General features: G+C 45.2%; 1 protein-coding gene and 1 pseudogene across 1 annotated transcript; both read left to right on the plus strand.

Moving 5' to 3' along the window:
• Positions 1-7,333: 7,333 nt before the first annotated feature.
• Positions 7,334-96,905, plus strand: SV2B (synaptic vesicle glycoprotein 2B). The gene is made up of 12 exons (XM_075558413.1): positions 7,334-7,784; positions 41,868-42,048; positions 42,454-42,605; positions 53,031-53,164; positions 54,451-54,540; positions 59,953-60,063; positions 62,432-62,520; positions 63,784-63,948; positions 80,998-81,131; positions 83,085-83,285; positions 88,967-89,126; positions 93,277-96,905. Exons 1-12 carry the CDS (start codon positions 7,334-7,336, stop codon positions 93,458-93,460), a joined length of 2,052 nt encoding a protein of 683 aa, XP_075414528.1. The 3' UTR covers positions 93,461-96,905.
• Positions 91,336-92,048, plus strand: LOC142456949 (male-enhanced antigen 1 pseudogene; annotated as a pseudogene).
• Positions 96,906-144,179: the final 47,274 nt, after the last annotated feature.

A 144,179-nucleotide genomic window follows, 5' to 3' on the forward strand; every position in this document is an offset into this window, starting at 1 on the left:
TCCTTTCAAATCACGGTTTGTACCATGAAAGACAGCGTCTTGTGCTTTGGGAAATGGTAACCTTGGAAATCGGTCCTTTTTAGATACAGGGTCAACCAGTGACTACAGGAACATGGGCCGAAGCGAAGGTCTGCAGGTCTACGAGTTGGCAAGAACTAGTCGGGGTCCTAGGGCAGGGCGTGGGGATGCAGGGCCTGCCTTCAGGCGGGATAGGGATGGTACACATCTGAAGAGTGATACTTCAGAAGTTACAGTCTGGCAGCTTTTTGGTGGCATTGAGGTATTAAGACTCTTACTGTCAAAGAAAGAAAAAGTCTCTTACTGTCTTTTAGGATCCTGTATGCATCGCTGTAATAGTTAGCAAACACATGGACTGTGTATCTCTCTGTGTGAATGTGTGCGTAGAATAAAAGCTATTTGTATCGAGTTCTTTCTTGGTGATCGGCACTGGACTAAACTTTTTGGAAACGTCAGTCTATTTAATTAACATAACACCTCCATGACTGGGAACCCGCATTCTCCTCATTGCACACATGAAGAAACAGAAGCTTCAGGGTTAAACAACTTGCTCTGGCTCCCGGCGTTTGTATATGGCAGAGCTGTTATCTATAAATACAATTGGACATCAAAAACTCATGGAAAAAATGGAACGAAAAGATAATGAAAGTCCTCCACAGACTTTTTGAAACTCCCTTGCATAGGTCATGGGCAAGGATTTGTTTTCCAGCGCTTACTCCAAGGCAAGAGATAGTATTAGTGTTCTGTTTTGTTATCAAATCAAGTATTGTTTGCAAGATGTTTGAGGTGGTTAGTTTATTGTGCCAACCTGGCCGATAAACACATGTGGGGTTAATTGAAGGGCGGAGGGATAAATGGCTCAATGAGCCTCGCCTTTCTAGTTCTCAGGTCTCTTGCTTTCTGATGGTTGGACCAGGGTGCAGCTGCCTCAGCCAGTTCCCTGCTTCAGCTGGCAAGGCTCACTTCCTGCAAGGAATCCCTGAGGAGAAGCTTCATGGACCTAACCCCATACTGCCCTGGGTGCTGGAGCAGCCATGTGGAGACCCCTGCTAGCGCTGAGATGCTTACACGTTCACCGATTCGGCTTTCCTCCTGCATTGGGCATCATTGTGTGTGTGTTGTGAGGTGGAAGAGGACTTTGTGGATTGGTGTTGGACATATGGGTTAATGTTGGACTTGTGGGCTTGGGAAGCACTGGGCTGGGATGTTTTCTTGATGCGCACTTACCCTTTATGTAAAACTCTCTCTTATACATGAGTTTCTGTGGATTTGTTTCTCTAAAGTGCCCAGACTAACACAATGTTCATTGGGGTCTTTGTTAGGATTTCCTTTCCTAGTCTGTTGGACCATGTAAGTCATTCCCTAAGCAGTGGGCTTGCCTGGTTCTTTGTTCATCGTGTGTGCATGATATTTCTCCTAGTTCTTTGCCACCCAGTGAGAGCCCTCTGACACCTGCTGGGGAATTCTGAATTGGATGAGCCACAGAAATATTTTTCATCCCGATACTTGATTCTGCTTTCAGGGTGTCATGTAGGCAGGGACACTTGCTACTTATCTTGTGGCTACAGGGCCCATAGGTATCCCTGATAGGAATAATTCATAGACTACGAGTCAGCATTGACTGTATTGCAGTGAGTTTGATTTTGGTTTTATTTTTCAGAGTTAAATCAAAGGTAGTTCTTATGCCTTCCTCCAGTCCTAATGCCACATTCTTCTTCATATGATCCAGCCTTTCTGGTGATTTGCTCAGCATATGCAATATAGTGAGAAGACACAATCCCGGTACACACCTTTCCTGATCTCAAACCACGCAGTTTTCCCTTGTTTCATTCTTAACAACTGATTTACAATAAGATTCCTCAATAATATTTCTCAGTGTTATTGCTATAGCCTCCAATTGTCCTGTCAAATAGTTTCAGGAGTACCCAACATTTCCTCATGTGTTAGTGTCAAGTATCTACCATTTTTCTTTCCTGCCTTGACACACTGGGTGAGTCTCTGAGCCTGGCCAATAGAAGTCCTGGTTATTACTGGGTCCCAAGAACAGGTCAATTAGTGTGCTCAGTGGGAAGTGTAAGAGATGCTTCTCTTTTTGCTAAGGCGATTCTTTCCTGGAATCGCTTGCACTGTCAGTCTGTGTTGCGGGCTATTGATGTCATGCCCAGATTTTACTAGATCTGGTGAAAAAAAAAATCTCACCGTGGCCTCTCTGTTTTGCATGGCCCACTGTGCACTGACCAGGCTGTGTTCTCTGATTCCTGTTTCCAGTAGGAAGCGTGTGTTCCCATGTGCAAAAAGACTCCACTGTGCTGGCCAAATGTCTCTCAAGGCATGACAAATCTCTGGGTGAGGCTAGTGTAAGCTTTGGGTGCACAATCAGTGCTTAGTGATTTAGAAAAGCCTGCGTTCCGATACGTATTATACCGATTCTAAGGAAAAACAACACGCAATGTTAGCTTATCATATTATGGTCAATACTTGCTATTGCAATCAATGGATATGTAGTAGAATCTCATGGAGGTGTGTAATTTCTTTTAATTTAAGTCTTTGCACACTCTTCAGCATCACAATGTACATCGCGAATCTCCAAACGAGTCTGTTGGCTAGATCATGCAATGTTTCCCAAACGTCTTTGCTCTTGGAATTCTTTTTTCCTCAAACCAAGAACACTAAGGACCGAAGGTTCTACAGAATGCATTTTTGGAAGCATCACATGATTTGATTATAATATAATATTATTTTTAGCTGTGTTCCCTGTGCGATGAAATCATCCAACAACGCATTTACCACACAACAATTTTGAATCAAGTAGCCTAGATCCTGACGTGAACTGAATGTCGGAGCCAAAGGAGGCTCCTTCAGAGACGGACACCGAGGGAGGGCACTGTGGGCAGGCAGCCTGTTTTTTGAGCGAGTCCATGTCGGTGTGCTTTTCTGTGGACTCGGTTTCCAGATGTGCTCATCCTGAGGTCCTGGCAACATTTTTTTATTGCTAGTACTCTTCTGGGTAATACTTATAGTGACATACCATTATAAAGGAGCCCTGGTGGTGGTGTGGCTATATGTTGGCTGCGGTCCACATGGTCAGAAGTTTGAAACCACGGACAGCTCTGTGGGAGAAAGACCGAGCTTTCTGCTCCTGTGAATAGTTACAGTCTTGGAAACCCAGTGAGGGTTGTATGAGTCAGTTACACGGTGGCAAGGAGGTTGGTTTTGGGTTGGGGCATTAATAATAAAACCAAAGTGATGTTCACTACATAGGTGAAAAGATCGTGGATTATCTCACTGCATGCTCACCACGGTACCGTTATTCGAATTGCTGTACAGCGGAGGAACCTGAGGCACGGGGCGGCTGGCAGTTTGTACCCAGGTCTCAGGGAGTGGCAGAGTCTGGGCTAAAATGGGACACTCTCTGACACTCGGGCCTGTGCTTTTGAGACACTTTACGACAGATCATACTGCTCACCTCACAGGTTGGGAATGGGAACAAATGGTGCTTATGAGCGACTCGCCTTGGTATCTGAGTATTAGCCCCGTTAATAGTGGTTCTTCTGTTTGTTTTATGTGATTGTTTAATTGCTAACTCTCAGATGTGTTGAAAATCATTGATCGATGCATTCTCCAGAGCCTACTTTGCTGGAGAAACTCACTTGGCATTTCTCAAGGAGCTAGAAATAACAATAACAATACACCGCGGGCACTCTGGTTCATTTATCTGGATCATGGAGTGGAGTTCATTTTGATGAAAATTTCCATCCTTCTGTAAAGCAAATCCCAGGACATTTGGCCCCGAGGATTATTTTCTACACTCCTTATTGAAATCGCAAACCTATCATTTTTGGTTCATGACTTTTTTTTTTTTCAGATTCACCAGGATGGAAATTACACAAAAGATCTCAGACAGTTGGCAATGTTTCACCCCCCCCCCCCCACCACCACCTCCCATTTTTAATAGCACGCTGCAAACTCTCTGGCTGTTTGTATGTGATTTATAATCCTCCTGGGATTCTGAAATGAATATAATAAAACCAGGTTTAGAATATTAATCTGACATGGCTCAGGACCAGCACAGTCTAATAGAAATTGATTTACTGAGATTAGTGAAAGAGGGAAAGGAGAGGCAATTTTTAATTCAATGTTGCTGGCTGGTTCCTATGCCACTGTTTCTCAGTTGTTGTCGTCTCTTGCCTTCTGGCTTACCTGTTATGTTATTCAAATGTATACTCTCAATGTCCACCCCTACCTTCAGGGCCAGAGTCTTTGGGGGTGGGGCCCTGCGTTTCAATTTCTAGTGAGCCTCCTTCCCCCCGTGTTTTACGCATACTTGGTCTGAGAACCTGGCTCGCTTGCATCCGGCCAAAGAAAAATGCACGGTGTTATCTGAATCCAGTGAGGCCCAGAGCTGGAGTCTGTCTGGGGCCCAGGGTGAGGACTGCCAGACCACCAAGTATGGGACTGAGGCCCAGGGTTCTTCTGGGAGGGGAAGTGTGCAGCGGCCCGACAGAGTGCACTGGGTGGGGAGGAGTGGGTGAGGCCACGCTGGTGAAAGGACACATGGATTTTCTTGGTGTGTGTGTGGGGGGGGTGTGGGGGGGGTTGGGTGGGGGGAGATCTGAGCAAGCATCCCCGACAGAGAACTGAGTGAGAATTGGGGAGGGGGCGTAGGAGTTGGGCTTAAAAATATATCCTGTAAGGGGAGCTGTATGAAAACTCGGATTCCTGAACTTGAACGTAGCCCTTCTGCTTCTGCGTTTCTGAAGCTCCTGTACTTGGCAGTAGCTGGAAACATCGTCTAGGAAACGTCGGGCCTATGGGGAGAAATAACTGGGATCAAAGGTCCTGGGGTTGTGACCTTGATCACATGATTTAACCCGTCCTCGGCACAGTTTGCTCAGTTGTAAAACTGAAGATACAAATCCATTTGTTGTTCTCTTCTGGATTCCTGTGAGATTTATAAAACTCATTGCCATAGAGTTGATGCAGACTCAGAGCGACCCTCCAGGATGAGGGAGAACTGCCCCTGTGTGTTTCCAAGACTGTCACTCTTTTTAAAAAATTTAATTTAGCTTTTAAATTTTTTGGGACTGTGGCTCTTTAAGGAGCAATTGGCCCCATCTTTCTCCCTCAGCACGGCTTGTGGTTTCTAACCTTGGACCTTGCAGCTCACATCCCAGTGAGTAACCACTATACCACCAGGGCTCCTGTGAGCATTGTAGTATAGATATGATACACATTGACACAGTGGACACAGCAGTGGGCTCAGGCCTGGGAACAACGTGAGGATGGCGCAGGCCTGGGCAGTGTTTCCTTCTATTGCCCATAGGGCCGCTTTGGGTCGGAACCAATTAGAGGGTGACTAACAACATAAGAAGTAAGGGTGCAGGAGGCTTAGCGGTTTCTGACACACAGCAGGCATTTAGTACGGAAGCTCCCTATCACAGGGGAACTGAGATTCTCAGAAAGTATTAAGGACAAGCTGTCAGTCGCTTGGTCATAGGACTTGGCCTAGGGGTGGGAATTGGCATTGAGGGCAGGGTCTTGGGTTAGAAACAAGACAGAGTTCCAGTTTCCTAATCTGGAACCAGAAAAAAGGGGACTAGGGTGAGCAACAATGATTTCAAGGCTGATTGTATGATATGTGGTGTGTTAGTCTGGGTACTTTAGAGAAACAAAGCCACAGAAACTCGTGTATAAGAGAGACTTGTATATAAAGGTTAAGTGCACATCAAGAAAACATCCCAACCCAGTGCTGCCCAAGCCCACAAGTCTAACATTAGTCCATATATCTGACACCAATCCACAAAGTTCTCTTCCATCTTACAAAACACATGCAATGACACCGTCTGCAGGAGGAAAGCCGAATCAGTGACCATGTAAGCATCTCAGCGCTGGCAGGGGTCTCCAGCACCCAGAGCTGCATCGGGGTAGGTCCATGTGGCTTCTCCTCAGGAACGTCTTGCAGGAAGTGAGCCTTGCCAGCTGAAGCAGGGAACTGGCTAAGGCAGCCACACACTGGTTAGACCATCAGAGAGCAAGAGACCCGAAAACTCAAAAGGCAAGGCTCACCGAGCCGTTTATCTCTCTGCCCTTCAATTAACCCCACATGTGTTTATCGGCCAGGTTGGCATAATAAACTTTAACTATCTCGTGTGGCTTATGTGCCAATAAAATTATTTTAAAAAATCCAAGGCTTGAATAGTGTTTATCATGCATGCCAGGCACTATTTTAAGTTTTTCAGACAAAATCATGACTTAAGTTAATTATCGCTTTCTGCATTTTACAAGTTAGAAAAGTAAGACCCCCAAAGATGTGTGTGTGGTCCCTAAGCTATGGAGGCTCAGAATCAAGTTCCAGATCTGTGCTCTCTGGCTTTTGCTGTCAGCTCTCTGTCCTTGCTTATGTAATCATCTGGACATGTAGGCCAAGGACAAGGCCGGAACGTCCCTCAGATCACAATGCTGAGTCTCCAAAGTAAACTGGGTCTCTGGAAAATTTGTCCCAGCTATTTCTTTACCATAAATTTTCTAGATGTGGAATTATTCAACGGCTTTTAATGAATTTAGAAGCTAAGCTGTAATAAACCTCTGCTATTGCCAAAACAAAAGCTTGATGAATCCTCGCAGACAATCTGTTGCCCCGGGGTCTGATGGACTCTCCAATAGGAGACAGCCGCAGAAAAGCACCGCCTTAGCTCCTTTGTCTTTTATTCTTGTGCAAGACTTGACCTCTTTCATGGATTAATAAAAGCTTCAAATAAAAGCTTTGACCACTTTGTCTTTCTCTCTTCTTTTTCTTATAGTACCACTGATTTGTTCCCCATTGATGTCCTATCAATCCAACCTTCTCATCAAGATTAGATCCATCGACTGGTTAACTGGAAGATTGTTTTTGCCAGGTTTCCAGTATTTTCTAACACTCTCCCTTTTCCTTCTCTATATCCCTAGGGTATGACCTTCAGTTGCAGAACAAGGTCAGCCAGCCAGCCAGCTGCCACTGCTTGTCAAGGAAGACAGCTACCTGTTCCCAGTCAGCACCACCCTTTCTGGCACCTCGAGTCGCCCAGCCCAGAGCTTGAAACTCTCTGAAGACTTCTAGTAGTCGCTCAGTACTAAAGGACATTTAGGTTGCTGTTCCGTAAATCTGATTCATTCGGGAGGCAAAAGGGGGGAATGCAGTTGTCACTTTAACCCAAGAAGTCACTGGGAACATACTTCATGTTTAAACTTCTCCAACATAATGGGTGATAGTTATTGAAACAGCCTAAAACTCTACCACCACCACCGTGCAAGGGCGATAGCTCCAGGCAGACAAGGGATGGATCACAAGTACCCGCACAACTATGAGGGCAATGCCCCCGCTGATGATTACTACTATGGAGGCAGAGAGGCCAACTTCGAGGAGGACGCTCAGAGCGATGTCACCGAAGGCCACGACGAGGAGGATGAGATCTATGAGGGCGAGTACCAGGGCATTCCTCACCCAGAGGATGTTAAGAGCAAGCAGACAAAGATGGCAGCCCCCAGGGCAGATGGTCTGCGGAGCCGCGCAGACTTGATGGCCGAAAGGATGGAGGATGAGGAGCAGTTGGCCCACCAGTATGAGACCATCATGGAAGAGTGCGGCCACGGGCGCTTCCAGTGGATCCTCTTTTTTGTCTTGGGTTTGGCCCTGATGGCTGATGGGGTGGAGGTGTTCGTGGTGGCTTTTGCCCTGCCCAGCGCAGAGAAGGATATGTGTCTGTCAAGTTCCAAGAAAGGCATGCTTGGTAAGTGGACATTTCCGAAGGTGGTTCTCTCTAGGGTATTAAAAACGCCAGTGGGAGGACAAATGCAATTTATGTAGGCTTGTCACTGTTGTTATTCGTTGTCCCCGAGTCACTGTTACTCGGCCATCCCATGTGTCCAGAGGAGAACTGCTTCATGGGGGTTTGAAGGCCGTGGCCTTTCAGAAAATGCTGTCACTTTTAGGCATCTTAGATAGATCACAAGGCCCTTGGAAAATTTAAGAGTTTTTCTCTCAGGGAAATTATTCAACTCACGCCTACCCGGCTAGTAAATAGTGGAGTTTGGACGCCTGCTTATTTCCCATCTCTTAGTGCTTCCCTGACAGCTAATTTTCTTTCTTCTTCATGATAATCCATAGCTAAAGAAATAAGTTTCATGAGTGGCGGGCCAAAGGTCATTTCTGCTCTGTTTGTTTCTCTGTCTCCTCCCAGAATCCCATGGCATTGACTCCCGGTTTCATTGGTATCTGTGTTGGTGGACTGAGTGCCTCTGTGTCTCAGGATGAGTGACGAGCTTGAACACATGAGCCGGGTCCTGCGGGCTCCTGAGAACCCTGCTCCCAATCCATCCCAGATGGATTCCTTAGCGTAGAAGACTGGCTTTGTAAATGAGCCCAGAAACTAGCACCAGCAGAGGCAAGCAGCAAGAATGAAGGCTGTGGGCAGAGTGGGGTTCGTAACATCAGGGAGAGGAATGGCCCAAATGCCATCCAATCAAATAGATTTATTAAACCACCAAGAGTCATCCTCGTTACTAATGTTCTGCAAAACATATCAACTCTCTAAATACAGAGCTCGCTCTAGATTGGTCAGCAAACACGCAGCTATGTAGAACTTAGTAGGACTCTGGTTTTGATTCAAGACCAAGATATATTTCTGACTTATGAGCTCAGACTTGAGTTAGCAACTTAGTTGCTTCTGTCTACCTGTGTTTCCTGTCTTGTGTGGTCATCCCTGTGCTCAGTCTTAGGGGAGACATTATTGAACCAGACAAACGTCAGCCTTAGCCCGCGAAGAACTTAATGCGGCGACGGACAGATCTAAAAGTAATGCCATCGTCTCCAATCACAGTGACTCTGTAGGACAGAGTAGAACTGCTCTACGGGGTTTCCAGGCCTGTGCACCTTTGCCACCGCAGACGATCTCAGCATTGCCCACAGAGCAGCGAGTGGGTTCAAGCTGCATGGTTAGCCACCTGGCGCTTAACCCACCACACCACCAGGACCCCTCGGAGCAGAACAAGTCGATGTTAAACAAATCAATAGAGAGTTATTTAATTAGTGTAGGGGTGAGACCCACATTCAGTTGCTGTTGAGGGGATTCCAGTCCAATGCCCCGCCCCCCCTCCCCCCCTACCACCCCGCTCACCGGGTCTCAGAGTGGAGCTGTGCTCTGTAGGGTATCAAGGGTTGACTTTTTAGAAACCATTCATCAAGCCTTTCTGGAAGGTTCTTCTGGGTGGTCTTGAACAGCCAACCTTTCATTACAAGATACCTTGAACGGTTCTGTTTCCCAACATTTGCTTCCCAGCAGGGTTATCAAAACTTCTCTTGTAAAGAGCTGTAGTCTTTGTGGGTCTAGCTGGTCTCTGTCAGAACTGTTGCCTCGGCTGCCGCAGGGCAAAAGCAGCCACAGACAATTTGTAAATGGAGGCCCGTGACTTTGTTTCATAACATTGTATTTCCAATAGGAGGTAGCGCTCTCGACTTGGCCAAAGGGTCGCAGTTTCTTGGCTTCTGATTTTGAACTCTGAGCCATTACTTCTGAATACAATTTGTATAGTATATTAAATAAGGGCCATTTCTGCATGAATCATTGTCCCCAGGACTTTAAACTCATTCTATCCACTTGTGTCTAACTACATACCATTTATAATGATCAGAACAGTGCCAGTCATGACGAAAGGAGAAGACGGCACTGTGAACTGCCAGTCAGCAGTTCAAATCCACAGGCGTGCTCTTCCAGAGAATGACGAGGCTGTCTGCTCCTGTCGAGGTTCGGGTCCTGGATTTCCTAAGCAGCAGCTATGTTCTGTTCTGTTCCGTGGGGCTGCTGTGAGCCGGCATTTCTCCGGAAGCCGGCTTGCGCTTTTTTAGGTAGAACACCTGAACAGAAAGAAGGACCAAGGAGGCAATGGTTTTAAAAAGCCAACAGCAAGCGTTTCCAGATAACCCAGAGTTTTAAAAACCAACTGAAATTTAGTACAGCTTTATTTATTTATTCGTTTTGTTTCTATTGTTTTGTTTCTAATGTGAAAACATTTCTGCTGGCTGCCTTTCAGCTGGACTAAAAGCCCAGCCTGAACGGGAGCTCATGCCCACCAAGTTGATTCTGATTCCTAGTGAACTTTTAGGCTAGAGGAAAGTGCCCTAGGCACGTTGAGGTGGTCAGTCTTTCCTGGGGCCGACAGCCTCCCCCTGTGGAACAGCCGCTGGGTTCCAACTGTTGTCCTGGTGGTCAGTAGACCAACATGTAACTGACTGCGCCACCAGCGCTGCTTTGAACAGCATATTTAAAAAAGGAACAGCAACAAAACAATGCGACATCCAAATCTACCAAAACCCCAAACTGGAAAAACAAGACAAAACATAACAAAAACCAATCAAAGAAGCAAACAAAAGAAATCATTTCCAACTGTTCTAGAAATTTCTGACTTGAAATGATATTAAAAATATGACTGTGTTTTCTAGTATTCCCAATGGAGTCCCTGGGACTCCAAATTAGCAGAGCCAGTAATGATTTCATGCCCTGTCAGTCTTTCTACCATGCTGGTGCCTGCTACCTCATTAACATAGCTGAACAAGGTGGCAGCTCCTGCTGGATCTCAGGGCCGATGGCTGGGAGTTGAGGGAAGATGGCTTTCATCAGGAAAGCCCACAGTTCTGTCGTTTTGCTTTTGGTGTTTGTTAACGGGATGCTATGACTCAGCCCAGGATAGGCAGACAGACCCCCTGGGGGTGACAGATGTCCTACCCTCTTTGTGTGCAAGAAAATGGGCAGCTAAGTGCATGTGATGAGGTGGGTGACTTGGGCACATCCTGGGGACAGAATTTCTACACTCTGTCTCATATAGCCTTTATATTAACTGTAGAGGTCAGTGACTTTCCTTCGCAGAGGTGGTCTTGTTAGTTGTTATCAGGTCAGTCAAGTGCACAATGAAATGAAACATGGATCATGATAGGTGGTGGATTTACCATTGGGCTCCATAGGGTTCTCGTGGATTGATTTTTTTTTTTTGGTAGTAGCTATCAGGCCTTTCTTCCTAGTCTCTTCTTCGTCTGGAAGCTCCACTGAAATTTAATCAGCATCATAGCATTCTGCAGGTCTCTGCTGACAGACAGGTGGCGACTGCTCAGGAGGTGCATTGGTCAGGAACCTAACCTTGATCTACAGTATGGGAGGTTTCTGCTGCCTGGTGAGAAATCCCCTTCCCAACTACGGATGCCCCCAAGAGCCTCCTCTGTGCTGTTGAACCTAGAATTTGAACCCAAATCTGTCAGATTTCAAGCTGTGTGCTCATTCTGTTATGCCGTCTTGCTTTGCTCTCATTCTGAGTCTGTGGAATAGAGGTGACGGCCATGCGGTGGGCCTTCCCTTCGTGCCATCTGGCTGCCCACGGGTGGCTTATAACACTGCCACTTGCTCCCCAGAGAAAGGTACTGTTCTGTAGTATAAGGCACGATGGCGCGGCCGCTGGACTTTGGCCACCAGGGTTGGCCAACTGGCTCCCTTTAGGAGCCACTGGCCTTGGCAAGGGAAAACTCCTCTCTCAGGTTCTATTTCTCTCTCTCTTTTCCCCCCCTAAACTGTAGAATTAGTAGGGCACATCTGTCGTGGAAATTAAGTGAGAGCATGCAGTTAAGCACCCCTGTCCCCCCTCTCCCAGCACTGTGCCTCACAAATAATAGGGCAGTTTTCCTCCAGTTTTTCCTTCGCCCCACGGCGTCCTCCTCCTCCTAGCGTTTGCAGTGAGTTGTGTTCGCAGAGGAACGGTTGGGCCACATGCCTGTTGGAGCGCGTGTGCCTTGCTCTGCCAGCTCTTCTGGCGTGCCCTCTGAGAATGCTACTTACCTGTGCCCTCTTTCCTTGCCTACAACACGGAGCTACTAAGGGCACTCACCTTGTAGGGCTGTTGTGAAGATTCAGTGAGTTTAATGCCCTGAACGGCCCGCCATAGTGCCTGGCACGTTATGATTACTCACGAGCAGTCGGGGTTCCCTGGCGGCATTTTTGTCAACCACGCAAGAGGCCTGGATTCAGTTCCCAGCCATCATGCCATCACCCATGTGTCTGTGGAAATGTGCATGCTCTTGTGATGCTGAACGGATCTCAGTGGAGCGTCCAGAGTAGGGTGAACAAGGAAGAAAGGCTTGTGAGACCTACTTCTAAAAACCAGGCAGTGAAAATCCTGTGGTTGACCAGGGCCTAGTTCCAGTATGCACAGGTCACCTGGAGTTGGGGTCAGCTAACAACACGATTAGAGTTGGGGTGGTTGTTATTACTAACCTGGCTTCTGGGTAATGGGGAGCTACCCACTTCAAGGCCCAATTTTCTCAGGTGACCTTGTACCTCCTCCCCGTTCCCCCACCCGAAAGCCCTTATTGTAGTCTTGTAATGTCAGGCTGCCTTGCAGTGGATGGAGAGAAATCCTTTTGTGCTTGAACATCAGTTCTCTTACTCTTTCCTGCCCCCCCCCTTTTTTTTTTGCTTTCAGAAGGAATTCTCTGAGAGTGAGGCCTTGGACTTGATCCCTATTTGATCGCCCCAGAGAAGAATTCACTAAGAGAACTTCCACTCCCCAATTGTAGATGGTTTTATTTTCTTCCTTAAAATCAATGAATCAATTCCCAAAAGAAAAGCAGTGTCCGTTGGCCAGACAACAAAAACGGTCCTGGGGCCACTGGTCCTCTCCCCTGAGCTTTAAGAGGGATGTGTGTCGGCTCTTCTGCAGTTTTGTCAGGATGGGGGCCACTCACCTGGAACGATGTCACTTGCGGAAGAGAAACATTGAAAAACCCAAGTCACTGCCACAGGGACAATTCTGACTCACACGGATCCTGTCCCACAGAGTAGAACTCCCCTTCTGAGTTTCTGAGATGTTAAAACTTGACAGGAGTAGACAGCTCATTTTTCTTTCCAGGGGTGGCTGGTGAGTTTGAACTGCTGACTTTGCGGTTAGCAATCTAACTTGTGACTCACTGTGGCACTGGAACCTCTAAGAGAAAAATGTCGGTAAAGATGCTATGGTTGAAGGCCCAGCCCTGCTTCAAATAGAGTGGTTGGTACCCCTTTGCTCTGAGAATAATGTATTCACTTGTTAATATAACTTCCTTTTTATTAGGAAATTTTTTTTTATTCTACCTATTGCTGCTCGGGTTCTCCAGCAAGACAAGTACCAAGCAGACCGAATCATACCACTACGGTAGCTGTGTTCTAATCATGGAGATAAGCGCACTCAGATACGTGAAATATTCATGTTTCATAGTCATAATCCAGGGGTTCAGTGCAATCTGCCGCATCATCACCCGCGTTCAGAAATGAAGAAAACAAGTGCTGTGTAAAGAGAGAGAACCTGGCGGTGAGAAGTTCAAGAGTTAAGCACTTGCTTGTCACCCACTTTCTATTCCAGAGGGGGCTACGGCGGCGTTGTGGGGTAAGGTCTGGTAAGCCAAGGTTGGTGGTTCAAGCCCAGCATGTGCTCCATGGGAGAACAGTCAGGCTGTTTGCTCCCATCAAGATGTATCGCCTTGAGAACCCGAAGAGGCAGTTCTATTGTGTCCTTTAGGTTGCCGTGAATAGCACCTACTTGATGGCATGGGTTCGCTTAAAACTTTTGTTTTGGGTTTGTCTGTGTCATGGTGGCGTGGCCGTGAGGTGATCTCCTGAGAGTTCATGATGCGAGGTGAATGAGTCCACATTTCTTCTGTGTCCTCTGCTATTGGTTGAATTGTGTCATGGGCCAGTCCCCACCACCCCGATCTATGCTGGGATCCTCATACCCTATGCCTGTGGTTGAAAGCCCAATTGAGAAAAGGGTTTTTCTCTGCTATGTTAATGGCGTGATGTAAGTGTGGGAAGTGTGCTAAACCAATCCCTTTTGAATTACAGGAAGCAGAGGAGACAGAGAGAGGAAGCTTATTTGGAGAAAGATGGTTACCACATGAGATTGCCAGGGAAGCTGGTGGTTGTAGAAGCTGAAATGAGGACATTCCCCCAGAACAGACACAGGGACCAAAGCCTTGGAATCGGTGCCCCAAATTCAGACCTCCAGCTTCCTAAAGTGTGAGAAAATAAACTTCTGTTCTTTAAATACCCACTTGTGGTGTTTTTAGTCTAGCAGGACTAGATCACCAAGACAATGTTTAGATTCTTTCCAGGTAGATTTTCAAAAGAAAGAACCAAAGAAAGAGAGAAAACATCCACAGAAATGCCTTTAAAGACAGGAAGTTCCCACTGCCTGGCACGTGGAATCATTTGCTTCATTCAAATGCGACTGAATTAATGGCATCTTAGAGATTCGTTTCCTTAAAGCTAGGGTGGCACTTTGTAAAACCAACGGCACCCCCTTTGCCTGCAGTTGCAAGATTGAGAGCAAGGTTTTCCCAATATTGTAAAAAAAATACCTCTGCCTCCAGAACTGCGGCTCGTCACCCTCTGCATGTTGACCAAGAGTATGGGAGAGAGGCCCAATTTCAGAGAAGATTTCTACATTTTGCCTGCAGAATTTTGATCTCCTGGAAGGGTCTTGTGCCTCTGTGATTATCTTCCTGACTCTTAGTTTTTCTCGTCATCTGTAGACTTGGGAATTCCTGAGCTTCAAGCAATAATTCCCAACCTAACAGGGCTTCGGGGGTGGTGCTTGGTGTTGGCATCAAGCACATCAAGGACACAGAGCAATGTCAGATGGGGTGAATTCATTAGAATAAATTGTGCATTGAATTTCCATAGCGGCTGAGAGATGGATATATTATTCTGCTCATCTCAAAGATTATCCTTGATCTGTTTTATATGCAAATCTGATGCAAATTTCAAGGGTCTGATGTATGAGTCACTTTTTCTATAGGGCCTTTATGAGTCCTAATCCACTTGATGGTGGCAGGGGTGTGTGTAGATGTAGCATTTTCTATAGGCTGAATCCAGAGTTTCTGGCGAAGTGCTGTGTCACAGAGCCTGGCACGAAATAGGTACTTAGTCAATGCTTACGTATTAAGATGAAATCAGATGCATATGTGGTGGCAAAGCCACTACAAGGATATTTTGGCATATTCTTTCTGTTACCGTTATTTGATCGGTAATCGTTGCTCTTATTTATGTATGTTGGTCATGAGGTTTGTAAGAGGCACGCTAAGGATTCCCTCCACAGAGTCTGCAGATTTGGGATGGTGGGTTTGGTTCCACAGGCGCTAGCGAGCAGTTCAAGCTGGGACTCTCACATGCCATCCAATGACAGGGTGGCCTAGGGTTATTCTTCAGGTAGTTGTGTACAGAGGGAATAGCCAGGGAGAGGGCCAGAAGTGGGAGACCTGACTGCCACTTATCGGAGTTCTCCCAGAGCGTGGCTTCTGGCCTAGGACGCAGAGACTTTCAGTATTTTGAAAAGCTGGGCTTTATATTGCTGCGGAGAGAGCAAGCCGGGCCGAACCCGTGATGCCCTTGGTGGTTTCGCCTCTGTAAAGGAGCTGCTTCCCTTCTGCTGCACCCTGTCTGCCAGGGGCTCCATTTCCCAAAGAGCAGGCCATTAGCGCCATCTGCTGGTCGGAGAGTAGACACGTTCCAGAGAGCACATCCCAGCACCCAAACCCAACTCACTCACTGCCAGTGATGGATTCCCACTCACCGTGGCCCTGTAGGAGAGAGAATTGTCCCCTGTGGGTTTCTGAGACTGTAACTCTTTACCAAGATCAAGCCCTCAAGAGCAAGGCTTTTCAGGATTGACATTTGAAACCAGATCCTTCTTTGTTGCGGGAGCTGCCCAGAACCTTCTATAAGAAGTTGAGCAGCCTCCCTGGCTTCCATTCCCTAGAAGCCCTTAGCCCTGCCCTCCCAGGCTGGACAACTCATGTCATCTCGTCTCCAGATATTGGCAAGGTGTTACCTGGGGAGTGGTGGTGCGGAAGAAAGTCGCCCACAGTGGAGTACCATTGTTCTGCAGTGAGCCAGATTCTTAACCCCTGCTGTCGACGGGGGTCACTGGGGGAGTTGTTAAAACAACACAGGCCCCGTGCTGGTGCCATGAAGTCAGACCATCTCTGGGTGAGGTGTGGGCATATGTACAGCTCCCCAATGAGCCGGGGAAGTTGGCAGGGAGTCAGCGGAGTTTCTGCTTATCATGCTATGTAAGGGGCAGGCAGTGGCTCCCTTCTTGTGTCTGTGATGAGGGACCTTGATGTGCAAGGAAAATGGAGTTGAACCCGAAAATTATCAAGCTGACCATGGGACAGCGCTACATCGACTTCCGGGGCTTCTCATGGACACCTTGACCAGATCCTTAAAAGAACCCTGTGGGGTGGGCAATTGTGATAAGCCCTGTCTGTGAATGTGGGGGGTGTTGCTTAGAGGCCAGCCAGGACTCACGGTGGACTTCCCAGTTGCTGGCGTATCGTCCTGACCTGTAGCCCCTGCTGCTGGTGGCCCAGGAGGTTGGATGACTTCTCTTCTCGTAGTCAGATTTCTTCATAAAACCAGAGAAACAGCCACCAAAGAGCCCATTATTTCCCCAAACTTAGTTCCCTGGCTGTGCTGTTGTGAGCTGCTGTGGGGTAGGTGCCTGGCTCACGGTGACGCCCACCCCGGGGGAAGCCACACATAGCAGAACAGAATGCTGTTTCCTCCGGCATCTGCCCTGTGATTGGCTACCGATTGATCATTGGCTGATATTTGAAAGTGGATGGCCAGGCCTTTCTTCCTAGTCCGGAAACCTCATGGCCTCCCAGCAACATGCAGGCCCACTGCCAGGCAGGTTGTCACCATCCAGGGACCTGCTTGGCAAGCCAGTGTGTGTGACAGCCCTCTTTACGCAGCGCACAGGGGCTGCCCTGGCACAGTGGGTTAAGCGTTGGCCTGCTAACCTTAAAGCTGGAGCTTCAAACCTACCGGCCACTCCTCAAATAAGGATGTCCGTTCCTATGATGATGGACCATTTCAGAAACCTGAAGAAGGTCTATAAGGTCTCATAAGGTTGATATGAGTCAAAATTGACCTCATGGCAGTGGGTTGGGTGTGCTTTGCAGCACAAATCTAGGCAAGATGATTTTTTTCTTTAAAAAAATTAATAAATCATTTTACCAGGGGCTCTTACAGCTCTTACAACAACCCATACATCCATTGAGTCAAGGACATTTGTACCTGTGTTACCATTCTTCTTTTCAAAACATTTCTTTCTACTTGAGCCCTTGGTATTATAAATTATTATTATTTTCATATCTTACACCGCCCGCTGTCTCCCTTCATCTATGTTTCTGTGTATTGTCACTGCAGGGGGCGGAGAGGGGGTGTTATATGTCAATCATTGTGATTAGTTCCCCCTTTTGCAAAAGTTTGGTCTCATTTCCAGAGAAGGAAGCTCGACTGTCACAGATAGTGGCAGTGCAGGGGCGGAGGAAAGGCTGAGTCAGATGGTCGCAGAAATCCAACAGCTTGAGATGCGCCCCATGGGGCCCACCGACAGACTGGCTGTGAATCCTCCCTCTGTGGGCTGGGGCAGGCTGCACAAATGTGTGGGGCAGGCAATTCCCAGCTCACAGCCGGAGGTGGTGCTGACTCAGAGACACGCATCCATCTCTGCTGCGGCTGCGTGGAAAATAGTCCCAAGACCTCTCCTTTGTCCTGGCCTCTCTCCTCACCTCTCCTTGAGTCCCAGAAGGGGAAGTCTTATCCTTAGAAGGAGATGTTATCATAGATGAGAGGGTATCAGGTATTAACTATAACATTATAGAAGCATCTACTATTGGAAGTGCAAGGGATGAGGGAGCTCTCCTAAAATGCCCTTCACTAGGATGTGACTTGGACAAGGTCATGATCTCAGACGGGAACCGACCGTCTACATGAACCAGATGATCTTTAATCCATATTAATCCTTCTGGAAGGGACTAGTATATGTATCGGCCACCACCCATCTGCCAGTTTGTCATATGATAGTGGCTTGTGAGCTGCTGTGGTGTTGGAAGTGATGCTGCCAGGATTTCAGTGACAGCAGGGAGCTCATGGTGGACAGGCTTCCGCCTCACTTCCAGATGGAGACAGACTAGGAAGAAAGGCCTGGTGATCTACCGCCCCACATCAGCGAATGGAAAGCCTTTGGGCCCCAACAGAATCTTGTCTGAGCGAGCGCTAGAAGAGGGGACCTGGAGGTTGGAAGCACACAGCAGGGACAACAAGGGACGTGAGCATACGGACGCCCATGAAGCTGGTGGAGGACTGGCAGCTTTCCATTCTACTGGGCGCGGCGTGGCCATGAGTTAGAGCGGACCCGGTGGCAACCAGCAACCATAAATCTGCATCAGATGCATTGAGCTGTTGCCCACAGTGGCACAGAGCTACTTTCTGTTTAAGAATTCTTCAAGTCGGCTCTAGGGTTGGTTCCGTGGCTCACTGATGTCAGGACATGAGGTTGGCACGTACCTGTGGTTCAATTTGTTTATCCTACGTGGTCGCAAGACACCCCCCATACCCTCTCTGTCCTCCCAAAGCAGCTTTCCAAGAAGGAGGGAAGAGAGCTTATGGCAAGAAATCTCCTTTTCCGCCACCTTCCTTCTCTTTTTAAATGATGCACGGAAACATTTCCCAGAAGCCTCTGGCGGATGTCTCCACTGCCTTATTGCCCCTTTCCGCCCCCGGCACGTCTGGTTTTCAGGTGCCATCAAGTCAATTAGGATGCAGAGCAACCCTGCGGGCTCTCGAATGGAACACCGCCAAGTCTCGCACCGTAGACTCCCCAGAGATGTCAGGCTCGGTCCCTTTGTTGAAGCTACTGTGTTTGTCCATTTCCCGGAGGGTCTCCCTCTCGGTTGCTGCTCTTCCACATTCCTGAGCTGGCTTCCTTCCCCAGAGACTGCGCCCCCCTGATAGATAACATGGCCAAAGATGAACTTTCACCACCCTCATTTCCAAAGAGCGTCCTGGCGGAACTTCTTCCAAGTCAGATCCATTTGGTCTTATGCCAGTCCCGAGCCCTTTCCAATTCTTAGCCAATACCATAAGGCAAACACATCGATTCTCCCTTCTTTAACCCCTGGCAGAAATTTTTAATCTTGGCTTCCAAATCCTGCCATAACAGAAGTACCACCATTCCGTGGCGGTAATGAGCCGAAAGAACTTCCTTCTCTCGCGGTTCAGGAAGCCAGGAGTGCGTCCAGGAGACCCTCTCTGGCCCATCGAGAGAGGAGGCGCCTGGTCCCGGCCTCTGTAGTTCTGGCGACGACGCACTGCTTTCCTTGGCCAGCTCCGCACGGCATTCCTGACTTTGTGCTCCCTCCTACGTGTGTTTAACCGGCTCTTCTTCCACTCTCAAGGGCTCACCCCCGCAGGTGTAGTGGTTAACCTTGGAACACATAGTTTGCGGGGTGCATGGGGGCACAATGTAACCCACAATGATGGCCATCTATGAACTGTGATTCCTCTGGGAGGAAGATGGGGGGCTTTCTACTCCCAGAACAATTCCAGTTTAGGAATCCCACAGGGTCAGGTGTACCTGTCCTTTCAAGCATCCACTCAAGGGCAGGCAGTGTGGTTTGGGTTCGATCCCCCCTTCATGCCTGTGTTGGGGAGTGAGAGGAGGCTGCAGCTTTTCTGAGCACCTGCGTAGACATGGAGGCTCCCTTAGCAAAGACGGAGAGGAAACTGGGTACTTGGGATGTGACTCACAGCGTCTACCACACGGGCCAGTGCTTTAGAGATGGACCCCTGGCTGCTAGTCTTGTCTATCTTCTTAGTATCTCTGCCGCCATAGACAAACCATCGTGAGGGTTGACGGAGAAAATGCTCAGTGAGTGGTCAGCACCGTGCCCGGCACACAGTAGGGATGCACTTACAGAGCACATCACCCCTCACTTATGAACTAGCCCCTTATTCATTAGCTCACATATAGGGCAGTGAGGTAGTTTATTGTGCCATCCTGGCCAATAAACATGTGTGGGGTTAATTGAAGGGCGGAGGAATAAATGGCTTAGTGAGCCTCGCCTTTCTAGTTCTCAGGGCTCTTGCTTTCTGGTGGTCGGATCAGGGTGCAGCTGCTTTAGCCAGTTCCCTGCTTCAGCTGGCAAGGCTCACTTCCTGCAAGACGTCCCCAAGGAGAAACCACATGGACCTATCCCAATGCAACCCTGGGTGCTGGAGCAGCTGTATGGAGACCCCTGCCAGCGCTTGAGATGCTTACACGGTCACTGATTCGGCTTTCCTCCTGCAGTCAGCATCATTGCATCTGTTTTGTGAGATGGAGGAGGTCTTTGTTGATTGGTATTGGACATATTGGTTAATGGGTTAATGTTGGACTTGTGGGCTTGGGGAGCACTGGGTTGGGATGTTTTCTTGATGTGCACTTACCCTATATATAAACCTCTCTCTTACACATATGAGTTTCTGTGGATTTGTTTCTCTAAAGTAACCAGACTAACACAGGCAGCTTTGAAAGAATTCCCAGAAGCACCTCTGTGGCCAGCCCTTATGATAGACCGGAAGGATGGTGGCTGAACAACTGCAGGGACCTTTCCATTGGCCCAGCGTTTCTCAGTGTGGCAAGGAGGGTGATGGGTGACAGTGGAGTGATATGTGAGGTCACGGGTAGTCAAGGAGAGGCCAGATGAGGGCCGGTTGATGAGGCAGAATGTAGGGGGAGAGAAGGAAGAGGAGGTCTATGCAGGGTTTTGAGGCTGGGTCAGATGGAGGATGAGTGAGGTCTCCACTCTGGTTATGTGGTGGGAGGTAGATGAGTGAGGAGTGGGGCATCTTGCTATGCACCAGGGGTGGCAGGCAGTGAGCAAAGGTGTGGGGACCACACTGGTGCCAAGGATGGGGTGCAGACTGAGTGTGTTTATGCATTTTCTTCAACCATTTTTTAAGGCTCAAATATTTCTTGGCTTGCTGTTGATTCACAAGCTATCCAAGGTTCCTCCTCTCACGGAGTTCACATTGTAGTGGGGAATCAGATAATAAATAAAACATCCTTCTCTCACATCTCCAATCCTCCATTAACAAATGCTCTCGATAGGCCTCAACCTTCTCTCCTGACACTCTCAGCCTTGCCACCAGGACTGATTTAATTAGGCCCGGTGTCCCCATAGTCACCCAGAGAAGTCCACGTCTCCCAGAGTGCCCCTTATCAGTGCCAAGAATTCCGACCCCTCCATGATCCCAGGGTCAAGCATTCCTTCCCCAGATCGCTGCTCTTGTCTTCCCAAGCTCTCGGCCTCATCCCTCAACTCTGAACATCTTTCTCACCTCCTGTTCATTGACAGTGTTTTGACTTGTCTCCCACCTCCTTCTTGTCCTCATCACCTTCTTCACTGAACTGAAATTCCATCGTCTATAATCATAAGTCCTCTTGGTACATAGTACTGTGTGTCTCTTCGGGTGTCTCCAATCTTAGTCACATCCAATCTGGCCCTGAGCCCTGAAGTGTAACATTATTAGTGAAAAGCACACAACATTGTCCATTGACTTTACTTTAAATTTGTAACCAAGAACCTCAAGTAAGGATGGGGATGTAGCCTTGGTGCAGTTAATTGACATCTTCAATTTTCCACTCTCTTTGATGATTGTTTCACACTTTATGTCCAGTCCACTCTCTTTAATGATTGTTTCACACTTCATCGAATTTTCGTTGGGGAGCCTTTTTGGTCCAAATAGTTAAGCTTTCAAGTGCTCACCAAAAGGTTGTTGGTGTTTTGACCCCACCCAGCAACTCCATAAAGCTCTGGCGATCTGTTTCTACAAAGATAGTAGTCAAGAGAATGCTGTGGAGCTGTCCGGCTCTGTCACATGAGATTGCTAGGAGACAGGATCGAATTGATGTCACCTAGCAGCAACAGCTATTGTTCTTCACCTCCTCCCACCTCTTCCCATCCCACTCTCAGGGGGATGGTTCAATTCCTCTTTTGCTGAGGAAAGGGGAAGCAATCAGGAAAAGTCCGCCCACCACCACACCGATCTTCCTAATGTCCTGTTTCTGTGCTTTCACCCTTCTTCCTGTTACTGCAGGTTCACCTGTCCACCTGTTCATGAAATCCCATCTCTCTCACCACCCCCACCCCCCGGCTTCTGCAATGATCACCTTTCCCCTTCTCATCCATTTTCCTCTATATCTGGAATCGCTTCCACCAGCACACAAAACACAAAACAAGTTCCCCAATCTGGACCCACATACTTCTTTTCTGTTCCCCTTTCAGCAAAACACACGGAATCCAATTCCTCAGTTCTTATTCTCTCTTGAACCCATTGTGATCAGGGTTAGTCCCCATTCCTGAGAGCAGTGTTCTTGTGTGGCACATCAGTGAGCCCCACTTGCTCAACCCAACGGTCCAATCCCTGTCCTCGGCTTTCCTAGCAGACTGTCACAGGCTTCTTCGTCCTGGCTACACTTTATTTGACTTCTGGGGAGCACTGCCACTCGGTCTTCCCACTTTCTCAGTCTCCATGGCTGGTTTCTCTTTTCCTACCTCACACGTAGACTTGGCGTGCTTCGGTGTTCAATCTCTGAATCTCTTCTCTGTTGGCATTTGCTTCTTGGTGATTTTATCCTCCCTCTGGGTTTTCAATGCCATCCATATCTTTGGACTCTATTTAAACCTCCTTAACTGGGAATAAATGGAATGCCCCCCCTTTTTTTTTCCAGGAAAACAATTTTCTAGAGCTTGGGCGCAGTCAAAGTCATATCCATTTGTATGCACATATTATTATGTCAGCAGGTCCACCTAGACAAGATAGGCTGGACAAATAATGAGAAAAGAAAACAACAGGACCAACGGTCCTGGAGGGACATGAGAGCGTGAGAGGTAGGGGAAGGGAGGAGGTGTCGCCCAACACAGAAACAAGGGAACAGCGAATGGTTCTAAACCAGAGGAGGGAGGGGAGGGGAGGAGTGGAAGGGAGTGACCAAGAGCAAGGTAACTGAGAGGAACTACTGAATCCAGAATGAAGGCTAAACATGGGAATGCCCTTTTAATTGGTGTTTATGACGCCTCCTGTTGTGGGCAGAGGCTATTGTGAATGGGACAGCTTCTCTGACTAGGCTTAATGTAGGAGAAGAAGCTAATTGTGCAAAGATCTACAAACAAGAATATTAGAGATGGAAGAAAGGCCAAAAGAAAGAGAGGCTAGGTAAGCATTGAGGTCCCGAAAGACATCCCGCACAAAGCTCCATAGTCATCTTGTTTATATATGGCCTTGAGTGCTGATGGAACCAACAATCTGTGGGAGAAATCTTCACTTTGGGAGCACCCAAGACAAGTCAAGAAGAGCATACTCAATATTTGATAAAGAAGTAAATAATAGTTTAACAGTAATTTGCCACAGGCTTAGGAAAATTAAGAGAGTTCATCCATGAGGTATATTTATTTCTTTAAAAATGCAAATATATATATTTTTACTAATAGTTTTTTTTTACAATTTTTAGTAATGGTTGTTTTTTTTTTACCAATTTCCTTTTGATCTTTTTTTACTAATGTTTTTTTAAGGTGGATTCAATCCACTTGAAGTACCTCCAGAGGAAATAAAAAGTTTAAAAAGAGAATCTTATTAAAAATTCCTATTTCTGAGAACTGTTGAACATGTAACAATACGGTCTCTATTCTACAGGACAGTGATTAGCTGGCATTAGAGGGCAGTGATTGCCTTTAGCCAGAGCATGCGGACTCCAGTTTCCTGTATTAGCGGCTTGACGTCTATAGGTGTCTGATTTGGGCTCAGAGGGTACTGGTCTGGAATCAATGTAGTGGCATTATGATGGCTCTTACAAAAGGACTTACAGGTGCCCACTGAGCATGCCCTGTTTTTACTTAAATGCAAATGACAAAGTAGAGCAAGAACAGAGTGTCCGGGCAGGCTGTAGGGACCCAACAGACATCTGGCACGAGAGCCTCAGGCATCCTCTTATTTGCACACGGGCCCTAGTGCTTAGTGAGCCGCTCAGACAGGTGTGAGAAATCCACACTTTGGGAAAGTTCAAGACAGACGTTTTAGTGGGGTTTCCATGTGTAGTCAAGCCAGACAGATGTAGCAGTGATTATATTGAAACCATCTGTAAAAAAAATTGACCCTGGGACCACTAGAGGAATTTCAGATTTTTAGGAAGCATATTATAAATCCCACTCCCTTGGCTAAGAGTTCAAGTATCTAGGTGTGCTCAGAGGTAGAGAGAATCCTTTCTAGTCCACCTGTAAGTCAACTGCAGCATAACATGTGATATTATGCTCTGGAAGGCCACAGTCCACTCAGGGTCATTACACCAGAAAGCCATCTAAGTTCTAGATGCTCTAAGGTCACCCAGGTCATAGATTTGACTTCTTCTGATCCCTCGGAGTAAAGGGACGCCTTCCTGCCTCCTCATACCCTGGACCATCAGCTTATGCTCAGAGTCAGACTCAACTCCACCCTCTTCCCAGCACCAACTTGCTGGGGTTCTTGATGTGTTTCTTTCTGGCCCGTCTTGACTCTACCATGTCCTTTTTTTCAGTTCTCCTTTGGTTTGTGAGTTTGTTTGTTTTTTTTTAAAGCAGTGAGCTGGGACTGATTCATGTCTATGGCCCTCTCCCAGACGCATTAACACGTAGCAAACAGTAAATTTGCTTGTAAGACTTTGACTTCACTTCTAGACTCATCAGATCCACAATTGACCTTACTGTGATCCCCCTGAATTGGGCTAAGATCTGATTATATACCTGGTTCTACCCCTCTAGAAATGACCTCAATGACAGCCACAACTTGATCTTGATGGAGATAGTTGAGATAGCCCTGCCTTCTTGCCTGCGTGATAATTGGATCTAAAGATCCCCACAATCCATCAGAGTTGTCAAACCTCCACTGGTATTAGGGGCACTGCCTCATCTGCAGTCATTCTGGGCACTAGGTACCAACAGGACACTTGGCTTTTCTGCATGTCTGTGGTGTGGCAATAAGGCAATAAAACAAGTTCGGGACTCACAGCATCGCCGGAATGTCCCTCTCTGGTAGTCTGGAGGACGATGAAGAGAAAGGACAAGTGGCCGTTTTGCTGGGGCTAGTGTAAGCACTCAAGGGCCAGAGGCTCACTGGTGCCCTGGGTCTGACACATGGCAGAGGCTTCAGTGGGAGTTTCCTTGCCCCTTCCTCTCATCTCAAACACCTGCGTGATTTCCGCTGGTCAGTTGGCACACGTTGCTGGCTGGCACGTCGCTGTGACACTAGAAGCTATTCCACAATGTTTCAAATATCAGTAGGGTCCCTCCTGATGGGGGAGTGGGGGCAGGATCCAGCAGGGCTTCTGATTAAAACAAAACAGGAAGAAGGTTTGGTACTCTTCTGGAAGGCAGCCAATGAAAATCTGATGGGTCATAACCGAATATTGTTTGGCATAGTGCTGGAAGTTGAGTGGCGTAGTTTGGAAGATGACTGAAAATACACAGTGGCAGCAACAAGTGGTCTCAAGCATCCTAAGGTCCCTAAGATGTCACAAGACCAAGCAGTGCTCTGCTCTATTGTCCAAAAGATTCCCACGAGTCAGGACTGACTGGACAGCAATGGACAATAATAACAACATGTGGCCTTTAGGAAAGACTGCTGTACAGTGAGAATGTCATTCTACTTCCAGAGGCTCATCCACCTGAATTTATTGAATCCAATAAAGGACGAGGAAAATCGAACACGGGTGTTGTCAGATGGTGGTCACCAGACCAAGGACGCCAAGCCAAGTCTGCAATGTACCAAACACCTAGGTCCAAAAGTAAATGTTTCTTTATCTCAGAAGTTTCCATGTAGCCAAGGTAACACACACAAAGAAGCTGCTCCGGGGTGTCCCACTGTAAGTGAAGTTGTTAGCAATTCACTGCCCCAGGCATAAGTCAATGACAGACCCTCATAGAAGGGAATGCTGTCCTTCGGGAAGGCAGGAGGGATATTTGGTTGACTAATAAAAAATGGAATAGGAGAAGACCATAATGGTTTGTAAATCAAAAAGTTTAGTTGGAAGAAGCTGCTTTTTTTCCTTCCTCAAAGCCCACGCCGACAGTCCAGGAAAGATTTGAGTCATTGCAGGAGAAGGGGGTTCAGAAATCTGCTGAGAAAAATCAATGCGTTTAATTTCTATCAATCTTGGAGGATGTACACGCAGAAAGTTCTTGAGAGGGTGGACTGACAAGATTTCTTCTTACTTACTTGGGATATGCTATCAGGAGATGCGGTGGGAGGAGGTGCCAGCCCCCCACCACTAATCATGAGTTCAGTAAGCACAATTGTACGGTTGAGATATATAAATATTATATGAAAGTGATCGAGAGCATGAGAGATAGAAGAGAGAGTCAAACAATGGAGTCGGACACACTTCATGGTAGCATGCTCACCTCCTGGGTGGCCATAATCTTACCAGCCAGGTCAGCGCACAGCTGGACCGAAGCAAAATGGGACGGAGACCTGATAGCCCGCTGGAGACCCGGAAGGAGGCCTGAGGACCCCATTTATTGCTAACCAAGGGTTGTATCTACTTTGGGGGGCGTGATTGCAGGTAACTGTATGTCACAGGAAGGGGTAGGACAATAGGCATACACGTTATAGGAAGGGGATGTACAATGGGCATAGGGGTAACAGGAAGGGGATGAGCTAGGGCTGTACACATGATAGGAAGGGGAGGGACTAGAGGCAAACATGTGACAAGATGGGTGACCCTAGATTCATGATGACAGCCTCACCTTGGCCACCCTTGGGTGGGCTTCACCTCTCTGGGGTCTCCTACAAGGAAATAGTCCTTATCAGAAGGGAGTAGGCCCTACTCGTGGGATAAACAGTGGTGTCTGCTTGCTCTGGATGGCTGATAGCCCTTAGGGAGAATGACCCCTGATCTATTCCTGATGACCTCCAAGTGTATAGTCATTCGCAAGCAGCTAAGTTTGACATATATTTGGGGGAGACACCTTGGGAGAAATCCTTCTGTTTCCCACAAGGAGAGACCAGTCCCTGGAAAAGAACATCATGCTCAGTAAAATAGAGGGTCAGTGCAGAAGAGGAAGGCCCATGAGGAGCTGGATTGATGAGTCGGTTAAACAATAGGCTCAAATAAAGCAATTGTGAGCATGTTGCAGGACTGGGCAGGGTTCCATTCTCTGGGACAGAGGTTGCTATGAGCAACAGACCCGATGGCACCTAGCAACCACCAGCAGGAAAGAAGATCAACGGTCCAGCTGTCCCCTCCTTCCACCCAACCACTCTATGCCCTTGGGAGAAAGGCCTGGTGGCGCCCATGCAGGAGACTCCGTTTCCATCCTTAGCCAAGGTACCGCATGCATCCGTCACCACCTGTCTGTGTGTGAATTCCTGGCATGTTGCTATGAGATGAACAGTTTCAGAGGCGCTTCCACACTAAGATGAATTAGGAGGAAAGGCCTGGTCAGCTACTTCTGAAGATTAGCCCGTGAAAACCCCATGGGCCACCACTGTATAGCAGGTACCTGGTTCAGGGCAGGGAACCACTTTGTTTTGTGATGCTGGGGTTGCCATGGTTGGGGCCGACTCAAAGGCAGCTAAGAGCGCTGTTTGGTTTAACATCCATGGTTTTCCTTACCCTGCTGCTACAGGTGCCAAGAGGGTCTGTTTTTTCTGTTTGGAAAGCAGTTTTAGACGCTTTGGTATGTGCCACCTTTCTGGAAGAATATTTGTCCCTGTGTCTCTCAAGAACATCGAACCCCTCTATTTGCGTTGACCTCATGATTCCTTAAAAAAAACCAAACATTTTATTGGGGGCTATTACAACTCTTATCACAATTCTTCCATCCATCCATTGTATCAAGCACATTTGTACATTTGTTGTCATCGTCGTTCTCAAAACATTTGCTTTCTATTTGAGCCCTTGGTACATGATTCATTAAAAAAAAAAAATCAGCCAGTAACCAAAAATGCAGATAAGAAAAAACGCAGAGTTGCTTCTGCTGAGTTATTTAGCTATTTCTCGAGTGGAAAAAAATGAATCAATGAAACTTCAAATACAGAATGGTCCGAAGCACGTGAATCAGTATGTGGTTGCATGCATGCAGATACCTGCAGAGAAGACTACAGCGTGCCACCAGCAGCCGTCTCTGAGCGGTTGGTGCTGTTTGGTGCTGTAGAGCCAGCTCTGACTCACGGTGTCCTGATCTACCTCCAGATGCTTCTGATTCCATCTCACATTGGTTGCATTGTTGCAGCCCCTGTGACAGCTTACTTTCTCCAGAGTCTTCCTCTTTGTCTCGGACCTTTTACTTTTCCGAGCATGATGCCCTTCTCCAGGGACTGGTCCCTCCTGATAACACGTCCACACAATGTGAGATGAAGCCTGTACATCCTTGCTCCCAAGGAATGTTCTGGAAGTACTTCTTCCATGACAAATTTGGTCATTTGTCTGACAGTCCACCGTGTAGCCCATGTTCTTTATCACCACCTTAGTCCAAGGGCACCGGTTCTTCTCTGATCTGCCTTGGCCGTTGTTCAGCTTCCCCGTGTGTGTGAGGTCATGGGAACACTATGGCCTGGGCCAGGCCCTCATTAGTCTTCCAGGTGACACCTTTGCTCTTTAATACACACGTGTATGAACTAAAACCCAATTAGCAATCCGTTTTGATTTACCCTTGAAGAAGTGTTAGCTCCTACACCCCACTCCCATCCACCCACCCCCAACTAAAAATTAAAAAAAGTTTTGTTTTTAAAATCTTGTTAAGAAAACTTGAAAAATATTTTAGGAATGGTAAGCCCCTTTAAGAGAGCCTGGCTCCACCCGAAAAGTTGAGGTCCGTTCAAAGGGTCTGATTGTAAATCAGAGACTCTTGTGCTACCCTGTCTCCTCTTTCCTCAGGAACCCTTTAATATGTGGCTGGCTTGATTTGAAAATTTTTTTCAGCTTATTTTCACTTTACTAACCCTGTAGGTTTCTAACGTCATGGTTCATTGTAAGCTGCACTACTAATGACAATAACAGCAATTATTAACTGTGCATTTACACAGTTAATAATTGACACAGAAGTGTTAAGCTTTCTGCTAGACAGCTTCAATCCACTCTCTCATAATTCTCATAATTCCACAAGATGAGCATGATTATCTGCATTTACACTGAAGGCACAGGGATTATGGATGGTACGTGGTTTGCCCAAGATCACGCTGTTGATCAATGATGAATCCAGGGCTTCAGCCCAGCCTGTCTCACTCCAAAGACCAGTCTCTTGCTTTCCTGGCATCTATCATCCACCAGGACTGGCGAGGAGTCCTGGTGGCACATGGACCTGCAAGGTCGCTCTGTGGGGGAGAGATGAGACTTTCCGCTCTGGTCACAATTCAGACCTTGGAGACCCTGTGGAGCAGCTCTGCTCTGTCCTAGAGGTCCGTTGCTACAAGCCAGGATTGGCTTGACAACGACCAAGTCGGTTCTGTCTCATAGCAACCCTACAGGACAGAGTAGAAGGGCCACTGTGGGTTTCAGAGAATTAAAGATGATAAGACTTTCTCGTTTTCAAACTAGTTGCTCTATAGCAATTTTTTATAACCCTGCTGTGCTCTGACCACCAACATTTATTGCCTTAATTTCTTCTGCTAGAGACAGGTTTTTATAAAATCATTTTATTGGGGCTCGTACAACTATTTTTTTCCTTTTAATTAATTTATTCTTTTATGGGTAATTGGTTTCCTTTTTTGTTGTCATCACTGTGTTCTCGCTATCTTGCTGTGGCTTGATTTTTGGTGCATATTATCTGTACAGATCTATCTAGATAAGAGACTGTATTAATAGTCTGGAGGAGAAAACAACGGGACCAATGGTTCTGGGGGGACACGGGGGAAGGGGAGGAGGGGGTAAGGAGGTGGTGCTGACCAACCCAGGGACAAGGGAGCAACAAGAGATCCAAAATCAGTGGCAAGGAGGTGTGAGAGGCCTGGTAGGAATTCAGCAAGGGCAAGGTAACCGAGAGAAATTACTGAAACCCAAATGAAAGCTGAGCATGATAGTGGGACAAGAGGAAAGTGAAAGGAAACACAGGCGCTCGTACAACTCTTACCATAATCCATACATCCATCCATTGTGTGAAGCACATTTGTACATTTGTTGCCATCATCATTCTCAAAACATTTGCTTTCTGCTTGAGCCTTGGTATCAGCTCCTCATGTTTTCCCTCTCCCTCCCCACTCCCTCATGAACCCTGGATAATTCATACATTATTATTATTTTGTCATATCTTTCACTGTCCGACATTTCCCTTCACCCACTTTTCTGTTGTCTATCCCTCAGGGAGGAGGCTATATGTAGATCCTTGTCATCGGTTCCCCCTTTCTCCCTCACCTTCCCTCCACCCTCCCAGTATCACCACTCTCACCACTGGCCCTGAAGGGATCATCTGTCCTGGATTCCCTGTGTTTCCAGTTCCTATCTGTACCAGTGTACATCCTCTGGTCTAGCCGGATTTGTATAGTAGAATTGGGATCATGATAGTGTGGGGGAGGAAGCATTAAACAAGTAGAGGAAAGTTGTATGCTTCATCGTTGCTACACTGCATCCTGACTGGCTCATCTCCTCCCCACGGCCCTTCTGTAAGGGGATGCAAAGACAGGTTTAAATGAGTTTAATAACAAAGAGTTTCAGAGACATTATTAATTTCATAATCTCTTCTTGGATCAGGAAACTAATTTCCCCTCTTTTCTACCTTTCATAGCCTTCAGAGAGAGAGAGAGAGAGAGAGAGAGAGAGAGAGAGAGAGAGAGAAGTGAGGACTTCTTGCTCTCTCTAGTATCTCCTTCGACCTGAACCGTGAAGCTAAGCAAATGTCCCAGGTGTGGAGCCAGGACAGAGAGCAGACTTCTCCGATCGTGGACTCCTCGTCTTGTAAAGCTGAGGAAGTGCCTTCAATGTCTAAATCACCAAGATCGATCAATTCATTTATCAATTCCAGTTCAATCAGGAGCTAGCAATCACACCAGTTACTTGAACCCAAATAAACGTATGGAACAAAAGAAAGCAAACCCATTGCCTATCAGTCAATTCTGACATGACTACCCTGTGGGTGGCACATATAGTTTCTGCTCAACCAATGAACGAAAAGATTGGCAGTTCAAATCCACTCAGGGAGACCATGGAAGAAAGGCTGGGCGATCTGCTCCTGTAAAGATTACAGCCAAGAAAACCCCAGTGGGCAGTTTTATTCTGTAACACATAGGGTTGCCTTAAAAACAAACAAAAGATAACAACTGGATAGCTAAAATGTTTATTAAAAAATATCCTGGAAGCAGTGACTGCAAGGAACAACCTCCATCCCTAGTGCTGAGGCTTTGGTTACTCTCACTGCAGCTCAGAGAGCAGGCCCCAGGGGGCTGAAACTCAGGCCCCTAGCGGGTGCAGGTGTGGGAGACAGGGGCAGCTGATTGTGCGGGGCTTAGGGAATTGAGAGTTTATCATCGCCCCTACCATGGAAAGCATTGCTGCGGCCCAGGTGAGGACGTTTCCTAGGGCCGAGGTGATGGGAACTGAAAGACAAGTCTTTTCTTCCTCTCCCAACTGGGAAGCCTCCTTCCAGTGCGCACGATTGGCAAGGTCTTACCCGGGGGAGCAACCGGCCAACCAACGTGTCCTTGGTGGAAAAGGTTGAAAAAGGGTTGCTTTGGAGCTGACAGACAATCCCGTAATTTCTGGCCCAATGCATATTGCTATGGTTCTAAATGCCGGCCTCCATGCCTCTTTTGGTCACTGGCCACCTGTGGCCGAAACTCGCTGCCATGGAGGCTATCCTGACGCACAGGGACATGATGGGACGGGGTAGAACTGCCCCTGTGGGCTTCCAATACCATAACCCTTTACTTGGGTGACAAGCCTCACTTTTCTCCCACAGAGCTGGTGTTTTCAAACTGCTGATGTTGCGTTACCAGCCCCATAACTCATTATGCTACTAGAGTCCCATGGTGGTTTACGGAACACGTGGTCTGGGTGCATGCTTTCCAAGGAGTCCCCAGGTGGTGCAATGGTTAGGTGCTGGACTAAGAACCAGAAGGTTGGTAATTTGAGGCCTACTTGTGGAAGATCACAGCTGCTGGAAACCCTAGGGGCCAGTTTCTGCTGCGCCACGTGGAGCCTGCTGCCTCACAGGAATTGGAATTGACTCGACAGAAACGGATAACATTCTCAGCTTTATGATTTGCCTATGAATATCTTCTTCCTTGGGGAACTTCCTATTGTTACTTATTTCATAATTTTGACTACTTTCAGAACAAGACGAAACAGCTCTTTGAATAAATGAACACAAGACCACTTGAGGTTCAGTAGTCAGTTGATGAACGTGGTGAGTCAGGTCCCCCAAGAGGGCGGGAGGTATTTCCGAGCATCTAGGAGGAAAAACCTAAGGATGAAAGGATTGCCCTGCATTTTCTGATCAGGAGACCTGCGAGCAAACACAGATGGGTGAGTGGGGAGGTTAAGTCCCAGGGACAAGCACAGTGGAATAAAAGGCTGATCGCTCTTTACAAAAGATTAAGTCAGCTCCTGTATTACTCAGCCCTTTCTCAAATGCAAGCTCAGCTCTACTGGGGCACCGTCAATGCTCCTGCTCCTCTGGTCAACCTGGGGACCTAAGTGTGTCTGGGTTTATCTTTTAAACCAGAATCTCTTTGATCTGAGGGATTCATAGAATGTTTTGTGATTGTCATGGATGGATGAATAAAGCACAGGGAAAGCCTCTCAGAAATTATTGAGTTCATTAATCAGTTTCTAAGTGAAGCTGAAAGGCCCTGAGAAGGTTGGCGACTTTTCTTCCAATCACACAACCAGTGACTGGCCCTTTACAACCCAAGGCCCGGCTCCGTCTGCCCTCACATTCCCCCTGTGTTGACAGGAGGAAGGGTGTACCCCTCACTAGTGTGGCACTTGGAAATGGGCCATTGGCCAGAAAAACAAACTTTTATTCAGTGCTCTCGTGATGCAGTGGATTACACGTTGGGCTGCTAACTGCAAGGTCAACAGTTCAAAATCACCAGCTGATCTGGGGGAGAAAGATGAGGCTTTCTACTCCCGGGAAGACTTACAGTCTGGAAAACCTACAAGGAGACTTCTACTGTGTCCTATTGGGTGGCTACGGAGTTGGCCTCAACTGGACAGCAATGAGTGAGTGAGCGAGTGTTGTTCTGGTGGTGCTGCGGGATACTCCCGGGGCTGCGCACTGAAGGTTGATGGTTCAAACCCACCAGATGCTCAGACGGCGAATACTGAGACTCTCTGCTCCCACCCGTTTACAGCCTCAAGCCCCCTACGGAGCAGTTCTCCCCTGTCCTCTAGGGTTGCTCTGAGGGGACTGGTTTAGTGTTTTCGTTAAAAGGGGGCCGAGGTCAGCAATGTAGAGGTTGCCTGGCAGAAAGTAGATCTCTGATCTACTCCTTTAATTCTGCCCCCTGACCCCCAATTAAAATTATTTTAAAAAAGATTTTAGTTAGGGTGAATGACTGACAAAATATGTATGGTCCAGGGCGTGGCACCCCAGCCGACTCCACTGGAAAATACTCATCATAAAGGTCAACGGACAGACCTGGAACTGTTTAAGGGCTTTTCAATTTTTACTCTTTCTTCCTTTCTTTTGTTTTGTTGTATTAGCTGTTATTGGTTTATTCATTCACTCATTTATTTTAATGATCTGCTTTGCTTTGGTTTTGCACACATTATTGTCTATGCATGTCTTTCTGGACAAGATAAACCGGATGAACAATCCAGAGAAGAGAACAATGGGACCAATGATTCTGGAGGGGGAAACGGGAGAGGGGAGGGGAGGGAAAGGAGATGAGGTGCCATCAAACCCAGGGACAAGGGAAGAATAAGTGATCTCAAATTGATGGCAAGGAGGGCTCAATCAAGGCAGTGTAGCTGAGAGGAATTACCAAAACCTGAATGAAGGCCGAACATGATCGTGGGACAGGAATAAAGGAAAAGGAAATAGAGGAAAGAACTGGGAGGCAAAGGACATTTATAGAGGTCTATATACATGCATGTATATATGTAAGTATATTTTTATATAATGATAGGGGAATATATGTACATATATTTATAAAGTATTTATAGTTATAAATAAATATAAAGTATCACAGCAGCAGATAGACATTGGGTTTCCACTCAAGTACTCCCTCAATGTAAGAACAGTTTGTTCTACTAACATGGCACTCTGTGATGCTCACCTTCCCTGACACAATCACTGAAGACAAAATGGGTGCATAAGCAAATGTGGTGAAGAAAGCTGATGGTGCCCGGTTATCAAAAGACAAAGCAAAAGACCTAGCATCTGGTGTCTTAAAGGCTTGAAGATAAACAAGTGTCCATCTGGCTCAGAAGCAACAAAGCCCACATGGAAGAAGCACACCAGCCTGTGTGATCACGAGGTGTCAATGGGATCAGGTATCAGGCATCAAAGACCCAAAACAAAACAAACAAACAAAAACCGTATCACTGGGAATGAGGGGGAGGGCAGAGTGGAGACCCAAAGCCCATCAGTAGACAATTGGACACCCCTGTCAGAAGGACCACAAGGAAGCGAAGAGCCAGTCAAGATGCAGTATAGCACCGACAAAACACACAACCTTCCTCTAGTTCTTTAATGCTTCGCCCCCCCCCCCCACTATCATGACTCCAATTCTTACAAATCTGGCTATACCAGAACATGTATACTGGTGCGGATAAGAGCTTGAAACACGGGGAATCCAGAACAGATAACCCCCTCAGGGCTTTGCTAGTTGGCTATTATTATATGATATATCAGGTTCTATAAGTTTGACAAATATTCTCTGTCTAGTTACCTATTGCTATGTAATGATTGTAGTTTAAAGCCAGCACTGTTTATTTTGTTCATGAGTCTGCATGAAGGGCAGTACTTGACCTTCGCAGCTCCTTACTTCTATTATGTGTTTGGTCGGGGTCCTGAAGACTCGGGGTGGAGTCATTTCGAGACTTGCTCACACACCTGTCTAGTGGCTGATGCCTGGTGGCTGTTGCTAGTATCAACGGGGTCCTCAGTGGGGCTGTGGCTGAAACACCTACCTATGACGTCTTCATTTGTCAAGAGCAGGGGTCCTCAAACTACGGCCCGCGGGCCACATGCGGCCCACTGAGGACATCTATCTGGCCCGCTGGGTGTTTTTGCCCCATTTTGTTTTCTACTTCAAAATAAGATAGATGCAGTGTGCATAGGAATTTGTTCATAGTTTGTTTTTAAAACTATAGTCCGGCCCTCCAACGGATCTGAGGGACAGTGAACTGACCTCCTGTTTAAATAGTTTGAGGACTCTTGGTCTAGTGTTTCTTCTCACCTTGGTGGCCGGGCTCCAAATGAAAGGATCTCAAGGGAAGAAGAGCCAAGTGGAAGCTCCATCTCCCTTTTCCAGCCTTGGGAGACCTGCAGTGCCATGTCCGCTGCTTTGTAAATAGAGACCCGTTTACCGAACTAGGGAACAAATTAGTGGCGAGCAGCATGCTGGTTGGAGCAGGGAAGGTCGGCTGCGGAGTTTTCTTAGATGAGGTCATGAGATAAATAGCCCAATGCAGCCTGCGGGTTTGATCCGCCGCAGGTGAGCCTTCTGGTTCTTTAAGCTGATCGGTGACAGCTTTATCAATGTCCCTGAAACATGGAGTATACCTTCTTGGTGTCATTTTATTTTGGCGGGTGGTCTCCCGTTCTATTCCGACGGAATGGGACAACCTCAAGATAAGGTCCACAAAGACACTTTGTCCGAGCACATCGCCACTTCTGTGGGAAACTTCTGAGAAATTGTTGGGAGTTATGTAGACCAGACGTGCAGAAAAGGGGCCACACTTTCCTCCCCACAAAGTGGGCCAAGTCCATTCTACATTTCGGTATGATATCGCCACTGTGGAACGTCAGAAGGCCAGGTTTTCCTTCGTTTCTGCTTCTCTTCCTTTGCTGGCTACCATGGCAACAGAATTCCTCCTTCCCTCCTTCCCAGAATGAGAGAGAAATGAGGTTGAGACGATACTTTCCTTGTCCCAGTGACTCTAATACAGACAGCACGCATCAGCTGAGGAGGAGGAGAAAGGTTGAGCTGAGTGGACCTGACCTCCCTGCTCTGGTTGGCCACTTATTAGCACTTCTAAGAAAAACCCATTGCCGGCCTGTCTCTCCCTCCCCCTATCCCTCCTTCCATCTCCTCTCCCCTCCTTTGCTCCCTTCTGCCCTCGCTCCAAGCCTTCCTTTCCATCCCCAGATGGTTTTTGGCCAGACATCACCAGAAGAGCACGTGGCTTTTCACTGGCTGTGTGCTGTGCTGGAAGGACTTGGAAGGAGTAGCAGTAGACGAAACAGAGGCCAACGAAGGCTGGAGATTGAGCAGATCTAATTGGAAAAAAAGAAAAAGTTTCCTCCCCATCCTGATTCTAGAAATCTCAATTGCTAGGTACAAGGAACTGTTGAAGACTCTAGTGGGAGTTAGGTGATATTCCAGGGGTCTTTATGGAGGGAGGGGAAGCAGGGCAAGCTGTCTAGCTTTGGGGTTCATGACTATCGAGAGTCATGATTGGTTGTTAGACTCGTAAGCAGGAGAAGCCAGTTCTTTCCTGGGGAGGGCCTGGTTGGACAAGAGTTTGCCTTTGGTGAGGGCATCCGTGCTGCTAGGAAATTATACAGAGATGGGAGTCCTGGGACCAGGCAAAGGGCCAGCCATGTAAACTTGATTAAATGTGTGAGATAACAGAGAGGCTGTAGTGTGAGGTTCACTCATGTACCCTGGCCAAATTCATTCTTGGTGACATGGGACATGGGAACAGAAGATGGTTCTAAGGTACCCTCCTGGGTAGGTAAGGTCTGTCTGGAAGGTAGATATCCCTAGGGTTGATACTCTGTCTAGGCTAAGTCTGCAGAGAACAGATATTGAAATCCCTTGATTGATCGGGCTGGACCAGGCAGATAAATTCATAATGTGGAAGGAAAAATTGAACTACGCATTATTACAATACCGTATGCCGCGTGTTATTGAATAGGTTTGCATAATCCTTTTTAAAAAACAATTTATTAGGGAAGGTTTGCATAATCTTAACTCATTTTCTCAAACACAAGTGTCAGTGACCCAACAGAATGGGAAATTGTTCAATCCATTTTCTAATCTGTGGGTTGGGAAAATTGGTGATATAAGGAGAAACAGAATCCTCTTGGTTCCTGAGCCTTCCTATTCTACTTCCCCGAGCATCTTCCAAGTCTGCAGAGAAACCTCAGGGCCAAGAAGAGCACATGTTTAACCAGTGCCTACTTTTCTGGATCAAGAAGCCGGTCTCAGTGGATCCAGAGAGCCTGCTCTGCTCAGCTCTAAGGAGCTTTCCTTCCTTCCTTTTTAAGCGGTTGAGGAAATGGTGTGGGAACTTTGACCTCATCTGGCTTCTCAAGGGAGAAGGAGAATCCAACTCCACATCTGCCCCGGGTGATGCCTATGATCAGACATGCCCCCACCTTCCCTTCTTCTTTACCCTAACCTTGACACTGAGCTTTCCTTCCATGACACTTCTACCTTTCTGTTGGGTTCGGTAATATGTTGGAATGGCTACCCAGAGCTACTCAAGATTATGGGGGTGTATTAGAGAAGCTAACATGTTACAAAATAGTAAGAATACAGCTATTTTGTCCACAATCTCTCTCCTCAGCCATGCTAGGAGTTCTGTTTCTCTTTGGCCCTCAGTCTTTCAGTCACGTGGTCCCTTTGGCTTCTGACCTGCTTGGTCAAGTGTTGCAAAGCTCCTTTTAGTGATGGTAAAGTGCCTTTGGGGCAAAGGCATCCCACTTTGCAAGCCAGCCTCCTGCCCATCGGTACATACACTGATACACCGACTGGTTCACTGAACCAGGAAGGCTTGTGGCCTTTGTGCTGCTTCTCTGCTCCACCTCATGGACTTGATGCTGCACCTCTGCCACCTCTCCATCCAGCGACCATGGATGTGCCCCTTCCCAATTCCTTTATCTTCCTGGTAGTGGCCTGCTCTCTTTTTCTGCTTCTGAGATGGCTCTCTTTCTATCCAGAAGAATGATAAAATTGACCAATGCCCTGCTGGGAATCCTCTGTACCTTATTTGCATGCTCCCACCCTGCCCTGTGGTGGATGTCATTAAGCGATGGAGGAATCATACGAACTACTTTCACTCCCACACAGCCATTCACACCAACATGGACATGCTAGAAAGAGACAGAGAGCTTGACTTTTAATTCCATCCCAGGGGAAACTCAAAATCATGAGTTACTGAGAAGAATAAAGATTCGAGGTATGTTTCTGTGAAATAACGTGGTTTTTTTTAAGTGCTTCAGCGTGTCCACATTCCAATAGTAGTGAGTAAATATTGCCTTTAGGCAGACCAGAGGCTTTGGGATTTCTACTCCCACCGCGTTACAGTCTCAAAAACACTCAGGGTCGGTTCTGCCCTGCCCTACAGAGGGGCCATGCGTGGGCATGGACTTGATGGTCATTGTGGGAAACTAACAGTGCGGGAAATAGGGCGAGGACTATATTTCCTCACTCATTACAGAGGGAATCTGGAAAGCTGGTATTCCACGGCAGGAGAGCCTCCTCTTTGGTTAGAGGAAAAGTTGAAGTACATGATCCTGCTTTCAAAAATCATTCCCACCGATTCTGCCCTGAGCAGCCAGGCTGCCTTAGAGAGCGCATGTTGTTGATTGTATCTCCCTAGAGAAGCAGACACGATCCTTTTGCTTTCTCTTCCTGCCATGACACCCAGTCCCCCTTGTCCTTCCCCCTAATGCAGGTGTGAGGTTCCCTCACCTGTGAGCTCAGGGACCTTAATGTAGATACCACCCACCTTGTGACACATATGACTACTGTGTATGCATGTCTTAGGCTAACTAGAGATGTCCCAAGAGAGTAAAGGCTCGCTCTCACTTCTCCCAGTTCCGGTGGTCCATCCAGAGGAGCGGAGGTGAGCATAAGATGTGTCATGACTCTTTTATTCTCTCTCCTATCTTTCTTATCCTCTATGACTACTATAATCTTGATATATGATTGCCATACATTTATGCTTTCTGGGCTACCGGTTGTTGGAGGCTGGTTTCCTCTGGCAGGTCACCAGTGTTTTTGTTTGGTTGTTTTTTCATAAAACACCCAGCTTGTATTTCAGTCTACAACACTGAGACCGCTGATCATCCGATGGTGAACGAGTCCTCAAAGTCTAGGTGCTTGTTATAAGGAGGGGCTTCTGCCCCAGATGTAGTCTAGACCCTGTTGTTCTTTTTAAAAAAATCATTTTATTGGGGCTCATGCAACTCTTATCACAATCTATACATACATCAATTGTGTCAAGCACCCTTATACATTTATTGCCCTCGTCAGTCTCAAAATTTGCCTTCTACTTGGGTTCCTCAAATCAGCTCATTTTCCTCACCCCCCCTCACCACTTCCCCCTCCCTCTCAAACTCTTAATAATTTATAAATTATTATTTTATCTTATCTTACACTGCCCGGCATCTCCCTTCACCCATTTTCCTGTTGCCTATCCCCCAGAGAGGAGGTTACATGTAGATCCCCGAGATCGGTTCCCTCTTTCTACACCCCCTTCCCTCCCAGTATCGCCACTCTCACCCTTGGTCCTGAGGGGTTCATCTGTCCTGGATTCCCTGTGTTTTCAGATCCCATCTGTACCGCTGTGCATCCTCTGGTCTAACCGGGTTTGCAAGGTAGAATTGGGATCATGATAGTTGGGGGGAAGAAGCCTTTAAGGACTAGAGGAAGGTTGTGAGTTTCCTTATTGCTACACTGAACCCTGAGTGACTCATCTCCTCCCCACTACCCCTCTGCAAGGGATGTCCAGCTGTCTACAGATGGACATTGGTTTCCCATCACGTGCAATAGACCAGTAGTGGACTGGTTCCCTAAGAAACACTTAGAGGAGCTATTTGTTGATGTTACAGAGCTTACTCTTTCTTACTCTTTCAGATTCTGATGAAGAAGAGCGGAGTTGAATACCTGGTGTGTGTGTGTGTGTGTGTGTGTGTGTGTGTGTGTGTGTGTGCGTGCATGCAACAGATAGCGGACATGGATCTACCAGGTATTCTGAGGTGTGGATGTGGCTACATTGACCCCACCCCCAGTGCCACTGAGTCCATTCCTACTTCCAGTCGTCATATCATATGTAGACTTTTTGAGGCTGTCACTCTTTACTGGAGCAAGTAACCTCCTTTCCCCCCAACGGAGTGACTGGGAGTCATCACTCAGCCCTCGCGCAAGTAGGAGCTGTCCTAAGAAAGTACATCTTGGGTGTGTAACAAAGGCACTCTGGTCGTGCTGTTGGGTTAGGTGAGGGCTCCAATCTATCAGCCAGATTAAGACAGACTTGGTGAAAAGGGCCGCTGGTCTCCTTCTGAAAATCAGCCAATGCAAGAGAGCCCCATGGATCACAACAGAATCGTATCTGATACAGTGCTAGAATAATGAAAAGACGGCCCAGGACTGGAGAGTGCTTTTCGGTTATTACACACGTGGGTTGAAGCCAACTCTAAAGCAACTAACAGTAACCGCTTGCATAAGATACACAGAGTAGGCAAATAGATAGAGACCAACATTTATTAATGGTTGCCAGATGTGAGAGAGAGACGTGCAGGAAGCGAGTCTTTGATTAGAGGACACTGAATTTCTGTTAAAAGGGATGGGTGAAATTTGGAAGTGGATCATGAGGGTGGTGCACAGCTTGAAGAACGTAATGAATGTTACTGAAATGTACATGTAAAATATGAAATGGCAAGTATTTTGTGTGTATGTGTATATATATGTGTGTATATCTCTATCTCTATCTCTATCTCTATATCTATATCTATATCATCTATATCTATATCTATATATTTGAACTCTATGTCATAGGGGGTTACATGTTGGGCTGTTAACCACAAGGTCTGCAGTTTGAAACCACCAGCCCCTGTTCCATCTTCATCTAGGGGGTTGGGATTCCAACACCTCTTTGGGGTCACAATTCAGTCTGCAGTAACCACAGTAGTAATAAAGACATAATATATGTAGCCCATTTAGCACATGGTTGACAATTGGCAAGCACTGAATATTTAGTGTAATAAAAGATTACCTATTTGCTCCTGGAGGTTTTGTCATGTTTAGGGAGGTTGTGGCTTTGTTCAAACACCATCGTGTGGCTAAAACCATCCATTTCCATAGTAGATAACCAAACTGATTGTGTCATAAGGTAAGTAGTCATTACGTGCAATTTCTGTTTTCTTCTACGGTCTACTTAGTAGTCTAGGCATCTGTTGGAGATTGGCCCTTCTTGGGTGGTTAATAAAGCCTTGAACTTGGGTGGTACAAATGGTCGGTGTGCTCGGCTCCTAACCGAAGGGTGGGGAGGTTGAGTTCCACAGAGGCACCTGGGAAGGAAAAACCCAGTGACTCACAATCCTCTGGAACACAGGTTTACTCTGAGACACATGGAGAGGGAGACACATGAGGTGGCTTCTGCACAAGGTAACCTAGTGTTTTTTTGTGAAGGTAATCCCTGTGTTTGACATGCACCATTTTCTTCCTTTCCTGTGCTTCCCAAATCCGTTACTACACTTTCATCCCAGAAATGCACATACAATCCCTCCCATGAGAACTTCTGTAGCATGAACTGCAGAATCGGATCTGATTTAGGAATAAAAGTACAGCATCTTCTTGGTCTGTGTGCTCTGTTTTGGTTCGTGTCAATCTGTGTGAATCTGGTAAAGCTGTTAAAAAAAGAACTTTGTGAGAAGGTCACATTTGAATAGCATCATTGATTTACCCTATCCGTCTGGTACCTTCCACCTCTGATGTCTGTAACCCGGGATTGTGAGGACAGGTAATAATGAGATTGGGCTTTTCTAAAACACTGGATGACCTCTAATCCTCGCTTTCTGTCTCCCACCTCTCCCCTCCTCCCAGGGCTGATAGTCTACCTAGGAATGATGGCGGGGGCCTTCCTCCTGGGGGGCCTGGCCGATAAGTTGGGCAGGAAGAGGGTTCTCAGCATGTCTCTGGCCATCAATGCCTCTTTCGCCTCCCTCTCCTCCTTCGTGCAAGGGTACGGAGCCTTCGTCTTCTGCCGACTCATCTCTGGAATAGGGTATGTAATCCGCTTGTCGTGGGCCTTCCAGATCATTGGGACACTAGTTCAATGGGTCACCTCTAAGTGGGACCTGCAGCAACCGTGCACTGAGTTGTCTGTCCACTTTCAAACTACAGTGATGTGAAACCGTAGAAAGGGGCAAGGTTGTAAAATCAGTGGATCTGATTGAACTAGCCTGAGACTTTTCCCCAATATTCAGTGAGGAGCTGCCTGCTGGTCAGTCTTTGCTCAGCAGTCTTGGTTTACTAAAGTAGCGTCATGTCTTGTGGGAGACTTGGCCCCCCTCAAATCATTGGGTTATTTCACCAGGGAGCTCTCAGGGTGGAGTATAGGGCAGCTTTCTTTCTGCTATGATAATTTCTCATACATGGCGTGATTCTTTCTGGTGTTTTCTTTTTGCAGGATTGGAGGTGCACTGCCAATTGTGTTTGCCTATTTTTCGGAGTTCTTGTCTCGGGAGAAGAGGGGGGAGCACCTCAGTTGGCTGGGCATCTTCTGGATGACTGGGGGCATTTACGCATCTGTGATGGCCTGGACCATCATTCCACACTACGGTGAGTACATTGCCTTACATTTGCCCGGGGGCCCTGCAGCCAAACAAACTTTATTGTCCTCAGACTTATTCCTCATATTTACAGTCACTTCCTGTAGGAGACCGGGAAGTTTCTAGAGAAATTCCAACAGCAGACATATGGCTTATGCATACATCTTTCTGGAAGCAATACAACCAACCTGCCTTGGTCACCCTCACTCCCTGTCCCTTCATTTAGAACATCTCTCCCTCTCTTCCTTTTTTCTGCCCTTCCACAGCAGAGTGGTTAACCGAAAGATTGGCGACCGTTCACATAGAGAACGAGGTGACCGTCTGTATTTATCAACATAGAGTCTGATAGGGTTGCTGTGAGCTGGAATTCACTTGCCGACTCTATGTGTTTTCAATATAGCCTCAAAGGTGCAATGGTTAAGGACTCAATTACTCAATACAAGCTTGGCCGTTCGAACCCACACAACAGTTCCCAGGGAAAGAATCTGGAGACCTGCTCTCAGGAAGGTCACATCCTCGACAGCCCCATGGGGGAGTTCTACTATAACGGACTTGACACCCAATAAATCGTCCATCTTCCCATGTTTCCTCCTTCCCTGCTTTCAGTTGAAAGGACTACACCCTTCATTTGTTCCAGCCCTGCCCCCATGAGTCAAGTAGGCCTTAGCGGCTCCATTTGAAAGCAGTTGGTAACGTAGTGGGAGGGGGTAGGAGCCCAGAGGAGGCAGCAGGTAAGTTGGGCTGGAAGAGGGTTCTCAGCATGCCTTTGGCCATCAGTGCCTCTTTTGCCGCCCTCTCCTCCTCTGTGCAAGCACATCCCATCCTCATGCTTGTCATCCGTCTTGTTGGGCTGCAGAAATGTGAGAGGAAAGTGGCCCTTACAGACTAAGGTCTTGTTTCAGCCAGCACAATTGTATTATCCTGGGCAACTGCAGACGCTGGCTTCTCTAGGTAGAGACCTCGCAACCGTAACTTGAACTATTGCTTTTGTAAAGAGGGAAGTAGGGAAGCGGCAAGAATTTTTAAGTTCTTTAATTATGCCTTCTGAGTGCACTCCGACCAAACTCACCACCATCAGTGCTGACTCAGAGACTGTAATTGTTTAGGGGAGTAGAAAGCGCCGTCTTTCTCCTGAGGAGATGCTGGTGGTTTTGAACTGCCAGCCATATGGATTGCAGCCCAGTGAGTAACCACGACACCACAGGGCTCCTGAGTTACACTAGGAGTGTAATCCTATTAGACCCCTTCAACAACATTTTAAGTGGGAACCGAGAGCTGGGTTAACCAGTGATTGTGAGTCTGGGCCTTGCTCTCAGATTTCTGCAGTCACCGAGGATCCAGTCCAATAGTGTGGAAGAGACAACTGCACCCCAGAAGCTCATCAGGAGTGCCTAGGGAGTATAGGTGGTTAACTTGTTTGGCTGGTAATGAAAAGGTTAGAGGCTTTAGTTCACTCCATGGCAAAAACAAACAAAGAAACAAAAAACAAGTTCTAGAATCTACTTCTGACAGCAGTCACTGAGAGCCCGGAGGAGCACAGTTATACTCTCAGAGCACACGGGGACATCATGGTTCAACGTTGTCTTAATAGCAACTGGATGGAAGCTACCTGACACTCCTCTGCCACCCACTCGCTTCCCTACTGCCCTTCTTTTATATCTGGCCTTCCGGCTACCAGGGGCTCCATGTCTATATTTTAAACAAGATTCGGTCTAGGTCTAGGTAATTCCGATGGTATTAATTAAGGTGATGTGGAGCACATCACTCTCAAAAGTTAAAAGACTCTGAGCTCGCAGTGGCTTAAGGTGGGAGAAGTTTCCTTCTCGTGTAAAGTCCAGGCAGAGTTCCTGATTTGCAGGTGGCTGTGCTCCCACTGTAAGTCATGGACTCCGACTCCTTCAATCGTGCAATTCTACCATTGGGAATATGGGCCGTACAAAATCTAGTGAAAGGGCAATGGGGAATTGTACAGCATTCACTGGGTAGGTCAGGACGTGGAGCACGGCATCTCTGCTCAGATTCATTGCCCAGACCCTGCTGCAAAGAATACTGGGAAATGCAACCTAGCGGAGTGCCTAGAAAATGGCTTTGGGGACTGAAGAGCATGTAGTCTGCGCCATGTCTAACATCTGATAAGCCATGGGTTTTAGATCTGAAGCACAGAAGAAACATAAGCAGGAAAAATCGACCAGCGGAAGAGTTTCCAGATCAATCTGTCACTATAGGCAATTCTTTATCATTTTAGATACAAAAGTGCATTACCTCTGGTATTAGTCTGTGCACTTTACTGTTCACCTAAACACACTTGAGTATCTGCAGTCCATGGTTCTGAGACATTGCCTCCCCCACCTGTACGCCCCACACACACCAACACACAGTTCTCGATAGAATATCAATTCCTCCTGTAACGGACTCACAGGCGGCATTGCTAGGGAACTATTTCCACAGTTAAGTAAATGATTGAAACACTTTTGCAGGGGTCCAAATAAGCCTGAACAAACACTGAACAATCGAGGGGTTGTGTGACTTGGAATGAGTCACCTCACTTTGTGAGAGCCATGTTTCTTCACCTGCGCAAGGTGATCATTTGCGTCAGCCCTTGCTTTCCACAGTTCCCGGGCTGCGAAGAAGTGCTGAGAGCAGTTTCCAGGTGAGCCTTCTACTAGAACTGGCTTCTTTCTGGGAGGCCATTCTCCTAATAGCGATTGTAGGCCTTCTCCTAATAGCAGACCCCTTGGTGTGCAAGGAAAGCTTCCACGCTACACCAAGTCAATGCTTCCTTTGATGACAGTAAATTACGTCGCGAGCCAATTTCAACCTTCCACTCACTGCAAAGCTGGGATGGCACTAGAGTTGGTGCTACTCAATGCAGTGACTCATTACGTCATCCCTCATGGGCAGTCCTGGCCATCCTCAGGGCCCAGTCTCCAAAACACGGTTGGGGATCCTGGCCTACGCCTGCACACCATAGCCCTCCCCTCTCTCTTAGGCTACGGTGGAGCGCCTTCTCCCCCTCAATGATAGGTGCCTCAGCCCACCTACACACTGAGTGGTGAGTGACATGAGTGGAGGTCAGGTGATGGCAAGTCACCACATTGGAAAATGGATGTCACCAACCCTTGTGATGCCACTGCCTTGGTAGCCCATCCCCTCCAGTCCACTCACCACCATAGGCCCTGGCATCACCCACTTTGACAGTATTAGGGGTGCGATCTGAAGACCCTATCCCCACACTCCTAGTAGTTCCACTGTCCTAGAAGCTGGCAGGTCCTCCGTGGAATAGGAAGTGGGATTAATTCCACCCGTGCTCCATGTCTCTACTACAATAGGTATTATTGGCTGAGCTGTTTATCCCAAACATCTGTGTTAAATTTCTGGTCTTTGTGCTTGATCCTGCGTGGGAAAGGATTTTTATTTTATTATGTTCATGAGACAATGCCAGGTTAGGATAGGTCCTAAATAAAATAGACACAGATACATACACGGAGGGAGAGAACATGCCATATAATGATTGTCTGTCTGCAAGACAAGGGGCCTGGGGTGACTGACAAGACAGGAATCAACACAGCTGAAACTCTGATTTGGATATTGAGCCTGTAGAACTATGATAACATAGTCATCATGTACAGTGTTTGTATGAGAGCTACCAGCTCCATTTCCCTCCAACCTACCCTCCACTCCCCACAATAAGATGTTTGTCTGGTTCCTATCTATACAGCCAACCATGTAGATTTCATGTACTGGAAAACCTACAGAGAGAGAGAGAGAGGAAGAGAGAAAAAGAGAGAGAGAGAGAGAGAGAGAGAGAGAGAGAGAGAGAGAGAGAGAGAGAGAGAGAGAGAGAACACACAAACAAAACAAAAATAAATAACAACAACCAAATAAATCAGAGTAAAACCCCAATAGAAAAGAAACAGGAAATATTAAAAACCCGAACACATTTAAAATATGCCAAACGGGAGGTCAACTGATAAGGTGGTCGATTTTAAACTAGCTGGTTCTGCACCAATCCATCTTCCACCGCACTCTGCATGCTCACGAGGTTAGTTACATCCCCAGAGGGAATTCGCCGGAGGCTCAATCCGTTATCTTGTGATGCGTTCTATATTGTCAAATATTTTGCCCACGGGATCCTTCCATAGGCAACTCCAGGCCTGGATATTTTTCTTCTTCAATTCTTTCACCTTGAGATTCGCTGACTCTGTTCTTATTTCTTTGACTTTCTACCGCAAGATCTCTGCACACTTCAGTACAATACATTGTCTTCCTGAGCCGCCCTGTGAAACGTTCGGTTCCGATGTTTTACTTCTCTCCAGTCAAGAGCGAGTTTCAGGGTTTCTTTGGGTGTCCACTTTGGTCTTCTCGTTGCCTTCCTGTCTTGTAAATAACCTTTTGTGATCTTTCTGCATGATATTCTTCCACAGCTTGTTGGGTCTTCTGTCATTCATGCTCAGTGTTCTGGAAAAGTTTCTACATGGAGTGGAATATATTCAAGGTTATATGTTGGCTCTCATGGACTAGTTATGATTTTCTTCAACTTCAACCTGAATGAACGACCATATGAATAGACAATAGAGAAGTCAGTCCCAAGAAAGAGCATGCAAGTTTCACCTGTTTTCCCATTAAGTGGCAGGACTCCGGTCACCAGTGGGAGATAATCATATTAAAAGTCTCATCATCAATTGAAATGACACTACTTTTTTAAAAAAATCATTTTATTAGGGGCTCATACAACTCTTATCACAATCCACACATACATCAATTGTGTAAAGCACATTTGTACATTCATTGCCCGCAATGACACTTCTTAAACACATCTGAAACCTACCTTGTGCTCATCTTTTATAACATCCTTAAATTTCCCCCTATGTTTTTAAAATGAGAAAAGTAGCCAAGATGTATGATTGTCAGTGTTAACTTGTTTTTGTTCACATGGAACACAGTATAATGTCTGGTCCATATAAAGAGAAAGGAGGGTAAAGGCTAGAGTTCTATGTAGAACTACACAGTGTCCACTCACCCTGCAGCTTCCAGCAGCGAGACGGGAGCAGAGGGTTTTTGTCCCCCGACCAAGCCTGTTGCTGTGTTCATTCCATAGTTCTTATTGCATAGCTGAGATGGAAGGGATTACAGTTAATTTGTTACAAATTTAGGTAGAGATTCTTTTCCCACAGTATTCTGTTCAAAGTATTTCCCCTCTAAATAAATTGAGAACTATGGTGTAAAAGGAGAGAAAAGAGACCACAAGAACAGGGCAACTGAGCACAAAGGGAAACAGAGCGGAACAGAAATAAACGACTGCAAATTATTCCAGGCAATTTACGGGAACGAAAATCGAGACTGGAATCCATCCGTATTCGCTTAGTCATCTTCATCCTTTCCCCCTTCCTCGTCAGCTCATCATTTTATACACCTTCCTCTTTATTCTCTTCTTCATCAATCTTCCAACTCTGTTTGTTCTCCACCATCATCTTCTTCCTTTCCTTCAGGATAATGCCCTGTCCTAGCTCCTCTGCACCGACATCCGATGGTCGGTACCACATAAAAGAGCTCACGGACTTTATTCTGTGTTTGACTTGAACAGTCCATCCAGGTAGCCATTGGCTTTCCATCGGCTCTGAGAATGGGTCGCCGCCCTCATCCAGATGAAATTCGTTGGAGAGAACTTTATTTTTGGAGCTACGGTTTTCCATCAAAATACAAATCTATTCTATAAACAGATTGGATATCTTTGAATTCTGTCACTTCAACTCCTGCCAAATAATGGAACGTGGGAACTTTAGACCACTGACTGGTGTGGTTGCCCGGGAATCTGGGGATTTGGTGATCAGTTCTGACTTCACTTGCAAGAATGGCTGGTAGAGCTTGTTAAATTTGTTGTACTTTCAAAATCTCCTCGCAATCTTGTTCACAGTCCACTTCATCAACCGCTTCCTGTGGTTCCTTTTTAAAAATGTCTTTGGTTAATTCTTCCTTTGGTGAGTTTGGTGAGGTCTCCTGCAGTTTAGATTTCTTCATTTAAGCAATGAACTAAACGTGGTGTTCGGGGCCATGCTGCAAGCCTAGGCCAGAATCAGACAGTTGCATGGAAAAGGTTTCTCTGTTGCTTTGCTTTTCTGCTAGGTGTCTGTCTTACATAGTTTGTGGAGTGGCAAGGTTCTACTATATTTTAAAATATAAGCCTCTATTATTGAGGTATAAATATAGTGATGTTCATATGTAAATGTATTAATGTGTCATGACAGGAATGTAGTAATATGTTAAGTATTAAGGTAGCAGACAGATTTGGGGCCTATACACAAGGCCTCCTTCAACACAAGAACACTTTCTTCTAATAACCCGGCATTCTGTGATGCTCACCTTCCCAACACAATTGCTGAAGACAAACTGGGTGCATAAGCAAATGTGGTGATGAAAGGTGATGGTGCCTGGCTATCAAAAGATATAGCATCTGGATCTTAAAGGCTTGAAGTTAAACAAGCGGCCATCTAGCATGGAAGCAACCAAGTCCACTTGGAAGAAGCACACCAGCCTGCATGATCATGAGGTATTGACAGGATCAGATACCAGGCATCAGAAAACCCCAAGCAATTATATGTGAACGAGGGGGGTTGGAGTAGAGACCTAAAGCCCATCTGTAGAGAGTTGGACATCCCCCTAAGAAGGGCCACAAGGAAGGGATGAGTCAGCTACTGTGCAGTATAACACCAGTGATACACACAACATTCCTCTAGTTCTTTAATGCTTCCTACCCCCAACTATCAAGACTCCAGTTCTACCTTACAAGTCCGGCTAGACCAGAGCATGTACATGGGTACAGATAAGATCTCTCAACAAATGGGATCCAGGACAGATAAATCTCCCAGGAACAGTTATAGGAGCAGTGATACCATGAGGGTAGGGGGACAGCGGAGGGAGAAAGGGGGGACAGGGAGAACTGATTGCAATGATAGACATATAACAACCCCAACTCCCCCTGAGGGGGATAGACAACAAAAACGTGCATAAAGGGAGACAGCGGACAGTGTAAGGTAGGAAAATAATAATAATCTGTAATTTATCAAGGGTTCATGAGAAGGGAGGGTTTGGGAGTGGGGGAAAAAAGAGGAGCTGATACCAAGGGCTCAAGTAGAAAGAAAATGCTTTGGAAATGATGATGGAAACATATGCACAAATGTGCTTGATCCAATTGATGTATGGATTGTGATAAGAGCTGTAAGAACCCCCAATGAAATGATTTATAAATTTTAAAAATCCCACGAGCTCCTTAAATGAGCAGTCTTAGTATAAACAGGCTTTAGCCTGTAGAAATATAATAGACTAGAATCATAGTCTAAATCTCATTTTACCAAGACCAAATGTTTAAAAATTTTTAAATAGCAAATCAGACATTCCTGCTCCTTCTCATACACCCAAAACATTACTGTTCTAACATCCCCTCCACTAAGCAGGGACAAATGCAAGGCATACCTACAGAAACGAGGCTGATGTTCATGTAAGGCGTGTCCGACCCACGGAATTGCTTCTGCAGGACTGAAGTGAGAGTAGACCATACTTAGCACCAGGAATTTGGAATGCTGGCTCATTAAGAAAGAGAAATGAAAAATTCAGAATTTTTCCTGTGATCTCATGGGCACAGTCCAGAAAATGAATAGACTAGGGAAGATTAATTTCTATTATAGTCAGCACCACCAGCCGTTTGTGGAAATTCTGATGCAGAAAAGTAGGGCAGGCTGGAAGATCATTCAGCGGAATAAGCCCGACTTCCAAATTAATGTTGTTTCAAATGTTTGGAAGCATGTCACCATTTAATTTTATTTAATTTAAGATCCCAAAGAACCGCTTCGTGAATCTGAGATAGGCAGCTGACTGAAATTACCATAAAAACCCTGGAAGCATGAGGGAAGAATGGATTTTGGATCATTTACATATAGCATCATACTGAAAAAAATTTCCAGACGGAATTTAACACTCTGAAAACACCTACTCTCTCCCTTCTTCTTTGATTCCCCCACACGAGCTGACTGCCATGCAGGTTTGATTGACTTGACTTCTAACTATCTCAGAGTAATTTGGGGATGGCATGAGTTGAGAGAACATGTAGATACTACTCTGGCTCTGGCTTGCTTTTCCTGTGTAGCGAGGATCTGGGCTCCTGGCTACATGGAATGTGGTCTGGAAATGGGGTGGGGGGGAGGGCGTGACTCCGGGTGCCCTTGTCCTCTGAACTTGAAGGACTGCTTCCCTCCTGGGCAGGGTGTGGTTGGAGGAGGTCCATGGTGAGGTCTTATAAGTTAGAAGAAAATTTTAACTAAGGGTATATAGTTCAGTATGTTCTTTTTAAGTAAATGAGGCTTGGGGGACATCTATATGCATCCGCGTCTTATGGCCAGTCAAAAAGTGTTGCTGCAGCATCCGAGGCAGCCCCTTTACGAAACAGAAAGACGCAGGTGGAGCTCTTGTTTCTTGACGTAGCCCCCATGCAGGTGTGCACCATCCGTGGGCGGTGTTTGCATTTCTCTCTCGGTTCCCTGGAGTTTACTCTGCTCCACCTTCACATGGGAGCTTGGGCATCCTGGAGCGACTCAAGTCCCTGTTAAGTGTTGTTTGAGTCTGAGAACCAAAAGAAGTCTGAAGGGGCAAGATAAAGGGTACAGGGGGATGGAGGAAGGTTTCCCACCGAGAATCTGGTAGGACAGCCATTCTTCCCTGAAAGAAGGAGCCATTGCTTTTTCTTGATGGGGAAAAAAAAAATCACCATGTCACTTCCCTGATTTTAAGTCATCGATGCAGTTTTCAAAACTTCTTCATGAGAAGACCCTTTGAGCATGCTGGGTTCTTCAAGAAAGTCTATTAAGATGGTCATTTTGGGGGTCTCCCAGAACATGCTTCATACCCTTCTGAACTGACCCTGCTGCCTCAGATTGAGCTGGCCCAGTAGATCCCCTCAGAAGCCACATTTTTGGGGGTGTGTGTGTGTGTGTGTCTTTTTTTTGAAGGCCCCTCATGAAACTAACTCAAGTGTATTCCTGAACGAACTTGCCTGTAGTCATCCACTGATTGACAGCAGGGACATATTTAAACATGTTTTGTTTGGAATAAACCTCTGCAAGTATATTTTTGTACTTACCCTAAGGTATGTGTATGTGTACTTCCACATATTTTTTCAAACTCTCCTGTGCGTGCGCGCGCGCACACACACACACACACACACGCTTCAAAAAGTGTGTGGAAAATTGAGAAGATAATAGAAAAATTCTGTAAACTTTTGAAGTCCCCCGCCCACCCCATGTGTGTGTGTTTATGGATATATATTTGCCTTTTTGAAAGATTATTGGAATTGTATTCGGAGATATTCCGAGTGCCACAAAAAAGCCAAATTCTGTTATTTTGTAGCCTGGTCTTTTTTATAACAAGCCTTTTGCTAATCTTTATATTATTTAAAAATCCTTGACACCAAATGCCAGGAAGCTTTGTTTAAAAGAATCAGATCCCCCCTCCAGACAGGTGAGCAAGTGCTGGATCCCTGGCGCTTTCACACATCGCAGGTCTGTGGAGGAGGTCATGTCTGTGTACAGGTCCATAGCCACGTCCAGGAGGTGCCACAGGTAGGACTGGACACTGGTCTTCGTGATGGCAAAAGTCAAGGCTCTGTCCACTCCTGCTGGCTCTTGATCCCCAGAGGGATATTTCAGCGACTGTTTTGTGACTCCTGGAGGCAATGTTGAACGGCGGATTTCAGAAATGCTTTGAGCAATGATAGCTGATTCAGAACCAGTCAGTTTTCTGGTTCATTTCAATGACCCGGGATTCATTTGGATATCACAGCTCACTCAAACAAGAATTAGAATATTCTTCAATGTGTAGTACCGAACCATTGGCATTGAAGCGGGCATTTTACATGGACCTGGGAAAGAGGGGGCACCTCCTGGAAGCCCCTCGCCTTGCACAGCCCCCCACAAATCACACTTTCTCATGAGACAAAGTGTCCCTGAACGCAGGACAAGTGCACAGGAGCCACAACCCCTCTCCAGACCACATCCCTGGTCCTCCAGAGCCGGATGCCCACTAAACTGAGGATCATACAAGGATGCTCGGTCTCACTGGGTTAGCGCGTGTGGAGGGTCTGTCCATTCATGTCAGCACGAGAACCTTCATGCCATTTTGGGAGGGCTGGCAGCCTGGCAAAGAAGGGATTCTACAGTGTATAGTCAGTCAGGGGAGGGAGATTGCTTTGGGTCTAGGTCGCTGTCTGTACAGTCATCTAATGTCTGGGTAGCCCCCAGCTCCTCTCCCAGACCTGCACCAGAAGCTGGGGAGGTGGAGCTGGGCAAAGGTGCATTTCAACCAGGGCTCGGGTGATTCTCCCGTGGGGAAACTAGAGTGCCTTGGAGTTGCTCCTCCCGCCCAAGTGAAACTCTTTACTTCTTCGCAGGTTGGGGCTTCAGCATGGGGACCAGCTACCATTTCCATAGCTGGAGAGTGTTTGTCATCATCTGCGCTCTGCCCTGCACTGTGTCCATGGTGGCCCTCAAGTTCATGCCCGAGAGCCCACGATTTCTGCTGGAGGTAAGTTGTGCCTTCACCATCTCTGTGTGAGCAATCCAAACGCCAGCAAGAATCTTAGCCTTGCTTCTCTTTGCCGCTCAGCTCCATGCCTGCGCCTGTTGCCTCCCAGGTCGCAGTCACGGGGTGTGATGGCTGTATTGGGTGGACTGTGGAAGCGGGAGGGACTCAGGGGCTCCTTGGGCCCAGAGAGGGAGAGTCACTCCCTGAGGCTAGACAGTGGGGGGACCAGCAACTGCTTCATGTCTCGAACTCTCCAGGGTCCTGATTAGGCAGCTCTGTGAGACTTTTCCACACTGCAGTGCCCTCTCTGGGAAAGCTAGATCCTGTTGTCACTTTCAGAATGTGGTCCCTCCCTACTGGAGAGCGGTCCCCGCCGCCCTGAGAATGGAATCTAGCAGCCTTCTCCCTTGAGTTCTTCACACAGTGATGCCAGTCCCCTTTCCAGTCCCACTGGCCAGGAGAGAGATACAGCAGGACATTTTCCATCCTCGGTTACTTCAAAATCCATCTTTTATTGCTTCTTTGCCTTTATCCTGTCAGCGAGGTATATCCTCCCCCCTGCTTTCTGTCCAGCCCAGCAGTCAATTCTACCATTTAACTGTGAATGGACCATCCTGGTTGTGTTAGGCTGGGTTCACTAGAGAAACAAATCCAGTGACACTCATATATGTGTAAGAGAGAGCTTTATACCAAGAAGTAGTTATATATTAAGTAAAACTCCAAGCCCAGTTTAGATCAAGTCCACAAGTCTGATACTTGTCCATAAGTCCCTCTTCAGACTCACGTAGCCACATGCAGTGATGCAGGATGCAGGAAGATCACAGGCCGGTGGGTGCAAAGTCTCATGGATCCAATGGTAGTGGACAGGTCTCCTCCAGGGTTCTGGCCGGTCCCAGCGTGGCTGGCTGACATGCAGGTCAAGGCAGAGAGCGAGGGGGCGGGGGGTGGGCTGGCCTCCAGAGCGTCATTTATCATGTTTGCCTTTCCAAAGGAGCTCATCAAGCTGTGACCCGATTGACAGGCTAACCTCCACCCAGATCATCTTACAGGTACCGTGTGGGCACAAAAGATAAAATGACAATAAAGCATGGAGGTATAACTCAATTCCAGCTTCCCCATGGGCTGGAGATGTTCTGGTGTTGGTGAGTCCAGTAGCTGGTGAACCTATATCCAACTACTTCAGACTAGGTGCCAGGAGCTCTTGGGTTTGCAGTTTTCTCCATCCCTAACAGCAGAGAGTATGATCGGTAATGGATTTCCGATGCCTCTTTCCTTGGCTTTGCCAGATGGGCAAACATGACGAAGCTTGGATGATTCTCAAGCAAGTCCATGACACCAACATGAGGGCTAAGGGCTCTCCGGAGAAGGTGTTCACGGTGAGTATGGTTGCCTGTGGCAACAAGAGGGTGAGCCTCACTCTTTATGTTTTTTGTTTATTAAAAAATTAATGCTACATAAGCCCATTAGCAGGAAGTGTGTTAAAAGGAGAACATAGCTGCCTGTCACCGTAAAAGAATTCTTCTTTTATTTTTAGATTTCCTTCTGGGTTTTTCTTGGGTGGTATAAAATTATGACAGCAAAATGACAAGTATAGGCTTTGGCCATTAAACATTATTTATGATAAGGAGTGGTGAAATAAAGAAAGAGAAATTGTTTCCCGTTAAAATGATGACAGCAAGAATTAGTTATAATCCAAAGAGGTAAGCATGTGTACCTTTGATTACAAATACATACACTCGAAGGTAAGTAAAAAAGTATTACTGGAAAACCATAGAAACCCGCATTAAAGAAAAATATGTCAAAATGCAAAGCTCTTGTTTTCTGACATAGCCTCCATCTATGTTTTTGTACTTCAGGAGGCTTTGTTTCCACCTCACTAAACCTTCCTCAAAGGGTCTCTACACTTCCAAGTAGCGTCTGGACCTTCTCAGGGCACTCAGTCAGGTTCCTCTGCAAAGTTCCTTGAACTTGAGGAATAAAAAGAGGGATGCAGAAGCATGATCAGGGCTCTAGAGTGGATGAGTTAAGGATATCCAGGAAAACTCTCATAGGACAACAGTACTTTTGGCTTGGACTTATTCGCTCTCGCGCGCGCGTGGGACAATATTCATAAGCATTTTATTCGCTGCCTTATAGTAACCCTAATCACGAATAAGTAATGTGATAATTAGAAGCATTAACAAAGATCTCTTAGCTAGGTCCCCTAATGTTATTTATTTATATGTCCTGTTTTATTCCATCTGAATAGTGCTACAATGAGCCTGCCCCTGCACACTGTTTCCTTGTTGTAGCTTCTGGTGCTGTCTTTGAGGAGTAACCTAAAACCAAGCCAAATCTCCCCAACACATGGCAAGCCCCTGTCCCCAACACACGGCAAGCCCCTGTCCCCAACACATGGCAAGCCCCTGTCCCCAACACACGGCAAGCCCCTGTCCCCAACACACGGCAAGCCCCTGTCCCCAACACACGGCAAGCCCCTGTCCCCAACACACGGCAAGCCCCTGTCCCCAACACACGGCAAGCCCCTGTCCCCAACACATGGCAAGCCCCTGTCCCATCGCCCCAATCTTACTACTCCCCAAGCCCTACAAGAAGCACGTTCGTTAAGCTGCACAGTTAGTCGAAAAACACTCCGAATAAAAAGTGTGAGGAACACAGCTGTTATGCTGGTTTCCCACCCTGCTGGACTGTGGATGTGGAGGGCAGGGTGTTAACTGGGGGTCCCTGCTCTGTGAAATCTGGGTATATTTGACTCATCCCTGCCACCCCCAATTCCACAACAGAGGAAGTGCACATTTCTGACCAGTTTCCTGCTTCTTCCTGGGCGGAGTTTAATGACCTGTCTCTGTTGTCTCAAAGGAGCCTGGCGGCTCCCTGGCTTTGCCCTCAGCTATTTGAATCTACTAGTTTGACTCCACTAGTCTGTGCTGCTTCCTGGAAGAAGGGGTGACTGTCTTTCCTCCTGGGAGCCGCTGATGGATCTGACCCACAGACTTGCTGGTTAGCAGTTCAATGTCTAATCCAGTAGAACACAGTTTATTAAGATATTGATTCTAAACAGACTCATAGCCCTCTAAGAGGACTCTAGATAGGTAAATGATGCTGCATCCTTTATTTTTCCCAGATAAGCTATCAATCTTCCAGATTACCACTGTACACACAGTAGGTGCTCTTACTATGCACTTCCAATGTCTAGCAGCCGCATGTGTGTCAGAGTAAAACTGTGATTCATAGGGTTTTTCTTTTTGTTCATGGCTGTGCCCTTATGAATGTAGACAGCCAGGCCTTTCTTCCACAGTGCCTGGGTGAATTCAAGCAGTCAACTTTTTGGTTAGGAGCAGTTGAGCACCAACCATTTGTGCTGCCCAGTCACTGGTGATGGTCACGCAGGGATTTGCTAGCACTTTTTGAAGGACAACTTCTAAGCCAATCAGATAGGCCTGCCCTACTGGGAGGCTGCTTATAAATATGTCACCCCATTCTCTGTTGACCATCTATTTCAACTTAAGCCCTCTAGTGTTGAGGAATTCAATCTTAGCCAGGGATTCAACAAATTTCCAATTTCCAGAGACAAACTAAATCCTTTCCTAGAGAGCCAGAGCTTCTCATTTGACTGCTGGGATTGCATTCCTAAGGAAGACATTTCAGGCAATACTAAGTGAATGGGAGGCTATGAAACACTGCAGTCTTTTCTTACTCTAACACACGTGCATTACCAGGTCTGTGTTTAGTGGTATTTTTATCCAAAAAGATGGCCTAGGACAGGGCAGTGTTTCATGCTTTCACACACGGGCTCACTGTGAGTCAGAAGGCACCGAACAACTTTATCACCCAGAACTATACAAGGTGAAGTGAACTGTAAACTAGTAGGGTCACTATTTCATACTGACTTGATGCTATATTAACTACGTAAAAGTAGACGACGGCATGGTGAAAGAGAGAGATGGCAGCAGTGGGGATTGCGGGGAGGAGGTGGACAGAGGGAAGGGAGGGGAAGGGAAGAAGGAAATGATGAATTTCCATCAGAAAGTGCCAACTGCTCACAGCAAGCTGGCTTGGTTCGGAAGCGAGAAGCGAGTACTCAGCGCCCTGTGTGATGACGTGATTGTTTTGTTCCAGTGTGTAAACCCTTGGTATCTGTGCTCAGTAGCCCCCATAAGGGCTCCAAACCTCAGATGCCGCCTTAATCACCCTCCCTTTGAGTTCTGGGTCCCACCACCTCCACTTGCTGACTCGTAAGCATCTGAAATGCCACCTGGCTGGTGTTCACTGAATTGAAGTGTTGCCCCCCCACCCCCTCCCACCACCACCATCCTCCCCAAGAACTGATGCTCAGCAGGGCTGAAGTGAAAACAGGAAATATTCTAATTCAGAGTCAACCTGAAACAAGAATTCTTGTTCATTGTAAATTAGAGTAATTGCCCTTGAAGTTGTCAACACACCCACTCCCAAATCCTTTGGGAATAAGGTGTTATTTTCTCTAAGAGCCAATTTAAAAAACCCTTTTGCTTGAGTGGCAATCCTAAAGCCTTGGAGTGTAGTTTATTTTTTAAGGTGCTTCAAGATTTGGTGGCAAGCTTCCTCCCTGGTCTCCTTTGGGTGCAACTAGAGATCGTGGTTGGAGGCCAGGTGGTGCAAATTGGCCTAAGCTGGACTGCGAACTTGAGGGTTAGTGCTGAGAACCCCGCATTCAGTGCTGTGGGAAACTGGACTGATGATTGCTTCCATCCAGATGTCAACCCCAAATCCCTCTAGAGGTGCTCTACTCTGTGACATGGGTTCCTTTGAATCTGAATGGACTTAATGGGGACCAACAGCAACAGGGACTGTGATAACCGTGGGGTGGGGTGGGTTGAAGGAGTGTCTTACAACATGGAATTCAGGTTCAACCAAAGGGGTATACTGAAGTTTCTGCTCATCTCTTGTTTCCCTGTATGATGCCCGGCACAGTAACCTTCCCAAGAGCTGCACACCTGCGATCTGTGGGAAGAGACTATTTGTACAGAGCAGCCTGGTGTTAATCATATCTGCAAAGGGATGATGGACACTCCCCAAAGTCTAAGATTCTCTGCTGTGGGATTTAGAAAAGCTGAGTCACATTGAATGCAGCCCAATGCTTGAGAATTAACAACCCAACAGTCCGTATTTGGGGCGGTGGGCTATCCCGACCCATCTCTCTCTCTCTCTTGTTCTCAGGGTCATGACCCTTTGGCAAAAGAGAGATGGAGAGATATGGATATTACTCATTTTAATCCTTAGACAAACTCATTTTAATTCTTTGGCAAACTATCTGTTGAAAGAGATCGTTGACACTGCTTTGATGTGCGTGTGTGCGCACGCTCTTCTATTTAGTCTAAGAACTGGGGAAATTTTTCTATAAGTACATACCCTAATAACTTGGATAAAGGAGTTAAACGGGAAGAACACACCAGACTAATTATGAGGTGTGAAAGAGATCAGTTATCAGGCATCAAAGAACAAAAACTCATATCATTGGGGCACACCTCCATGATACGATTGCTGAGGACAAATGGGTGCATAAGCAAATGTGGCGAAGAAAGCTGATGGTGCCGAGCTATCAAAAGGTATAGCATTTTGGGTCTTAAAGGCTTGAAGGTAAACAAGCGGCCATCTAGCTCAGAAGCAACAAAGCCCACATGGAAGAAGTACACCAGCCTGGGTGATCATGAGGTGACAAAGGGATCAGGTATAAGTCATCATCAGAACAAAAAAATCTTACCATAGTGAATGAAGGGGGGAGTGCAGAATGGAGACCCAAAGCCCATTTGTAGGCCACAGGAGATCCCCTTGCAGAGGAGTATAGGGGAGGAGATGAGCCAGTCAAGGTGCAAGGTAGCAACGATGAAAAATACAACTTTCCTCTAGTTCCTAAATGCTTCCTCCTCCCCACACTATCATGATCCTAATTCTACCTTACAAATCCAGCTAGACCAGAGGATGTACACTGGTACAGATAGCAACTGGAAACACGGGGAATCCAGGGCGGATGTTCCCTTCAGGACCAGGGGTGTGAGTGGTGATACTGGGAGGGTAGAGGGAAGGTGGGTTGGAAAGGGGGAACCAATTGCAAGGATCTGCATGTGACCTCCTCCCTTGGGGATGGACAACAGAAAAGTGGGTAAAGGACAAGATATGACAAAATAATAATTTATAAATTATTAAGGGCTTGTTAGGGAGGAGGGAGCATCCGGGGAGGGGAAAAAAAGAGGACCTGATGCCAAGGGCTTAAGTGGAGAGCAAATGGTTTGAGAATGATGAGGGCAATGAATGTACAAATGTGCTTTACACAATTGATGTATGTATGGATTGTGATAAGAGTTGTACAAGCCCCCAATAAAATGATTTAATTATTAAAAACCAAATCTAAGCAAACCCCTGTGGAGTTCAATTCTGCATGGATACATAGATCCCCATGAGTTGGAATTGATATAATGGCACTGGGTTTGGGGAACTTAAGGTGGAACCCCTGTCCTGTGAGGAAATCACATGTAAGTGGAGATGATGCTAAGATTCACTAATAAATAGTTTTCTGAAGATATGATTTAGAAGGAAAGTCTGACTCATTTTTTTGTAGTGGGACACAGCGACCTGAGAAAGTGCCCCGAGAGGTGCTGCGTTCACCTTTCATTAAGAGTCACTGAACTAGAGAATGCCACAGACCTACTGGCCCTAAAGACGTTTGTAAAGTCAGCTGCATTAAACCAAGAAATGAAAGATAAAACTGACACAAAATGGGGTTGAGGTCTTAACTTATCTTTGTTTTTCAGGTGTCCAGTATCAAAACTCCCAAGCAAATGGATGAATTTATTGAGATTCAAAGTTCAACAGGAACTTGGTACCAGCGCTGGCTGGTCAGATTCAATACCACTTTCAAAGAGGTACTATGGGAGAGATATATGATATATATATATGATGAGAGGATGGCCCTGTGGGAATCCTTAGCTTCAGTGATGAAGAATAAAGGCTGCGTACTTTCTATCAGCCTAGGCAAAGCGATGGAGAGGAAGCAACCCAAATGGGGATGTTTGAATCCTTGTAGAAGTCTGCCTCTGAGTTGCAGTGGATCCAGGAGCCCCTCATAATCCTGTGCTTCTCCTGCCCAGTACAGATATCTCTAAGGGTGTAGCAGAGCCCCAGTGACGATGCTTAAGCTCTTGGCTGCTAACCAAAAGGTCAATGGTTTGAACTCTCTGGGAGAAAATATGTGTCAACCATAAAGATCATAGACTAGGAAACTCCACGGGGGAAGTTCTGCTCAGTCATATAGGGCCACGATGAGTTGGAATGGATTTGACAGCATAGATTCACCACTACCACCACCACTACCACCACCGCCACCACCACCACCTCCTCCACCATTGCCATCACCACCGCCACAGTCACAGCCACAGCCATCGCCACCACCACCACTTCCACCACTACCATCACCATCACCACCACCACCACCCTGTACCATCACTACCACCACCATCACCATCACCACCACCATCACCATCACCACCACCATCACCATCACCATCACCACCACCACCACCACCATCACCATCACCACCACCATCACCATCACCACTACTACCACCATCACCACCACCACCACAACCACCATCACCAGCACCACCACCACCACCACCACCACCAGCACCCCCTACCACCACCATCACCACCACCATCACCAGCACCACCACCAGCACCACCACCACCAGTACCCCCTACCACCACCACCACCAGCACCCCCTACCATCACCATCACCACCACCATACCACCACCACCACCACTACCCTCTCCACCACCACCACCACCATCACCACCACCACCATCACCAGCACTACCACCACCACCACCAGCACCTCCTACCATCACCACCACCATACCACCACCACCAGTACCCCCTACCATCACCATCACCACCACCATCCCACCACCAGCACCACCACCACCAGCACCCCCTACCATCACCATCACCACCACCATACCACCACCACCACCACCATCACCACCACCACCACCACCACCATCACCACCACCACCACCATCACCACCACCACCACCACCACCTCCATCACCACCACCATCACCATCACCACCACCATACTACCACCACCAGCACCACCACCACCATCACCACCACCACCACCACCACCATCACCACCACCACCACCATCACCACCACCACCACCACCACCTCCATCACCACCACCATCACCATCACCACCACCACCACCACCACTACCCTCTCCACCACCACCACCACCACCACCACCACCACCTCCATCACCACCACCACCACCACCACCACCACCATCACCACCACCACCACCACCATCACCACCACCATCACCACCACCACCATCACCACCACCACCACCCCCTACCATCACCACCACCACCACCACCAGCACCCCCTACCATCACCATCACCACCACCATACTACCACCACCAGCACCACCACCACCATCACCATCACCACCACCACCACCACCACCACCATCACCATCACCACCACCATCACCACCACCACCACCACACCGCCACCACCACCACCACTACCCTCTCCTCACCACCACCGCCACCACCACCATCACCACCACCACTTCCCTCTCCACCACCACCACTACCCTCTCCACCACCCCCACCACCATCACCACATGTTCAATCTGAGAAACTGTTCCCCCTGCATCAACTTCTCTTTAAAGAAGACACAGGAAGGGTGAGCTCTAGAAATGACTTCCCAAGGTTTGCCACTGATATTTGAGAACAATTCTTCATGAAGGTTATTGCTTTTCCCTCGAGAGACTGGCTCTTACGGGCAATTAGCTAGACAGCTGCTGAGCACGGGTGCAACCTACTGGCCACGATATACTAAGTGCATGGTGTTTGTGGCACCTGCTGGCCAAATATTTGAATTATCCTTCATGCCCATGACCAGGAGTATATCTCATTACTCAACGTTATTGGGGACTTGGGGACATTCTAGACCCTTTGAAGCCCTAACTCAGAGTGTTTTGGGTCTTGTTAGTGGACTGTTGTGTTCTCGGGGATATTGCTATTGGACTGTGAGTTTGAGGCAGCCAGTAATCAGAGAAGAGGCTTTTGTTGTTCTGTTGATGGAATTGCTGCCCCGGGTAGATAATGGGCTGTCCATTCTTTCCATGAGTATTTAGCCAGTTTATTAGGAAATCATAGGAACGAGCTCTTCCACCTCATTGCATCTCCCCTCTGATGCCTCTTCTTGGCCTGGTTCTAGGTCTGGGATAACGCCCTGTACTGTGTGATGGGGCCCTATAGAATGAACACACTGATTCTGGCTGTGGTCTGGTTTGCCATGGCCTTAAGGTAAGTTTAATTTTACTTAAATTCTTTAACCTCCCAAGAACCCCGGATTACATCTTGGGCTACTAACGGCAAAGTCCGTGGTTCAAAACCATGGGCCTCTCCATGGAAGAATTACGAGGCTTGCTACCTTCATGAAGACAGTCCTGAAAACCAAAAAGGAAAATTTCCCTCTGTCCCATAGGGTCACGCTGAGTCAGGATTGACATGTTTGCAGGGAGTGTGTTTTCTGATCTCCTTGTTTCTCAGTTGCCTCATCTATGTAGATTATAATTGCTTTTAGCTCATTGAGTTTGGATCAAAGAGGATTTTTTGGCTGTAAGGAGCAGGCCGCCCACTCTTGGAGCTCGTATAATGAAGAAATCTGTTATCCTGCACATTCACAATCTGCAGCAAGGCAGGCTCAGATTCCAGGGAGAATTTCAGCCTTAGGTCAACTCTCCTTGTAACTGCAAGATGTCTAAAGGAGAACAAGGCTGCCTCTCCCCAAGTTTCCCATTTTAACAACAAGGAAACCTTTCTAAGACGCCCCTTCTGATTTATTTGCTAGCTTTGTGTGACATGCAAGGAGGCTGGTGGGGTTGTGGGTCACACATTGGCTGATAACTGCAAGGTCAGCAGTTTGAAACCACAAGCTACTCTAACAGATGAAGGTGTGGTTATGTGCTCTGGTAAATATTTAGTCTTGAAAACCCAAAGGGGTAATTTTATCCTGTCCGATAGTCAAAACGAATCACCAGGCACCACAGCCTAGGCAAGTTGAAACATACAATTAACAATGAACTCTTGCATCCTACCATTTGGAGGTGATAAGTAGAGGCAGTTTTACCTCTTCACCGTCTATTTTATATTCCTTCATTCTTTCTGTTCTTGAGTTCGCTGAGACCTACAGCGCAGAGTTTCATGCTAGTGGTCATGATGGACTCCCTCCTGTTTCCAGTGTTTCACCATTAAGAAAGACGCTGCACTTTGAGTTGAGTTATGAACTTCTTTTTCAATTGTACCTCACCACTTCCTAATGTATTGTTATGATTAAAATAAGGCATGGATGCTGATTTTGAATCACTTTTTCAGAATCTGTAGAGATGGTCTTGATTATTCTCCTTAGATCTAAGAATACAATCATTTGTATGACCAGATGTTCATTACTGGACTGTTTTCATCTGCTTTATAGGAACCTGAGAATCTCCACTCAGGACTGTAGAGTAGGGATGATGAAGGAATGAAGCGTGCTGCTAATCCCACATTTTGTCCTCTCTATTTCAGTTACTATGGACTGACTGTTTGGTTCCCTGATATGATTCGGTATTTCCAAGATGAAGAATACAAGTCTAAAATGAAGGTATTTTATGGTGAGCATGTGTCTGGTGCTACAATCAACTTCACGATGGAAAATCAGATTCACCAACATGGGAAACTCGTGAATGACAAGTAAGTGGAGACCTTGGGCTTTTCTCAGATCATCAGAGCAAAGCAATAGCACCTGCTGGAGACCGTGCCTTGCAGCGAGCCCACGGGGCGGGGGGACGGACAAAACGTAGATATGCTGAGAAATGAGCCCCAAGGATATTGCAGTCACCTCAATTTACCTTCGCTGCCAGGGTCGTGCTAAAGTCCCTGATGTGTCTGTACTGTACCGACTCCCACTCTGCCCTTATTTGACCAGAGACGGAGCCATTTGCCTGGGGAAGCAATGAAGTGGTTTACCCTTAAGGAATACATGCCCAGAGCTGTGTCCCACTCAGGGTGACTGCTTGGGGAGAGGGTCCAGGTTCTCCCTGTTGGGGTTCCTGAAGCATCCAGGACCTGGTGGTTCATCTTGTTCTTTGATTCCGGTGCCCTTCCAGTCTATTCCTTTTGACTCCGGCCAGCTGGTTTCAGTTTCTCGCCATAATAACAGACACCTGGGCCAGCTGGCTTTTCCTGGCAGAGGCAACTGTTAGTCTGACTTGAGCATCACGTATAGTCTGAAGCAAAACTCCTAAGTGCAAGAGATGATGAATGTCAAGACTTCGAAAGAACAGAAGGTTGTATTATCCCTTGTTTTGGGAAGAAACAGAACACTTCCAGTTTAAAGTAAAGGCAAGTGGGAAACATATCCTTAAAAGCCCACTTTCCTAGGTAAGACACCCACAGCACAATAAACAAGCTGGAAGCAAAGAAGGCCCCTCGGGGCTCCAAGCTGGTATATCAGAGTCCGTATGGTAAGACTTGTTCGTTTTCCTTATGGGAAACCCACTAGAACCCGTATTCTAATCTCCTGTATGCTGTTTTTCTACGTCGTTTCTCCACATTGTCCCATCTGGCCTGTAGTAAATTAGGAGGAGTAGATTAGAAATGGGGAAATAGTCTGTCTTCAGTACATTAGCAGTGGTAGTTAAGGCAGACTGGGATCAAAGGTAGAGAAATAAAATTCAGAATGAACTATGCCAAACGATCCATGAATTGTGGTCAGTTCATGTTGCGGCAGAGAGGCCTATGCACAACTCACTGCTACGTCGAGGCGTAGAGACCCCCCTCCTGAAGGTTCCCGAGACTGTAACTGTTGACAGGAGTAAAACACCCAGTCTTGCTCCCACGGAGCAGCTGGCGATTTCAAACTGCTGACCTTGTGGATCGAAGCCCAACACATAACCACTCCACCGCCAGGGCTCCATACATCGCCATAGGTGGCGTGTGATATAGTAGAGTAGCTGCGGTTTTGGAATTCCTGCCCTGGAGTTGTCGTGGTTATGTGTTGGCCTGCGATCTGCGTGGCTCTGAGTTCAAAACCAACCACCAGCAGCTCCTCAGAAGAAAGGCTGGGCTTTCTACTCTTGTGTCAGAAACGCACAGCGGGTCACTATGAGTCAGCTGGCAGTGAAGCTTTTTTGTTTTGGAGGGGGAGGGTGCAAACTGTTAAGCACACAGCTACTAACCGAAAGGTTGGAGGTTCAAGTCCTCGCAGAGGAACCGAAGAAGAAAAGTCTGAAGAGCGTCCCTTTAAAACGCTGGGAAGCACATTTCCATTCGCACGTATGGGATCGCCGTGAATTGAGAGTGACCGATGTTCGTTGGTGTGTACAGTAATTACCCTGAGCCATCACGAATAACTTGCTTAAAACTTGGTGCTGCTCCCTCTGTGCCGGTGAGACCGAGAAACTCCTGAGAGCCTTGGATGCCCCACGCTTGAGCTTGAATCTTGTTTGCCACGGCCACCCTGCTTTGAGATCCCTAAGGAGACAAAGTCCCCCCACACGCATTCTTCCCCACTCAGGGTTCCTCCAAACTCCAGTGGAGTCTGAGCCGAGCCGAGCACAGGAGAACTTGGGTTTTCAGGAGGCAGGCCACCCAGGTAATCCACAGGACTGCAATTCGGCAGAGCACACACTTGACCCTTTTTTCCTATGCGCATCCCCAGAATGTAGCCGTTTCTTAATGGTCCAAAAGCAGGGACAGAGCACAGCTTTCTGAGAAAGAGGAAAAGATGGGGCTTCTTTTTTATCCCATAAGCACAGTTAGGGCAGGAAGAGTCTAATTCTCCAAGCTCAGGCAGGAAATGGAACCACAACACCCCAGCCCCAGAACCTTCTCTCTGCTGTTGTTGGTATGCGGTGCTGTTGGCGCTGGTTCTGACTCATAGCAACCCTAAGCACATCCGAGCGGACCACTGCCCGGTCCTCACACTGGTCCTACGTTTGAGCAGCCGCCGTGTCAACCCATCTTCCCAGGCGCGTCCTCATTTCTACTTTACCAGGATGGTGTCCTTTTCCAGGGGCACATTTTCCTGATCACGAGAGGAGGTGACCCCCCCAAAATAGATTATTTTCCCAAAGCTTTGTATTAAATTATATTTTTACAAAACAACCTTATCACCTTTAAAGTGCTTTCCATTACACTTAATACATTTGTCAAATCTGCTATTCCGTTCTTGGAAACATTTTTCAAACTCATCGGTTTGATGGCTGACAGCACCCCCTCATTTTGTTCTCCGCCTCTTCTATGTCGTCAAATTGCTGTCTTGTCATGTCCCTCTTCATTTTTTGGAAACAAGAAGGACTCGCAGGGAGTGAGGTGAGGTGAGTGAGGTGTGTGGAGCACGAGAGGCATGCTGTTTTTTGCTCCCAAACTGGTGGGCTGAGATGGCTGTGTGAGCAGGTGCATTGTCGTGGTGGCAAAGCCAGCCCCCCGTCTGCCACAAATCAGGCCTTTTTTTGGTCACACACTCGTATCTGCTGGAATGAACTCCCAATGCACTATGAGTAGACATTTTCAACCTTTTGGGAAGTTGATGGCCGTCCAGAACAACGTTCATCACCTATCTACATCTCACCTTTTTTGAAATGAGAAAGCCACTCCATTGAGTTTTCCCCCTAACACTGTCCTTGTAAACTGATCAACATCACAACAATTTCTGCAGCATTTTTCCCGAACAGGAAACAGAATTTTACACCCGCATGCTGTTTCTCTTAAATTGGTCAACTCCCTGCCTCACCACCACAAAAAAAGAAAGAAAGAAAAGAATTTCAAGTAAAACTGCTTATACAAAAAAATTCACTGTGACCAGAGAGAACCTTCCCTGGCGATGCCACTTGGTGCACTAACTCAGAGAGAGTTGCCCAGTACTCACCTAGCAGGAAAAGTATGTACTATTAAACTCCTGCCCAGGAGAGCTTTTTGCCAACTTTTTTAGGGGAGGGTGCCCCCTCATATGTCCAAAGTACATGAGATGAAGTCTCACCATCCTTGCCTCTGAGGAGCATTTATTCTGGCTATACTTCTTCCAAGACAAATTTATTTGTTCTTTTGGTGGTCCATGGCACTGTTGGGAAGCATTGGAATGCGAACTGTAAGGTCAGTGGTTCAAACCCACCAGCTCCTCTGAGGCAGAGGGATGAGGCTCTCTGTTCCTGTACAGACTGAGAACGATGTTCCTGTAAAGACTGACGGCTTCAGACACCATTCCATTGGGTCATCAGCCTGATGGTAGTCAGGCGTATACTATCCCATGAAGTCTGGACTTTTCCCCAGCAAATTCTTGAACAAAGAGTGAAATTTCTCCTTGGAAGAGTCCTTTGGTGGCACGGACGGTCAGTATGTTCCCTGCTAATGGAAAGATGGTTCAAGTCCATCCATGCCTACCTTGAAAGACAGACTTGCCAGTCTGCTGCTGAAAGGTCAGAGTCTTGAACCCCCCCTCCCCCCCGGGCACAGCTGTGTTCTGACACTCATGGGGCCATGCGGAGTTGAAGCCAATGTGAGGGCAGTGATTCCCTCCTCCCACCTTGGGAGGATCAAATTAAAATCACAATCAAATCCATTGCCCTCGAGTTGATTCCAACACAGAAAAACCATATACAGTTTCTGAGCCTGTAAAGATTTACAGGAGCAGAAAAACTCATCTTTCTTCTGAGAAGTGGTGGAGGGGTTTGAACCGGCGAACTTTGGCTTAGCAGTCCAAGCTTCCAGGACAACCCAAGCCTTGGAAATGGATTTAAGCAAAGAAACGACCTAATTTCTTTTCTTTCGTTTTGCTGACATCTGCTGGTCAGGAGCTGGAACCATCGCATCTTTGAAAACCTCAAGCCTCTTTAGCAGCTTAACCAAAGTCTATGAATAAGAGTTTGTTATTTACAGTGGTGATGTAACGGGTTCTCCGTTGGCCTTCTAACTGCAAGACAAGTGGTTCAAAACCAGCTGCTGCTGCACAAGAGAACTCTGGAGCTGTGTTCTCCTGTAAAAACGTACATTCTTAGAAACCAGGGAACATTTCTACGCTGTCCTGCAGCACTCACTCTGAGTCATAATCACTCAATGATTTAAAATGTAGGTAAAATGTATTGATTATTTTGGCTGTCACACATGGAGAGGAGCCCTAGGAATCGGGCTACTAACAGGGCCGGCAGTTTGAAACCACCAATTCACTCTGGGTGATAGATGGAATTTTCTATTCCCGTGAAGTTACAGTCTCAGATGCCCACAGGGGCAGTTCTCTTCTGGGCTACAGGGTCACTATGAGTCAGCAGAGACTCAATGGCAGGGATCTTTTTGTTATGACACATGGGAAATTACCTTTCATGTTGGGAGGGCTTTCCGCTTCATTGGCAGACTTGGCCAATAAAGGAGATCCTATTAAAACCTGTGAGATGAATCCCTTTGCCACCAACAAGTAACCCAAGTGCACAGGTTAGTTTTGGCCTGTTCCCCAGGCACCTGTAGCCTCCTGGCACATTTGCTGGGATCTGGTTGCTCTGGTGGCATAGTGGCCTTGGGCTGGTAACCACAAGATCAGCAGTTCAGAACCACTAGCAGCTCCACGAGAGAATGATGAGCCATTCTACTCCCCTAAAGAGTTACAGTCGTGGAAACCCACAGGGGCAGTTCTACGCTATTCTACGGGGTCACTATGAATCAGAGTCGGCTGGATGGTAGTGAGTGCCGATCTGAGTATTGGTCAATTCAAGAAAAGCAAATGAATAAGTGGGCGTTTTAAATCCTGAGCCAAAATGTTACATAGGCTTCTGTTGTTATTGATTGAAGCAGAATGATTTTTCATCCTAGATGAATCAATTGTCAGAGTCCATTTTGGACTCACAATTACCTTGTAGTTCAGACTAGAGGTGCTCCATCAGGTTTCCAAGACTGCCAATCTTTCCAGGAACAGATACCCCCATCTTTCTCCCTTGGAGTTCCTGGTAGGTCGGAGACACCACCCTTGTGCTTGTGGCACAAGCAAACCCAGAGTGGTAATATCTGCTCACACACATGGCTTTGCCGATGCAAAACAGGACAGCGCGCTTGGTTTCTCAGTGAAGGTCAAGGGTGAAAGGCTCAGACTGAGAATCAAATGTAAAGGATTGAGCTCTCAAATGAAGTGTGAAGAATAGGGCGTCTCTGAGTGTGCAGACAGTGAACACTCTCTAGGGACACACACGGGGTCCCCATGAGTTAAGGTGACTTGATGGCAGCTGGTTAAGTACAAGAGGGGGGCGTTGGAGCAGAGACAAAGGACGCAAACCCATCTCTAGCAAAGAATGGAAGGGCTCGCTCAGGAATGACAATGAAAGGTTACCCACATCTCTGGAGGCTCCTTTGTTCCCTGACTAGCCAGTACAGTAAAGCTGAAGACGCCAGTGATGGGGAATTGACCAGGGACCGTCTCGCTTAGGCCTAAGCTGAGCGTAAGGAAGTGGATCCCAGCTTTAATTGGTCAGTAACTAGCTGGAACACCTAGTTAACTCTTGCGCCTTTCTACACCCCCTATTCTGCATCTGAGCATGATAATATTGATGTATACGATATATAATATTTCAAAGTTAATAAAGTCCCTTTTCAAAATTTAATAGTTTGACATAGGATTTGCGTAGTTTTGTTATGTCTATTCCTGATATTTTGGTTTGGGGCATCTATTAGAAAAGGTAGCCATTCCCCATCCAAACATCTACACAAGTAAATTGGGATCCCATTGGTTTCTGGATATTTATGTTGAATTTTCTGATTAGTGCGGTTGACTTTCCCCTTCTTCTTGATCTATATTCCTATCATCTGCAAATAACAATGGCTTTGTTTCATCTCCATGTTGTCATAATGAAATTAGCATGTGCAAAAAGTAGAGACCATTTATACAATAAGAATACCTAATGGAACAAGAACAATCAACCTTACAAAGTCCTAAATGATGCTATATTGTTTTCAGATTTTAAAGTAAATGTTACACACCACGTGACCCTTCCTAATTCTAGTCCTTTCATCTCCCAGGGGTAGCTGACGTCACGGTCATGAGTGTGGTGGTTCACATTTCCGTGCACGTTTTTATCCTTTCCCCATTTATCTAATGTGTCTGTAAACACAGAATAATATTGTTCCTCATATTAAAAATTTTAGATATGTATTTCTGTATATTAAATATGCATATAAATAAGTATGCATATTTATAAATTCTGAAACTTGTTCATTTTTTAACCGATGGTATTGGGAATTCTTTGTGTTGGTTAACTTAGCTCAGTTTCATTTATTTTAATTCCATTATGTAGGTATTCCATAATGTATTAATCAGTTTTCCTTTTTTATGGATATTTAAGTAGGTTTTTTTGGCTGTTAGTAATGCAGTAGTACTCTTATAAAATTTCTTTTAATATATATATACACATAGATGTCAAATTGCTGGCTGGAAGGTGCGAGCATTTTCAACTTCAGTGTCCCTTGCCAAATTGTTCTGCAATGTCCTTGCCCTAATTCACACTGCCTGCACCAGTAGGCAAGCTCCAGTGAGCAGCTGTGGGCTGCTCAATCCAACTCCCCCCTCCCCACCGCCACTCTATAGGAGCAAGATGAGGCTGTCTGTCCCCATGACAAGTTTACACCCTCCCCAGAGTCACATGTGCCAGAATTGGCTCTATGGCAGTGGGTAAGAGAGTAAAATGTGGGTGCTTCCATGTCCCCCTCATTTTAGTAATCTTTGTATTTCAAGACTCATGAGTGTGAAATGATTTGAACCCACTAACTCTTCTGGCAGGAAAATATGTGGCTCTTAGTTTCCATGCAGATTGACAGTCTTAGAAACCCTTTGTCCTTTGGCGTCACTGTGAGTTAAAATCGACAGTGGCGGAGCTTGATTTGGGGCAACTTATCTGGGCATAATCTCTGAGTATTCGAATCTTTCCTCTTATGAACAGCCAATTGTTTCAACAATATTTGTTGAATTGTCTACTGGGCATAATCTCTGAGTATCATAATCTTTCCCCTTATGAACAGCCAATTGCTTCAACCATATTTACTGAATTTTCTACTTTTTCCCCCTTGATATCAATAACACTTTTCCCCCTTAATATTAAAGAAAAAGAAAATTAGGCATACTGACAGATTCACCAAGGCACAAGAATGTATGTTCTTAGATATTATTTGGTTGACAACAGCTCAAGAGTTCCCAGCATAAATACTTCCTGATTTTCCATGAAATACAATTATAATACTTTGGGGAATTCATATGGACACTCGTAAGTCCACTTATTATATCTCCCTCGGGTTCCACACAATAAAAAGACTCCACACTTTGGAACCATATATTGGAGCTGGAGGAAGCCATTTCTTGCCATCGCTACTTTCAGATTTCTAAATGCAATCTCCTAGAGGAGAAGGGATGAGTGTGCTGGTGCAGTCCCTGACTCCTCTTTGGTTGTAGAGCGAAAGGGTGAGGCCAAGATGTGGGGGCCTGAGAACTGATATGAAGTATTCAGGCAGAAGTTTGTTTCCTCGTTCCTTAGACACTGTAGACCTCAGCATCTGTTTTCCTTTCGGAAGTCAATGGGAGGTTTACTTGTGATTTGCTTTCCCTGGGCTAGGACCCCATATTATATAACAGCAGAGACTAGCATTAAAGAACCGCATCGTCTTTGCAGAAGGGCTAGATGATTCAGATGAAAGATAATCTTCTCCTTCCCTCCTCTCCTTGGTAAGAAACGGAAAGGACAGAACATGTATTTGTAATTCCTCTACCTGTAATATACTTCTTTCTTATCTTTAGTTTGATTGCTTTCACGGCAACACAAGTCACTTACGTGTCACCTTCTCAAGGAAAGTGAGTTCTTCCCCATTGTTTTCCCCAATTGGGTCAAATGTCCCCTTTGAAATAAATTTATACCACCGCTCTCTATCTTGGTAGCTGTCACACTCGATTTTAATGGTCAGGTTCCTGGCCTTCCTCTTTAATTAGACTGAGTTTCTTAAGGATGCTTCCTTAAGGAGACTGAACCTTCCATGTTAACTCAAACAGGTACCCTTTGGCATAGTTGGGATCACTTTGTGGACTGGGCATTAGGTTTGAGAGGTTCACTGCCATGCACTCTTTGTAACAGAGGCCATGCCATGTCATGGTTGTTTACTTGGGGGAATGCTTTCTACCTTTTTCCAGCTCTTAACCCCTGAGCTATTCTGAGTGAAGAGTTTTGGAACATTTCGGCACATAAATGAGGGATCAGCAGATATGATTTATATGAAGACTCATGAAATATGCCTTGGCCCCTTTCCTTTTTATCTCTTACCTTGTAACTTTGCTTTTTATATTCTCAGAATGATACATTTTAAGGTCTGCCCGTGTCCGACTGGCTTCTGATTTATGGCTCCTTTCTCACCCACTGTTGGTGGAATATTAAAATACCACTGAAGGCCACCTCGGCAGCCTGGTACTTTATTAAAGAGAAGGATATAATAGGAAAGACGAAGACCTGGGACCAACTTCAGGAATAGCTTTCCCTAGTAAACATGGCAGGCATGCAGGATTATCTTACTTTTGAAAACACAGACATTTTCCAGCAACAAAAGTCGAATCAATTTCTTTTCCAGGTGAAACGTGGAGAGTTCACTGATAGTTTTCGGAGTTCCTTGCCTAAAAAGCCCACCATCAATGTGACCTTATGAAAACGTGCTCAAAATCACCTGCTTTACTAAGCCATGGCTCTCAGGTTTTTCCAAATAGAGTAACACATCGGGGGATTCAATCAGAATACGGATCTGGGCACCGTCGCTGAGATTGTGGTCTAGCAAACGCCCAGTTTCCTAGAGTCTAGGAAACTCCGCTTCTAACAGTAGGCTCCCATTTTATCCTGATGAAGGAAATCTGGGGCCTCTCTTTGAAAAAGCACCTGCCTGGCCTTCTAACGGGATGGAGGGTCTCTTGGCAGAAGCTAGTGAGAGGTGGAACTCGGTTGGGGTTCTGAGAAGAGCACAATATGTCTCACAAGCGAGGCACACTCACCATGGTCAGTGGCAGTGGAGTGAGTGATCTGGCAGTCCTGAAGAACAACACCCTGACACCCCTACTCTCTCACTGTGCTTCCTATGGGGATGTAATGGGCTATGTGCTTATTTCTCCCATGCCTTTCCTTTCTGTACTCATAGTGTCTAGTACAATACGCTCAATACATGTTTTCTAAAGACTGAACACCCGAATGAATACACAGATGAATGAGTGAATTGGAATTCTCTCTCTCTCTCTCTCTCTATATATATATATATATAATCATTTTATTGGGGTTCTTACAGCTTTTAAAAATACTTTTATTGGGGTCTCTTACATCTCTTGTCATAATCCATCCATTCATCCACCGTGTCAAGCACATTTGCACATATGTTGCCATCATCATCTTCAAAGCATTCTCTTCTCACTTGAGCCCCAGATATCAGCTCCCCATTTCTTCCCCCTACTCTCCCACCCACCCACCCTCCCTTCCTCCCTCATTCTTGATAAGTTATAGATTTTTATTTCATACCTTACATCGTATTCCGTTGCCCCTCACCCACTTTTCCATTATTCGTCCCCCTGAGAGGGGGTTATATGTTGATCCTTGTGATCAATTCTCGCATTCTACCCACACCCTTCTGGTATCTCTACTATCATTGTTGACCCCCAGGGTTTTATCTATCCTGGTTGCCTGTGTTGCAAGCTTTTATCTGTAGCAGTGTGCATGCTCTTTTCTAATCTGATTTGTAAAGTCGAATTGAGGTCATGATAGTGGGGTAAAGGAAGCACTAAAAAACTAGAGGGAAGTTGTTTCATTGGTACTACACTGCACCCTGAGTGGCTCGTCTCTTCCCTGTGACCCCTTTGTGAGGGCATGTCCAATTGTCTACAGATGGGCATGGGTCTCCACTCCATGCTCCACCCCCCATAAACATTTGATATGATTTTGTTCTGGGTCTTAGATGCCTGATAACCGATCCCATTGACACCTCATGATCCCACAGGCTGGTGTGTTTCTTCCATGTGGGCTTTGTTGTTTCAGAGCTAGATGGCCGCTTGTTTATCTTCAAGCCCCCCAGATGCTGTATTTTTTGATAGCTGGACACCATCACTTTTCTTCACCACATTTGCTTATGCACCCGTTTTGTCTTCAGCAATCCTGTCAGGAAGATGAGCATCACAGAATGCTAGATTGCTAAAACAAAGTGTTCTTGTGTTGAGGGAATACTTTAGTTGAGGCCCAATGTCCATCTGCAACCTTAATTCTTAACAGATAGATACGAGTACATAGTTCTGTTCCCCTCTTGATATATATTTACATATGTGCATGCCTGTATTTAGGCTTCTATAAATGTCCTTTGCCTCCTGTTTCTTTCCTCTGTTTCCTTTTACTTTTCTCTTTTGTCCCACCATCATGTTAGACCTTCATTCAGGTTTAGTAATTCCTCACTGCCACATTGCCCTTGATTAAGCCCCACTAGGCATCTGAAAACCTTCCTTCCATTAATTTTAGTTCACTTGTTCCCTTGTCCCTGGATTGGTCCCCACCCCCCATTTCCTATCTCCTACCTCCCCTTCTCCCGTACCGCCCCCTCCCCAGAATCATTGGTCCAGTTCTTTTCATCTCAGAATTATTTATCCTGCCTATCTTATCTAGATTGACATGCAGATACATTAATAAGTGTAAAAACCAAGCAAAGCCAAATAAAACAACATTGAAAGTCAAAACCAACAAAACAATAACAACAGCAGAAAGCAAGAACAAAATAACAACAACACTGACAAAAATGGAAAAGCCCATAAATAGTTCAAGGTCTGTTTGTTGGCCTTTACAAGTGTTTTCCAGTTGAGTCTGATGGGGTGCCACACTCTGTCTCCAAAGTCTATTTTTGGTATTTGTTGGGGGTTTCATCAGTCTGCTCCCCCTGCTGCTCTGCTGCATGCCCTCAGCGCCTCGCCCCAGCGTGATGGGGCCAGACCGTGCGCTATTCCCACACTGTGTTTCCAGTGCTGTTCCCCGCAGTGCCATGGTTCAATGAGGGATGCTGTATCCCATGGTGATGCCAACCCTACAGATCTCCCCATGCATTGTCTGCTCTGAGCAGGAGCATTTTCCTCAGGGCTTGTGGGCCAGGATGTCCTCTCCTCCCTCTCCATCCCTTTTTGTTACTCCCGTGTGCTCTAATCTGATGTGCCCTTCTTCCCAAGCTGTAGCCCCAGTGCTTCCTCAGAAGTGAATTTTTCTGAGGTGGGGGGTGGGAGGAAATGGTGGGGGGACGGTGTACACATAGTCGGGATTGGGGCTGGCCCTGCAGACCTCTCTATTGGTTCTCTGGTACATACCAGTATGTTGTATTCACGCCTTGGCATTATCAGATTGAAGCCTGGTCGCTCTCTCCCTGCCCTGTGGAGATAGAAACAGTATCCCCCCCCCCCTTGTATGGGTGAGTGCCCTGCTTCCCGACCCCATGTCTTTCCCCCCCCCTTTTTCACCCTCTTATTTAGTTGGCTGCTGTATGTATCCCTGGATTGGGTTTGGCCCCTACAATAGTTGCTGGACCTCACCCCAGAAATGTATATATATAGGAGCTTTTCCCCTAAGACCCACTTTTTTTAAAGCTTACCTCATTGGACTCATGCTGCAGCTGTCCTGTTGTGCTTGGCTTACATCACTAGCAGGACTTCCTCCAGTTCTTCCCACATGGCATGCATGCATTCATCACTGCTTTTTAGCGAGGCGTAGTTCGCCATTGTATGTGTGTACCACAGTGTTTTGTTCCATTCGTCTGTTGATGGTTCTTTCCAACTCCTTGCAATTGTGAACTATGCCACGATGAACATTGGAGCACAGATGTCTGGCCCTGATTTATTTCTTGCCTCTTCTGGGTATATGCCCAGTAGTGGGATTGTTGGGTCGTATGGTAGCTCAATATCCATCTATTTTAGATATCACCAAATCGATTTCCATAATGACTGTACATACCTACAGGTCCACCAGCAGTGGATGAGAGTTCCTGTCTCCCCATAGCCCTTCCAACACTTGTTACTTTATGATTTTTTTGAATTGGGCTATCTTTGACGGTATGAGGTGATATCTCATAGTTTTAATTTGCATTTCTCTTATGGCTAATGATTGGGAACATTTTCTCATATGTTTATTGGCCATTTGGATTTGTGCCTCTGTGAAACTTCTGTTCGGGTCATTTGCCCATCGCCTTAGTGGGCAGTTAGTTTTTTTTTCTTATTGTAAGCTTGCAAAGTATTGTAGATTTAATTAATAAGGCCTTTGCTAAAGATATTTTCCCACTCTGTGGACTCTCTTATTACTCTTGGTGAATTCTTTCGATGTACACAGTTGATTTATCTTCAGTATATCCCACTTGTCTATTTATGACTCCTCTGTATTTGTATCCTTCCTAATTTCTGATAGCCTTTTTATTCTCTGTGCCAAGATTCTCAGCTTTGTCCCAATTCCCTCACTAATGGCTCTAATAGTTTGGGGTTTTACCTCAAGGTCTGTGATCCACCTTGAGTTTATTCTTGTTCATGGAGTGAGGTAAGGGTATTGCTTCATTTTTTTTTTTTTTTGGAGGTAGATATCCATGTTTTCCAGCACCACCTGTTGAAGAGGGCATCTGCTTCCCATTTGATATTTTTGGACCCTTATCAAAGATTAGTTATCTGTATGTTGATGCTATTTCTGGGTTTTCAGCTGTTTTCCATTTTTTCTGAACATCTGTCTTTATTCCAGTACCATAGTGCTTTGACCACTGTGTTTGAATAATATGTGCTAAAGTCAGGTAGAGCAAGCCCCTCCCACTTTGTTCTTTTTGAGGAATTCTCTGCTAATTCTGGGATTCTTTCCCCTCCATATGAAGTTGGGAATCAGTTTTTCCAATTCTTTGAAGAAGGATGATGGTATTTCTTATTGGGATAGCATTAAATTTATATAGTGCCCTGGGCGGAACTGACATCTTTACTATATTGAGTCTTCCAATCCACAAGTATGGGATATTCTTTCACTTGTTCAGGTCACTCTTGGTTTCTTGTAATAGTGTTCTGCTGTTTTCCTCGTACAAATCTTTTGTTTTTTAGTCAGGTATATCCCTAGATATTTCAATTTGTGCTTGGCTGTTGTAAAGGGTACCGCCTTTTTAATCACCTCTTCTGTGATCTTGTCTGATGTGTATAGCAGTCTGATAGACTTCTGTTTGTTGATCTTGTATCCTGCCACTCTGCCATATTCCTCTATTGCTTCCAACACTGTACTTGTTCAGTTTGGGGATTTTCAATATATAAAAGCCTATCATCTGTGAATAACAATAGTTTTGTCCCTTCCATCCCCAGGCAAGTACCTTTGATGCCTTTTCTTTGTCTTATGTTAGTTAGGACAATGTTACCTAGGAGTGGGGACAATGGCACCCTTGTCTGGTCCCCATTTTCAGTGGAATTGCTGTCATCTTTTCTCCATTGATTACCATGTTGGCTGTTGGTTTTTCTTATATAGCTTGTATAATATTGAGGAATTTTCCTTCCATTCCTATCTTCTTGAGTGTCTTAAACAGGAATGGGTGTTGGATGTTGTTGAATGCTTTTTCCGCATCTATCGATATTATCATGTGGTTCTTATAACTTTTCATCTCAATGTGGCGAATAATACTAGTGGTCTTTCATATGTTGAACCATCCCTGCATCCCTGCTATGAATCCCACTTGGTCATGGTGAATTATTTGTTGTATATGCTTTTGTATTCTATTGGCCAGTATTATGTTTATGATTTTTGCATTGATGTTCATTGGGGATATTGGTCTGTAGTTCTCAGTTCTTGTGGGATCCTTTCCCACTTTAGGTATCAGAGTTATACTAGTTTCATAGAAAGAGTTTGGGAGTTTTCCATCTTTTTCTGTTGTTCTGGAAGAGTTTGTGTAGGCTTGGTGTCAGTCAGTTCTCTGAATGCTTGGTAGAATTCTCCTGTGAAACCTTCTGACCTCGGGGATTTTTTTGTTAATCCATTGATAACCTTGTCTATTTCTTCTATTGTTATGGGTCTGTAGGAGGTTCTTGACGTTCATCTGGGGTAATCTAGGGAGAGATTGTTTTTCCAAGTATTTGTCCATGTCTTTCATGATGAATTTGTTAGAGTACAGACCTACATAGTTCTGTATAATTATCCTTTTGATTTCATTAGGGTCTGTTGTAATGTCCCCTGTTTCATCCCTCATCCTTGCTATTGAAATTTGTTTCTTCCTTTCTTTGGTTAGGTTTGCCTAACCAAATTGTTAATCCTTTCAAAGAACCAACTTTTAGCTGCATTAATTTTTTTCATAGTGTTCTTGTTTTCTCTCTCCTATATCTCATCTCTGATTTTTATGATTTATTTCCCTTTGCGGTTAGTGGGATTGTTCTGTCGACTCTGCTCTAATTGATGGAACTTTTGTGCCAGCATATCAACCACAAGTCTCTCTTCCTTTTTCATGTGTGCTGTGTTACTTCATCCTTCCTCTGATAAATGCCTTTGCTGTGTCCCAAAGGTGTTGGTACATCATCTTTTCATTCTCATTGGTCTCTACAAACTTCTTGATCTCATTTCTGTTCTGGGCCAATACCTACTCCTTCTTCAATAGAGTGTTATTCATCCTCCAATTTTTTTGCTATTGTTTTCTCCATCGTCCTTTTGTTGATTTGGAATTCTTGACAAATGAAAATATACTGAAAGACTTTGGGTCTACAAGTTTGATAATGCACAGAAAATATGTCCAACAGAGAAGATGTTAATGTACATGTGTTTTCAAATATAGTATGATTCTTCCCCTTGAAGTTTATCAGTAGTTAAGAGTAGGTGGACGCTCCCAAAATGTGCCTGCACCTCAGAATCATCCCGGGGCTTCCTCACTCCCCTTTATTCATTTGTAAACAAAAATAAATAAAAGGAATACATACATTTGGAATAAAGTGAAAATAAAGTTTATTTTGTTCCTCAGTTTCATTGCATGCCCTGCTCTCCAAGGCAACCATGTCTGACAATTTCTTATGTTACTCTGCAGATGCAGTGTCTAAATTTGGAAATATACAGCACCTTTTTTTATGTCAGGTCACTGGCTATAAAGATTCCATTTCCTCTCGATGTTTTTTAAATTAACGATGCATCTTTCAGATTGCCCCGTATTTTGCACACACATACCTACCTCTATCATGGCTATTTAGGTTTTCTATTGTAAGGATGTGCACACATCTATGTATCTGTGTTTTATTTATCACAGCTCACACTCACTTCCCAGTAGTTGATTCTGACTCATAGCAACCATACAGGACAGGGTAGAACTGCTCCTGTGGGTTTCTGGAACTGTCATTCTATGGGAGAAGGAATCCTTAGCTTTCACCAATGAGGTTTTGAATGACAAACCTTGTGGTTAGCAACCCAACGTGAATGCATTCCACCACCAGGAATCCTTATATTTCATTTATGGATAGATATACATGTATATCTCTAACCCCAGGCATAGATCTATATGACCTACCTGCATGTAAAAATGCAAAGTAGGCCATGTGCTGGCCTCCAAACTACAAGGTTGGTGGTTCAAACGGCTCCTTAGGAGAACCCATAAAGATTTCTAGCTCCTGGAATCCACAGAGGATGTCCTACTCTGTCCTATGGGGTCACCATGAATTGAGATCAACTTGATGACAATGAGAGAGCGATTCCATTGCTTTCATGAATAATGTCACATGTAATATAAGCAACCCATACATCTCTTTACACACATGAGCAAGCATAGGTGTAGGATACATTCCTAGATGTCATATCCCTCGGTAAAAGGGAATATGCATTTTCCAGATTGCCTTCCAAAGCCACTGCACCGATTATAGTCCACCAACAGAGGGAATGGTCTGCCTTGTTGGGGAGAGGAGCCCCGGGGGAGCAGAGAGCAAAGCATCGAGCTGCTAATTAAATGGTGGCTGGTTAAGTCCATCAGCTGGATGTTCCAAGAGAGGAAGCTGAGGTAGACTTTTTCTATAAAGAATTACAGCCTTGGGACACCCATGAAGCAGTTCTACTCCATCTTAAAGGGTTCCCATGAATTAGAACTGACTCAAAGGTCATGAGTTTGTTGGGGAGGGGTTTTGGGAGTTGTTTTTAAAATGAAGGATCTCTGAAAATACATGTCTTTTAAACTTCTCAGGGCAAGCCCAGAAATCTGCATGTTTTGATAGCTCTGTGTAAAATGAAATGTTGTTAATATTTTCATATCACACTATTTCACATCGCTCTGAATCCAATGCAGAAAGTCTGTGGACCTACACATGGAATGCCAAAGCTAGTGCACAGCGTCTCATATGTCCCTGGACTGGAATCCCTGGGTGGTGTTAGCACTTAACACACTCAACATTAAGCAAGGGTTTGGAGATTCAAGTCTGCCCGGGGGCATCTTGGAACAAAGACCTGGCAATCTTCCTCTGAAAAATTCGCTATTGAAAACCTTACGGTGCACCATTCTATCACAACACACAAAGTCTCACAATCAGTTGGAATCGACTCAACGACAACTCTTTCTTTTAAATGCCTAGACACTAGCCTCCACAGCCATGAAGGGTTCCTCCACTCGGAACCCACTCGTGAGAAGTGGCAAACTGGGGTTGAACCAATGTTCGAACATCTTTTGGCTAGCAGCTCCCCTCTCTCTACCTTTCTGTGTTCTCCATTTTTGTCTCGAATCTCCCTCTTCATTGGAAAAAGCACTCAGGAACTGTTGTCTTTTCCACAGGTTCACGAAGATGTACTTTAAACATGTGCTTTTTGAGAACACGGTTTTTGATGAGTGCTACTTTGAAGATGTTACATCTACAGATACCTATTTCAAAAACTGTACCATCCAATCAACCCTGTTTTACAACACAGGTAAGGACATGGAACTGCTGTGGCCCAGGAGACTTGTCACAGGGCAGACTCAGCACAAAGAATCAAAGGACTCGGCAGTACTTTAAGATTAAGGACGTATTAATAGATACTAGGACTAAACCCGGGGGAGCACTGGTGATGTAGTGGTTCCACATGGAGTTGCTAACGGTGAGTCCAGCAGTTCAAAACCACCAATGACTCCTCGGGAAAACGATGGGGTCTTTTAGTCTCGATAAAAAAATTACAGTCTTGGAAACCCACAGAGGCAGTTTTACTCTGCTTTATAGGGTCGCCATGAATCCGAATTCACTCAATGGCAATGAGGACTAAGCCTAGGTATCGAAAAAAAATTACGGGTTCTAACCCCAAATGTGATAGATACATTTTAGTGCACAGCTTTGACCCAAACATTTCATTTATCTACATCTCCGTTTTATCAAATAGTATAAGGAAGCAAAGGTTCTTTGGGATTTCAATGAGAATGATGGTACATGCAGAGGATCCATGGTAGAAGTAAAGTATTCTGCAAAGTAAAAAAAAAAAATCTTAAAGGCTTGGGATAATGTGAAACTCAAAAAATTTCAAGAATTCCATTCCCATATTAATAAGCCAAATGAAAAACGCTCATCTCTTAAAATTTTGTGCGTAAAGTGAGATGATGCGAGTATTTTAAAATCACACCCTTTGACTAAAATCATTTCAAACACCACTCCATCATGCTTTGTTACCGCTATTGCGCTTGCACATGTGGAGCTGGAAAATAAGAAAATTAACTGGGTGCTCCCGTCAGCTTCCCTACATGGTCTCAAGAGGACTAGTGCTGCTCTCGGACCTTGAGGTGTTGCCTATGAGGCGGCCGGTTGGGAAGCTTGGATGGATTCCCGCATCGTTTAGGGTCTCACTGCTGTGATCTTTCCACCCAGCCACTTGCCTTCTGTGCAGATACATGCTGCCACCTCCCAAATATCTACCCCGAGGGATGGTTTGCCCAAGAGTATCCTCCTCGGGGATGTTAACTTCCAAAGCTCCCATGCAGGTCTCCTCTCTTCCTGAATCATCCCATACAGGATTTACCTTTCTGTATTTCTCTTTCACTTGAACTTAGAATAATAAAAACGAATTCCATAAGTGAATCTCCGAGAACCAGCATCCTTTTTACTGTGTCCTCTTGAGTCGTAATGGTGCCTTTCCATTTGCTCACGCAGCGCGTGGGCGGTTTTGCAAACACTTCTAACCTGTAGGCTACCAGAGCTCAGCGAAGCTTAGGGATCATTAGGTCCACTCCTGTGATCTTAGAAGGGAAGACTGATGGCGTTTAGAGCAGGTCAGCGGGGTACCAGCTCCCCAAGCGCAGATGTCCTGAGGGCCCGCTTCTACATCCTGCTAGAGCATCTGCTCTTAGAAGATGCCAGAAGAATGGGAATACGTTCTAACCAGATCGCTGGTATTTTTTAAACAATGTTCCAGTTTTTGCAAGCGCTCTCCAGTAATCGGTCAGATTTTGACCTTCCTTTATTTTTCTATATATAAGGCCAGTAGCCACCGAGGAGAGGCCAAGCTGGTGTGGCCCAGGGGCTGCGTCATTGGTACAAGCAAGGACCTTGCTCAGCTTTGAGGATTAATATATTTCAAGGAGCCGCTCAGTGACTTAGTTTCCTTTCCCCTTACTTATAGAAACAAACAGGTTATTACCATTGTAGACGTTTCTCTATTGATTCCTAGTTGACTGCAACTTACCATATCTACTCAAGTTTAAACGGAGTTTTTCCAGCACATTGTTTATGCTGAAAAAGGCCCCCAGTTTTTTTGTGCGGTCAAATTAGGCGCCTTGGCTTACACGTGAGTGTATAGGTACCTTTATTTTTGACTCTGTCTGATTGCTAAAAGCCTAACGTCCCCCCAGACCCTCTCCACATTCCGTGTTCATCGACCAAAGATTTCTCTTCTCCATAGACCTCTATGAACACAAGTTTATCAACTGTCGGCTGATCAACTCCACCTTCCTGGAGTCGAAAAAGGGCTGCCACATGGACTTGGAGCAAGACAACGACTTCCTGATTTACCTCGTCAGCTTCCTCGGCAGCCTGTCTGTTTTGCCTGGGAACATTATTTCGGCGCTGCTCATGGATAGGATAGGAAGGTTGAAGATGATTGGTGAGTCTTTCTGTAGGGGGCTCTACCTCGGTGTGCCAATGGACTAGGCCAGTGGCTTTCAGATGCATTAAAGAAATTAACCCCCCCCCTTTAAATAAATCTTGCACAGGGAGAACTAGTCTGTTCTTGTTTAATAAACCCTTCCATTTAACTACTAAGCAACTCTGAGACAGGCACTAATTCTAACAGCATCTCTGTGTCTCATCTGGAAAATAAGCTATTAAAAATATTCACCTTACCACCTTCACAAGGTTAGTGTCAGAAGCACATAGCAATGACATGAATGATGGTATGAAGGTTTGAAATGAAGCTCATTGCTTATTATTAAGGACTACTTACCACGCAACCGTAGCACACAGAGTTTGGGCTTTGGAACAGGCTTTAAATGTGTTCTTCTAATTCTCTGAGTGCCAACCTCTTCGTCTGTAAGATGAAGATGTCTATAATTCGCTAGTCGGGTGGCGTGAGGAAGGAGCAGGTTGGCAGAGAACATTGTGACGTGCTGGGAACAGTGCAGCTTCTCAAAATGAAGCAGTGGCGGTTCAGGTAGAAATCTTGCTTCTCATGCCCGAGACCCCGATTCCATTCCTCACCCCCTGTCCAACCATCACTTACCTGTCTGTCAGTAGAGGCTGCATGTTGCTACGGTGCTGAACCGACTCCAGGCTAGGAAGAAAGACCTGGTGATCCACTTTAAACATCAGTCTTTGGCCCACAGCGACCTCGAGAATCTTCAGCTTATCATGGGGACGGCACAGGACTGGACAGAATTTTGTCCCATCATGATGGGGTTGCCATGAGTTTGGGGCCACCTCAGAGGCAAGGAGCTACAAAGGGTAGGCTTGACACATTGCACTGAGATATTCCATAACAGAAGCACATTAGGGCCAAGGAAAATGTGTATTACAATATGAGTCAAGGTGGGGTGGACAGCACATCAATACATAGGCCATTAAGTATTTGCCCTCGGGATGTAGTTGGTCAGTAAAATTAATACCAAAGTTGCCAGTGGCAAAGCTCAAAGGGAAACAAAATAAATCACATAGTCACTTTGTCAAGAGGGGAAAATTAATCAAGTCTTCATGGGAAGGAAATTTTTTTCTAGTGCGTGGGACCTATTTTATTATTGTAAATAGTGAACTGAATGGTCAGGAAGGTAAGCACAGGAGGCACCTGTGATTTTGGTTTTTAGCCTTCTCTGCTAGAGGGAGAAGCTCTTCAAGGGCAAGGTGAGGGCTCACTGATATCTTGGTGTCTGCCAGAGTCCCACCTAGTGAACCAGAATGGATGACGATGGCCACTTCTGTAGATCGGCTCAAGTCGTCAGCTTTTTGGCAGAAGGCACTGCAAGACGATTGGTTGTCTTTGCTTGTTGTCATTGAGTCAGCTTGAACTCACGGTGAGTGACCTTATGTCCAACACAGCCAAGCCTTGCTGCTGTGCTTGCGGCGAGTTCCTCTATCTCTGAGAATTTCCCAGTATCCACCATGAGTTCGGTGATGGGTTCTCCCTGACAACGTGTGTCCAGTCAGCCAGTCAAAATCTCTCCATGGAAATCCTCTGTCCGGGAGTCAGGTGGTCCTCTCCCCCCAAATCAGCTTTATGAATGGATAGAATCTCTTTTGTTTCGCTGCACTTCATTCGGTTTAATCATCCCTCAGGCGTGGCCGTGGAGTCGACTCTGACTCCTGGTAACCCTGTTGTGCAGAGTGGAGCTGCCCCTGCATGTTTCTGAGCCTGTCAATCCTTACAGGAGTTAAAAACCTCATCGGTCACCTGGTAGTTTCTAACTGCTCACCTTGGCGATTAGCAGGCTGACATGGAACTCATGGCGCTTCCAGGGCTTCTTTGGTTTTCTGTTCATGCATAGTGAAAATGAGAACTCCATTTAAGGGGCGTCACAGTGAATCTGTAGTACTTCTTTTTTTTATTTAATCATTTCATTGGGGACTCATACAATTCTTATCACAATCCAAACATACATCCATTGTGTCAAGAACATATGACTCTGGTACTTCTTGCATCTGATCACCAGTCTTTGAGGCACAGTGTCTAACAGCGAGGTCTATGTCAGGTTCTGCGGTAGCTTGGGAAGTTCTTGGGAAGGCAGGGTGTACAAATTTACCAGGGATACTACCTGGTGGTTGGAGGGTAGGTTGGTACAGGTGGCAGACAGGGGAAGGAGAGACGGAGTGTTCTTGTACTGTGTCTTGGGTCGAAACTCACTTGTATAATCCTGCTAAAAGCAGGCAGGCCCCTGTCCCAAGTTAGGCTCAGAGAACTAGTAGCTATTGATTTTTCTAGGCTAGGCTTTTATGCATGTCTGCATTCGGGGCTGAGCCAGATTAAAAGCTCTCCAAGCACTTAGTCCCTTCATTTGTCTCCGCATCATTTCCCATTTTTAGTAAAAAGGCTGGCACCCTCTGGAGGAACTGCAGTAAATAAATTGCAGTTAATCAATCTCTCTTCCACCTGTCTTGGTGGGATGTGCGTGGTCTGCTCTGAAGTGGCCCTACCCGTGGTCCACTGACAGAATCTGTTGACATCTATGGGTTCTGCTTATGCAGCCACACTATTTTCTGGGTGGTTTCTTGCTAACAGCATACTAGAACATTTCCCGAGAACGCTGCCAATCTTTCATTTATTCCTCTGACAGACATGCACTTATGTAACACTTTCCCTCTGCCCAGGATTTGAAGTAGGCTACAGGAATCCATTCAGTAATTGAGGCGGACAGCGTCCCGGTGCTTTATTAGGAGAGACAGAGATTGAGAAGGTCTATTTAACGGACTCTTATGAAGGGCTTCTTATAGAACGGGTTTCCCCCAAGCATTTTAATCAATCACAACTTATTTAACCCTCAAACTAACACTATGAAGCAGCACGATCTTTACCAGCGTTTTGCAGACAGGGGATGTGAGGCAGCAGAGAGGCCCTAAGTCAAGGTCTCCCAGGTGAGCAGAGGTGAGACTGGGGTTTAGGCTCTGCTTCTGAATTAGAAGAAGGAGGATTATGAAGCTGGAAGTGTCGTGTGCTCTAGGCCTACTGTCAGAGGCGCTGAGGTATCGAGGGGTCACGGGGTCCCTTCATGACAACTGTCACACGTTCTAGAACCACTAGCTCAACATTTATTATAAGCAGAGCATCCTCTCTGGCCATTGTAAGCAGCACATGCGTTTAGGTCAGCGGTTCTCAACCTGTGGGTTGCAACCCCTTTGGGGTCGAATGACCCTTTCACAGAGGTCTCCTAAGACCATTGAAAAGCACATAAATATTTCACAATATATAATTACATAATGTTTTGTGATTAATCACGATGCTTTAATTATGTTTCATTATGTTCAGTTTGCAGCAATGAAAATACTTCCTGCACATCAGCTATTTACATTAAGATTCAGAACAGCAGCAAAATCACAGTGATGAAGTAGCAACAAAAATAATTTTACGGTTGGGGGTCACCATAACACGAGGAACTGTATGAAAAGGTCGCGGCCTTAGGAAGGTTGAGAACCACTGATGGAGATGGTAAAGCTCCCAGGGCCTGTGTGGTCCAGCAGGTGGCAGTCTCCTCTCCAGTCGAGCTACTTCCTAGCTAGCGGTGAAGAAGTTAGCGGGCTACCTGCTCCTTGTGGGCAGCATGGGGGGAGCATGTCAAGGGAGTCGTGGGGATGGGACCCACAAGGGTTAGCTCCCTAGGGCACAGAGCAAGGTTGTCAAGGACAGGTCTGATCTATTTGGAGTGAGAATGGGGATAAAGCGGAGAATAAATGGCACACGCCTTCTTCAAGTTGTCCTCTGTGGCCAATTTGAACACACATTCTCACCATAAACTTCACAAACGTCTATCTTCCCGGAGTCAGTAAGGTCCAGGACAGCCATCTCTCCTGGCTTCTCAGCAAGGTTTGGGGTTAGTCTTAACTACCTGAGGGTCAGAGGGCGGCGATTCCTGGTGGAGCCTCCCCAGGAGGCATTTCTGGAGAGACCAGGGCAACATTCTGGTGGTTGGCATCCAGAGAGTGTACATCCTCCTCCCAGGGACAAGAGGCGCAGTTCTAGCTCCTGGATGATTGTTTCAGACCTGCTCTCTCACCTCCTTCCCATGAGCTTCATCCTCCCCTCCTTTACAGCTCCAGTTTTGTCTCTTACCGACTCTGCTTTCACTGACATCGAGTCTGGACTTCCAAGCTCCTCTGGGTTCCATCTATTGGATTTAGACAGGCTTGGGCACAACCTTCTTTTCGTGGGACCTCTTACCATTCACTGGATTAGCCCGGGTCCCGGTAGGAAAAATCACCCCCCTCAGATAGATCCAGGAGAAAGGTTTTATTAATGGGACTTCTTACAGAATGTGCAGGCAGGCGAAGCACCTGGAGACGGGTGACAATGGGAAGCAGCTACCGCCTTATACCCTCAGGAAAGAGAGGAAGACACAATGCAGACCGAGTCCAGTAGGAGCTGGCAGAATGGAGGGAGCCCATCAAGGGAGTCCTCATGGTGCAGTCCACAAGGGTTAGCTTCCTAGGGAACAGAACAGGGCTCTCAAACATAGGGCCCCTCCTCCCCATCCCGAAGCATGCTGGGTTGGGAAGCTTGGCACAAAGTGACTTTGTAATCTTTCCTGGAAGTTAACCTGGAGGTGACCTGATCGAATCCTGCCGCCTGTGGGGTTCAAACGGATATTTCTCTATCTGGAGGATGGTAGTGCTAATACCTGTACAGTTGTGTTGGTGGAGGATGGGACCAGACCTGTAGCTAAGAGTCTTGTCCAAGACATAAGGATGTAATAAAAATCAAATGGGCGGAAGGAGGGGAAAAAAGAAAAGAGAGGACCTGATGCAGAGGGCTTAAGTGGAGAGCAAATGCTTTGAAAATGATTAGGGTAAAGAATGTACGGATGTGCTTTATACAATTGATGTAGGTATATGTATGGATTGTGATAAGAGTTGTATGAGCCCCTAAGAAAATGTTTAATTAAAAAAAATCAAATGGGCTTGTCTAAAGAGAGATCTAGCTTTTACCTTTCAACTCTGGGATATAATCTATGTTACGTTTGATAGACATATTCTTGTGGGCACTGAACATATTGGATCGTGGGATAAGGCAGGTCGCACCCAGTAGTCCTAAGGTTAAGGACTGACCATTGTCAGAAGACCTACCTTGTAATTTAGAGGGAGGTCCTTGAGTCATCCGGTATCCGATATGTGAAGACTGAAATTAACTAGACAGGCAATCCATCGACCAATACATTAACCGGGCCTGTGTAATGAAGCCCCAATACAACTGAACACTTAACGCTTGGGTGAACTTGCATGGTTGGCAATGCTCTGTGCGTATGATGCGCACTGATACTCGGAGAATATTGTGTCCTGACATCCTGGGGGAGAGGACAAAAGAGCTTCCACCTGTGGACGCCATCCGGTTTCTGCTCTATGCTTCAGGTCCTTTGGCTGATTATAAACTGTATTTTCCCTTATAATAAACCACAACTGTGAGTATGAAACCATTCAATGTGTTCTGTGACTCCTAGTAAACTATTGACCATGAAAGTGGTGCTGGGAGGTCTTCAAAGTCGAAGGTCATTTCAGAAGTCCTGGAAATTAGGCATGCCAACTCTTTCGTGGATTGTAAACTCTTCCCAGTGGTCTTCATGTTTCCTAATGCCTTTGATCTTCCCTCCATAGGCGGCTCTATGTTAATCTCAGCAGTCTGCTGCTTCTTCCTGTTTTTTGGCAACAGCGAGTCTGCAATGATTGGTTGGCAGTGCCTGTTCTGTGGGACCAGCATCGCTGCCTGGAATGCTCTGGATGTGATTACAGTGGAGCTTTACCCTACCAATCAGAGGTCAGTTTTTTCCTAAGATTCCTGTATTACTTGCTTAGTTTTCTTTGTAAAAGAGGCTATATCTACTCACTCAATCCTTCACTTGTTTGGTCATCTTTGTTTTCCTAGTACTTGCTGGAATGAGCAATCCATTGGCTGATCAGTTTCCCCTGCAGGAGGGCTGGCCTTGGCCTGGCATGGGGCAGGGAATGGTGTCCGATGGTGGGGTTCAAACGGGGTTCTCACGGTGTACACGATGTGCAGGAAGAGGAGTCAGAGGGGAACGCGGGTGAAACTCTGCATGTCACGTATGAACAACCTGCAATATGCAGATAACACACTTGGCTGCGGAAAGTGAAGGGGGCTTGAGGCAGTTAATAATGAAGCTCAAAGACATACACTTTAATGTAAAACAAAACCAAATGTAAAACAAAATTCCTTAGAAGTGGACCAACAGTGAGAGGCATGAAAGTCATGATAAACAGGGAAAAGATTAAGGTTGTCGAGAATTTCATTTTACATGGGTTTACAATAAACTCTCATGGAAGCAGCACCAAGAAAACAAGTGACAAAGCACTGGGAAAATCTGTTGCAGATTCAAAAAACAAAACTCGCCCTCGTTGAATCAATTCTGACGCATAGCATCCCTGTGGGGCAGGTCAAACTGCCTCTGCAGTTTCCGAGACTGGGACTGCTAACAGTGGAATGGCTCAGAGCTACCAGTGTTTCAAACGGAGAGTCTTGCAGTTAGCAGCCCAGTGCATCACCCCTCTGCCCGCAGGGCTCCGCTCCATGCCGCCAGCACTCCAGTGCATCTCTCCCTAGACGTGGTATTTTCAACTGTTTATATGCACGGGCAAGCTGCACACTGAATCAGGCAAACCAGCGAAGAAGGAAGGCATTTAAATTATGGTTATGGTGAAGACTATTGAAAGTTTCACCGCCGCCCAAAGAACAAAGTTCTGCCTTAGAGGTACAGTTAGAATGCTTTTTAGAAGCCAGGATGGTGACATGCACTTTGGACAATTTAGCAGAATGGTCCAGTCCCTTGCAAAGGACATGCTTGGTAGAGGGTCAGAGAAAAAGAGGCGGATGAGATGGATTGACACAACAGTTGCAGCAATGGGCTCAAACATAGCAACAACTGTGAAGATGCCACAGGACGGGGCAGTGTTTCATTCTGGTTTGCCTGTGCTCACTCTGAGAGGTCTAATTCAGTGTCACTCGATCTGCTAGTGGGTAGAGAGCAGGCTTGGTAGCGAGAGATGGAATAAAAAGATGAAAGAAAGCTAGATAGATTGAGTGACAGTGGGCGAGAGAAACAAGGAAAGGGAGGAGGGCCAAGGTTAGTGTCACAGGGATGCCCAGTGTTTAATTTTTATTTGGTGCATATTTTTGGACAGAGGCCTAGTTTAAAAACACAGAGTCAGAGTCACTACTTTACAGTAATTCTCAGGGTAGGCAATTTGTAAATTTTAAAGAGGATGGATCTGTGGTCAAAAAGAACTATGGGATGGGATGGCAAGCAGGTTAAGGAAACTTCAAAAGAAACATTAATGATAGCAACAAATATAGTGAAAGTGCAATACTTGGGGCCCTTTTACAAATCAAAGAACTATTAAGATATGCAAAAACGAGGAGAGGAAACATAACTACTTAAATAGGATGTAAGTTTACATTTAGGACATACAAGAAAATGAACTGACGGGACTGTTAGAGACAGTAAAATGATTTGATTAGATGGTCAGTAGTAAAACTAAATCTAGGTTTTTTTTTAATACATCAGAAAAGTTAAGAGTGTAGCTGAGAATATTTAATAAAGTAAAAGCTGTAAAATAAAGAGCAAACAGTTAAATGACAGGAATGGAGCCGATACATGAAGATAACCAGGAAACTTTCCTAAGAGATATAAACAAGCGAAACGAGATGCGTGTCAAGATCGGCCTTAATTTTAGAAAAGAAGATTCACTTTTCCAAAACTTTTAAGTTTTGCCTTAAATTTAATTGAGCTTATTTAAAATTGAAAGGTATACCTTCCCCCTACCACTGGAAACTTAAAGAAATTCTTCTAATGTGTCCATGTGAACTGATGTATATATTCTAATATTTTCCCAATGTAGTCTCCTCTAAATATGCATGTACACATAGGAAGAAAAACTCTTTTTAAAAGATGTGGGCGTGGGAAGTGAAAGTGTGGGAGCCACGGGGGCTCTCAGCGGCCCCTGCCCCGATGACAGCAGTCCTTCTAGGGGGAGGCACTATGAATCCAGAACCCATCTTCCCGATCATACTGAGGAACTGGGGCCTCACGTGGGCCCCGCAGAAGGCACCTGGGATTGGAGCAGCGAGGAGCATGAGGAAGTGGGGGCAGGTCCTCCCCGCCTGTCCGCCCTTCTCTTCCTCCCCCCTTCCCGCTACTCCTACCAACCTCTCAACAAAGATCCTAAACCAGAGGAAACAGATGGCACCTGTGGGCGATGGTGAGGACGCCCGTTGCTGACATCCAGGAGGCAGATCCAGGCCCTCGGGCAGCATCTGCCAGACCCTCCACCAGAGAGTGAGGATGAAGAGGAGGGAGCCACAGGCTTGAGCAGTCACAGCTCCATCCCTGTGGACCCAGAACACATAGAACTGGTGTAACTGACAATGGCCGGGATAAGTCTGCCTGTGCCAGGGGTGCCCGCCTGGGCTCAGGAGATCTGGGACGCTCAGTGGGAAGATGTGGGACAGGAGGCTCTCCAAGCCCCGCCCAGCCTGGAAGCGATAGCAACAGCGAGAGCTGCATTCCGGGCCAGCACTGAACGAACGCATCCCTGGTTTCTCATGTCCAGCTCCATCTGCTCCATCTCCCTTTCCACATCAAGGCAAATCAAGACTTCTCAGAGACCCACTTTATTCAGTTCTGTACATTCGGGGCCCTCGGCTCAAGCCCAACGGCCTTAGCATGCATGTATCGCTCTGTGGAGAATACAGTATCCTATGTACACAGCACCCCCCCCAAATAAATAAAAGATGTGGGCTTGAGGATCAGTGATTACAAAATTACAATATGGTATAAAGGCAAACATATAAAAAATGTGCTTTGCTTTAGTGGACTTTGCAGACACTACGTTTTTTTATTAATTGAGGACGTGTTGAGCAAGTCTGTTGGTCTGATGTAAATAGTTTTATGGACATATAATTCACACATCAAATACTTCCATACTTCAATCATAGTAAAAATAGTTGTGTACTCATCACTACAATCAATCCTGGAATATTTTCTTCCTTCCTATTGTCATTATTGGCTCTCTATTTCCCTCCAGCATCCCTTTCCATATCTCTAGTAAGTCACTAATCCAGCTACTGTCTCTGTTGGCATACCTACCCTGGATTTCATACACTGGAAAACATACTACCACCCCCCTCCAGCAAAATAAAGAAAATAAAATATAAGTCCAATAACCATAACAAAATAAACGAGAGAAAGCAGGAAATATTAAAAAACTCGAACCAAGTTAAAATGGGTTGCAGGGAGGTTAAGTGATGAGATATAACATTTTAACCTAATCACATCTGCTCTCACCTCGTTAACAACACTCCGTCTGACAGCAGGGCAGTTCACGCCCCTCGGCTGTGTTCAGAGGGCATTCATGGGGGGCTTAACCCATGGGGGCCACCTGTACTTGGAGTTTGGACTCCTACTCTTATCCCTATGCACACTAATGTGGACAATTTAAAATTTGAAACCATTCCCTCCTTTGAATTTTATTATTTATCATCCTTGGATCACACATTCCCAGCAAGACAACAATTGAAAATGAGATTTGTTGGTGTTGTTTGAAACCAATGTGTATGTCACAGAAACACCCCAGTCCTAAAATGAGATACTTGAAAAGAAAAAAAATACTTAAAATGCTCAAAATATCAAGAGTGGTTATGCCCTTCTGTGGCGAGTTTATATTATTGTTGCTTTCCCACGTCTTTCTATACAATTGTATTTCTTAATTTGATTAAAATGGGCAGTTGTTACTTATACTTAGGAAAAAAATATTCTTCCACAATCTTACTGCACATCACTCTCAGCAGGGAAATACAAAGCAAAACAGCATACTAAAACAACTAAGCCCTGCTCATCTACCCAGGCCCATTCCCGCCATTCAGAATGACTCAGTTTCCTCTTCTTTTACAGGGCAACGGCTTTTGGCATCCTCAATGGATTGTGCAAGTTTGGGGCCATCCTGGGAAACACCATCTTTTCTTCTTTTGTTGGCATAACCAAAGTGGTACCCATCCTTCTGGCTGCTACTTCCCTGGTGGGAGGTGGCTTGATTGCCCTTCGCCTGCCAGAGACTCGGGAACAGGTCTTGATGTGAGCAACTCGAGGAGAAAGGAGAGCTCTACGGAAAGATCCACAGAACCTTGACTAGAACCCCTTAACGGCACCCGCGCTTCTTGTCTGTTACTGTCCACAGGGGATCTTCGATAGCCCAGGAGGAGGAGCTGAATTTGTCGCCTCTAGTTTAGGACTCATTTCAGCTGTTCATATGTTTGTAACTCAGGTGACTGATTTGGGGGTGCCTGAGTCACCCTTAAGATTGTAGAACTGTAGGTTCCTGGTCTTCCCAGCCCAAGGTCATTGGAAGAAGGGTAATACCATCTAGTGAATCAATGCTCTAAGCAAGATGTGTGCATTTCTCCCAGTAGGGAGCAAAGACTTCATTGACTTTCCTATGATTCTAAGGGCAAGAAACACTCTTCCACAAAACTCCTGGGAGCCAAAGGATCTAACCTTTTGACTTGGCTGGAGGTTAGAGCTAGCCAATAAATATTGGAGTAGGTATACAAAAAAAATGTATATATATATACACATTTCATTTAAAAGTCTTATCCATCCTATTTTCCATTTGAAAATTGGCACAGAAGTATTAAAGATACTCTGGTATAAAGCTACAACAAACAATGTGAGCAATAGCTATAGAAACCTACTTTCTCCCTGATGTCCGAAGCTTCCCAGGATCATTTTGTACTGGGTTTTAAAATGATACTGCATTTATTCCATTTTTCCCCCTAGTTAAAAGAAAATTAGTAGGATAAGTATTCTCTGAACTAAGTTTGTACATAACAGTATTTGGGGTTAATTTTCAGAAATGGTTTCTGCAAGTGTTGGCCACCTTTTAGCCATATTTGGGGAAGATTGAGTGTTTGATGTCCCAGAAAATTGGGTCTGAATGAAGGAAATGCAAGTACAATTTCTGACAGCCATTTAGCCTACCGTCAGGAGAATGCACTTAACAAACTCATGGTGTACAGTTCATTTAGTCTAGGCACTTTTCTTCATGGAGGTGTGCTTTTCCCGTGTAAAACGGTTCTCAGTACTAGCATTTGACTTCGCTGTGCACCCAGCAGCAGGAAACGTGTCCTGCAGCCTCTGGACGGCTCTTTGCCCGAGAGAACAAGACCCCATGGACAGCGTGGACGTTGTTCGACGGGTGGGACAGAGGAACCACAGTTCTCCAAAGCATAAATCCTCTCAGTTCGCTGTAGGAGTAAGCCATAATTTGTATTTGTCAAAACTGATCCGGTCCCCTGGGAAATCTATCCTCTGGGTCCCAGGTCCAGGGCTTTTGAATCCGATGTCGTAGGTGTGCAGTGTAGAATATCAAGCAAAAACCACAGGCTGCAACCATCACCTCAGAGTCCACGCTGGCGCCCAGTAACTCCACAGGGTGGGGTAGAACTACCCCACGGGGATGACCATGCCGCCATCTTTGCAGATGCAGCGTGTCAGGCCTTTTCCTCACAGATGGGCTGTTGGCCTCGAACTGCTGATCTTTAGGATCATGATTGAGCGCTTAACCACTGTGCTGCCAGAGCTCCTTTAGATGGAGTGCAAACGCAACTGAAACCTAACGCACTGCCCGTGAGTTGATTTCAACTCATAGAGATCTGGTAGAAGAGAGTAAACTGCCCTTTGGTTTCCAATCTTTATCCAAGACGATTGGCATGTCTTTCTGCTTATGAAAATCTCTCAGGGTGGGGGGCATGGTGCGGCTGGCAAAAAATGTCGGAGGCATGCCTAAATTGTGGAAAAACCTGGTAAATACAAACCAATATGTACACGTGGCTGCAGGTCTCCCCAACCCAAGGTATAAGAAGAAGAAGGAAAAAAACCTTCCAAATGTGTCAACATACATTATACTTATTATTATACATAAATATACATATGTAGGCCTTTAAACAATTTCTGGGGAAAAATGGAATTAAGAACTAATACCTTTTTTTCATGAACTTTTTAAAGCCTCCTCATATATTTAAAATGCCACCATGTTACAATGCTTCAGTGTCTTAAGGACGTTATATAACATACATGCGGTGTCAAAGGTCCATGAAATACAATTGTAATATGCTTTCCATATTTTTGCAGTCAAAATACCGTGGCTAGCTTCATCAACGAGAATTGTGTAAATCAAGGATTGCCATATCCCTGAAAATATTCCTCTTCAATGGGATAATACAAATATTATTAAGTGAGTAGCTATCACTTGAGAAATTTACAACACAGTTAAGAGTTTGTATTTCTACTCAGGGTGAGTCTTATAAATTCAAAATTTGATTACTTTTGTAGTGCTGTGGCCAAAGTCATTTTTGGGTTTTTTCCATTTGGTTTCCAAGCTCCATCTTCTCCATTATCTTTATGGCTCTTGTAGCCAACTGCCTAACCAACTAAGGGCATATCCGGTTCCATCCATCACTTAGCCCTTTGTGAAGGGTACAGCCACTCTCAGCAGCCTTTCAGCAGGAGGAATTGTCTAGAAGTGGTACCCGGCCACTTCTTAAAAGCTGTCACTCCTGCCGAGATAAATGCTTCTTTAAAAATAGTCCCTGTGGCAGGTCGTTGGGAGAATAATGTAGAGCTATTCTGGCTACCTAGCTCCTTTTCAGTTCGTGTTCCAACCTAGGAAACTCTCTGTGGTGCCCACGCAGGCCTACAGGAATCACACTCGACTCTGCCGAGCGAATCTATCCGCATTTCAGAATGTGTTTGATGACACTCAGTTCGGAGTTCTCCTTTTAATCATCTCTACTGCGTTGTGCTGCCTTTGATGCTGACTTTTGATCTCTGGGTTCTTGGAAGTAAGCAAAGGACACGGTATGGCTATTTGGCTCAAGGTCAAGGAGCTGGAATCAGGTAGCTGTCACTGGGTTTGGGGATGTGGTAGCCCAAGGTCATGTTAAAATAATATGATTTCCAGAGTTCTCTGGTATCTTGTGTTAGCTTACCAATAATAAAAGTAAGAAGTAATTTAAATCTCTGGGAAGTGGGCCTAGAAATTATTTTCAGCCTCTCAGATCTCTTCTGTGTTCCTGAATTCACGGAACCAACTGAGAGGAACGTGAGGAATCTACTTTCTTGTTGTGTGTCTGCGGACACGGAGAAGTGAAGGATGGCCAAGGTCACGTAGAGGGCTAGAGGTGAAGTGCGCTATAAGGTCTAGGATGATGTCTCCACAGTTCTGGGCTAATTCTGCGATCAAGGACAGCCTGAGACTGAGTTCCCAAAAGGTCTTGCGAGGGATGGGACAACGTGTTAAATACTTAACCTTCCTTCCCGGGAGCCATTCATTGGAAATGCATTTTGTCGTTTTACTCTGACTGAGAGGGTCAATCTAGATATGGCATCGTTTTCATTTATCCGTCAGACTCTAAAGTGCCCCTACTGTGTGCCAATTCCTGGGCTGGTCCCTGAAGATACAGGGGTGTGAAAATCTTCGCAGCTCTCTCTGTGGTGTTTCCCACTAGGTAGCAAAGTGGATATTAAATGGGTAATAAAAAGAAAGTACAATCACCTTCTAAACGGCAACATGCATGCTTTGTTTGTAAGAAGCTTTTTCCTTATTGATACTATGTTTCTGATTCTAGTTACCGGCTCAGGTGCTTCTTTGCCCACAGGACTGCAGCAGGGCCTTGTGGTTATAACCCAGGCAAAGGCAAGGCTGCGCGCGCTCCTTGCTACAGAACATAACTTCGTTTTCATGGAGTCGATTCACCAGGGACAAAGCATGGGCTCCAGGAACTAAAGCTAGAAATCAGGAACTGGGACAAGGCTCCTGAGAAACGGATTTCCACTTCCGTCTCTGGAGTGCCTTTGTGTCGTGCCCAGGTGGTGAGAAAGCCTAAGTGCTGGCCTGCTAGCTTACGGATTGGTGTCTTGAGCTGCCAAAGAAAGCCCTGGCCAAAGCCTAGGAGGCACGGCAGAGCAGTTCCACGCTGTCACACGCTGTGGTGGCGAGTTGGAAGAGACTCAACGGTAACTGCGTTGGCTTTTTTAGCTGGGCGTAAGGCATTGCGAGCAAGTGGCTTTGCATTCCTGGGACTGCTTGCTTGCCCCTTCCACGTGCGTTTCACCACCTTGGGATACTGTGAGCTGGGTACAATGGTAGCGCAGCCCAGCGAGCAGTTTGGAAATAAATCACCTCGACAGAGGGTTTGAACGTGAGACCTGGGGAAAGCATGCGGTGTTGAATGTGCAGAAGCGCGACAGCAGTGTGGTTTCCACCGACAGTAATGGCGAAGTGCCTGCCATAGACTTACACTGCCCACAAAGGTTAAGTGGAGCAATAAAAGTTACAGTTATCCATTATACAACAAACAGGGGACTTAGTTAGCAGAACCACACCACACCCTCTGGAATGTTCCATGAGAGGGCAGTGAGGAGCCCAAGCCATCTCTCTGTAAGACGTGCATTTATGTGTGCATTCACCTTTGGTCTTGTTGGATTACATGCGCTAACATAGCAAAGACTGTAAATATGCATTGCTTTAGAAAGCCAGAGGTCTTTCTGAGGCTGCCCCTTACTACAGGTGATGTGGTAGACAAGGAGCTTCCTTTAACATCAGCTACATCGCTGCGCTCAGGGACTGGTGCAGGGCTGGGCAGGGCCCCCTCCAGTTGGACAGATGTTCCCGTGGTTGGGACAGACTTGATGACACCTCAGCAGAACCACCCCGGGCTCAGGAGAAAGGCAGTCATAGATCACCTACTTGCCCTCCACCTCTCACATACCGTGGGGAGAGCAGGTCCCCCCACAAATCATCACAGGTCTCCGATAGGCGCAACTGTACAGCGATAATAAAGAAAGATTATAGCAAAGTCATAGAGCGCATGAGAGGTGGAGGAGAGATTGGAATAATGGAGTCAGACACAATTCAGGGTAGCATGCTCACCTCAGTCTCGCTTGGTGGTCTTTGTGCGGGAGCCCAGCCACGAGAGCAGGAGGGCCCCCACTTTATTGCTAACTGAGGATTATATCTCATTAGGGGGACATGATTACAGGTGACCACATGTCACAGGAAGGGGCAGTCCAATAGGCATATACATCTTAGGAAGGGGATGTGTGATAGGCATAAGTGTGACAGGAAGGGGATGAGCTGGGGGTGTGCCCATAGGAAGGGGAAGGTCTAGGGGTATACATGTGACAAGATGGGCAGACCCTAGATTCATGATGGCACCCTAACCTTGGTCATCCTTGGGCGGGTTTGACCTCTCTGGGGTCTCCTACAAGGAAACAGACTACTGTCCTTATCAGAAGGGAGTGGGCCCTACTTGTGGGATAAACAGTGGTGTCTGCTTGCTCTGGATGGCTGATAGCTCTTAGGGAGAATGACCCCTGATCTATTCCTGATGACCTCCAAGTGTATAGTCATTCGCAAGCAGCTAAGTTTGGCATATATTTGGGGGGAGACAACTTGGGAGAAATCCTTCTGTTGCCCACAGCATCTGAGGAATTATTTTAGGAATTCCGATTTTTCCAAGTCAGAATTTATGACAAATTCAGTAGGGCATGCACAAAAGCCCTCTTAATTAAAAAAAAAGCTCCCAAGAAAATTTGACTTGAAGTTACATTATAAAGGAATTGCTTAAAGCTACTTAGAGAAATGACTGCAGCAATCAATGAATACATTACAAATAATTCTTATTTATTAAAGTGTTTCTCCCAAAGAATAGCAGTTCTATTGACCTCAAAATACTTGCAAGTGATGAAACTGTATTTCTTTAAAACATGTTTACAATCCTTTTTTTAAAAAAAAAATTGGAATTGGGCTTGATGACCCAAGAAAACCCAAGGATACCAAATGTTGGCAGTGAGATTGTTTCTGGGGCAGTACTAAGGGGTTTTGAGAAGCAGACTTTTCGGAAACCTGCCGTCTGTGCTTTTTTACCAAGAAAATGCCCGTCGGAAAGGTCAGAACGTAGGTGGCACTCAGACGTTGCTGAGTGGTCTGGTAGAATTCGGCTTGGTCACAAGTCAGCCGGGAGAGGATTCCGTTAAAACAAGTGATCATTTTATTGGGAGCTCTGACAGATCTCAGAACATTCCCTAGTTCAGTCACATCGAGCAGTGGTACGATTGCGACCACCATCAGTTGCCAATATTTTCTTCCTTCTTCAACTGCTTGATACCAGCTCCCCTTAATCCCCTTCCTCTCCATCTCTAGCCCCTAGGAACCCTTATTTATTTATTTTTCCCTATATTAGATTTTTTGGGCCATATCTTATGCATATATCCAATATATCCTTTCACATATAATTCTATTGTTTGATCAACGCCTTATTCCCCCATTCCTCCCGCCCTCTCTTTCTGTACCCTCAGAGGACCGTTACTCCTGGTACTGTTTCTGAAGAGTTAGTTATCTTCCCTTTTATGTATCAAATGATCTTAAATGGACAAATGAAATTATGCAAATCTCATGTGGTTAATGCGGTAAGAAAATGAAAAACCATACTAGTAAAGGGAGGAAAGATTGAAGAACTGGAGGATAGTTATGGGGTTCATCAGTGCTTTATTGCACCCTGGATCTACGATCCCTTCCGTGTGACCCTTCTGAGAGGAACTGTCCAATTACCTTACAGGTGGGTTTGGGGTCTCCACTACATCCACACCACTTCACATCAATTTGGTTGCTTGTTTTTGAAATTGTGCTCCTCTTCCCATCGACACCTGATCACACAGGCTGGTGCTGTTTTTCTTCCATATGGACTTTATCGCTTCCCTGCTACATGGCCATTTGTTTTAACTACAAGCCTTTAAAACCCCAGACGTCATATCTTCCAATGCTGGACACCATCAGCTTTCTTCGCCACATTTGCTATGCACCCATTTTGTCTTCAGCGATCATCAGCAAGGTGACCGTCATAGCATGCCATATTATTAGAAGAAGCTGTTCTTCTACGGAGGCAAGCTTTAAGTAGAAGGCCAAAGTCCATCTGCTTCCTTGTTGCATGTGCACATAAATACACACATATATGCACATAAATACATACATATATACACACAAGTATACATATATTTATATGGTTACGTATATACGTATATATATTTTCTTTTTTCTGTTCTACCCTTGTATTGTGTTTACCCATCATTCACCACAGTAATTCCCCTCAGATACAACTTGATTGATCAAACATAACCAGAAAAGCTGCACCCTCCTTGGCATCAATTTTCGAACACTTACTATTCCCCTGTACCCATCATTGTTGGCTCCCGTTCACCTCCCCGCCCTGCCCCCTATTTCCCCCCAGGGACCATCAGACCAGTGGCTGTCTCTGTAAGATTGCCTACCCTGCCTGTCTTGTATAGATAAACACCAACAAACCAAACCAAACAAACAAGCATAAAGTAGCCTTGAACCCGTAGGAGCCCCTGGTACGTTGTGGTTATGCTAGGTCAGCAGGTGGGCACCACCAGCCTCTCCCTGAGGCTCGCGACAATCATACTGAGTTCCAGTCTCACAGCCCCGTTGGGGACAGTTCTACTCTAACCTGTAGGGTCTCTAGGAATCCAGATTGACTCCATGGCAGTGAGATTTTGGAGGTTCTTAAAATACTCATACGGGTAGACAGTATAATAGATAAGTTTGAAAATTAGCTCCACGTTTTATAAAATTACATTTTGGTGAAGGAAATATTTGTGACCTATGAAAATCAGAAAATAATCTGCATCACATAAATGTTTAGTATGCATTCTATGGCCTAGTCAATTTGATTCAGATAATTTTCACATAAGAGAGAGAATTGAAAATACATGTGAAAAATATAAAAGTAGTTAAACAGATTTTCCAATTTAGAAACATTCTCAATGGGTCAAACCTTAGCATCACTGACACATGCCCTTCAGGTTTCAGGCGCGATGGAAATCTTGAAGGTTGTTTTCCCACATGAGATTTGGTCCTAGGTCATTGTCATCTGAATCCTGATGCTGCCTGCCCTAACAAACAGAAAGTCTGTGGTTTGTTGTTACTTCTATGCCCTTGATGTGACACGTTCAGCCGATGAAGTAAGTATTAGGAAGGACTCTGCTTCAAGTGTAGGCCTGTGAATCATTTCCCGTCGCTTCCTTGCTTCCTATTCCAAAGTGGGAGCCTAAACATACACAGTCCAAGCTGAACCTTCGGATTCCGATGAGCAATGCCTGGGGTGTGAAGAGATCCTCTCTCTCTGGGTGGAGGCTGGCCCAGCCTAGAGATACTCTCTTTGGGAATAGGTGAAGGGGCAGGAAGGGGCATGGGTGACAGACTACTGATGCTCTTCCTGGAATGGTTGCTCAGCGGCACCGATACATTTCTGAAACAACTGCTACCAATGTGGTCACCTCAATCCTTTGGCCAGGGGGGACACTTCTAGTTCTGAAAAGGCGAGCTGTTGTGCAGAGACAATTGCCATAGCAACACACTCCTGGATGTGATGCTGGTGTTCAGGGTACCTCCCAGTGTCGGCGGCCCCACGGGGCGCTCATGTTTGTAAGGGATTCTTTGTGATAAGTTGCTCATGATGGGACGTTCTGACACACAGCCCAGAAAGGAAGGACGTGTTTCTCTGGAAGCCTTTCATCTTTCTGTCAAGCACTTTTATACTGCGGTGACTACAACCCAGCTACTGACCTGTCCTGCAGTCAGGCCCTGGACCGGGAGGAGGACACAGAGCTACAGGCTCTGAGCCATGGGAAGGAAGGTCAACAGGTGATGGAACAAGGGACGCAGCGAGCAGTTTACAATGACTTTCAAACTGGACAGTCCTTCACGAGATTCCTATGGACTTGATCTCCCTGGCGTGTAAATAATGTGTATAGCAAATGCATCTACTAAATGGCAAAACCGATGCTGTGTGGGCAATGACCAAAGACAGTTTTGGTTTCTCTTCATAGTTTTCGTGCTCTCGTTTCTCTTTCCCTTTCACTGTTTTGCCATCTAACTGTCCCTCTAAATGTGCAATCGCTGTGATGACCTGTACTTTTTATTCTCTGGTTCATTAAAGTAGTAGAAACATGTGCTCTGGTGATTGGTCAATCCATTTCTAATCTTTGGTTCTTCCTGGTCTAGATATTAGCAAACACTCCTTGAAAACACACTATACACCAGGCACTATGCTTAAAACTCTGGAAGACCATCTCCTTTAGTCTTAAGAAGCTATTACCTCAGTGTTATTTTCCCCCTTTACTGATGCGGAAACCGAAAGGCAGCCTTTCAAAGGCTGGTGGTTACAATGAGGTAGTAAGTCGGAACCGCTGCCATTGGCCGTGTAGTCGCACCGGCAGACGTGCCGCTCAAGCTCTTCCCACTGGAGACCCTGTCTCGCCTAAGAAACTTGAAGAATCATTTGATTTTGAATAAGTTGTGGTGGTTGTGCCTTCAAAATCATTTCACTGATTTTCCACGAGTCCCACATTCACGTATGAAGTGCCATGTGGGGCCATGCCCCCTTGTTTAAGAAATTGAGAAGTTGCACTTGGGTATCTCTCCCACTGCATGTCCTTCTACGTAACCGGGGCTGTAGAGCCACCCAGTCAATGCTAACCCAATTAGAAACCGTCTGAAGTGCGGATTCTACAAGATTGTGATCTACTGGAACTTGACTTTTGCCCTTTAGGGGACACGTAGTAGGTGACGGTAAACGCCATATGGGCAGATGAAAGCGCACATTAGTTAAATACTGAGGAGCAGCGTGTGATTGAACGATATCCCATCTCTGGGTTGATACAAGCGTGGAGCAAGCAGTAGCATAGATCTGAGTCGGGATGTGGGCGGCTCCTACCTGGTTGAACATTACGGCTATTGTTTCTGGATTGGGGAAACACACGGGGAGTTGAGGGGAACAGCCTTCTTTGGAGGTGGTGGTAGAAGTAACCAGAGGCTTTTCTGTTAAGGGGTGGGGGAGTATTTTAACCCATATGGAGACAACTCGTGTGAACTCACCGAGTGGAAACCTGGAGAAGAACAACTGGTCAGCGCAGTGTCAGTGATGTGCTCCAACCCTCCGAGGCACTGCCACACATCATTCATGGGAAACGGAGCTTGTCTTTAAAGGCCACCAGTGTCAGTCTTGCTCGGTATCTGCAGCAACACTAGAGGGCAGCAGTGACCTGGATGATGTGAAACAAGTTTCTCCTGGAAGGCTGCTTAACACCCTCCTGGCCCACAGGGTGCTCTTAAAACCCAAACCAAGCATCTTCATTGTAATCGGGCTTAATGTTTACAGAAAGAATTCATTTTCCATGCAACTGCCCATACAGGATTTGTTTCGTGACGGTGGTCGCAATCCTCACAATGTGACAGCACGTTTCCCTTGTGTTTGCTCTTTCCTTTTGTCCGCCCCCCCCCCCCCCCCAGTCCTTCCTGCCTTCTGCGCTTTCTCCGTGGGAGATCTGGAAACTTCTGAGGAATGGGTCCCTCCCTCGCATTACCACTCACCTTCTGGGCCGGTCTATGGTTTGACAGAAAGCCAAGCCCGAGGGGGAGTTCAGTGCCAGGCTTGAAGGATAACTTAGGGCTAGAGTCGTAGGAAGTCCACGAGTCTCTATCGAAGCAATACACTTGGACCTTTTCCTGATTCTGAATTCTGTTCCACACACTTTCTCCCACTCTATCCAGGGCCTACTGGGATCTCTTTCGGAGAAGTCAAGTCTGGAAGCCAAGGGCCACCTCATTCTTCTGGTTTCAGGAGCTGGAGCCTGAGGCCCCTGGGTTCACTGTGGACTGATTGTGTCCCTGTATCTTTGAGCATGCGATTCTTTGCTCCAGACTGGAAAGACTCAAAGTTCCGCCTTAGATGGCCGCCAGGCAATCAATGTCACTGAAGTAGGATGGAAGGCCCTTCTCTTTGTGGACTATCTGAAGCCAATTGACCTCGGTGTCCCCTGAGACTGTGGTTCTGAGCCCCTAACCCCAGGGACTCAGTCCCTCCAGGTGTTTAATTATGGCTAAGAAGTTTTCATAACTTGGCCCCTGTATGATCTACCGAATTCATGGATATACTTGCAAGGCATGTAAAAAACACACATGTAGAAATAGCCCTAGTCAAATCTATAAATATTCATGGATGTAGTCACATTTTCCTTAAGCTTCCTGTTCAGCGTATGTGTCTATCTGTGAGTTTACTTACAGAGTGTTGTTATTAATAGATTGTTGTTATTAATATTCTTGGTAGAAGATTGGTTAACCTTAGGTCTCATTCCTTGACAAGTGGAAAGAAACAGCTTTTGCAAGATGGTATTTCCCCTCTATTCTTTTCAAAATAGAATTTTTATTGTAATAGAGGTCAGGTTTTATATTTCAGATCTACAACTTTGTATTCCACAGTTTAAACTACTAATCAACCCCGCCCCCATCCTCCCTCCTCCCCATTAGCTTACCCTCTCCTCACTCCTTGATTTCTCCTCTCAACGGACCACCGTTTTCCACCTTATCCAAATTAAAACTCTAATCAACTGTTTGGTCCCTTGCCCTCCCCTCTCCTCTCTTCTTGGAAAACTCCAAAATCGGTTCCCTCCACTCTTAAGGCTTCCCCAAGGGCCCGAGATGTCCTTTAACTCTTTGTAATAAGCTCAGGCATGACATAGGGGAGGGGGTCCCTCCCCTAATAGACTTTGGGGGAGTTACCCACACTCAGATTTTAGCTGGTGTGGATTACACATTTATATGAAAACACGTATCACACTGACATTCCTGATTTAGCTAGTCTTTCACCACTGACTGCTGGTGCTGGTTCACCTCCAAATCTCCAAGTGTGCCAGGACATTTGTGCAGATGATGTGTTGGAACTAGAATTGTTATAAACCGACGTGAACTGTGGGTGTGTATTCACTGTTTGTCTTCTCAAAAATGGCACAATTTCACCTAGGGAAGACACACATCCTGACATTCGCCCTATTTTAGGCATAGATAACCATTCCCTGACTTAGCTCATGGCACACACGCTTTCAGCACAATCGATACACACAACGATAATCAGCAACAGTAGGAGACTCTCAGTTCGGGAGTCTAGAGGACGATCCTTGGTTCCATCTCTATCTTGTGTGGTCTTGGGAAAGGTTGTGAGCCCTTGAACTGGCTACTTTAAAACAAGAGCAACAAAGTGACTTTAAATTCTAAGTGTTGGCTTAAAGCCAAACACAGAAATAGACTTTCCTGTGTGAGAATCTTGGTAGGATTCAAAAACAGAAAGCATGCAATGTCAGGAATGGTTTGCTTTGAGACTCTTGACCAACCCAATAAAACGCACATGCGCAGTGCCCGGCTTATTTCTTGGCAGTGATGTCCACGGAGGGAGAAAGCAGCAGGCGGACTGGCAGACTGTGAGGGTCATGTGCAGGAGAATGTGGGATAGCACTGGCTTCAAGAAAAATGAACCCACGGAAAATAGAGTTTTATGTGTTTTGTTCAGATCACCACTGAGACACCAAGGAAGCAGAGTCAGGAGATTTCATTTCCTCACATCAAGGGGAGCTGGGAATAGGGTCCTCAGATGGCTATGGTTAGCAGCCTCCTGGAACAGGAGCGCAGGTTTCGCCGTCAGAAGCCTGGCTCTATCGCCTGGGTAAACCTTGAGCAGGAGTCCCTGGAGGGACTTGGCTGTTACAAAAGGTTGGACGTTCAAGTTTACCCAGAGATGGTGTCTCCGAAGAAAGGTCCAAGTGGTCTCTTTCAGGAAAACCATCCACTGAAAGCCCCCGGGACCCAGTGCGACTCTGTCTCACATGGGATAGTCAGAAGTTGGCACTGACTCAATGGCTTCACTAACCTAAGCTTGGGTGAAAGAGACACCTCTTTAAGCTTTCTTTTTTAAAAAAAAAAATCATTTATTGGGGGCTTGTACAACTCTTATCACAATCCATCCATCCATCCATCCATCCATCCATTGTGTCAGGCACATTTGTACATTTGTTGCCATCATCATTCTGAAAACATTTGCTTTCTACTTAAGCCCTTGGTATCAGCTCCCCATTTCTCCTCCCTCACAAACTGTTGATAATTTATAAATTATTATTATTTTGTCATGTCTTACACTGTCCGACATCTCCCTTCACCTACTTTTCTGTTGTTCATTCCCCAGGGAGGGGATTATATGTAAATCCTTGTGATGGGTTCCCCCTTTCCACCCCATCTTCCCTCCACCCTCCCGGTATCACCACTCTCACCACTGGTCCTGAAGGGTTCATCTGTCCTGGATTCCCTGTGTTTCCAGTTCCTATCTGTACCACTGTATATCCTCTAGTCTAGCCAGATTTGTAAGGTAGAATTGAGATCATGATAGTGGGGGGAGGAAGCATTTAAGAACTAGAGGAAAGTTGTATGTTTCAAGAGGAAAGTTGTATGTTTCATCGTTGCTACTCTCTGAACCTTCCCTTTCTTGGCTGAGGTCCATAAGTGTTACTCATCTTGCCCGCCTTGCTTTTCCTTGGATTTGAAGTTCTAAGCACCAGAGCATCTCAGGTTTTACCCTTTCAGTCCAAATCACTCTCCATGAAGTCCCTCAGGTAGGAAGAGCACCAGACAGAACCAGCATGCTCAAAGTTTAGCCTGAGGGAACCACGTGATTTCCAGAATAAGCCATAGTGAATCATGGGCACTCAGAGACAGGAGACCAGGACACATAGATGTGAGTCTAGCTGAGCATGAGTCCAGGTGTGCTTTGTGAAAGTGACCTTCCTGGCATTAGGCTGCATGGCGGCGCTCTTGGGCATGGCATGGGGGAAGAACAGGGGCACATGCCTGGGGTAAGACAAGTGGGTAGACTAGGTCTCACAGACCACGTTTTGGACCACTTCCTTAGGGTTGCGTTCGAACTCTGTGAGGAGGCTGCAGGCAGGCTGGGCACCGGCTTTGATGAGCATCGTTATGGGGCAGCACGCATAGCAGTGGTGATGCTGGAAATGGGCCACTTTTGGGTGGCTTTTTGTGGGCATGAGATTTCCATATGCGAAATAAAAACAGAGACAAGGACATGAGGCAAACAATGATGCACACACAATGACATGTGGCACTCATTGTATTTCCAGAAATAACCAGCTGACACACTTAGTGAGCCTGGCAATACCGCCTCAACCACTTGAAGGAAACCCTAGGAAACACTGGTGACGGCAGTAAAAATGACCAAGCATATCAAACACTTAGAAATGTCTGAAGGACACAGAACTGCAGGACTGACATCATATAAAAATGATTGGATAAAATTGGAGTTTCTTAGTCACTAATTAAAAAAAAACAGAATGAGGAAGCTCTGAATGTACTGCTCTGGAAAGATCTCTAAGATATGTTGTTAAGGGAAAACAGGAAGGTCACAAAACAGAGTGCACAGTATGCTACTTTTGATGTAAAAAAGGACAAGGCAGGAACATATGCAGGGCTTTGAAAAGCTCATGCAAAAAATGAAATAAAATATATTTTTTCATGAAAAAAGAACTAAAATTGGAGTTTCTTCCAAGGAAAAAAGAGATGGAGAAAGATTGGGTGAGGTTTAGCAGAAATTATACTGCTTACAAAATTCCGGGGCTAAGATTTCATTGAGTGTGAATTCGAGGCCTATGATACCAATTGGCTGCCTTAAAAATCACATGTCTCCTTGAGTCCATCATTATGTATTTACCTTTCTGCTCTAAAGAACTTCAACGTACTAATTATGTTACAGGAAACAAGCACAATGCTAAACTATCGGCAATTTACATAATCTTGCTTAAAAATCAATAGTTCATTTGCATTAAGCTTTCAGATCTTATTTACTCTGCATATAGGATTTTCCCTAGGGACACTTAGTCTAAAGCAAAGAGGATTAGGGAAAGAAAAAAAGAGAGAGGGAGAGGGAGAGGGAGAGGGGAGAGGAAGAGAGAGAGAGAGAGAGAGAGAGAGAGAGAGAGAGAGAGAGAGAGAGAGAACGAACAAGTATGCATTAGAAGAGGAAGACGGAGCAGGCCAGAAGGTGAGGAGGAGGCCATGTAACCAGGCCAGGCCAGAAGGGACAGCAGGTGAGACATAGAAGCAAGAAAGGGGTGATGATGAGCCAATCTGGGGATAGAGAAGGAGTGTGTGTGTTCAGAGTTCCTGGTTTCTCCAAAAGAGGACATGGAAAGGGTGGGAAGTTCTTGCTTCTGGGCTGTGCCAGAACCGTGCTGTTTCCTCAGTTCCGAGGGAGGTCGCAAACCTGCCCCCAGAGTGCAGGCATGCGCCCCTGCTCTTCTCTGTGAATCTGGGACAGGCACAGTGCCATAGTTGGGGAAGATTCTAGATCTGAAAATGGCAAGTTGCGCACCTGGGCCAGTAATGGATGGACAGGACTTTAGGACTAACCTGTTGGAAACCAATGGTCAGCAAGTCCGTTCTGGTTCATGGTGACCCAGGCGCATCAGAGTAGAACTGCGCTCCATAGAGGTGTCAATGACTACCCCCCACCCCACCCCCCCGCCAAAGTAGACTGCTAGGCCTTTCTTCTATGGGGCCTCTGAATGGACCAGGATCTCAACCCTTTTGCAGAACAGCCAACTGCATTAGGCATTTTCATGACTCAGGCCTCTACTCTACGTTCCCCAAAAGGGGCTGAGGATTTCAGGACAGCGTCTGCCCACCTCTGCCCCGATTGCTAGTTATTCTTTTTTTTTAATCATTTTATTAGGGGCTCATAAAACTCTTATCACAATCCGTACATATATCAATTGTGTAACACACATCTGTACATTCATTGCCCTCATCATTCTCAAAACATTTGCTTTCCACTTAAGCCCCTGGCATCAGCTCCTTATTTTTCCCCTCCCTCCCTGCTCTCCCTCCCCACTCCCTCATGAGCCCTTGATAATTTATAAATTATTATTTTGTCATATCTTGCCGTGTCTGATATCTCCCTTCACCCACTTTTCTGTTGTCCATCCCCCAGAGAGGAGGTCACATGTAGATCCTTGTAATCGGTTCCCTCTTTATGATTGGTGTATTGGATACTTCCTGTGTCCCACTTTAAATCCTCCGGTCTCCTCACCTCTTAGTTGAACTGCGGCTGCAGCAGTCAATCCACAACTGTATCGGCAAGTGTTCTGTAGCACAGCAGTCAGGTGGAAAGGAGTTTAGGCAAGAGGACAACCCTCGAACAACGGGGACAGGTGCTGACCGAGCAATGCTTCCGTCTCTCTCACCTGAGGAAGATGACCCAGGGCCACTTCTTATGATTTCTCAGCGGATGGTTCCATGGAATTGAGCCAAAGGCATCCGAGTCAGGTCAATTAGCCAAGGGAAGCAAATGCATGCTTAGCCTGGCTTTCCTTCCCCTCTCTACCCCTCACTCAGTCTCCCTGCAGTCACTTCTTCAAATAAACTGCTCTTATGCAATCCCTTCCCTCAGGTTCAACTTCAGAGAAACCCAGTCTGAGCAGGTTATAGGCAAGAGAGCGGAAAGAAGTCAGGGAACCACACCTCTGGGGGAAGAAGGACTCCGTGAGCTTCTATCACTGTAGGGACCAGGGTAGGAGGGGTCACCTGGATAACCAGAGACGACACTAGACATTTCTCTTTCTTTTACCTTGAAGGAGTCTCTGGATTTTGCAAAGGGGTCATGACCTCAACCTCTAGCCCACAGTTTGGAGGTTGGAGTCCACTCAAAGGGGAGAGACTGGGAATGTACTTTTGAATCAAAACTAGTCACTGAAAAGTCCAGGGAGGATAGTCCTCCTCTGACACACGTAGGGTCACCCTCCGTTGGGAACAAGGCGACAACAATTGGTGTTGCTTTGGAGGCGGTGGCAAATCCTGGGTATCTCCCTGCTGAAGCCAAGTGGAGTCAATTCCAACACACGGTTACTCTTGTGTGTCAGAGTAAAACTGTGCTCCCCAGAGGTTTTGACCCATGGCCATCAAGTAGATTCCTCCTCACGTGACCCCAGAGCACAGAATAGTTACTCTCCAGGGTTTCAAAGGCTGTAACCTTTATGAGAGCAAGAACGCTCACCCTTCTCCCGTAAAATGGTTGGTGATCTTGAACTGCCAACCTCGTGGCTAGCAGTCAACCGCACAACCAACGATGCCACCAGGACTCCTAGAGCTTTCACTGACAGTGGTCTTTGGGGAATAGATCTCTAGGTCTTTCTTTTGATGCCTTGCTGGACAGATTTGTGCCAATCTTATGGTTTCTGGGTGCTTAAGTGTTTGCGCTACTCAGGGACAACTCTTGTTCTCCAGAGATATTCCTTGGCCATTCAAGGAGAACTTGAGGGGGAGCCCCTGTGATACTCTTCAGAACTGACCACTGTGCCTCAACTTTTAGTCAAAGGTGTTGTGAGGGGCCTAGTGATCCTATGAGCAACAGAACAAAACCCTGCCCCATCCTGGATTAGGTCCACAATTGCTATGTTTGAGCCTATTATTGCAGGCACTACGTTAATCCCGCTCATTGAGCATCTTCCTCTTTTTCGTCTTTTAGCAAGTCTGATGTCCTTCTCCATGACTGATCCCTCCTGATAATATACACGCAAAGACTAGCCATCCTCCTATTTAAGGAACATTCTGGTTGTACTTCTTCCAAGACAGTTTGTCCTTCTGGCTGTCTGTCCAATACTCTTCATCCACACCCTGGTTCAAATGCACGAGTTTGCCATCGGATTTCCTTATTCACCGTGTAGCGTTCATGTGCATACGAGAAGATTGATAATACCCTGGCTTGGGTCAGGCACACCTGAGTCTTCAAAGTGACATCTTTGTTCTTTAACACTCTAAAGAGGTCTTATTGCAGCAGATTTGTCTAGTGTATTGTGTCATTTTACTTCTTGAAGGCTGGTGTTTTAGCACTGATTGTGGTTCTGAGGTAGTTAGTTTATTGTGCCAACCTGGCCGATAAATTTATGTGGGGTTAATTGAAGGGTAGTGGGATAAATGGCTCAGTGAGCCTTGCCTTTCTAGTTCTCAGGTCTCTTGATTTCTGATGGTTGCATCAGGGGTGCAGCTGCCTTAGCCAGTTCCCTGCTTCAGCTGGCAAGGCTCACTTCCTGCAAGACATCCCTGAGGAGAAACCACATGGACCTACCCTGATGCAGCCCTGGGTGCTGGAGCACCCGTGTGGAGACCCCTGCCAGCACTGAGATGCTTACACATTCACTGACTCGGTTTTCCTCCTGCAGTCTGCATCATTGTGTGTGTTTTGTGAGGTGGAGGAGGACTTTGTGGGTCGGTGTTGGGTACATGGGTTAAAGTTGGACTTGTGGGCTTGGGCAGCACTGGGTTGGGCTGTTTTCTTGATGTGCACTTAACCTTTATATAAAACTCTCTCTTACACATGGGTTTCTGTGATTTGTTTCTCTAAAGTACATAGACTAATACAGGGCCCAAGTAAAATGAAATCCTGGAGGACTTCAATCACAATGGGTTGTTAGCCAGATGACAGACATCCTATAAGGCGAACATTGACATCATGAAGGTACGCACTCCTTCAAAAAAATCAGCCACACGAGTTCAAAATGGAAGCATTTCCTCGGGGACAAGGCTCAAAAGGCAGACAGAGCTAGGAGAGAAGGACTACTAGAAAGTCTATACACAGGCAGCAAATGGGAAGAGGGCTGTGATCTTGTGGGAATTGCAAGCCATGTCACAATTCAACATTTGTATGAATCGTTGAGTGGATTACTAATTTTTCTCTGTAAATGTTCAGCCAAGTCACAATAAAAACCTAAAAACACCAATAGCAGCAACAAAGAGCAATTGACATAAGCCACCGGCTTTGGAAATTCCAATCCCATGCACTTCGCCAGGCTCAACCTTTGCAGTCCCTGCCAGGCTGACTTATGACCCAGTTCACTGATCTGCTCCCTGGGACTCCACCCGTGAATGCACACTTGCTTATCAATCAATGTTGCCTTCAAACCCCTCGCCCAAGAACTGAACACCTCACCCTGAAAATACAGGGGAATTTTTCACAGGGACCAAGGACCCAATAAGCCGATAAGTACAGGCCCATTTGTGTTTATTGAATTAGAAAAAAAGGTGCAATGTGAAACTGTTTACTACAGATTGATTAGTAAACACCAGTAAGCCCACGCAGTATCTTGTTTAATGGAGACGGTTAATTTGAAAGAGGATTCTACAGGAAGGGGCCATGGGTGAGAGAGAGAGAGAGAGAGAGAGAGAGAGAGAGAGTAAGTGCAGTCATGCTTAAGAAGTGATGCTCAGATGTGGTGGACACATGTGAACCTGCTCACTACAGGTTAGTCAATCCACCTTGCTTATTAGGTAAACCAACACGGGTTGAAATGTCATTCTTGGTCAGATAATTGGGATGTAGGTTGTAGAACATAAGCCTTTGCTTTCAGGAGATTCAATTACAGTGTTGGAAGCACTAATTACCTGCCTTAAAACGAGCATTACTGGCGAAGAATAATTATTACCACAGGAAAGGGAACAATCAGGAAGGAGTGCATCTTTCAAAGCCACCTTCAAGTGCAGCCTTCCTTCTAGCAGAGGGGGCAGCGCACCGACTCCTCGTCCCTTTCTCTGGGAAAAAGGCCACACTCAACAGAGAGCAATCTGCCACGGCATCCCATTGATTAACTTATTTGTGATTCCGGGTGAATAGTAATTAGATATAGTGACAAAAACACAACATGTGGAGGCTCATCCAAGTTTGATGCTTGTTATTTTAAACACATCTTCAGAATATAAATGATTTTTTAGAATTTGAGCAAGTTCTGGTTGGTGTATGAAGTGTGTGTGTGTATAGATGTGTGTGAACTCATAATTGTGCATGTATGGATGTGTGCAGAAATATGTGCATGTGTACATGTGTGTGAAGGTATGTATTTATATCATGTTTACTTGTGTGTGCATGCATGGACATGTGCACACATCATGAATACGTGTGTGTGTGCATGTATCTGTGGTGTACATATGGGTGTGTGTGGTGAGGTTACCTGGTTATCATGACTATACTGCAACCTCACTGGCACTTTAGATGATGTAAGGGCAAAAAAAGGGTTTACAAATTATACAAATGAAATCCTAAGGATGACACATTTCCACGTTGAAAGTTGCATTTCCTTAAATTCCCCAGGGAATGCTGAAAGTGAACTTTGGGGCCAGGGCATGATACCCCAACAGACTGGACTGGAAAACACTCCTAAAGGCTAACAAACGATCCTTGAACTAACTACAAGTTTTTCTTTCTTGATGTGTTTTGTTTTGTTCTTTGGCAGTGGTTTGTTGTTGTTTTGTTGTATACTGTTGCTTGGTTTTCCTCTGTCTTGTTTTTGTTCATGTTATTATCTTCACAGGTCTGTCTAAATAAGATAGGCTGGATGAACTATCTGGAGGAAAAACAACAGGACCAACAGTTTTGGGGGGACAAGGGATAGGGGGATGTAGGGGGTAAGGAAGTGTGTTGTACAAACCCAGACAAGGGAACAACAAAGGATCCAAATTGGTGTTAAGGTGGGAGTGGCAGGCCTGGTAGGGAATGATCAAGGGTAAGGTAACGAAAAGGTATAGCTGTAACCCAGGTGGGGACGGAGCATGATAGGGGGACAGGAGAAAAGTCAAGGGAAATAGAGGAAAGAACTAGGAGGCAAAGGGCATTTATTGAGGTCTAGACAAAGACAACATATATATGCAAATATATATATGAGGATGGGGAAATGGATCTATGTGTCTATGTTTATAGGTTTAGTATTAAGGTGGAGGAAGGACCTTGGGTCTCTACTCAAGCACTCCCTCAATGCATGAATACTTTCTTCTATTAAATTGGCATTCTATGATACTCACCCTCCTGACACAACCACTGAAGACAAAGCAGTGAATAAGCAAATGTGGCGAAGAAAGCTTATGGTTCTTGGCTATCAAAAGAGTGTCTGAGGTCTCAAAGGCTTGAAAGTAAACAAGCGGTCATCTAGCTCAGAAGCAACAAAGCCCACATGGAAGAAGCACATCAGCCTGTGTGATCATGAGGTGTCGAAGGGATCAGGTATAAGGCACCATCAGAAAAAAAAAATCTTACCATAGTGAATGAAGGAATGAAGGGGGAAGTGCAGAGTGGAGTCCCAAAGCCCATTTGTCGGCTGCTGGAGATCCCCTTGCAGAGGGATCTAGGGGAGGAGATGAGTCAGTCAGGGTGTGATGTAGCACCGATGAAGAATACAGCTTTCCTCCAGTTCCTAAATGCTTCCTCCCCACCAACTACCATGATCCGAATTCTATCTGGCAAGTCTGGATAGAGCAGAGGATGTACACTGGTGCAGATAGGAGCTGGAGGCACAGGGAATCCAGGGCGGATGATACCTTCAGGACCAGGGGTGTTGAGGGGCAATACTGGGAGGGTAGAGGGTGAGTGGGTTAGAAAGAGGGAACCGATTACAAGGATCTACATGTGACCTCCTCCCTGGGGGATGGACAACAGAGAAAGGGGTGAAGGGAGATGCCGGACAGGGCAAGATATGACAAAATAATAATTTATCAATTATCAAGGGCTCATGAGGGAGAGGGGAGCAGGGAGGGAGGGGGAAAAAGAGGACTTGATGCAAAGGGCTTAAGTGGAGAGCAAATGCTTTGAAAATGATGAGGGCCAAGAATGTACAGATGTGCTTTATACAATTGATGTATGTATGGATTGTGATAAGAGTTGTATGAGTCCCTAATAAAATGTTAAAAAAATCATGCAAATGAAATCATAAGGGTGACACATTCCCATGTTGAAAGTTGCATTTCCTTAAATACCCCCTCCATCCGGGCATCTTCCCTATGAAGATCCTGTAGTTCAGACGCAGCTTGGTCAAAGGAAGCTGAGTTCTTGGTCAAACAGGACCTGCAGAGCAATGCTGGAGTCTATCAAGTCAGAGGAAGCCAAAACTCCCAGCCACTTAGCAGGAGAGAGATGAGACAATGCTCCAGTAAAGCTTTACAGACCATATGAGTTGGACTTAACTCAATCCAAGCAGTGGACTTAGCTTGGATTTGGGGACTCCACAGAAGAAAGGCCTAGTGATTTGTTTCTGTAAAGATTACAGCCAAGAAGATCCTATTCTATTCTGCAACACGTGGAGTCAGAGTTAGCTCCATGGAAACGGTTTCCTTTCTTATGCAGAGCCCTCTGGAAAAGAGGAAATGCAGCCCACCTGCATGGTCCCACCCAGTCCTTTGATGGGCGTGGCAAGGAGTACAACTGGAAGAACCATGTCAATGAATCCCTGAGCCAAGGCAGGCATGCTGACCCCGCCACAGTTGCTCATTTCACACACTCTCTTAAAAAATAATTAATTTTTATCAATTTCAATGACATGCAATTTTATATCATGCATTTCTATAGTTCGATCACATTCATATCGATTGCTCAACCATCACTACAATCAGTTCCAGTACATTTCTTTTTCCTTTACCCATGGTTCTTAGCGCCTCATTTCCTGCCAGCATCCCCTCTCATGCCCCTTTGAATCTCTTGATCCAATTGTTGTCTCTATGGATTTACCTAATCTGAGTTTCATATACAGAAAATCATCCCAAATCTCATTTCACACTCTCTTGTCTCCTTCTGCTGGGTTCATGGGAAATCTCATGAGACAATCAAATGAAATCTCTTCCTGCCCCAGGGCCTCGCATCCTTTCTAAATAATCTCCTGTTTGTATTTATTACTTACAGATTTGGATTAACTCTTACTTCTCCCTCTTGTCCATTGTTCTGGCCTTTTTCTAACTCTAATACCTCATCTTATTTTTCACTTGATGCATTTTCATGTTTATGGAAATGTAAATGCCTAGAGGGAATTAGCATTAACTGCATATGCTAATTTCCTCTGTATGTGCTTTATGTTTGGTGTGGTTGCACTGTTTGGGAAGTCGGTGGTGGTGAAGAAAGCACAGCGTTGGGAACGAATTTATGTCCCTGAGTCATCCATTTAGAGATGGTAAAAATAGCAAATTTTAGCCAAACACAGCAAAAAACAAATAAAGGTGAATGGAACTATTATTTTCACATGCTGCTGTTATTTTGGACTGTTAGTGAGTAGGCTCCAACTCATGGTGATCTCATGCCACACAGAATAAAAGAATTGTCTGGTCCTGCACCCTCTTCAAGGTTCCTGATATGCCAGGATCCATTCTGTGGTCACTGGAGATTTTGACTACCTTTCGTCTTAGGGGTTCATCTTTCAGCATTATGTGAAATAATATTCTATGATGATCCGTAAGGTTGTCATTGACTAATTTTTGGAGGTAGATAGGCAGGCTTTTCTTTTGAGCCTGTCTTAGCCAGAAGCTTTGCTGAAATCTATCCATTATGGTTGACAACATGGGAGAGCCCAGTGGCATAGCTTCCAGCATCATAGCCACATGCCAGCCTCTACAGTATGACAGATGGACAGGTGATAGTATAAGCTCCACCATGGGCATGGGGGGCGGCCAATGCAGGGATATTGGCAAACCATATGTATGAAGTTCAATGACTTTCCCCAGTGGTCACAGTTGGGTCCCTTGAGCCAGGTCAAGATGAAGCATTAACAGCTCTCCTGTGACCCTGGCTACTTTCAACTTCCTCCCAGAGAAACCTCTCTTGGATCATGTCCTTATCATCTCCCCATAGAACTTTATATTTATGGACCCATAATATATGTCTTCCATGTCTCATATCACCCACATGGTTTGCTCAGTCTCATTTCTGTGTTGCATCCTCTGGGTGTACTCACTTCAAAAAATTTTATTGGGTGTATGCACACACACACACACACATATATAGTTCTATATAAGTGAAATATATAGATAAAGACAAGAACAGACTATGAAGAAGCAATTGTCTGTCCACTTCAGAGGAATTAATCACTGAAAATCCTATGCACAGCACCAAAACATTGTCAGTTACTGAAAACCTAATGAATACAAGCAGAACATTGTCAGAGATCATGCCAGAAGATGAACTCCTCAGATCAGAAGGCACTCAAAATACGACTAAGGAAGAGCTGCCTTCTTACAGTAGAGTCAAGTAGCACTTATGGGATTAAAGCCTTTGGGAACCTTCATTTGCTGATTCTTACTCTCAAAATAAGAAGAAACGGGTGCAAACATCAATTGATAATGAATGGAAACTTGAAATGTACAAAGTCTGCATCCAGGAAAATTGGAAGTTATTAAGAATGAAGTGGAATGCCTAAAGACAGATATTCTACATGTCCGTGAGTTGAAATTGACTGGTATTGGCCCTTTTAAATCAGAAAATCCTATGGCTTACTATGCTGACAAGGACACAATAAGAGGAATGGCTTTGCATTCATTGTCAAAAAGGACATTTCAAGATCTGTGTTGAAGGACATTGGTGTCTGTGATGGATTACATCTATCCACCTTGAAAGAAATCCGATTAATGCAACTATTATTCAAATTTATGCACCAACCACTCAAACGAGTGGTGAAGAAATTGAAGAGTTCTTCCAACCGTTTCAGTGAGAAATTGATCAAACGCGCAACCATGAGGCATTGATCATTATGGGTGATTGAAATGAGAAAGGTGGAGACAAAAGAGGAAGGAGAGGTCATTGGAAACTATGGACTTGGTGACAGAAATGAGGAGGATTGCGTGACAGGATTTTGCAAGACCAATTACTTATTCATAACAAGTCCCTTTTGTTCCCCAACAACACAAAAGGCGATGAGTGATTAAACATCTGGACTTCCCCAGGTGTAATATGCAGAAATCACATGGACTGCATCTGTGGGATGAAGTGATGGAGAAGCTCATATTCCCAGCTGAGGCCAGTGTAGGTGCTGACTGTGGAATGGGTCATCCATTGCTCATATGTAAGTTTAGGGTGAAGTTGACGAGAATTAAAACAAGTCCACAAGATCCGAAAACTAACCATGAGTATATCCCGCCTGAATTTCAAGAACATCTCAAGAAAAGTCTTGATGCCTTAAACACTGATGAAAGAACACCTAATGAGCTGTGGGATGACGTCAAGAACATCTTGGATGAAGAAAGAAAAAAAAAGTGGCATTAAAAGGACAGGGAAGACAGGCAAGATCAAAGTGGATGTTGAAAGAGAATTGGAAATTTGCTCTCAATCTCAGACTAGTTAAGGCACATGGCAGAAAGGATGCAGTCAAAGAGCTAAACAGAACATTTCAAAGGGCATCTCCAGAAGACATAGTCAAATATTAAAATGAAATCTGCAAAGACCTAAAGTTAGAAAGCAAACAAGGAAGAAGATGATCAGTCTATCTTAAACTGCAAGAACTAAAGAAAAAAAAATTCAAGCCTCAAGAAATCTCGAAAGATTCTATGAACAAATTATTGAATGATGCAGGAAGCATCAGAAGAAGATGGAAAGAATACACAGAATTACTGTGTCCCAAACAACTAGTTGACTACCATTTGAAGAGGTAGCATATGAGCAAGAACCAATGACAATGACGGAGGATGTTCAAGATGCACAGAAAGCCATTGGCCAAAAACCTGGCTCCAGGAACTGATGGAATACCAAACAAAATGTTTCAATAAGATATTGAAGCACTGGAAGTACTAGTATACTTATGTATAACAGGAAACTTGGAAGACTTGGCCAACTGGTTAGAATAAGATCCATATTTATACCCATTCAAAAGAAAGGTGACCCAGTAGAATGTTCAAATTCTAGAACAATATCATTGATATAACATACAAGTACAATTTTGCAGAATGTTTCCCAACAATGGTTGCAGCAGTACATTGACAGGGAGCTGCCAAAGATTCCAGCCATATTCAGAAGAGAACAGGGAACAAGAGGTAGCACTGCTGATGTTAGATGGATCTTGGTTGAAAGAAGAGACTACCAGAAATAGGTTTACTTGTGTTACATTGACTATGCAAATCCATTTGATTGTGTGAACCATAACAAGCTATCGAGAGCCTTGAGAAGAGAGGGAATTTCAGAACACTTCATTGTGTTCACGCAGAACCTATAAATGGATCAAGAGGCAGTGGTGTGAACAGAACAAGGGAATACTACACTGTTTAACCTCGGAAGGTTGACTATCAGAGTTATATTGTGGGTTCAAATAAATGACAGCCACTCTCATGTCTTCAAATTTAGAACAGTCTTTATTCAGCTAGCTGGGCCACTGAGAAACTAAAGACATTTCCATTCGTAGCAGCCTTGAGTGGACTTTTTAGTTCATCTTTAAGGCCAAACAATTTTTTATTACCTGTCTAGGGTTCAAGCAAGTATGAACAGAAGCAGAAAGCAAAATTTTGGATTAATTGTAACTTCAAGAAGAGCAAGCATGCGTTACAAGATACATTCCTTATAAAAGAAACTATATCCAGATGGATTTAACATCCTGGTTATCATGACGACATTAACCACACCATTCGGATGACAACATCACAGGGGACAATATTGAAAAATAATCAAAACAAATGACATACTGAACAATAGTCAAAACTAATTGTAGTGTCCTGAACCTGGAAACATGGGAGTACATTCTAAAATTAATTACCAGCAGAGATTGTTTGTGTTAGTTTGGGTACATTAGAGAAACAAATCCAGAGAAATTCATAGATATGAGAGTTTTATATAAAGGGTAGGTGTACATCAAGAAAACAACCCAATCCAGTTCTGCCCAAGCCCACAAGTCCAACATTAGTCCATATGTCCGAGACCAATCCACAAAGCACTCCTCCATCTCACAAAACACGCGCAATGATGCCAACTGCAGGAGGAAAGCCGAATCAGTGAACTTGTAAGCATCTCAGCACTGGCAGGGGTCTCCACACAGCTGCTCCAGCACCTAGGGCTGCATTGGGGTAGATCCATATGACTTCTCCTTGGGGATGTCTTGCAGGAAGTGAGCCTTGCCAGCTGAAGCAGGGAACTGGCTAAGGCAGCTGCACTCTGGCATGACCATCAGAAAGCAAGAGACCCGAGAACTAGAAAGGTGAGACTCACCAAGCCATTTATCTCTCCGCCCTTCAAGTAACCCCACATGTGTTTATTGGCCAGGTTGGCACAATACACTCACTACCTCACTGTTCCATAAGGGGAGGGAAAACAGGCAGGTCAATTAGCACTCAACTTTCTGAGATGGGAGGGAGGAACCAGCAAATCACTTAGCAGCTAACAAAAATGGAGTTTCCTTTGGGAGTCTGCCTCATTCCCTACTATTTTTATTGAGGAATCACATCATTGATTCATCAGTAACTTATTCTGAACTTAGGTTTGTATAGTGGGTTTTCAATATCATAAACTTAACAGCTTCTAATGAATTTGTTCTGACAGTTTTTAAATGATGGCTTTTGATCTGTTGATATTTATATTAATTATATTACAGAAGCCTTTCCAGCCATGGCTCTTGGTGCTGAGTACAGAGACAGCTGTGGCTGCTGAACCTGCAACACCTGGTTGTTAGGCAGACAAGTGGACACGCAGGAGATAAGATCAAAAGAGCCAAAAAAACCCCCACATTTCTGGGACAGCCTTAAAATACACTGGTGACCTATTGTAACACATTGCAATCATTTAATTACAATTTGCAGGGACAGACTGAGGTAACAGTATTAAGAAACCCGAGATAATCTTAGGTTAAGGGGTCTTTTACAGAAGAATGAACTTTTCATTCTGCATCGGGCAGGGCAGCCTTGTGAGTGGTGAGCTCAGGCAACAAGTCCGTTCATCTTGACTGTAGTCGGTGTTGTGAGCATGATTGTAAAGGCTCTTTATCATGTATGTGGCTTACGTCCAGTGGACCACTTACAAGGACACAGTCACCGGTTGGAATGGGTGCACAGGCAGCTGGGACACTGCCTTCCTCAAGAACGTGTGAAGTTGGTGCTGGACAAGCTGTCGGGTTTCCAGGGATGTAAGCAAATTTTGATTATGAATCTTGGCCTGCAGGTGTCCTTGGAACAGTCAAGGGGGTGGGTGTTGGGTGAACATGACACCCTTAAACATCTTTTTAGCCACATACAATTTTCAAAACAAGGACAATCGTTTCAACAAAATAAAACCAAACTATATACAGTTGGAAATGTACTAGCCTTATTTAAACATAGTATTTTCTAAGTGAGCAGAATAAAAAATATCTTCTATTTTTATCTATGAGCATTTGTAAGCCAGTTACTTTAAGCCTTTATCCCTCCCCCCCCCCCCAGTTTTGAGCATCCAATTTTTATACTGCCCAATCCTTATATAAACCTAGTGCTTTGAGGAGACAAGCAAGTTCTTTGATGTGAAGAATCTTCATTCTGATTGGAATCTTGTGAGCCTGCATCCCCATAAACAAAGTCATATCAGGACAGTCCGTCCATAAAGTCAGCAGCAATATGCGCTAATTTACAGGCTCAGAAATCTCCTTTTTATCTGGTCAGGTTTTGGTTAACCCAATGTGGGCTGCCTCACTCAATTCCACCAGGGTGACCATGGGCCCAGTCAAATATTTTTTAACAACTTTAACCCTCTTGGGCTAGGCCATGAGCTGCAGCCAATCCGCTCTCATCTTCTTCTTTAGTTCCTGTGAACCAGGTTCTTGGGTGTTAGTGACCAGACTGAACTCATTTCCTCATTGCTGCATTTCTTTCCATCTCCACACAAGTGGACCCAGGGGGTCGCCTAGCAAGCATTTCAGGCTGCTTACAGGCTCCTTTTAACGTTTAGTCCTAGAGAGGAGGGTTTCTTCATGGCTTTAATGTTTGTTTTTTTTCCAGCTTTAGGCACAAACTACTAGTTGAAAGTTTAAAAAAGTCCAAAGGGTTCCTTTTTCTTCTGCCAAGAGCACTCTTCCCCAGTGTCCGCAAATGTCCAAAGCACTCGAAGCACTGGGTGAGGCTTACCTTTTCAGAGCCTTCTTTGCAGGTGTGCCTATACCCATTTTAAAGATTCAAATTGATGGCTGAAAGCAAGTAGGCTTACAAACGTTCTATTCTTTTACTTTTCAATGATCATCTTTATCAATGACTGCATTAACAACAATAACGTTTACTTAAACACTTTTAATGACACGAAATATGGCCTCAGGCTTTTGACTGATTTAAGCCAAGGCAGGGTCCTCCATCAGCTACTTTGACTTTCTGTTAGCCACTTTGATCAAGCACCATCGTTTCTTCCAGAGAGATTTAAGGGGTCGTTTTGTCCCCTTAGTTTAAATTTACATTTGTTTGTTTAGCCATCTTAGGATAAACCAAAGCTAACTTTCAGGAATTAACACTTTAACTTTCCATGTTCTTTTTAGAGCATGACAAGTTATCTCATTGAGGGTCTTCTTCCTTTGTTCTGGCCCTCTACTTACCAGGCATGATATTGACGTCTAGACACTGGACCCTCCTGGTTATGTGTCCAGAGTACCTGAGATGAGGTCATGCCATCCTCTATTTTAAGGGGCACTCCGATGCTACTTCCTTCAAGACAGACTTTGCTTGTTCTTGCAGTCGTCATCAATGCCGTCAATCAATTGTGTGGACCAATTCTTCTCAAGTCTTCCTTACTTATTATCCAACTTTCACATACATGCGACAATACCATGGCTTAGGTCCGGTGTAGCTTAGTCTACAAAGTGACATATTTGTTCTCTGGCAGTTGTAAAGAGGTCTTTTGCAGCAGATTTGCCTAATGCGTTAAGTAAGATGAACTTCTGGGCAACTTCAATCATTTTTCCTTTTATTCTGACAACTTTTATTTCTTTTTGGTCCATTTGTGAGAAAGTTTGCGATCGATACTGAAGACTGTCATCTTTGATCATCAGTAAGTGCTTCAAGTCTCCTTGACTTTCCGCAAGCAGGGTGGTGTCACCTGAACGTCATAGGTTGTGCATGATTCTTCTTCCAATTCTCATGAACAGCAGGGGAGAGAGTGTCTAAGAAGCTACCATTAGATTTAATTTGTGGACAGAAATTTATGTTCCAGGACATTGCTACTAGAAACAATGGAGCAGGAAATTAGTCACATTTTATAGCTGAGCGAAATCAGGAAAAGATTGCACCACCTAAATCACTGCCATCGCTTAGTGACTGGAGAAACCCAAAGCTTTACCTACCTGAGGGGCAATATCAAGCCAGGGCCTAAAACTCAAAACAACAACAACAACAAAAACCCTTAAAATCCAGCCACTAAAACAATAACCCCTGGAAGGAAGGTGGGGCAACCAGTATACAGATGATCATAGAATATGATTTAAAATATGTAAAAATTACTAGGCAAACAAAGACACAACAACAAAAATATTACTGAGATAGATAGTTTATTGTGCCAACCTGGCCGATAAACACAGGTGGGGTTAATTGCAAGGCGGAGGGATAAATGTCTCAGTGAATCTCACCTTTCTAGTTCTCGGGTCTCTTGCTTTGTGATGGTGGGACCAGGGTGCAGCTGCCTCAGACAGTAGATTTAGTATAAGTTAACCATAACTGCATGAATGCTGTATAATGACTAGGCACACAATCTCAGCAGCACTCCATAGTCAGCTTGTACTTATAAGGGCAGCCCAGGGAGGGTTGTCTGTCTAGGGTTGGCTTAGCTGAAGTGGCTCTACATCATGTAGGGTTCTTGTCTTCTTCCTGGGATGAGCAGACAGGACTGGAGATGGCAGAGCTCAAAGAGAGTGAGCCTAACATAAACGTCTGTGTGCATCCAATCTGTTAACAACCCAAACAAGTCCAAAGTGAAGAAACAAAGTGTCTAGACGCCCTTGACCATTGCCACAGGCAGGGGGCATCTTTGGCATACATCCATCGCAAACTATCGTGCGTAAGTTGGACGTGTTGTCAGGAAAGAGCAGTGCCCGGAGAAGGAAACCATGCTGGTAAAGTAGAGGCAGCAAAGAAGAGGAAGGGCACTTAAGAAGATGGATTCACACGTGGCTGCCATGGTGGGTTCAAACACAGGGATGACGGTGAGGATGGCACAGGACAGGGAAGTTGAAGGTTGCTGTTGGTTCGAACTGACTTAATGGCATCAACAACAACCCATGGAAGGATCAGAGTTGCAATCATAACCCCATCTGCCTTGATCATTTACTTTGTGTGACTTCAGCCAAGTTATTTTCTATTTTCTATGAGTAGGAAATAATATATCCAACCTCGTAATTTTATTGTTAGGATTAATTTCCATATTATATGTACACCCCTTAATATGTCGTTTAAAATTAAAAAAACTATCACATTTCCTTCTTTAGGAGAGCTGTCATATAAAGTGGTCCTTTCATGTTTAAAATTGTATACAATGTTGAGTTAACTGATACAATGAAAATATGTATGAAAGGTTTTAAAAATTCTCCCCACCCCCCAAAAACTAATCCTATTCCTAACATACTAGCACAAGACTGCCTCAAACAGATACTTTTCTATTCAATCAGAGCTAATAGGCAGTTCTAAATTTTTCCTATTTTTAATTTTCTTACAAAACAACGTCATCCTACAAGACAGTGAAAGGCCAGAATCCCTTTGCAGAGACCCAATGGGACAAAAGTCTCTTTTGAATTCTCTTGGATCATGGACCAGGCATGTGAAAGCCCTGCCTACAGACAGAGTGCACCAGAAAGTGAATCAAGGCAGATATGGTTAGATTAAAATTTAACATCTTATCATCTGTTTACCCTTTTAACACATTCTCTATTTGTTCTATTTAAAATGATTTCCTGCTTTCTTTTGGATTGAGGTTTTTCAGTGTTGTGTTTTGTTATTGTTGTTGGGGGTTGACGTGTGCTTTTCTTTACATGAAATCTAGGATCGGCAGCTACAGAGAGAGTAACTACATTAATAGCTTCTTAGGGGTGTGACATGGGACGTTGTGGGGAGACAGGGAGCTAACAACAATGAGGACAAAACTGAAGAAAATGTTCTACAATTGCTTGTGGTGATGACTGCCCAACTCCTTAATATGTTCGAAGATTGCAGTGTTTAGGGTGTGAACGATAGCTCAGTAAAACATAGAAGAGGAAGAAAAATATCCTCCTCCTCCATGTTATCGGGCTTTTCTATTAATCCCTTCTCATGGCCGTGTGAGAGTTCATCATTCAGCTGGACCATGGGAGGTAAACTGTGTTTTGGAGAGGTTGCCAGGTCTCCAGGCTCAGCGTCCATTACTGAGCTGGCATCCTGTTGGTTTTGAGCACTGGATCCTGCTGAGTGATGACAGGGAGCATCTGAAGGCCCAAGGGCTCTTGAGCAGTTATAAATCTTCCCTTCCCAGAGCAGACAAGTAAGCTTCCTGGAAAAGTCATAAAGCCCCCCATGCTCACTAGTTAGACTGCTGCCCGTGGGAGGAAAAACAAAGCCATTTTCAGGTGTGGCCAGTGGGTTTTTGTGTTTTTTTTCCCAAATCATTTTATTGGGGGCTTATACAACTCTTATCACAATCCATATATACATCAATTGTGTAAAGCATGTTTATACATTCATTCCCCTCATCCTCAAAACATTTACTTTCCACTTAAGCCCTTGGCATCAGCTCCTCATTTTCCCTCCTCCCTCCCCGCTCCCCCTTTCCTCATGAACACTTGATAATTCATAAATTATTATTTTGTCATATCTTACACTGTCTGATGTCTCCCTTCACCCACTTTTCTGTTGTCTATCCTCCAGGGAGGAGGTCACATGTAGATCCTTGTAATTGGTTCCCCCTTTCCACCCCACCCTCCCTCCACCCTCCGGGTATTGCCACTCACACCACGGGTCCTGAAGGGATCATCCACCCTGGATTCCCTGTGTACACAGTTCCTATCTGTAGCAGTGTACATCCTCTGGTCTAGCCAGATTTGTAAGGCAGAATTGGGATCATAATAGTAGGTGGGTGGATGGTGAAAGCATTTAGGAACCAGAAGAAAGCTGTATGTTTCATCATCGCTACACTGCTCCCTGACTGGCTCATCTCCTCCTTGCAACCCTTTTGTAAGGGGATGTCAAGTTGCTTACAGGTGGGTCTTGAGTCCCCAATCTGCACTCTCCGTCATTCACAATGATTTCATTTTTTGATTTTTGATGCCTGATGCATGATCCTTTCGACATCTTGTGATCATGCAGACTGGTGTGCTTCTTCCATGTGGGTTTTGTTGCTTCTGAGCTAGATGGCTGCTTCTTTACCTTCAAGTCTTTAAGACCCCAGATGCTATATCTTTTGATAGCCGGGCACCACCACCTTTCTTCACCACATTTGCTTTTGTACTCACTTTGTCTTCAGCGATTGTTTCGGGGAGATGAGCGCACGATGATATGATTTGCCGCACATGGCGTCAGCTCCGTGGAATTGATTTTGTGGTCCAAAATATCTTAGGGTTGTTTCTCTGACTTGAAAAATCTCAAGAAGAAAGCATATGGGTTTATTTGTTAGGTTGAAAGGCAGCAAATGAAGTTGACCTAGCAGTGGTTTCATGAAGAAGTGGGTAGACAAGGACAGTGAGCAGTTGGTGGGTCCTGCTGGGCATCAAGCCAGCAGTCTCTTTGGGCCCGCCTGGCAATCACCATTGCTGTAATGAGTTCTGGGACCAGAGTCAAGGAAATCCATGCTAAACCAAGCATCACAGTGTAGGCAGGGATAGCAGCTGCCTTTGTTTTCAGTCTAATTGTTGTAGAATTTTTTCGGACTCATGGCAACCCTTGCAGTGGCTGATGTTTTCTTTTCAGAAGTCGATTACCAGGACTTTCTATTGAGGGACTTCAGATAGCAGCCAAGCTGGTCAACCATTTGCACAGCCAGTGACCTCTTTTAGATAAACCTTAAGCTTCCATCAGAGACTTTATAGAGCAGAATAGAAGAGTCCCATAGGGACTCCAAGTTCACAGAGTAGCGTTGTTTTGCAAACAATTGTTCAGGGTCCTCCCAAGATGAGACTGGCTCACGACTGGTCTTAAGCTTTGTATTGCTTAGTATCTAGCTCTCCAGAAGTTATTGTGTAACACCCAGGAATTTCTCAGAAGAGTCTTAATGGGATTTCTGTGTTCATGTATGTGGTGACCTTCTCTCTATTCCCCTGTCAAAGGTCAATTCCGTTGCTGTGCCTCATGTTACCCATGTCCATCAACAGGACCATGGAGTGATGGGCAAATAAGGCAGTGCTTAAGAGCATTCCCTCTGGAACCAGATCACCTGGGCTTCACTGTTGGCTTAGTGTTGCCTCTTGGTCACATTACGTAACCTCCGTGTGTTTCTGATTCTTCCTCTTTAACAGGAGGGCAATGTTAACTGCCTTATCGGGTGTTTTTCTTTTCTGTTATCTTTTCAAGACTTAAAGTGGTGTGTGAGTGCTTGAACGACTTCCTGCTACTAGAGTCCTATCGCGTTAATTACTGATAGCAACGCTAAAAGCCACATCTTGGGTGTTTCCTGTGCTGTCATCTTTACAGGAGCAGAGAGAAATACCTATTCTGGTGTTTTTGTTTTTTTTTTTACCAGCAATTAAGTGTTTAGCCATTATGCCACCTAGTCTTCCTTTTTGGAACACAGCATGCTATTTTACGCTCTAATGAGCATTGCTTGCATGAGATAATACATATAACATCCCAAACACATCAAGCACACTGAATCTTTGTAATTAATAATCACGATTACTATTGTTATGGATAATTTGTTCACATCGTATGCCTTCTTGAATCAGATGCCTTACACACTTCAAGCCCTGGCCTGCATTTTCGACTGACTGAGTTCTCTTCTGCAGAGGAGAGAGTTTCATGGTCACGTTTTGGAATTGCTGCATGGCTCTGGATGCGTATGCTGTGTGCCCAATATGTGGCAATCGAACTATTCTACCCGAGGACCTATTTTGGAAGCACCTTTTTCACAGTCCATTGAGTAGAGCTGAGCAGGAGTTTAACAGAAAGAGACTTGATGAGAGGAGGGGGGGTCCCTGAACTCCTTGAAAATAATGTTTAAATAAATCCCCCACAATTCTCACCTCCAGGACAAGTGAAGGGAATTTGTGAATTTATTTGATTAATTTATTGATACCACATCAGGGCCAGTCACTGATCCAGGCACTTCAGAAGCTTTATCTCTAATAAAAATATACTAATAGTGATCACTTATTGACCATGGGTAATATGCTAAGCATTTTATAGAAATTATGCCTAATGCCCTTATCCCTTTTGCAGAGGAGGTGTGATTACTGCCACCACCCCCCCAACAGTTTGAAAAAAGAGGATATCAAGGTTCTGTGATGTGGCAAATGGCAAATGCTCAAAGTCCAAGGCTGATGGCACCAAAGCTTCTCTTTGTGAAATTATGACGGCAAGTTTAGCGTTCAGAGCAGCACGGAAGGAGACGAGGGGGAAAGAGCAAAAAAGTATGAAGGGGCTTCAAGAACTTCATGGGAGAATGCCAGATCTTCCAATTTCATCTTTCCATGGACTTTTAAAAGCCCCCTCATAATAGTACTGGCAGACACACACGTTCCTTTTACTTACTATTTGCAAAGTGCTTCCGAGTGCATTTTTTCTTAGATTTAAATGATTCACAATCATTCCAACCTCTCTTTCGAAGGCTGTGCTCCCAAAGTTCCCCAGTGGGAGGCTCCCTCCACCCACTCGATCTCCTTCTTTGAATTTAGCCTGGCTCTCTGTGACTCCCTGTCTTTTCCACATTGATTCCTTATCAGGGCCAACACGGGACTTTTCGATTCCAAACTGCCTTCTCACAGCCTTGTAAAGCCAGTTGCTGGTACGATGCTCCTCATTCATTTCATCCCTCTGCATGGCAGAGTAGAGCTGTGCTTGATAAGGCTTGCAATGGTTGGTTTCTGGGAAGCAGATCACCAGACCTTTCTTCTGAGGACCTGCAGATGGATAGCCTTGAGCCAACAACCTTTAGGCTAGCTTTTGAGTTTGCTAATTATTCGCACCACCCAGGGACTCAGCCTATCCCACCTCTACCAGAAAAGTATTTACTGCTACATGGTTGGATCACAGATATTTATTTAAACTCATTGACTGAAGTTATCACGTGACTGGAGAAGCACTTAGCAGCCCTATCTTTCAGGTAGGCATTAATCTGCCCCCTTTCCTTTGTTGTTGCTGTTTTTGAAATAAGTCTAGTAAAAATAGGAAGTTGGGTAAGTATTGAGCTGCTAACTTCACTGTGGGCAACTCAAACCCATTCATGTTAGAAAGACGAGGCTGTCCTGTCTGCTTCTGTAACGATTGACAAAGCATTGTAAACCGTATGTATGGTCGCTTTGAGTTGGAATGCACTTGATGGCAGTGGGTGTAGTAAAGATAGGGAGGTTCAGTGACTTGTCCAAGGTCATATAAGTACTGTATATACTTTTAGAAAAATAAGTTGCAAATTCTAAGGTGTTTTTTCCCCCAATGATGTCCTGCTCCCTGTCCTTCCCCCTCAAGTGTTTGTAAGCTTTCTGCTCTTTTCACTCACTGTCACAGTGACCCGACGTAGAGTTTCCAAGGCTGTACATCTTTGTGACAGCAGAAAACCTCAACTTTCCTCTGACTAGTGGCTGGTGGCTTTGAACTGCTCACCTGGTGATTAGCCGTCCAAGCTTTCCTAAAAGCAAAAATGTAGAATACAAGCAAACCAAATTCTTTGCCATGGAGGCAATTGTGATTCATAATGGCTCCACAGGACAGAGAGGAACTGTCCTTTTGGGTGCTTGAGGCTATGATCTTTACAGGAACAAAAAGTCTCCTCTTTCTCCTGCAAATAAAAACCGAAACATAACACTTTGGAAAATACCTGGTGGAGGAGAGAAGAGCATGATTGACCAAAAAAAGTACACATTATTTATATAAAAATACAGTGGTAAGATGTGATACTAGGGTTTAGTCTTGATTTTAGGAACCAGATTTCCTAGGTTTACAACCTTGGCTGATTAATTGTACTGAGTATAAACCAGAAAAACTCACTGCCATCGAGTTGAATATTGGACTCATAGTGACCCTACATGACAGTGTAGAACTGCCCCTGTGAACTTCCAAGACTGTAACCCTTTCTGAGAGCAGAAAGCCCCATCTTTCTCCTGAGCAACAAGTGGCTAGTGATTTCGAACTGCTGACCTTATGGTTAGCAGCCCAGTGTCTCACCACTGCACTACCAGTGTTCCTTCCAATGACTATCGCTAAGTTCTTATAAACTTTCTAAACTCTTCCCTAAAGAAACATAACACTTAAGCCAGACTTGATGAACTCAATGAGGAAATTGCTATAGTGAGTGAAAAAGAAACTAGCCGTAATTGCATTTATATACATATACTTACTTAAGTACTACCCAAAAGATTGGTGGTTCAAACCCATTCATAAGTGACTTGGAAAAAGGCTTGGGGATTTGCTTCTGAAATGCCATAGCGATACGGAGGACAGGCTACTCTGAAACACACAGCATTTCTCTAAGTTAATATATATGTATGTACATACACACATATAGAATTTACACACACACACACACACATATATATAGTTATTAGATGCCATCAAGTAGGTTGATTCACAGTGATCCTGTGACAGAATGACACACGGATCATGATCAACGACTGTATCTCCTCGCATCTCTAAGTCAAAGGAAAGCTTTCCTGCATCCCTGCATCCCTCTCTCCTCAGCTGCTTTCCTGGGATGGATCATTTTTCTCTCTTTTGTTTCTCTGTGGGAAATTTTGCTCTTTCACACCCTACATAGGCCAATGAAAAGGAATCAATTAAAGTCAGACTTGCGAAGGCAGTGATCCAAACGAAGGGGAAATAAATGAGCAAAGGATGTTGATCATTATGGAAGCTGAAAGACTAATTTTGCTTAAATACTCATTTACAGGCTGGGGGACTGACAGCAAGACGCTGACCTCGGAAGCCTCGATTAGGCACGAGCTTTGCTGCTCTGGCATTTTCTTTAGACGTTTTCCTTTAATCACTCGGGACAGAGCGATATCAGCAGGAACAGATGAGCTGCTCCATTTTCCCTTTGAAAACTGGAGTCTGAAAGCCATATTGCAGCCAGTCTTGCGATAGCCTTCCTGATTACTTTTGGTAGATTTTCTTTGGGGATAAGGAGGAAACCATGAAACCTAGATTAAGGTTTGCCAGTTTTAGGAAGTGCTGGTTAGGGCAGCTTCTAACACGGCTCTAGACAATGAAACAAATAGCACCATGTTGGGCAAGGAGAGGGCTGACCTGCTGCAGCTCTTGGGAGCAGCTCCAGCCTGGCCCACGGACCTTTCTCATTCATCACTGTCTAACCCTGAAAGGCTGTCTTCTGACTTCTCGGTAGAGATAGGGGAATTGTGTCTCAAGACCTTTCAAGAAGATCCAAAAAGCAGCTTTAACTTTCTTAGTCAAGCTACTCTTAATTTTTTTTCTTAAACAGAACTTATTTAAAATACTGACTTCCCTAAAGGCAGGGCCTTGAATTTACAGAGCGCAATGAAGGCAGAGACACATGTTTTTTCAATCCTGAGCCCAGCATCGCAGAGCTGAACTGGAGAATTAACCCAGGCTCCTTGGGGTGCCTCTTTTATTAGCCTCTGTTTCTGTTCGCCCTGGTCTCATGGACTTTCTACGGAACCTCAATTACCTGTTACTTAAAATCTAAGCCCACCAGCAATTCCTAAGTATCTCTGCAGTTACACTAAAATGAATGATGACGTTCAGTGCACTTTGACTGCACATTGGACTATTAAAGGGTAGTCAGGTACAAGTGATAAGAGCTCCTACTAGGAAAATCAAGCAAACGGAGATGGGATTTAAGGAAGCTGAGATGTCACATGGAAACCAATGACAAACTGTGAGCAATTCTCAAGACCTCGGGGATAAGGAACTGAGCTAACTCTCAACGTTGACTTTCCCTGTTATCTTCAGCCTCTCACTCTCCTGCTTCTTTTCCAATCTTCTTGATGTGTAAAGATTTCCCGCATTTCTCTAGCCTGGATTGCAAAGAGAATAATGGGCATGCAGTGGGTGCATTCTTTTAGGATCAATGCATTTCGTGATAGCCACCACCCTGTCAGCAGGGAAAACTTTTGGATCGCTGTGATGTTTCCCAGCTTTCAGAGGGTCTTTCAGACATGCATAGGCCAGAGAGAAAGAGTTGGCAATCTACTTCCAAAAATCAGCCGGTGAAAATGTTAGATTCCTTGGGTGGGAAATACCTCGATTCTTGACTTCACATGAGAAAGAAATTCACTCTGAAGCCTAGTTTGTGATCCAAGTGAGTTTTTATAAAGGACAGAGGTTTCAGGTTTTACAGTTAACTGCACACAGAACTGCATCCTCTCACCCCTAATTTGGTGACCTGAGGGGAGAGAGAGAGAGAGAAGAGAAGAGGAGGGGAGGGGAGGGGAGGGGAGGGGAGGGGAGGGGAGGGGAGGGGAGGGGAGGGGAGGGGAGGGGAGGAGAGGAGAGGAGAGGAGAGGAGAGGAGAGGAGAGGAGAGGAGAGGAGAGGAGAGGAGAGGAGAGGAGAGGAGAGGAGAGGAGAGGAGAGGAGAGGAGAGGAGAGGAGAGGAGAGGAGAGGAGAGGAGAGGAGAGGAGAGGAGAGGAGAGGAGAGGAGAGGAGAGGAGAGGAGAGGAGAGGAGAGGAGAGGAGAGGAGAGGAGAGGAGAGGAGAGGAGAGGAGAGGAGAGGAGAGGAGAGGAGAGGAGAGGAGAGGAGAGGAGAGGAGAGGAGAGGAGAGCACATCATGGTGAAGTGGAAGGCAGAGGAGCCCTGGGAAAAGCGAGCAGTGGTCTCCAGGTTCTAGCCTTTTGGGGCCTCAGCTGGGAGGCGTGGTTGACTCCATTGGCTGAATTGAGCCCACCTGGCCTAGATTGGACCAATCCAGGTGTACTGCTCACCTAGGTATATGGTGCCCCCCCACCCCTCCGCCCCGTGCCCCCCAGGGCCTGAATTGGTACATGCCTGGTGGACACCCTAGTCCCCTGTTCTGCTACTTAACAAAAACCCTATAGGGTCAGCATATTGGCGGCATATGACAACAACCAAGTACAATGAAAACCAAAAACATACATACAACGATACTGCGGTTTTTGAACCGATCCAAGTTCAAACTTTCCACTACTCCAGCAGCAAAGTTAAAAAAAAAAAAATCTGCTCGGTTTTCCTATCCTCAATAGTCCAACAAAAATCCGACTTAAAAAAAAAACACCTGTGTGGGCCGACAGTGAGTCATGGATCACGTAGGGAACCTGCCACGAAAGGGTGACACTGGGTCTAAGTGCTGCTCTCGCTCAGAGAACATCCAGTGCTCGGGTTAGTGCTTACAGCAGTCCTCACTGTACCTTGCTGGCGTGCTTCATTTGTATAAAATCGCCTAACCATGGCTCCAAAGAAAGTTAGTGACGCCAGCGGGAAAGCTCGGGGAAACTTTAGATGTCTTCGTTAGAGTTCACGAAGGAATCCTTGTGAAATTTGCATCAGGTGTGATGTGGCTGCTGAACACAGACTGCCACGGCGCGGACGCCGACTCACGTCAACCGGCTAAGACAGGGCAGAACTGCCCGTGAGTTTCCCAAACTGGAACTCTTTACAGGACTAAGTCAACATGATCATCATCATGGGGAGGGGAGGGAAGATTAAAGTGGCTAAAGTAACAAACGGTGTGAAATTGCGAACAATGAAAGAAGAGCTCAGACCACTGAAGAGCGGAGAAGTTGTTGATTTGAGTACATCAGAAGCAACCCAATGCACTAACATCCCCGAGACAAAGCCGAAAGCCCCCATAGCGCGCGCAACAGTGTATTTTGGGGCCTCAGAACCAATTATTTGATTTACCTCTATTTCTTATGGGGAAAATCGCGTTCAGTTTTCAAACGTTTTGGTGTTCAAATGTGAATTTGGAAAGAACTGAGCTTGACAACTGACGTATCACGGCGCATGCAAACCTTCCTGTTGTGATTTCATTCTTGCCTCCAGTTCTAAATCTCCTCCTCCAGGACTCTGGCTCTCTTACAAGGGGACAATTGCCTGACTCTGTCTAATGATTCGGTGCCATCACATGGCAGGGAGACATGGCATGGAGGTCTCAGAAGCAGGATCTCACTGTTTGGGGTTAAAACATAGGCCTGAGAACCAGCAACAAATCAATGTATTTCTGAGTCATGCACTGGGGATACATGGGTCCATTCGTTTATGTTAAGGTAAGCCAATTCCTTTCCCTAGGAATTGAGGATTTGCATATTTTTAATTCTTTGAGCTCTTAGCCTCTATTATTAATTGACATTAACTACCGTATATACTCGAATATAAGCAGACCTGAGTATAAGCTGAGGTACTTAATTATTACCTGGGAAACCAGAAAAACTGATTGACTTGAGTATAAGCCTAGGGTGGGAAATGCAGGATGTGAATTAACACAGAGACCAGAGGGGAGAGACGGAGCGCAGCCACAGACACATCCTTACCAGTTCAGCTGCCGGCTTGAATCACTACAGGTGCTTCTGTGAATTGGCGCCGTTCACGTCATAGGACAGCTCTGATTGGTTAGATGTGAGTAAATAAACATTCAAAGACCTGCAGTGTCCGCGGGGCTTTGAATGAACAGCGGAGGAATGGCAATCACCCGCGAGATGTTACACCTCTCTGGGGTACCACTGACCTGTGTATAAGCCGAACCCCAGTTTTTCAGCACATTTTTTGTGCTGAAAAACTCGGCTTATACATGAGTATATACGGTACTTAGAGAAATCAGTTTATTAGACAACAATTTATTTGAAAACATCTATTTGCACTGTTTATTTGATTGTATTTGCCTTTAATAATAGCAAACACAGAGAGAGTTTACTGTTTGGGGCGGTGTTCATGAGTCTGTGTGTGTACTCATTTTGGTCCTCAGATCAACCATAGGAGGAAAGAGAGTTTAAACTGTTGCTCAAGATCAATTAGAGACTAATTAGTGGTGAAGCTGGGAACTGAACCTACCTAATCAAGCTGGGGAGAATTCACTGACATAATTATGCAACACAGAACATGGGATTGTATTGAAAATGGCTACTGTTTTAGAAAAACATCTTTAAAATGGGTGAATTTAAGAACCACATCAAGCAGTCTCATTATCTTGTGTTTATTTTACTTTGCAATATTTGTCAATGTTGATCTAATCAAACCTTTCCTGATTCACAATGCCCATGATGTCTGTTTAAGTTTTACCAATTTTTTTAGGATGGTCTATTTGGGAGTAACCTGGAAGAGGCATGTTCTAGAAATTATCTTCGGATGTTTGATGGACAGGCAAGTGATAGAGGGGGCAGCTTTCACTCAACGTTGTTCCTGAAGCCAGAACCTGCAGGGACGGATAAAACATAGACGAGGGATAGATGAGCTTTTGAGCGAAAGGCTTGGTGACTCCATGGTCACCCTCCCTTGAACAGTCAACCTTTCAGTGCCGCAGCGGACAGCAGCAGCACGGTCTGTGAACTCATTATAAATGCAAATTCAGGGGGCTAACTCGGACGTCTACACAAATTCTGCAAGTAAACACAGTACTTTCTTAATCTTTCTAGGCGATTCTAGTGCCCCTTAAAATTTGAGGGCCACCACTTAAGGAAGCCAAACCCCCAAATCCAAAACTGTTAGAGTCTGACGTTTTGAAACTTAAGGCAGGGGAAGAAATTCCAGTGCTTGGGGTAAACTGGTAAAGCCCAGTTCACGTGACTTCAAGAGACATGTTGGTGATTGGCGCTGAGCTGTGTGTGTTGTTACCAAGAATGATATTGGCCGCATTATGTGAGGTATATTGCCTTATAAAACATAAAGAAGGACTTATCAGTGCTGTCAGGTGGGAACTGTACCTGACAGGCCTGGTTTAGTCCAAAGAGTTACTTCTATAGATTAAGAAACGGAAGCCCAGAGGTCATAAAGTAAAAATTAGACGTGGATCACCCCTAGACTCAATTCTGTGACAGCCACAGTTAATCCAGTACTTTTGGAAGGCTGGTGGTGATGGTGGGGAGTGTCCAAATGAATGACCCTTCAAGACATTCCCACATTCATTAAAGATGTTGGGTTTTATGAGATAGCCTTTATTGAGACACGTAGGCAGATAGCTGCCATTGAGCCCCCTCTGACTGAGGGAGACAGAATGAAACATCGAGAAGATCAATGTCATCAACTGTTGCCATGTTTGAGTCCATTGTGATCGTGTGCCAAACTATCCCATCAAGGGTCTCCCTCACCTTGTTGGCTTAACAGGATGTCATTCTCTAGTGACGGGTCTTTCCTAATGACATATCCAAAGCAAGCACGTCTGACCACGTTTTTCTGTTTTTAGGATCCATACAATTTTCCACATCTTATTTTAAAAGCAGACTGTCAAACTTTTCTTTCCAGTCTGTCTTAGTCTGGAAGCTTCACTGCAGTCATCCACCATAGGTGCTCTTTGAAATACCATCGCCACAGCTTCCCGTGTCTTCGTTACCCACAAGCCATCATAGTAAGACAAAACTGATAGACTGGTGGTAATTAGGAGAAGGCGGTTTTCATAATCAGGAGACCTTCATGTCATGAAGTGTCAGTTTACTATAGTCATAAAATAGGACCATACAAGCCATTTACTTTAGTTCAGCCTGTTCATTTTACAGATGAAAAGACCAGAATGCTCAAGAGCCCACAGCTACCTAATACTGGGTCCTGTCTTGGGAATGAGCATGTGGTGTACTTTCTTTCCATGGCACTTTGTCGATATCCACTTAACTTCAGTTTTTCAGTTCCAAGGTAGACATAATGATATGTCCAAAAGTTGTAGAGGATAAAAATCAAATAAAGTGAGACATACTTTTAAAGGATTTAAATGTTAGGGAACACCAATGCTGTCATCCTCACCACGGATTTCATCCTAAGAGTTTTTCTCTTGTATGCTGGAATGGACTGGAGTCACAGGATTTTAATGCAAGAGCGCCCCTAGAGAGCACATCTTCCAAGCCTTTCATTTTCCAGGGAAGGACACTGAGGTCCAGGAGGCCTGTATGATTCGCAGAAGGTCAAATACAATCAAAGAAGGCTCTCCAATATTGGACTTCTCAAAAGGTAAACATCTGGTGGAATGGTTCCCTTGAAAAGTCGGCACAAAATTGGACTGAGACCATTCTTCATTTCACATCGAATTTCCCCTCTGCTATGTGATGGTACAGATGAAAGTACAAGGCTCGATGTTAAATGCTTCTAAATGGAGGCCACTACATGATAAGCAACTTTTTACTCTTCTTTTCAGTGTGTCTCCTCCAAAGTTACTGCTATTTTGTTGTTGTCTTAGTTTAATTCCAAACTGGGAATTATGAGAGACTTCCTTTGTTTTTTAAGCATTAGAGTGATGCGAGGAAAAGTATAAATAACATTTCTGGATTTTCCAGGCATTATATCCTCCTACCTTCCATTTTCTTTTCTATGCAATTAAATGAACTAGTCTATTTCTAATCATTTTTTAGCACAACCTAAAACTTTAAATAGAAAAGAAAATAGCTCTTGTAGAGTAGATATTCTTTGGTAGTCTGATTTTCCTCTTTATTGAGTTTATTGTTTTAAGATGATATTTATATTAATTTTACAAAAATTAGGGAAAAGAAATGTGGAAAGTAGGCTCAGGGTGGTGGTGGTCAGGAGTTATAAAAAATACTACCAGTTTAAGGAATTTCCTTTTGCAGTGAATGTTATTTCCTTTGCTCATTTTACATATTCAAGATCAAAGCACATACATGTACTGCTTAATCACCAGTCCTAAACCAAACACTTGTTTTAACACCTGCTTTTCCTCATTCATGCCGGGAAATAAAACACCATTGCTGCCCCTTGTGATTACAGTATCATCCCAGCCCTTTGGGTAATCACTGTAATTTTCAGCTTCTTCATATAGTTTCACTGCCTTTACATGTGTCCCTGAACACATATTCTATTTTCATTTCTTCTTTTTATTTACATGTATATTTTAAATAAAACCATCGTGGAATTACTGTAAATTAACAATGGAGAACAGAGGTAAAGAGTTATTTAGCAGGATACTACATGGAATCAGACTTTTTTCTTGTCTAAAATTTATTTGCAAAGAATATATACCAATCCAATAATGTGAACATGTCAGTGACATTAATATCATTCTTTAAACTGGTAGCTAGTCTCACCCCCCTTTCAAAACTGTTCATCCTTAATGGTCTCTTAATGGTCCTATTCAATCTTTTGAGTTGCTGTTGTCAGTTTGCTCCCAAATAGAGAATTCTTAAGTAGCAGAAGGCCCAAACTTTCAGTAACCACTGAGGCTGGCCACAACTCTGAAACCCTTGTTCTGAGATAATCTTTAAGTCTTCAACCACAAACACCCTCTGAAGTCTTCTAATAGTAAATGATATAGTAGTTGAGTTTACCATACATTTTAATAGATTCGATTCTCACAGCCATTTCAGATTTTTTTTTTTTAAAAAAGGGAGAAAATGCACCTAGGCGCCCTTATTATTAATGCCTTATGTTAGTGTGCTACATTTGTTACAATTGATGAGCGGTCACGGATGCACCGTTGTTAACTAAAGCTCAGAATTTCCTCAGCGTTTTTCTAGTATCCATTTCCTGTTTCCGCATCCTGTCTGGGAAGCCACATTACACTTAGCTGTCATGTCTCCGTAGGTTCTCCTTGGCTCTGACAGCTTCTCAGACATTCCCTATCTTGATGCCCTTGGCAGGTTTGAGGAGTACTGGTCAGGCATTTTATAGGATATCCCACTTCAGGAATTTTTATGTTGCCTATCTCAGAATCGCAGGAGAAAGTTGGGGTTTTCTAGTCCTGTAAAGAGTTACACAGTCTCAGAAACTCACAGGGGCAGTTCTACCTTGTCCTATAGGGTCACTATGAGCCAGTAGCGACTCAATTAAATTGAACTATACAATTTTTTTTGACAGAGCCCTGGTTATGTATTGGGCTGCTAACTGAGAGTTCAGGAGTTTGACCCCATCAGCTGTGATCATTTACATACTTACAGCAGTGAAGGAAGCTCAGTCAGGGAACTTACTTTTCATAGGAGCAAGAGTTCTTTCCTGAAGTGTCTATTCTGCTCAGGGGTAGACAAGATGAGCTTGGAATATCTTGTAGTTCCAGAAAGTAAGTGCTTAAAACAAACAAACAAACAAACAAACAAACAACCAAACAAACAGAAAAACTTCCACAATGATAGGCCCATGTCCAAGTATCTCAAAGAGCTCCCAATTTGGGCAACAAAAGAACAAAGATAGTATTGAGTTACAAGCCCACATCAAGTTTCCAAGAGCCCATACTGATGTAAATAAATGCTTAAACGAAGGAATGCCAGGTGGAAAATCCATTCTGATTCAGAGCAACCACCAGAAAGCAAGAGACTTGAGAACTTGAAAGGGGAGGCTCACTGAGCTAGCTATTTATCTCTCTGCCCTTCAATTAACCCCACATGTGTTTATGGCCAGGTTGACACAATAAACTAACTCAGGCTGTGTGCTCTTCCTTCACACAGTGTGCTTTCATTCATTCATTTAAGGAAAGGAATTCTGGACCTTCAGCATTTCCCCCAGGCCATAACCTTGGCTGAACGTTGAAGACTCCTAGTAAAAATGTGGCCTTTGTACAGTGGATATTTTCAAACCCTTCATTGACAAAATCATGACATTTTGATGTTAGGCATGGTTGATTTTGCATCTTAATTACTTTCTATGTTGCAGATTTCTTCTCTTAGCTCCACAAACACATACCTAAGAGGCCAATCATAGTGGACCAAATAAGACACTTTGTATGTTTTTCAGTACTGATAATAGAGTGATGAGCCAGACCTAACAGAGCCCACTGCAGTATGTTTTCCTACCCTTCGCTAACTATAATGTGTGTGCATTTGTGCCATTTCAACTTGGAAAAACTACATGGCATCTCAAAAAGTTCCCATGACACTTTGTTAGCTTTCTAAGAGCCCATGGCTCAATTCACAAAAGACATAGATGAGGTCATAAAACGGGATTGGCTTTACTCTGTGCAAAAATTTAAAGGGGGGATTGGGCGGAATGAGAAGAACATTATGCTCAGGCTGAGGAACGTGATCAATTTAAATCTCTATCTGGCTTCTCAAACTGTTAGGTTCCTGGGAGTGGTTGACCACGGTTCTTGCTTCCCAACGCTGAAAGAATTCCCTCAGCAGAAGCACTTCTATAAATCCAAATAACTTTTATGAGAGAAAGGGAAGTTTCAGGTATCACAGGTGTTAGGTAGCTAGAGACAAGGACAAGGGTGGTAGGGGCGGTCCCTCCAATGCCTGCACAGGAACATGGGAGGAGTTGGAAGCAAGCAGGTGCCCATTAAACACCTATAAGGACACCCTAACCGAGCATGCTCAAATCCAAGCCCCTAGCCAGGTGGGAGGTACACCTGGAAGGTCCAAACTAGGTCCGGGTCCATGACATCACCTAGTTGGACTTAACAAAGTCAATGGGGCCAACCAATACCATCAACCATGGCTCCCTAGGCCGAGGTTTGAAATACTCAGGCTGCAGGAAGGCCATTCTCCTTTTAGCTTGCTCCTGGTCAGTGGCAGGTTGGAGGGTGAGCTCTTCTTCCCTCGGGGCGGGTGCACATGTGCCTGCTCTGAGCCTAGACCAGGCGTGCACGTCTCTTTCCCCAGCACTCTCTTGTGCCCCGCTCATGCAGTGCCACAACCTCTCTGACCTCATATCCGCGCATGTGGGTGCGCTTCCAGGAGGATGCTGGTGTCCAGTTGTGAACCCCAGCATGGCTTCTGCACGGTTTGACACGCTGCTCTGAAAGAGCGTGTACCCTTGTGAGCCCAGAAACCCTGAGACCTCCTTCATAAAAATCCACTTAGATAACAAATGGGCTTCGGCGTGAATTCTCTCTCATGTGAAGCCAAGAGCCGAAGTATTAGCCATTCAGAAAAAACCTTACACGGTCTCAGACAGTACGCGTGCTATCGCTGGGAAACCTGCAAGGCAGCATGGCCGGGTTCATGGGTTTGAGACTGACAATGGCTTTTCAGGGGAGCACAGAAAAATGTGTGGAAGGAATTCCAGAACAGGAGCACGGAACTCGAGCGCAGACTAGGCCAAGAGCAGGAACCAAGAGCAGGGAATCCCAAGAGAGCCAAGAGAATGCCACCGAGAGGGCCAGAAGCACAATGCACGCACCAGAGATTCCCACCCTCCGCTTGCTTGCAGAGAGCACCTGGAAGAGAAAAGAGCGTGCGACCTGCCTGCGGCCTGCTTTTATCCCTCTGGGGAGGCGTGGTTGAGGGTATCCGCTGTTCTTATTGGCTGAGTTTAGGCGCACCTGTGTGATGTCATGTCGCCGGTGCTGAGTCTGTGCAATCAGGTGGACCTTCCACCTAGGCCTAGGGGACTTGGGTCTGAGCATGCTCACTGTAGATTTTCCCATCGGTGTTTAATTGTGTGCCTGATTTCTTTCCAACCCCTTTATTGTGGCCTGGATAGCTAATTTTCATTTAGCACAGGCATTAGGGGGAGACAGCCCTCCTTTGTCCCTAACTAGCTACCTTTCAAAACCAGAACGGAACAAAATAAAAATAATTTTCCTTGGGTGAGGCAGATTTGACTTGCTTATAAATAGTAATACCAATGTTTTAAACCTGATGTTATTGAATACTACTATATGCTAGGCACTCAGATCATGTAATCTTTACAAAAGATACATTCCTTTCCATTTCAAGGACAGGAAACTAAAGCAAAGAGAATTTAAATGTATCCACAGGGAGTAAGTGACAACGTAGCTTTGTCGTGGTACGGGGATTGGCTCCTCATCTTGCTCAATCTTTCCTAAGCTTATACGTACAATACCCAGGAACGTCCAGAAGCCTGAGAACAAAGGGCATCACCAAGAACTGGCAGAATGAGACTTAGGATAAAGCCTTAAATTCATCACTTGTGGGCACTTGGAAATATAGATGCTCAAGTCTGGCATGCAACCTAGGCAACAAAGAAGTTCCAGGTGAGTACAGCACACCGTCAATGATGAGACCCCTCTGGCCTATAATGACTAGTGAGAAAAATTATTACGTCCTCAGGGATTTGTAAGCCAGTTAAATTGTTGGTAACTTGAAATGGGGCATTTATGCCATTAAAATTGGCAAAACAAGTCTGGTTTTGTGATATCTGGTTTGCCAGATATCAAAGACAGAATTTTTCTGGGTTATAAGAATTCATGTACATCAATGGACTGAACACTATATTGTGTAGTGCAAGTTTCCATATTGTGAAATCAGATAACATGAGCTCATGTAAAAAAAAAGATTCACAATATTTGGGCAAATAATGAAGAGGAAATTGTTCTTAATATACCTGAATTTTGATTTTCTTCATGTAGAAAATGAGAATAATAATTTTCATATCACTGAAATTCTATAAAGACTAGAAAATATATATGAAAGAAGTTGGCATTGTGTTCAAAATAGGTGCTTGGGAAATAAATGTCAACTTCGCTTTAGGAGCAGAGCCTGGTTAATCATGGTATTCATAATGCTTTCGGCAAATGCCAGTAATGGTATTTACCAATATTTATTGTGTATTTTGCAGACATTTCATTTTTTATGTATCACTCTTCTTATATCTGCAACAACCATTTGAGGTAGGTAGGTTGTCTGCACACTATTTTAACGATGCTGATACTCTCCTCTTCCTCTGCAGGACTTGAGTCTGTCATATTTCAAAAGCAGCCCTATTATCTCCTGTTCCACGCTCCTGCGACAGGGTGATAAAAGCTAAGTGATGATAATGCATGTGATAAACATGATTACATGTGGTACATGTCCCTGCCTTATTCAATTAACTGGGAGTCCTTTGGAAAACAGCACTCTTTGCAGCAATTAATGCAGAACCAGGGCTTTGCGGATCCCTTGAGCTCTTTGTCATGGACCGTGTCATAAATCGTAGGTCATGTTTTATGCAGGGGAGTCACTATTTCCAGACCTGTGGGAATTAGCATCTCACTGGAAGAGGTTCTTATAGTCTTCAGTTAAACCAACGGAAAAATTCAATTCTTATCTCGTGATCCTGTTAACAGTGGTAACTGTCCATCACTCCCTAATCCACCTCTCTGTGTTCTCCCAAGTTTGGGCCAGTTCCTTTAAGGAGTATAAAATGAAGTTACTCATTCCATCCCGGTTTCCTCACTTAATCAATTATGCTGACTCCAAGCCATTAGAGGATTTCCATTTCTTCATCTCGCCAGGCTGCATTTCAAAGAAGGGCAAGGATACATTTTTCTCCTTTGGAATTTTCCTTCCTGTCCAGTGTCCTGCAGAGCAGAGGCAATACAAGAAGCTTCCTGTCTGTCATGGAAAAGAAACCTGGGAAATGCATTTTATGTCCCTATCCCTTGTTTATTTAACAGCCATACTTACACTCATTAGGAGAGCTACAGCTTCCGTGTCCTTTCTTTACCTGGTATTATTTTCTTTCGTCCTTTCTTTTCTCTCCCACCTCTCATGCTCCCTTTTTACCTTTATGAATGACTTAAATAATAGATCAAGTTTAAAGTCATTGCCTGACATACGAAGGTCACTAGTTCACTAGTGAAAAATTGCCCAAGCAGTATTTTAACTTCAGAATGAAACACTAGGAAGAACTTCATTCTATAACCGAGTTTATGGATTTGTGAGAAAACCTAGTAAGTCTTGACTTGATACTTTCATCCCTCTTCTTTTGCATTATGTCCTAGTTAAGGAATTGTTTTCCAGAATCACTCCTTCCTTGTATAATCTATGGTATTCCTAGAGGTCTTTACTTAGAGCCTTCTGTGTGTGTGTGTGTGTGTGTGTGTGTGTTGTGAATAAATCCACATCTTGGGAGGTTCTGATGATTAACATACCTGAGAGCAGGTCGAAGACCTAAGAGGTAATTCTAAGTAGAATTGCATTTTTTCTTTTTTTTTGGTTTGTCTTTTTTTCATACAGGCACGTTTTCTGTGTATTAGG

This window comes from Tenrec ecaudatus, chromosome 9, assembly GCF_050624435.1.
Source record: "Tenrec ecaudatus isolate mTenEca1 chromosome 9, mTenEca1.hap1, whole genome shotgun sequence".
NCBI classification, from domain to species: Eukaryota; Metazoa; Chordata; class Mammalia; order Afrosoricida; family Tenrecidae; genus Tenrec; species Tenrec ecaudatus.

Bases quoted from the DNA above. Each gene is read 5' to 3' on its own strand.
- SV2B (XM_075558413.1), top strand. From the start codon at position 7,334: ATGGATCACAAGTACCCGCACAACTATGAGGGCAATGCCCCCGCTGAT. The intron at 42,606-53,030 runs GTGAGTACATTG...ACTTCTTCGCAG, and splicing joins GACCATCATTCCACACTACG to GTTGGGGCTTCAGCATGGGG. The intron at 60,064-62,431 runs GTACTATGGGAG...GCCTGGTTCTAG, and splicing joins TCAATACCACTTTCAAAGAG to GTCTGGGATAACGCCCTGTA.